The sequence below is a fragment of the Sarcophilus harrisii genome, chromosome 2 (genome assembly GCF_902635505.1).
Source record: "Sarcophilus harrisii chromosome 2, mSarHar1.11, whole genome shotgun sequence".
In the NCBI taxonomy this organism is placed as follows: Eukaryota; Metazoa; Chordata; class Mammalia; order Dasyuromorphia; family Dasyuridae; genus Sarcophilus; species Sarcophilus harrisii.
Genome location: NC_045427.1, coordinates 307,535,452 through 307,648,846, shown reverse-complemented (window position 1 = coordinate 307,648,846; position 113,395 = coordinate 307,535,452). Strand labels below are relative to the sequence as shown.

Here is a 113,395-nt window from a genome sequence, read left to right as displayed (position 1 = left end):
GAGTTCACCTAAGAGAGATTTTATCGCGTGTTTATTGGCCACCCTGTATTTTAGTTTTTTCCCTTGAAAGGCTTGTGATGCTACATGCAGATCTAAGCCATGTCTAAACCAAACTGTATAACAACAAACAGACCATTATGTTCCATTAAGTAGAACCAAGGATACCAGTAGTATGAATTTGCCCCCAGACACTCCTTAAGGACAAGTTTAGAGATCCCAGAATATCAATTATAAGTCTTCCATAAGGAAAAATGAATGAGGTCATGGTATGAAACAGAGGAAATTCCAGATACTTGCTTTAAAGTCATTCAGGGATGGGCAGTCACAGTATTTATCTAAAAGTGGGAATCTGGGGATAGCTAGCAGTGGGGCTCTTCTACAATGGGAAGAACACTGCATTGAACTAACCAACAAAGTGCAACAGATTCAGAAGTTAGATGAATTTCAAGTTTAGTTTAAAATTAAAATATCCTTTAAAAGAAAGAAGTTAATAGGTGAGAAAATAGTAGATTTGTATTTAGTTTTGACACACAAAATAATAGAGTACATTTTTGTAGAAAGTAGTTCACAGGGTATATCTGGAAGATTGATGTTGTTTGATTCCCTGGACTAGAAGCCACAGGTTTTGTTTTTTTCTTGTTGTTGTTTTTGTTTTTTGTAATGGCCAATTCATTATTGTACTTCGAGGTTATTTTCTCTCTTTTTTAAATGTATACCTTTAATTTTTACCCCATCACCCCCCCCCTTTTTTTTTTTTTTAAAGAAAACACCTTTATCTTTTACTAAAGTATCTTCTCCTAAAAGTTAAGCAAAATCAACTATTAGAACAAATTGCAGGTACCACTACTTTTTATTGATTGCATTTTACATTTAGAAAAAATTGGAAATCATGATCTTTGCAGAGCTTAGAAGAAAAGTATGGGGAAAGTCAGCTATTCATTATTAATTTATCTGCCCATAAAAGCAACAACTGAATATATTGTTTTAAGTTCTGAATGTCGGATCTCCTCCCTGTGTGTCATTTACTTCTAACAGGCTGCAAATAATATTATATTACATCTAAAGCCGTTTCCCTAAGGACTTCAAGGCATTTTTCATAGAAACGCATCTGTATCCCACTGGCAAAGGGGGAAATATAAAAAGTTAAGCAATTAATGGAAGTCAAGTGATGTCAGAAGCAGAACTAGAGCTATGTTCTGTGATTCTTGACTACAAGTTCCTCATTTTATTTACCACACCATATGTTCAATCAGCAACATTTTTTTCCTGGAAGGAAGAAGCTACGTTACCTTGGACTTTTCTAAATTTTTCAAGAGTTTCACTTTAACTATGTTATTTCTTTCCTGTTTTCTAACATACAGATAACTTTAAGCTCTTTAAAACATTGGAAACTTTAGGCATAATGACTGTATACTCTAATCTGTAACCACTTTTTCATGATTGTTAAGGGCTCTTGCCACATGAACATAGATGACACTGAAAATTGCAATAATGCTGTCAGAGCCTTATGTAGCATATGCTGTCACAGCTTCTCTACCTGTACCATCTCTGCATGAGAAGCAGGCTCATGAACTGGATTGTGCTCATTTCAGGACTGAGTCTTCTGAGTGAACTAAGGCTTCTTTCCTTCTCTTCCTCTGAATTTGCCCTTATCATAGGAAGACAGTACCCCACCTCCCTCTTCCCCTGCAGATGTCCTAACACTGTGTTGGATCCTAAACACTGTGTTGGAAAGGAGCTTTCAGAACTGGACAGATGATCTCACTGATCTCATGGCAGAGACTTTTGTATCTTCAATTTGAGCATAGAACATATATCTTCGTAACGTCTCTAAAATCCCAGAATAGAGGACTTTGAAAAACACTCGCCAACTTTCAACTCTTTGCAGCCCTGTCATAAAAGAATGGTCTCTGAGTAGTTTATTTGGATGCCATTAGCTGGTGGTCTTACCTGATTATAGGAAACACCTCCCTAAGGAGAGGATGGATGTTAGGTATTGCCTTGACCACCAGTTATAGTCCTGATCAGAAACCTACCAATTTTACCTGCTGTACTTGAAAGCTGCCTCCTGCTGAAATCACTCAATGTCTCTGTCTACAAAGCAATTTCAGAATATCTCAGAAAGGTACCACTTCCTGGATGCTTGCTCTATTATTAATAAGAGGAGATGGTTGGGACCCTCCTCAAATGTGCCTGACTAGAACTTCAGGTTGGACTATGCAGTGGGGAAAGTTTCCTTCTTAGGACATTTTCCTTTTTAAAAGAGCAAGTATTTATTGGAACCATTGGCAGCAGCTTCAGAACTTTGAATCATGCAGTGGTGGCTACAGGATTGTGCACACTGCAATAGTGGCTTGGTTTACAATGTGATTGGAGATGCTGGAATATGGACTTCATTGGGATTCCTTTACTCTCAAGTGTTTGCTGTTTTGTTTTTGTTTCTACAGATACTGATTTGTACATAATCCAGAAAGAATGTGAAAACATCTTTTTGTAACACCTTTCAAATTCTTGATAAGATACAATTTTGATAGATTGCAAAATTTTCCTGTATTTGTCAGATTAATAAACTAAAGATCGCATGAATCCTAACTGCTAGTCGTCTTACCTTAAGTACCATGGTATAAAAATTCTGTAATGCGGAAATTAGTGTAAAACAGGTTAGAAGCCCATTTTTATTCTGTGCTGTTAAGATGATATAGATTATATGGCAAACTATGCTCCCAAGTGGTATAATTTTATAGATCTTTATTAAAAACTTCATTTCCTTAAAGGACTCATTTCAAACTTGTTTCCTAGAGAAAAAATTTATAATAATTTAAAGGCATTGTCAAAACTAATTATTGCATGAAATAACCCTGCCTGAAGATTTCTTGCAATTCAGATTTTTTTATGCTAGAGAAATATTTTTAGCTGGGAGCTTGTCTGTGGATCATACAACAGCATTCAATACAGATTTTATGGATTTGACAATACACAGAATTTCCAGTCTACTTCCCTATCCTCTCTTGCAAACATTACAACACCTCTGTTTACTTAACAGTGAATGGCATCCACTTTGTGTTATTCTACTAGGAAGAAAATGAAAGGGAAGTTGCAGTCTGAAGAAGAAGGAAGCACTCAGCACCCTTTTGCCAAGGATATTTTGAAAAACTAAAAAGGATATTGCTCCTTCCACTGAAAGATGACATGATACATTCAAGTCTAAAGGAGGTCCCAAGACTTGCTTAAGAGTCTTTCTTTTTTCTTTCTTTTTTTTAATTAAAGCTTTTTATTTACAAAACATATGCATGGGTAATTTTTCCAATGTTGACCCTTGCATAACCTTTTGTTCCAAATATCCCCTCCCCTATCTGGCAGGTAGTCCAATACATGTTAAATATGATGAAATACATGTTAGATTCAGTATATGTATACATATTTATACAGTTATCTTAATGTACAAGAAAAATCAGATCAAAAAGGAAGAAAAAGAATTACTCAGAGAAAACAAAATGCAAGCAAATAACAACAAAGTGAGAATGTTAGGTTGTGTTCCACATTCTGTTCCCATGGTTCTCTCTCTGACTCTCTCTTCATCACTCGCAATTGGAACGGGTTTGAATCATCTCATTGTTGAAGAGAGCCACGTCCATCAGAATAGATAATCGTATAGTCTTGTTGCTGTGTAATAATGATCTGGTTCTGCTCATTTCACTTAGCATTCATGTAAGTCCCGAGAGTCTTTTTCAAGTTAATTCATTTTTCAAGCACTTACAATATGTGAGGCTCTAGGCACTAATGACACGAAAAGATAAAGTTTACATTTGATTTAGAAAATCCATTACAATTTGAAGAGCTGGAGTTGGGAGAGGGACAGAGCAGGGGCTAGGGAAAACTTAAAAGTTACCCCTATGCTGAGTGTTCAAAAAAGAGGTTCTCCAAGAAAGAGATGAACTAATGCATTCCAGGCTTGGGAAATGGCTTATGCAAATACCCAGCAATAAGAAATGGAAGTTCAAGTTGAGAAGGAAAGCTAGTTACTTGCTCTGACCAGAATATTTTATTGTTTAGTCATGTCTGACTCTTCATGATCCCATTTGACGTTCTTTGGCAAAAATATTGGAGTGGTTTGCCCTTCAGCTCATTTTATAGATGAGAAAATTGAGGCAAACGGGATTAAATGACTTGCCCAAGGTCACACAACTAGTGTCTGAGGCCATATTTGAACTCAAAGAGATGTATCTTCTTTACTTTAGGCCTGGCACCTTATCCATTGCACTACCTAGCTTCACATGTGGCTAAAATAAGAATGATGTGAAAGGAATAATTTGGAAAGGTAGTTTGTAGCCAAATGATGGAGAGTCTTAAATGTTTCTTATAAAAGGTATTTTATTGTTGAAGCAATTAGAACCTCCTGGAGGCTTTTATCTAGTGTAGTGACACAATCAGAGCTGCTCTTTAAGAAAATTAATTTTGTCAGTTCTGTAAACGGAAAGCCTGGGATGTCTTGTCAAGGGAAGAGGGTGATTGATGAGTTGATTAAAATAGTAAAGATGAAAGGTCATGAGTCCCTGAATTAGGATGGTGTTCATGTATCTGAAGAAAAGGGAATGAGATATGAAGGAAAAACTGACAAGAATCAGCAGTTGAATGGATGGGGGTAGGGGAAGGATCAGTTGAGGAAAAGGAAGAATCATCAATGATTTAGACTTATGAATGTGTGTGACTCAGAAGAGGCTCCTCTTTGCCAGGGACCCAGATAGTGATAGATCTTAGTGTTCTAATAATATCCCTAGATAGAAGTGCTTAGTAATATATAACACAGAACAGATTAAAATTGGATTTCCAAAATTGATCCAAGCCAGATTTTTTTTTTTTGCAGCTATTCAATGTCCATCATATATATATATATATATGATACACATACATATGTGTATATATAGTTAGGACCCATGATTTCCTCCATTTAAGAAATTGTGGAGAATTGTGTCTTCTATTGTGAAGAATCTCCACCAGGGTGAAGGAAACTTAAGTTTCTTCTAACTTATCTTAGGACCTAGTACACTGAGGGGCAGTCAACAAACAGTAGGTTGCATACTATGTCTATTCTAAGTCTTGGGAACACAAAGAGAATTAAAATCATTTCTGACTTCAGGGACCTTTTATTTGAATGTGGAAGACATGTTTAGTCACTCACTTATCCAGTGCTTGGTCTCAGAACTAGGAAGACCAGAAGAGATGGCATTCCAGAGTGGAGGGTTGTCATGGATCCTAGACTCTGTACTGAGCAAGGACAAGTTCACACCGTCTCATTTCTGGTCCCCAGCCAATTCTGAAACCTACAGCAGAATAATCAGGGCAGGGAGCTCCAGACTAAAGGGGAGTCTGCAGTTCTATATTCAACATGAGCCTTCTAGCTAGCAAACTGCTGGAACCCTCACCATGGCAAGCTGACAACGACTGAGAAAAAGGAGCCTGGACATATTTTTTTTTAATTAAATTTTTTTATTTTTTAAAAATAATTATAACTTTTTATTGATAGAACATATACATGGGTAAATTTTTACAACATTATCCCTTGCACTCACTTCTGTTCCGATTTTTCCCTTCCCTCCCTGCATGCCCTCCCCCAGATGGCAAGCAGTCTTATACATGTTAAATGTATTATAGTATATCCTAAATAAAATATATGCGTGCAGAACCGGACAGTTCTCTTGTACAGGAAGAATTGGATTCAGAAGGTAAAAATAACATTCAGAAGGTAAAAATAACCCGGGAAGGAAAACAAAAATGCAAACAGTTTACATTCATTTCCCAGTGTTCTTTCTTTGGGTGTAGCTGCTTCTGTCCATCCTTGATCAATTGAAACTGAGTTAGATCTTTTTTTTGTCAAAGTGGATTTACACAAAGTAAATCCACTTGTGTCAAAATACATCCTCATATAGTATCGTTGCTGAAGTATATAATGATCTCCTGGTTCTGCTCATTTCACTTAGCATCAGTTCATGTAAGTCTCGCCAATCCTCTCTGTATTCATCCTGCTGGTCATTTCTTACATAACAATAATATTCCATAACATTCATATACTACAATTTACCCAGCCATTCTCCAATTGATGGGCATCCACTCAGTTTCCAGCTTCTGGCCACTACAAAGAAGACTGCCACAAACATGTTGGCACATACAGGTCCCTTTCCCTTCTTTAGTATCTCCTTGGGGTATAAGCCCAGTAGTAGCACTGCTGGATCAAAGGATATGCACAGTTTGATAACTTTTGGGGCATAATTCCAGATTGTTCTCCAGAATGATTGGATTCGTTCACAACTCCACCAACAATGCATCAGTGTCCCAGTTTTCCCACATCCCTTCCAACATTCATCATTATTTTTTCCTGTCATCTTAGCCAATCTGACAGGTGTGTAGTGGTATCTCAGAGTTGTCTCAATTTGCATTTCTCTGATCAATAGTGATTTGGAACACTCTTTCATATTAGTGGAAATGGTTCCAATTTCATCATCTGAAAATTGTCTGTTCATATCCTTTGACCATTTATCAATTGGAAAATGGCTTGATTTCTTATAAATTAGAGCCAATTCTCTATATATTTTGGAAATGAGGCCTTTTTCAGAACCTTTAACTGTTAAAATATTTTCCCAGTTTGTTGCTTCCCTTCTAATTTTGTTTGCAATTAGTTTTGCTTGTACAAAGGCTTTTTAATTTGATATAATCAAAATTTTGTATTTTGTGATCAGTAATGATCTCTAGTTCATCTTTGGTCACAAATTTCTTCCTCCTCCACAAGTCTGAGAGGTAAACTATCCTATGCTCCTCTAATTTATTTATAATCTCGTTCTTTATGCCTAAACCATGGACCCATTTTGATCTTATCTTGGTATATGGTGTTAAGTGTGGGTCCACTGGACATCATATTTCAAAAAAATCACAAAAGAAAACTGCCTAGTTTTCTTCCAGAAGATAAGAATGAACTCACTTGGTCACCCGAAAGAAACTCCAAAATAATTCCTTCCAGGAGCATTTTGGTCAAAGTCCATAACTTCCAAGTGAAATGAAATCTATTGCAAGCAGCCAGAAAGAAAGAATTCAAGTACCAAGTAACTTCAGTCAGGATTGAACATAATGTAGCAGCCACTACTATAAAGGAATGAAGAATTTGGACTGTATTTCAGAAGGTAAGGGGATATAAGCTTACTACCAAGAGTAGCATACCCCAAAAAACAGTAATTCTGCTGGGAGGAAGATGAATCTTTAATGAAATAGAATATTTCCAAGAATTCCTAATGAAAAAAAAATATGAGTAGGCAATTATAAAGGATTAAAGGATAAACTGTTTACATCCTAATGTGGGAGAAATATGTTGCTCCATATCAAGGATCATAGAGGAAATCTAATAAGACAGAGGACCTGGGAGTGGTTTTGTGATGTTTTGATTATCTTAGAAGAAGAAAAGGGAAAAGAATAGAAAAGGGAAGGGGAAAAGAGAGAGGAAAGGAAAATTATCTTATAATTGGAGCGTTTATGTGTATGCATATACATATATATGCACACATACCCACACACACACACACACACACACATATATATATACTATACAAACAAGAGGATAGGGAAGAGGGTAGGCAACAGTTGAACTTCACTTATCTGAATTGATTAAAGGAGGTAAAAATGCACACACATACAATGAGAAACAAAAATGCTTTTCATTTATCTGGGAAACAAATTAAGGTTAAGGGTTGGGAAGAAGAAAAGATTACAGAAGGAATTAGTCCAAAACAAAACAAATTTTATGGAGGTTGAATCAGGAAGAGGAGTTTAAAAGAAAAGAAAGAAAAAGAACTAGACAAGGGATCGAGGAAATCTAGAGCAATGATGCTAAACATATACCTGGTTTAGGCAGCTAGATGCCAAGGTGGATAGAGCACTGGGTTTAGATTCAGGAAAACCCAAGTTCAAGTGAGACACTTCTTCTCTGTGGAACTCTGGGCAAGTCATTTAATCTCTGGCTCAGTTTCTTCAATAATAAAATTGGAATAATAATAGCACTCACCACCACCACCCAGGGTTGTTGTGAGGATCAAATAAAATAAAATTTCTAAAGTTCCTTGCACATAACAGAAGTCTGGAAGGAAGGAGCAGAATTTTGACCCAGACCTTAGGAGCAAAGTAAGATCTCAGTTCCAGTATTTCAACCAGCCTGCAAAGAAATAACTAGAGCAGGAATCTCAGACTAAAGGAAAGGCTGCAGTTCTGAACCAGCAGAACTTCTTGACTTGCTGATAGGGTCTGCTTGATAACATTGTATGAAATGAAAACTCCTAGGAACTTTACAGCCAATATTCGGAGCTTCTAAGTTGTGGAAAAATTTTTGGAACCACAAGCATTTAGAAAGGCAGAACTCAAGGACGGGCAACCACAGTTGGGATCACAAATGACTTGGCAGCCACCATTACAAAGACAGAGAATTTGAAAGATGAGATTACAAATGGCTAAGAATATATAGCCTTACAGAGAAGAATAATGAACCTGGCAAAACAGCTACAGGAGAGGAAATGAATCTTTAATGAAATAGAGGACTTCCAAGCATTCCTGATGCAGACAGGAGCTGTAGAAAAACTTTGAAATGCAAACAGGAATGAAGAGAAGCAGAAGTAAATATGAATGAATAATGATAAAGAACTATACAAGAATTGTTCAGTTTCAGTCAAGTCTGAATCTTTTTTAAAGATTAACTCACCTTTTGGTGGGTTTTCTTGGCAAAGAGTAGTTTGCCATTTCCTTCTCCAGTTCATTTTACAGATGAAGAAACTGAGGCAAAAGGGATTAAGTGACTTGCCCAGGGTCAGTATCTGAGGTCAGATTTGAACTAAAATCTTCCTGCTGTTATGATTCTTAAAAGAGTAGAAGAGGAATACATCAGTGGGGAGAAATGGGGAAAAGAAAGAGAGAATAAGGAAACATCTCACATAACATTCCCACGAATAGACAGCTATACACAGAGGAGAAGGTAGTTTTGGAGTGATTAACATTTGAACTTCATTCTCATCTGAACTGGATTGAAGGAAGAATACACAGAGTTGGATACAATACATTTCACTCAGTGAAAAAGGAAAGGGAAGAAAGGCAAAATGAGAATTAGAGGGAGGGTGGATCAATTAGTCCTAATTCCAAGGATGTAGACATTTCTCTTTTTGTAATACCAAAGAATGACCAAAGAGGTAAAGGTCTCAGAATATAGAATGAGGCAAGTATTTTTGAGATATAGCTAATTTGGAAATTTGTTTTGATTAATTCTATAAATTATATATATATGTATATATACATGTACATATATATACACATACACATATATGTGTAAAATATAAAAATCTGGGAACTCTGATTTATAACACAATGACCCATAATTCCTGAGGACTTTTGATAAAACATACTGCCTATCTCCTGGCAGAAAGGTAATGGACACAGAGCACAGATGGAATTGTGGGGTTTTTAAACATGACCAGTGAGAAATTTTTGTTTTGCATGATGATACATGCTTGTAAAAGGGATTTTGTTTGGGGCAGGTAGGTGGTGCAGTGGATAGAGCATCAGCCCTGAAGTCAGGAGGACCTGAGTTCAAATTTGACCTCAGACACTTAACATTTCCTAGTTCTGTGATCCTGGAAAAGTCACTTAACCCTAATTGCCTCAGGAAAAAAAAAAGGGGGTTTTGTTTTTCTTACTTACTTAAGGTTTAGAGAGGAGGAAAGTAGGAGGGGAAGAAGGCTGGTCTTTGTTTAAAAGTAAAACAAAATTCAATTTTAAATGATGAGTCAAAAAAATAAAAATAATTTTATTAAAGATAGTGACAACAGTATAACAAGATGTCAACATTTTGGGATCTTACTAAAGCAGTACTTAGGTGAAAAAGTATATCTTTAAACATTTTGATCAATAAAAGAGAGAAAATGAATTTTGAATTTGAAAAACAGTGGTTACAAAATTTTCTTGTTTTACTACTGATCTTAGTTACTGATTCCTAGTTACATTAAAGATAAAAGATAAAACTTACTCACACATAAAGATAAAGATACCATTTTTTATATTAAGGAAAGATTCATTTGCTATTATACTTTCTAGTGTCTTTTTTTTTTTAAAAAAACAGGAATAGATATATGTTGCCAAAAGCTTTTTATCCACTTAATGACATAATTTTAGATTTTTTAAAAATCAAACTTGAATCAAATTTTAAAAATTTTTCAAATTCAAAAAATGAATCGAGTTTGTAATTTAAAAAAAAAACCTGACTAGAATCCAATTAATTAAAACACCAAATAGAAATCCTAAACTAAAATGAAAGAAAAACAAAATTGAAAGCAAAAAAAAATCCATTGATTTAGTAAATAAAACTAGGAGCTATTAAAAATAATAAAAATGTCCAGATTAGCAAGAAATGAAATATAGGCTTTTAATAACTTAAATGATAAAAAAATTAAAGAAATAATAAATGAACTACCATAGGAAAAAAAAAATCCTGGACCAGATGGATTTAGAAGTGAATTCTATCAAACATTTAAATAGCAATTCTTATATCATAAAACTGTTTTTTTTCAAATTCCTTCTCTAATACAAATATGGTCTTAATACCTAAAGCAAGAGACCAATGTCCAGAATCAATCAATAAACATTTATTAAGGAACTATATGAATACAAACTCTCATGAAAACAGATAATTGGAAAAATATTTATTTCTAATAGGTAGAACAAGCCAATATATTAAAAATTACAATACTATCTAAATTAATTTATTTAGTAGCATATCAATTAAAATACCAAACAATTACTTTACACAGCTAGAAAAAAATAATAAAATTAATCCAGAGGAATAAAAGCTAACTCAACAAAGAATTTATTAAGCTACTATTATGTGTAACAGATACTGTACCAAGTACAAAGGATATGAAAAAAAATAAGTTTTTGATTTCAAGGAACTTACAATCTTTTAGGGTAGATAACACAAATAACTATGTATAAACAAGTTATATATGGCATACAAAGGAGGAAATTTCAGAGAGACAATTGAACTAGAAAAACTCCTTGCAAGAGATGGAACTTTATCTAAATTAGTTAAAAGAACCCAGGACGTCCAAGAGACAGAATTGATGAGGGAGAGAATTCCAGACATGAGAGACAGCTTGTGGAAATGTGTGGATGTGAGTGATGGTATATCTTGTCTAAGGAATAACTAGAAAGCCAGGAATGACAGAGTTTGAGGAAAGAGAGACCAGTAAGGTGTAAGAAGACTAGAAATATAGGAAGGAGTTATAAAGGACTTTAAAAACCAAGTAGGATGTTACACTTGATCCTGAAGGCAATAATAAGCCACTAGAGTTGATTGAATGTGGGGCAGAGGAAGTGAGGGAAGGAAACTTGCACTTTAGGAAGATCAATTTGATAACTGAGTAGAGAATATTCTAAAGTAAAGAATATTCATTTTTCAGTCTAACTGTTTGTTTGTTGTTGTTGTTGTTTGACAAAGTACTGGAGTGGTTTGCATTTCCTTTTTGAGTCCAGTTTTCCTCCAGTTGAGGAAATGCCGCAAAATTAAGTGATTTGCTCAGTCACACAGCTAGTAAGTATCTGAGGCCAGATTTGAACTCAGTTAATTCAGGTCTTTCAGGTCCAGTGCTCTATCCACTGTACCATGTAGCTGAAGAAAGGAGAAACTTAAGTCTATTGCAATTATCTGAGAGTGAGGTGACGATGGCCGGCACCTGTTTGATGGCAGGAGCTGAGGAAAGAAGAAGCTACATACAAGAAATGATAAGGTAGAAACAACTGGACTTGGCATCTAATTGAATATGAGTGTTGAGATTATTAAAGATAATACCTAGGTTCAGAGACTGAGTGACTGGAAGGATAGTGGTATCCTCAACAACAATAGAAAAGTTTAGAAGAAGAGAAGATTTGAGATGAAAAGAATGCGTTCAATTTTGGACATGTTGAATTTTCAAACAGTATTTTATTTTTTTCCAATCACATGCAAAGATAATTTTCAAAATTGATATTTAGAAGCCATTAAATTGCACATTTTTCTCCCTTCCTCTTTCCCCTCCCCCTTTACTCTTTCACCTCCCAGGATAGCAAGCATTCTGATGTAAATTATACAGGTGCAAATATATGTAAAGCATATTTTTACATTAGTCATGTTGTGAAGGAAAGAACAGAACAAAAGAAAAAAAATACACTAAAAAAGCCAAAATGGGTACTTCAATCTGCATTCAGAATCTGCATTCAGAATCAATCAGTTCTTTCTCCGGGTGGGAATGACTTTTTCCATCTTTTTTTCCATCCATCTTTTTAAATTGCCTCAGATTGCTGCATTGCTGAGAAGAGGTAAGTCAGTTACAGTTGAGCATCACACAAGGTTGCTGTTACTATGTACATTGTTTTGGTTCTATTCACTTCACTCAGCATCAGTGCATGTAAGTCTATTTAGGTTTTTCTGAAATCCACCTGTTTTTTATTGCACAATAGTATTCATTACAATCACATACCACAATTTGTTCTGTTATTCCATGATGGACATTCCCTCAATTTCCATTTTTTGTTATCACAAAAAGGGTTGCTATAAATACTTTTGTTCATGTGGGTCCTTCTCAGACCCAGTAGAGACACTGCTGGATCAAAAAATCACAATATGCCCTTTGAGCATAATTCCAAATTGCTCTCTAGAATGGTCGGATCAGTTCACAATTCTACTAACAACGCATTAGTATTCCAATTTTTTCACATCTCCAATGTTTATCATTTTCCTTTTCTGTTATAGCCAATCTGATAGATGTGAGGTGGTACTTCAGAATTGTTTTAATTGGCATTTCCCTTATCAATAGTGACTTAGAGCATTTTTCACATGACTATGGTTTTAATTTCTTCATCTGAAAACTGCCAGTTCATGTCCTTTGACCATTTATAAATTGGGGAATGACATGTATTCTTATAAATTTGACTCAGTTCTTTATATATTTGAGAAATGAAGCCTCTAAGAAAGACACTAGCTATAAAAATTGTTTCCCAGCTTTCTGTTTTCCTTTTCATCTTGGTTGTATATCCACAGACAGAGATGATGTTATCTGAATAAAGACTGAAGCACACACTTTTTAAAACTTTATTTTGCTTGAGTTTTTGTTGTTATTTTAGTCTATCTTTTCTTTCATACTATGAATATTATGGGAAAGTTTTGCATGACTACACATATATAACCTATAGAGAAGTGCTCTTCTCAATGAGGGGGTTGGGGAGAGAAGAGACAGAATTTGCAATTCAAAGTTTTCTAAAACAACTGTTAAAAATAGTTTTTACATGTATCTAGGGAAAAATAAAATACAAAATAAATTTTAAAAAAGAAATACTAAAAATTTTAATAGGAAATGGGAGAATATGTATATTTGTGCATATGTATATATACAGACATATATTCCCCCAATTTCCTGTTAAAATTCCTGTTAAAATGGAAATTAAAATTTCCATTTCAAGAAAATCTATGTAATAAATACTACACATCGGTTTCAAAAATAAAAAGGTGTTATTATTCAGACTTGTGGATAGGAAAACAATGATGAATATATTAGGAAAACAAAATAGAGAACACTCTGAGGCATAAAATGGTTAATTTTGATTACATTAAATTAAAAAGGGTTTTGTACAAATAAAATCAACATAGTCAAGATTAGAAGGAAAGGAGATAATTGTTTTAAAAATTTTTATAGGGGGCAGCTAGATGGCAGAGTGGATAGAGTACCACCTTGAAGTCAGAAGGACCTGAGTTCAAATTGTCTTCAGATACTTAACACTTCCTAGCTGTGTGACCCTAGGCAATTCACTTAACCGCAATTGCCTCAGCAAAAAAAAAAAAGAAAGAAAGAAAGAAAAAGAAAAAACTAATTTTATAGACATTTTCTTGGCTAAAGGTCTCATATCTCAAATATATAGAGAACTTTGTGAAATTTACAATAATATTAGTCATTTCCCAATCATTAAATAGCCAAAGAAAATGCTTAGGCAATTTTTCTTTTTTTTTTTTTAATAGTAACTTTTTCTTTTGAAAATATGCACAAAGATAATTTTCAGCATTCGCCCTTGCAAAATCTTGTGTTCCAAATTTTTCTCCCTCCCTTCCCCCACCCTGCCACAGACAGCAAATAATCCAATATATGTTAAACATGTTCAATTCTTCCATACATATTCCCATAATTATCATGTTGTACAATAAAAATCAGATCAAAAAGGAAAAAAAAGAGAAAGAAAACAAAAAGCAAGCAAATAACAACAAAGAAAAGATGAAAATACCATGTTGTGATTCATGTTCAGTACCCACAGTCCTCTTTCTAGATGCTCTCTCCATCACAAGTCTACTGGAATTGGTATAGGCAGTTTTTCAATGACGAAGTCAAAGCTATAAATACACTCATGTGAAAATGCTTTAAATCAGTATTGATTAAAGAAATGCAAATTAAAACAATTCTGAAATGTCATCTCATACCTATCAGATTGACTAAAATGATAGAAAGGAAAAACAGCAAATGTTGAAGAGCATATGGAAAAACTGGGACACTAACAAACTGTTGGTGAATCTATGAACCCATTCAATCATTTTGCTGAGCAATCTGGGATTATGCCTACAGAGTTATAAAACTGTGTTATATGCTGTGTTAAAAACAAACAAAACAAAAGTTTTTTTTTAAACCCAGCAATAAAACTATTAGGTCTGTTTCTTAAGGTGATCATGGAAAAAGGAGAGGAACCTGTATGTTCTAAAATATTCATAACAGTTCTCTCTTGATGGCAAAGGACTGGAAATTGAGGGGATGCCCATCAGTTGGGGAATGGCCAAACAGTGGTAGCATATGGTTGTGATGAATACTACAGTGCTGTATTAAAATAATGAACAGGTTGATTTTTAGAAAAACATGGAAATATTTCCATGAAATAATGTAGAGCATAAATACAAAGTTCTTTTATATGAACTAGCAGGAATATTGTTTGAAGAATAACTGTGAATAATTACATCATTCTGAATATTTAAATACTCAAATCAACTATAATGGTAGTTGCTGTCAGAAAAAGAACTGAGAAATAGAAGTATTGTTTTAAGTATGATAAATAATAGGTAGGTTTTACCTATCTACCTACCTTCCTGCTTACATACATGTGTTATTGTTTGTCCTTCATTCTTGAAGAGAACCATGATAGCAAGGAGATGGTGCTATGACATGCAAGTGAATTAGATTGAAATAAGGGAGAGCTGTGAAAAATCACCAGCCTCACTTTCTCCTCCAGAGTCATCTGAATCCAGTGGCCAGGATCAGGGTGATTGAGATAGTCCAGGATTCAGTGAGAAACCTTGGTCTTTTTAAGCTAAGATTTTTGACAGGATTCAGTTTGACTGAAGGAATGCCCAATCAGTGATTAAGGATAGATAAAAAATGAGGCAAAGAATATTATTGTTCTATAAGAAATGATCAGCAGGATGATTTCAGAGCGGTCTGGAGAGACTTACATGAGCAGAACCAGGAGATCATTATATAATGCATCAATATTATACAATGATCAGTTCTGCTGGATATGGTGATGATGATGGGTGGCGCTTTTCAACAGTGAGGTGATTCAGGCCAGTTCCATTGATCTTGTGATGATGAGAGCCATGTACACTGAGAGAGAACTGTGGGAACTCAGTGTGGATCACAACACAGCATTTTCACTTCTTTTTTATCGTTTGCTTGAATTTTATTTTCTTTCTCATTTTTTCTTCTTTTTTGATCTGATTTTTCTTGTGCAGCAAAATAATTGTATAAATATGTATGCCTATATTGGATTTACATATATTTTTAACATGTTTAACATATATTGGATTACTTGCCATCAAGGGGAGAGGTGGAAAGAAAGTAAGGAAAAATTGGAATACAAGGTTTTGCAAGGGTCAGTGCTGAAAAATTATCTTTACATATGTTTTGAAAATAAAAGACTTCAATAAGAAAAAGGAAAAAAATCTTTCCCTTCAGCCATTTAACTCTTCCTTTAACTTTTCTTTGACTAATTCTTTGACTACCCCAGGTCACCTTGAGGAGATTCTGTGAAGGACAACCCTGTGACACTGTGGTCATGGAAAGAGATGGGATTCCTAACTAACTGAGACCTGTGAGACCTGTGATGCTTTATATATGCAGGGAAGGATGACTTTGTATTAGTGGAAAGATTTCTAGAGGAGAGAGAAATCAAAAGAGACTGAAGATAAAAGGTACAGCATGAGTTTTGTGGGGTTTTTTAAAATAATATTTTATTTTTTCAAATACACATAAAGATACTTTTCAACATATATTTTTGTGAAACTTTGTGTTCCAATTTTTTCGTCTTTTCTTTCTTACCTCTGTCTTCCCAAGACAGCAAGCAATCTGATATAAGTTAAATAAGTGCAATTCTTTTAAACATATTCCCATATTTGTCATGTTGTGCAAGAAAATAATCAGATCAAAAGGAAAAAAAATCATGAAAAAGAAAAAGCAAATAAGCAAACAAAGAAAACATGAATATACCGTGCTTTGATCCACATTTAGTCTTCACAGTTCTCTCTCTGGATGTGGAAGGCATGAACTTTGAATGGCAGCTAGGAGACATTATCAGGGCTTCAAACATGTAGGGAAATCTGGCCCCTTAACACATTCCTTTGCTCTCAGCACCAGAGACTGCTAAGAATAGACTTGAATATTATTCTCTCCATGAGCTGAGATTTCACCTTGTTCCTGAATCCCAAAGCTATCCTGACTTGTTATTTTTTGTTTAATTAGCATTTGATAGGAAGAAGCTTAGCTGACTCCCCTTTATCCTAACCCCTGAGAACGCATTATACTTCTAGAATACAAATACCAAATTTTGAGTAGATAGATATAATTTTAACCCAATACCCCTCTTAAAGACAGGAGAGTAGAAGAGTGAGAACTGGTTATGGCCCTCCATCTTATTGACCCAAAAATGGAAATTGCAATCTTCCTTGGAGAAAAATAATAAGGCAATCACCATCACATTTATATAAATATCTTCCTGTTGTCCTTGCCTGGTGTCTCTGGTAAAGATGTAGAAAGTACTTTGTTAATTTCATTTGATCTTAACAACAATCCTGGGAGGTAAGTGTTTTTATCTTCAATTTACAAATAAGGAAACTGAGGCATCTACAGATTAAATGAATTGTTTAGAATGAATTGATTTCAAGTCCCGCTGGACCTGCTTATGCATATGGCACGGAAATTTATTTTTATTTTTAAAACTTTATTTTCAAAACATATGCATAGGTAATTTTCAACATTCACCCTTGCCTTGCAAAATCTTGTATTCCATTTTTTTCCCTTAGTTCCCCCTACTATCTCCCCTAGATGGCAAGTAATCCAATATATGTTAAACATGTGCAATTCTTCTATGCACTGAAATGCATATTTAAGCAATCCATCTGACAGTGTTGCTGCATTCCACATCCTTAGTCATCACCTCTCTTCTAAAAAGAAAAAACTGCAGTTGCTTATCAAACCTAAGACTATTCTTTATATTTCATCAGTATTTGGCTCTTTTTAAGTGATATTATCGTTTGTACTATTATAGTTATTCTCTGGGTCATTTTCTTGATTCTGTTTTCTTCAGTCTGCATTCCTTTATATAAAGCACAATCTCTAAATGTAACTGCTCTGGGCTCCAATTCATTTCAACAAGTAATTACTGGTTGCTTTCAGCCATGGCCTCTAGTTCTGGCATTGGTTAAGACTTGCCCTTCACATATTGAGACTGTAATTGATAATGCATTCCCTCTGAAGAATTCATTTGGATCAGACAAGAAAGGAAAGCTTAACATATTCCTTATTTGCTCTACAGATCAGCTCCTACCCCTTCCATTGGCGGGACTGGCTAGCGGTAACTGTGATGTAACAAACCCTTTGGCCATGGTACAGTGAGTGTGTAACGGCAAAAGAGAGAGAGATTCCCTACCTAACTGAAAATCAAAATTTTTTTTCTATTAAACATTTGGGGCTACATCCCATTATCTTTTCCTAGCCTTTTAGGATTGATTAAAGATATTTCTAGTATTAGTCTTATTATTTAATCTTAATCTTACAATCATGTTAGGGCGTCACTGAGTCCAAACTCCATCATTTTTTAGATGAGGAAATTAATGGATAACAAGAAGTCACACGAATTGTGGCAGAATCAACATTTAAATCCAGATCTAATTAAATTAAATTCTCTTTTCATTAATAAAAATAACAAGAATAGCTACTATTTATATAGCATTTGCAAATGTTATTTTATTTTCCCAATAACATTGGAAGATAAGTATTATGATTATTCCTATTTTTAGATGAGAAAATAAAAGTAGACAGAAGTTAAGTGCTTTGCCCAAGACCACATAGGTGGTAAGCATGTGGGATTGTATTTGAACTGAGATCTCTCCTGACTCTAGACCAGTACTCTATCTTCTTTGCCACCTGGTTATACAATATTGCTGCTAATGGACCTCAGATCTTCTTTTGGGAGAAGGGCAGTGAAACAATTAGGGTTCAGTAACTTACCCAGAATCACACAGCTATTAGTGTCTTAAGGCTGGAATTGAATTCATGTTTGACTCCAAGACTGGTGCTCTATCCACTAAAGCCACCTAGTTTTTCCTCAGATATTCTTATGAAAGGATCTGAATTCTTGTATTTCTCCTCTAATCATCCCAGACACATAAATATAATATACATATTATTATTATTTTTATTTAATAGCCTTTTATTTACAGGATATATACATGGGTAACTTTACAGCATTAACAATTGCCAAACCTCTTGTTCCAATTTTTCACCTCTTACCCCTCCCCCCTCCCCCAGATGGCAGGATGACCAGTAGATGTTAAATATATTAAAATATAAATTAGATACACAATAAGTATACATGACCAAACCATTATTTTGCTGTACAAAAAGAATCAGACTCTGAAATATTGTACAATTAGCTTGTGAAGGAAATCAAAAATGCAGGTGTGCATAAATATAGGGATTGGGAATTCAATGTAATGGTTTTTAGTCATCTCCCAGAGTTCTTTTTCTGGGTATAGCTAGTTCAGTTCATTACTGCTCCATTAGAAATGATTTGGTTGATCTCGTTGCTGAGGATGGCCTGGTCCATCAGAACTGGTCATCATATAGTATTGTTGTTGAAGTATATAATGATCTCCTGGTCCTGCTCATTTCACTCAGCATCAGTTCGTGTAAGTCTCTCCAGGCCTTTCTGAAATCATCCTGTTGGTCATTTCTTACAGAACAGTAATATTCCATAATTTTCATATACCACAATTTATTCAGCCATTCTCCAACTGATGGACATCCATTCAGTTTCCAGTTTCTAGCCACTACAAAAAGGGCTGCCACAAACATTCGTGCACATACAGGTCCCTTTCCCTTCTTTATAATCTCTTTGGGATATAATCCCAGTAGTAACACTGCTGGATCAAAGGGTATGCACAGTTTGATAACTTTTTGAGCATAGTTCCAAACTACTCTCCAAAATGGTTGGATTCGTTCACAACTCCACCAACAATGAATCAATGTCCCAGTTTTCCCACATCCCCTCCAACAATCATCATTATTTTTTCCTGTCATCTTAGCCAATCTGACAGGTGTGTAGTGGTATCTTAGAGTTGTCTTAATTTGCATTTCTCTGATTAATAATGACTTGGAGCATCTTTTCATATGACTAGAAATAGTTTCAATTTCTTCATCTGAGAATTGTCTGTTCATATCCTTTGACCATTTTTCAATTGGAGAATGGCTTGATTTTTTATAAATCAGAGTTAATTCTCTATATATTTTGGAAATGAGGCCTTTATCAGAACCTTTGATTGTAAAAATATTTTCCCAATTTATTGCTTCCCTTCTAATCTTGTCTGCATTAGTTTTGTTTGTACAAAAACTTTTCAGTTTGGTATAATCGAAATTTTCTATTTTGTTATCAGTAATGATCTCTAGTTCTGCTTTGGTCATAAAGTCCTTCCCCTTCCACAGGTCTGAGAGGTAAACTATCCTGTGTTCCTCTAATTTATTAATAATTTTATTCTTTATGCCTAGGTCATGAACCCATTTTGACCTTATCTTGGTGTACGGTAATATGATTATAGGAAGCACCTACTACTGATCAGCCAGCAGTCATCAGCTCAACTTTTCAAACACATGAGTATTACCACTAGGAGTGGAAATGTCCAATTTTTAGCAACACTTTTGGGTGGCCTGAGCTCAGGGAAAGAAATATGAGAGAGAGAAAGAGAAAAAAGATGGAGGACAGACAGAGACAGAGAAAGATCAGCAAAACCAAAGGGAGGGAGATGATGGAATAATAATGCAGACAGCCTCCTACTCCTCTTCCCCGTCTGAAGCAGAATCCGAGAGCAAGACAACATGACAGAGAGTGGAGGTTGCCAGAAGAGGAAGTCAAGGACTTGAGGTCCCATCTTAGGAGCACCTGTACAAACACATGCTTGAATTGTACCTTCCATTGTTGCTGTGGCCTAGGGGAGATAGAGAAAACCCTTTCTTTGTTGGAAAATCCAAAAGAGGAGAATTGGCTATTATAACCTATTCCACCCTCAAACCTTCTGGCTGATTGGTGAATCCCTGACAGGAATCACTGTATTTTAAGGAACAAATCTGCTCATTTCACGTTTTCTCTCTCTGTGTCTCTCTGTTTCTGTCTTTCTGTCTCTGTCTCTCTATCTGTCTCTGTTTCTGTTTTTCAGTTTCTCCCTTTCTCTCTCTCTCTCTCTCTCTCTCTCTCTCTCTCTCTCTCTCTTTTTGTGTCTCTGTCTCTGTCTCTGTCTTTCTCTCTCTCTTTCTCTCTCTCTGTGTCTCTTTCTCTCTGTCTGTCTCTGTCTGTCTCTCTCTCTCTCTCTATCTCTGTCTCTCTTTCTCTCTCATCTAAGTCTGTTTGTCTGTCTGTTTATCCATCTGAGCAACAATGTTCCTCCATTAAAATCACTTCTCCCTCCCCCTCCAATGTCCAGATGTTTTTATACAACCCCAAGGCACACATGGAGACCAATTAAGAGTTGATGAATCATCTCTGTCAAGTGAGCTCATTCATTCACAGGCCAAAGTGAATAACCATTCCCATGAGACTAACACTGAATCATCCCTGCTACAAATTCATAGTAGTCACCATGACAACACTTTCGCAATTGATAGCATATCTGCAATTCATTAGATAACTGTTTGTTATTAATTATTGAATAATACTTTGAAACCACTAAGAATTCTTAGCACTTTATAATTATGGTATAAGGTGAGGGAGCGGAAGGGAGGTAAAGGAGGGTTGCTTCTGAGCAAGGATGCTTTTCTAAGCATTCCTTTGAGATGAATGAGAGGCAAGATGCTTTATTGCCATTGCAGAGAGGGGAAACAAGGAAAGAAATATTACTGTTTTAAGTCACCACTATTTAGCTGGAGTATAGCTGAGACTTGTGATCGCCTTCCCTCTCAAAGGTTCCAAAAGCTTTTGTTTCTTTAAATGGTAAGAGAGAGAATTGGGGTATGATCTCTGTTTCCATTTGCAAGGACAGCTTGGTACTGGACTTACTCCAATAACTTCTAGGTAACAGGAAGGTAGCTGTTCACCGAGACAGAGCTCCAGCTTCCTAATGGGAAGAAGGAAACACCTTCGTATGGCCAAGCCTTGTTGATGATGCCCTTGCTGCCTCCTTCAAGAGGCCCTCTCATTTCCAAAGATGGAGATGCATCTGGGCCCCGGGCCATTTCTCAGACTATCACATGGGGCCCAGGCTCTTTGCCAGCACAGGTTTCCCTGAGCTCTTAAAACACCCACCTTTTCTCCTTTCCCTACTTCTGTTTTTTAAATTCATCTTCCTAGAATAAAAAGAACAACCCTCACCCTATGCCATGTTGTCCTGCTCTAGGATTTTGCTGAGAGAAGTAGGAGGCTACTTACAGTATCACTCCATCATCATCATCATCATCATCATCTCTCTCCACCCCTCCCTCTCTGTCTCTGTCTCTCTTTCTCTCTGTTTGTCTCTCTTCATCCTCCTCAGCTTTTCATCTTCTTCTTCCTCCTCCTCCTTTCTTTCTCTTTCTCTCTCTCTCCCCCTTTTCCTCCTCTTACCCCTCCCCTCTCTCTCCCTCCTTCCTTCCCCCTCTGTCTCTATCTGTCTTTCTCTCCTCTTCCTTTCCTCCCTCTGTCCCTCCCTCTCTCCTTTTCTCTCTCTTTTTCTGTCTCTGTCTCTCTTTCTTTTCAAGATAATAGGAAAAAGGGAAAGTTGAGATGAATAGAAATTAGAAAAAGTTCTAGGACTATGTTTCATCTGTTGGTCATTCAATCACCTAAGTCTCCTTGGTGTCCCTCCTAAGAAATAAAGATTGAGAGAAAGGATTTGGGGATGGAGAGGGTATTGAAAAGAGAAGAATTTCCAATCAGGAAGTGAATAATAAGTATACATATGGATATTTAAGAAGCAGACCATGGCAAGGCATGTGTTGGTCCTATGTGTTGGAGCAGAAAAAAGAAGGGCACATCAGTGGAGATCTGAAGGGGACATACTTCTATTTATGGGTGCATACAAGAGCTTTAAAAATAGACACTTGATGTACTTATACTCCAGTGCTACAAGGACTCATGCCAGTGAGCTCATTGATTTTGACTGTGGATAGGAAATAGGGCAAAGATCACCTGCCTTTTCTAGGGTTCTCCCTAGCCCAGCCTGACCTTTAATTTGCACGGAATCCAAGAAGCATTTTTTATGGGGAATCAGAGTTGCAAAGTTTCTTTGCATAACTCAGCTGAGAGTTATGGAAAGAATCTGAAAGAGAGGAAAGAAGAATCCATTCAAACGATATACATAAAATATCTAAGAATTTTTCTAATTAACAAATTTACTGGGTGCGACTAGCTTGTATATGGTGGGCTAGATCCCCAAAGTGCTAAATTTGGCCTTTTGGAGTCTCAAAGAAAAGAGCTGGCAGAACTCCTTCAGCCCCCAGCCACATTGTAGCCAAAGAGAACAATAGAGAGCAGCAACAGTAGCAACGAATGCATCCAACAGGGAATAATAGCACAGCTGATAGACCAGAGCTGCCAAGGATCCCAGCTCAGTAAAGAAAATAGTTTGCTCAAAAATATTGACAGGGGCAACATTGATTGTTAGTTGTCTTGGCTATATGTATTCCCTACATATGTAATATGTTATGTATGTTCCTTGATCATATGTGTTATATATTGGTATATTCTGGTAAATGTTTAACGGGTTCTGCTGAAAGGGGAAAAAATCCAGTTTGCACTTCATACCTTTAAGTTAAATCTTCATTATTTTCATTTTCTTCATCAATTTCTTAAGTTTAGATAAACAAAATAATAAATGAAGCTCTGATTTGTAGCATTTGCTGATTTCTGAAGTATAAATACTTATAATGAAAATTGAACAGTAAGTTCTCTCAAGAAGGCTCCAGTATACTCCTCCTTGTATGTATATATACATGTATATAGATATGTATACACACATGCATATACATGTGTATGTGTGCACATATACAAACACACGCATATGTGTACAATATCTATCATCTATTTATACATGCACATATATGTGTATTGTTTCTTAAATTCCACTGGTGATATAGTTACTTGTGGGAGAGTATAACACTATGGATATGTGGAAAATCATTTTTGTCATTATTATATAATTTAATTCCTGTATGCACGTATATACATGCACCCATTTTTTGAACTAATATTAATCTGGTTTGGCTGATTAAAGAAACATACTGGTGGGGGTTCATAAGCTATGTTTTTGAATGGATGTTGAACCATATCCAAAATGTGCCTTAAACAAGAGATTGTATTGGAGTGCTATGTTCCATGGAGTCATGAAAATTTGGATGTGACTGAACAACAACAGAGAAGTACAATAATCCTTAGACCTTAGACTATAGTAATGAAGCTTTAATCTCAACAGACTGAAAATATATGTGAGTGAAGAGTCTTGCCCTGATTTCTTAAGAAATCCTTGTTTGTCAGCAGATGGCCAGTACCCAATCCAGGCAGAATCCTTCCCAGGAAATGAGTTGCCCTGAATTAGTACCAACTCAATTGAATAAGAAGAGAATTTATGTACTATGATCCTCTCATTTAATCAGCCAACTTCCACCGGAGTTTAGTTGATTCACTTCTCAGAGGATAGCATGGAGAATTCCCTGTTTTGGGAATCTAGAAAAACTATGATTTAGCCCCAATTCTAGACCTATGCTTGGAGACTACTAAAGTTTTCAAAGTCTTAGAAGTTTTCTATTTCAACCCCTTTATTTAACATATAATGAAAATGAGACCCAGAAAGGAAAACTACTTTTCCCAAGTCACTCAGCTAAGTAGAAGCAGAATAGGGACTAGAAAGCAGACATTTCTCTCCAGGCTAACTGTAACGTTTATGCCAATCATTCTCCAGGATTTTTTCCTAAGGACTTTTCCAATGTTTTTTCTTTCCTTTAATAGCTTTTTTATTTTTCCAAATATATGCAAAATAGTTTTCAACATTCACCTTTGCAAAACCATGTGTTTCAAATTTTTTCCCTCCCTCCCTCCCCTTCTCCCCCTTTCCCCAGACAGCAAGCTAGCAGATAAATAGGTTAAATATGTGCGATCTTTCTAAACATATTTCCATATTCATCATGTTGCACAAGAAAAATCAGATCAAAAGGAAAATCATGAGGAAGAAAAACAAACAAGCAGACAAACAAAGAACATCAACAACAAAGGTGGAAATACTCTGCTGTGATCTACATTCAGTCCCCATAGTCCTTTCTCTCTGGATGACTCTCTCCCTCACAAGTCTATTGGAATTGCCTTGAATCACCTCATTGTTGAAAAGAGCCAATGCCTCACAGTTGATCATCACATAATCTTCTTGTTACTGTGTACAATGTTCTTTTGGTTCAGCTCACTTCACTCAGCATCATTTCATGTAACTCTTTAATTTTTTTTCCTGAGGCCATTGAGGTTAAGTGATTTGCCCAGGGTCACACAAGTAGGACGGGTTAAATGTCTGAGGTCAGATATGAACTCAGGTCCTACTAACTTCAGGGCTGGTGCTCTGTCCACTACACCAACTAGCTACCCCAAGTCTTTAATTTTCTGAAATCAGCCTGCTTATCATTTCTTAATAGTACAATAACATTTCATTACATTCATGTATTATAACTTTATTCAGTCATTCCCCAACTGATAGTCATTCATTAAGTTTCCAGTTTCTTGTCACTACAAAAAGGGCTGCTACAAGCATTTTTGCACATGTGGGTTCTTTTCCCTTTTTATGATCTTTTTGGATACAGACCCAATAGAGACACTGCAAGGGTAATACGCAAGCATGATAAATGTAGAAATAGGTTTAGAAGAATCGCACATGTTCAACCTATATTGGATGACTTGCTGTCTAAGGAAGGAGGGATGGAAGGGAGGGAGAGAGAAAAATTTGGAACAAAGTTTTGCAAGCGTGAATATTGAAAAATATCTTTGCATGTATTTTGAAAATAAAAAGCTATTTTAAAAAATGTTATGCAGTTTGATAGCCCTTTGGGCATAGTTCCAAATTGCTCTCCACAATGATTGGACCTTTCCAATGTTAACAGGATTAGATGACCCTAAAATTCTGTTGTGAGATTATCAAATCATGGAATTTCAGAATTGGAAACGACCTTAGTAGTTTTTCAGCCCAATCTGTGTCTGAGATATCAAAGCCAGAATTTGAGTTGGAAGGAACCTCAGAAGTTACTTAGTCCAATCTGTACGAATGAATGAATAAAGCATTTATTAAGTATATACTATTTGCAAAGCATTATTCTAAGCCCTGGGGATATAAACAGAAATACTAGACAGTCCCTGCTCTTATAGAAGTCACATTCTAATCAGGAAGACATCACAAGTTTCAAGTAGGTTTTAGCTACAAGTCAAATGGAAAAGTCCCATGGTCCTTAATGTTAGTGACAAAGCTTCTTTAATTCTCTGTCCATTAATAAAATTATATCAGTTCCTGACTTTGAATTATTTAGTAGTGTCAAGGACTATAGGGGCAAGATTCTTTTCTGGGTTCTCAGTGACTGTGGCTCTGGCAGAAACAATTGCCAGGCTGCTCTCTCCAGGGACTGCTTCCCAGAATGTTGGCTAAGATCATTGCTGGATTGGAAGTATAACTACCCCCAAGACTCTTGGGTTCAGGGTCCTGGAGTGTTTCTTTCATGGCCTAAGGGAGATGATGGTCAAGATAATGATAGTAGCCCAGCATCTGCTGCCTCCCATCTATCCCTTAGGGTGCCTTGGTACACCAGCTCTTTTGGATAGTCTGCCCTGTATGTGGCATTTGGTTGGCAGTTAGTGGGAATGGCTGGTTTTCTCTCTTTGTCAGAGGATGGTTCCAAGGTTAGAGGAGGACTGATGGTCTAGAGGGTACCACCATTCCCTGGATACCTCTGCCTATTTGATTGTTGGTAGCAGGTGATCTTCAGGTATCTCTGGTGGTAATGAGGAGTCGAGATCCTCCTCCACAATGATTTATTCCCTCAGTAATGGCCATAAGGTCTAGCTTAGAAGCAGGTCTGATGCTTTGGAGGCTATGGCTATTTCCAAGGCTCTTAGACTCAGGATCCTGAGCTGTCTCCATCAGGGGCAGAGGGGAAATGTATGTCAAGGTAATGATGGTTTGACATGCCTGGTAACATTGTCTCCTGTCTTTCCCTCAGGATACTTTGATATTTCAATGAACTCACTAATACTCTAAAACAGGGATCCTTAAAATTTCAGGAGCATAAGGCCTACTAGAAGGTGCAGTGGATAGAGACTGGGCTTGAAGGCAGGAGGATCTGAGTTCAAATCTAACCTCAAACCCATAACACTTAGTAGCTGTGTAACTCTGAACAAGTCACTTAACTCCTATTGTTTCACAAAAAACCAACAAACAAATCAAATTCAGGGGCATGGCAGTGTAAAGTAGTGAAATGAACACCAATCCCCAGGTTCCACAAATTTGGGTTCAGGTTCATGATCTCATCCTTACTACTAATAATACCTCACATTTATACAATGCTTTAAGATTTGCAAATAATACATAAGACAACAATCCTGTGACAGATATTTTTATCACCCCCATTTTACAGAGGAGGAAAGAAAACCTCAGAAAAATTAATACTTCTAGGGACACACAACTAATACCTAAGACAAAATTTAAACCCACTTCTTTTTTTTCCTTTTTGCTAAGGTAATTGGGGTTAAGTGACTTGCCCAGGATCACACAGCCAGGAAATGTTAAGTGTCTGAGGCCAGATTTGAAGTCCTCCTGACTTCAGGACTGGTGCTCTGTTCACTGTTTCATCTAGCCATCCCTGAACCCAGTTCTTCTTAACCTGGTACAGTGCTTTATGTACTTTTCCATTTCTGGATATTCCATGATCCCTGGATATGTCAGCTATATTTTTAAAAGGACAATAATTCTTCATTACTTACCTCAGAATATTGTTGAAGCATCTAAGCGATAGACATTATTAATCTCTGACATCAAGAGATTATTATATTGTATTGTAATTGGCTTAATCTAGCAAAGGATCTTAGGGAAGTATTTTAGAGTGGCAGGGAAGACTAGGCAATATAAGAAAACATATAAAGAGAATGATTTCCACGTAGCTTTAGGACCCCAAACTCTAGCAGGTAGAAGCTCTGTCTCAGGGAGCCATGCCCTCCAATAACCATTATGTGCAAGGAGAAACTTGTACCTCTGTAGAAAACATAGAAATAATGGTGTTTGGAGGTAAATCAGGTTAAAATCCACTGCTCCAAACACCCGGAGGAGGTGAGCTGGATGGCATAGTAGTGGAGAACAAGGACTTGACTCAGAAATACTGTGCCTTTGCCAAGAACTGGAGCAGGTAAGGGAGACCATCATTCAGGTGCCTCTAAGGCCTCTAAGGCCAAGGAGAGGGAAGAACAATAGTTAAACCAGCACATGTAAATGGGCCCCTGGCTGGAAATCAAACAGGGAGAGGTACTGCCAAGCTGCCCCACCTTTTGTCTCTCAACAGGACTGTAGCACCCACAAAAATCTATATGTCAAGGGTAGCTTTGTATGCCTTATATCTTATTTTTTGTTTGTTTTTAATTTTTAAAAAATAATACCTTTTTATTTTCTAAATACATGCAAAGATTGTTTTAAACATTCACCTTCTCAGAACCTTGTGTTCCAATTTTTTCTCTCCCTCCCCTAGACAGCAAGTAATCCAATATATGTTAGATATATGCAATTCTTCTATACATAATTCCACATTTCATAATGCTGCATAAGAAAAATAAGATCAAAAAGGGAAAGAAATGAGAAAGAAAAAAAGCAAGCAAATAATAACAAAAAAGGTGAAAATATTATGTTGTGATCTTCACTCAATCCCCACAGTCCTCTTTCTGGATGCAGTATATCTTGTTTTTTTAAATCTCCAGAAAGGAGGACAGATAATGAAATACAGTTGACCTCCTGACCAATAATTGTTAGACTCCTACAAGCAAAATGAGACCTACATTTATAGAAATTGTTAAAGTGGGAATTTGTTTTGCTGGAAGGCGCGTGTTTGTTACAAGGGTCCTATTTGTATTTTTCTTTTCAATTTGTAGAGAGGAGTGGGGGGGAAGAAGAGGTGCGTTGGGTTAGGATTGCTGAAAAAAATAAATAAAAATGTCTTTCTTTTAATGTATAGAAAAGAACAGAAGGAAAGTCAGAAAGAATCACGGACAAGAAGGACAGTTCTGGAAGTTTCATGTTGAAATTATCATCATTTCTCAGCTTTTTGGGGCAAAGAGCTCATGTGTAGAATGTATTTAAAAAGAAAACCATATGTAGTGGTCATATGCAATTTCCTGTTCAGACCTTTTTTTTCTGTTTTGCTATATTTATAGAACTATTCATTTTATTTGATATTTAATTTCAGAATAAATAAAATTATACACAAGTCTGCAAGAGCCTTCTTCCTTCCTTTTCTTCTTCCCAGACATATCTTCTGCTTCCTGCCAAGTTCCTGGTCAGTTGTATCCTGCCCCTTTCCCTCATTCCTCTCTGTTCTGCCTCTTCTTCTTCTTCTTCTTCTTCTTCTTCTTCTTCTTCTTCTTCTTCTTCTTCTTCTTCTTCTTCTTCTTCTTCTTCTTCTTCTTCTTCTTCTTCTTCTTCTTCTTCTTCTTCTTCTTCTTCTTCTTCTTCTTCTTCTTCTTCTTCTTCTTCTTCTTCTTCTTCTTCTTCTTCTTCTTCTTTTCTTCTTCTTCTTCTTCTTCTTCTTCTTCTTCTTCTTCTTCTTCTTCTTCTTCTTCTTCTTCTTCTTCTTCTTCTTCTTCTTCTTCTTCTTCTTCTTCTTCTTCTTCTTCTTCTTCTTCTTCTTCTTCTTCTTCTTCTTCTTCTTCTTCTTCTTCTTCTTCTTCTTCTTCTTCTTCTTCTTCTTCTTCTTCTTCTTCTTCTTCTTCTTCTTCTTCTTCTTCTTCTTCTTCTTCTTCTTCTTCTTCTTCTTCTTCTTCTTCTTCTTCTTCTTCTTCTTCTTCTTCTTCTTCTTCTTCTTCTTCTTCTTCTTCTTCTTCTTCTTCTCTCTCTCTCTTCTTTTCTGGGTTCTTCTCTCTCTCTTCTTTTCTTTTTTTTTTTTTTGCCTTTCTGGGAAGCAGCACTTTGCTTTTCTACAGCTCCCCCTTTCTGAGTTGGTTTCTTCTTGTAGTCTCCTGCATCCAATCCAGTTTTCTTTCCTTGAACATGGGGGACGGACTCACTGACCAGATGGCATTAGTGAAGATTACAGCTGTTCCTGTCCTTTTCATTTAAAACACTACAGTGTCATACAGAAGGGAGGGGGGTAGTTCTGCTGTATTTATGCCTCAAGGCAAAGAGTCTTCATCTTTTTTGTGTGTCAAGAACTCTTTCAGTTGTTTGGTGAAGTCTATGGATCTCTTCTCAGAATGATGTTTTTAATTGGAAACTCAGGGAGTGTATTGTTGTGGAATAAATTGTAGCATATGAATGCAATGTAATATTATTGTGCTATAAGAAATGATGAAGATCTTTATGAATTGATCTGGAATAAAGTGAACAGAACTTTCCATTTAGTTTGTGACCCCATTTGGAGTTTTCTTGGCAAAGATATAGAAGTGGTTTGCCATTTTTTTCCAGCAAATTTTATAAACAAGGAAACTGAAGCAAATGGGGTTGGGTGACTTACCCAGAGTCACAAAGCTCATAAGTATCTGAGGGCAGATTGGAACTCATGATGAGTCTTTCTGATTCCAAGTCCAGCACTCTAGCCACTGTGCCACCTAGCAGCCCAGAACAATTCGTACAATAATATTATAGGAAAAAAACTATAAAAGACTTTAGAATTCTGGTCAGTGATAATCATGAGCCAAAAGAATGAAGATGAAACATGACACTTCCTCAGATAAGGCTGATGAACTGAAGACTCAGAAAAAGATATGCATTTTTGGACATGGCTAATATGAAAATTTGTTTTGAAATACACATATATGTCTATATACACACCACACATATATAGACATATGTATATATGTCTAAATAGATTTTTTTAATTGCTTAAGGGGGGGGGGAATGGCAGTGTAATGTACTGATTATTTTAAAAAATGCTTGTTACTTGAAAAAAAAAACTAAATACCAAACTTCACATTTAAAAAAAAGTTTTTAAATACATAAAATAAGATATATAGAATTGTAAAGGAAAGCAAATATACTGAGATATAATTATCCAACTAATTTAAAAAAAGAAACCAAGTTCATAGACCCTAGATTAAGAACCCTTAATGTTTGAAATCCTTCGCCCCAGGGCTACTTCTCTGTTACTTAGAGGTTCAAAACTGATGAGGCTTACTAAATTCATTTTTTCCTTTAGCACTGTATCTTCAAGGGATTGATTTGAATTTATAAAAAATAATTATGAAAGAAATGTTGAGGAATGTGAGTCCTCAGCTGAACTCATCTTCTAACCCCTATGATCTTTTGAGGGACTGGATTGGCTTGTGGATTCTCACTGTAACCCTTTCTTACCTTCCAACTGAGATCCAGTCAGATTTTCAGACTATTATTCTCTGGATTGGAGATCTCAGATGAAAGGAAATTTCAAAGCATTGCCTAAGGAAGTACAGAGGGACAACCTTTGTCCTAGTCAAGAAGACCATATTGGCTTGCCAAGTGTTCTCTGGCCCAGTAAAGAGGGAAAATCCTGAGCAAGTCAGGATTTACTTCTGCTTTTAGAGTCTTTCTGCAGCAAGGACTTTTTTTCTTTCTTGAAAGTGCAAATTAGAAACCAGGCGAGTAAGAGAAGGAAAACCGAGTGCGAAAGAAGATGGAATTTAAGAAGTAGGACACATCACCCATTGCATTGTGGCTCTGTTCTCTTTCCATCCCATGAAGGAGAGGGAGTCACTTAAGGCCAGGGTGTCGGGATGATTGGAATGAGCCCTAGCTTAGGAAAGTGGTAGAGCTCCATGAAAGGAGAAAATGTTCTTAGAGGGACTGGGATATTTTGGCTTTCCTCTTTCTTCAAGTTTTGAAAGCTTTGACTAGAGAATTCAGACAAAGCCAGGAGCTTGGGAGGAGTTTAGTTCCTAAAAATTCCTTTTGATTGACACAGGGCAATTGTTATTTTTTCACAAGAGAGAAATGAGAGAAAATGAGATGATTTTTTAAAAAGGGAATTAAGAAGTGTCTGCAGGAGCATGCAGTAGGGGGATGTGCTGATGAAAGCAAAACTTTTAAGGAGAAATATATGTGAGTGTACAGGGTGATTGTGTACAGTACACCTCCACCTCCATCTAGACTTTTTCCTCCACCCCCACACCCATCAAATGGAGGAATGGAGATGGAAAATGATTTCATGATACACTAGAAAAAAAATGGAGCTTTTTCAGCAGTGGCTGAGTCCATAGCCAGAGGCCCTGGGTTCAAATTTACCTTCTGATGGCCTTCTAGTATAACTTTGAGCCAATCACTTCATCTCTCCAGGCCTGGTTACCATATCTATAAAATCCTTCCAGTTTTAGATCTATAATCTTCTGTTCCTAAGTCCTAAATCAATCCACAGAAGACTTGTTTTTTTCATTTAATTCTATGCTATAAAGTCCAGTTTCCCAGCCTTCAGAAAAGGAAGACCCATAACCAGATGGAGGAAAGGATCAGGGTCAGGAGGAGAGCTCAGGTATCCAAATCTTGAAGAAGGGCATCTACCATTGGCCACATAGCGGAAATCCTAACCACTTCCCCCAGGACACTAAGAGCTATGAAGAAGGGTGTTTCCGGAGTCCAAATCTGCCAGTCATAAAGAGATATGGCTAATGAAGCCAGGACTGGGAAACCAGGAAGGCTGGTTTCTAGGAATGAATGAACCATCCATGAGACCTAGAGCAAACCAGACTTCCTCTATAAAATGAGTGAAGTAGATTGCATGATGTGTGGGAGACCCATTCTATTATTTTTCTGGATAACAGCAGGACTCAATATTGGGAGGAACAGGAAGGCTATGAAACTTAGAAGATACAGTGGAAAGTTAACCCCTCCTCCTCTTCTCTCCAATTCTCTTGGTGGGTAAAAGAGATTTTCCACTTGGACTGGGAACAGAAGTCCCTGAGCCTTGTGTATTCTGGTGTGCCCAGAATGCCAGTCCCTGGTGTATGTTTATTGTTGAGTCGTGTCTGACTCCATTGACACTGAATAAGAGGATTTTTTGGTAAAGATACTGGAATGGTTTGCTTTTTCCTTCTCCAATGTGCCCATTTTACAGATGAGGAACTATGGGCAAAGGGGCCCAAGGTGGTCACACAACCAATAAATGTCTGAGGCCGCATTTGAATTTAGACCTTTCTGCCTCCAAATCCGGTGCTCTAACTACTGTATCACCTAGCTGCCCTGCCTGGCATATAAGTACTTAATGAATGATTTCTGATACATTGATCAGTTTTCTCTTCTTTAAAACAAGGTATCGGACTGGACTTCTTTTAAAGTCGCTTTTCCTCCAAATCTATGATCTTACGGTTCTATTATGGACCCTCTTCCTTCCCCAGCTTTCTCCGGGCTCCCTACGGTAGGAGAAGGAGGCGCAAGGAGGGTTGAGTTACAAGTTGGGAGCAGCTTCCTCCCTTCTTCTAATTGGAGGATGCGCAGTCTGTTCGCGTCCCGAAATAGAGAAGGCAATCAATACCTGCGAAAGAAAAACGCACGTTTGAACAAAGGGGTTTTTGTTCCGGGGGGATGGACTAAAAAGGGAGAAAAACAAAGATCAGGGCGAGGTCCTCAGGGGGATCCTCTCTCCCCCTTCTGCAAGAAAGGAGCTCTGGATGACAATCAAACTCCTAGATCGAGGGCTCCGCCCCAGGATAACTTGCAGCTGGGCTAGGAGAGAAGTTCCACGCGCCCACAGGACTGGAGCCTGGAAGGGCTTCACCGGGTGGCCGTTTTAACTGCAAACGCTTTGGAGAAACGCAGTGACAGGGCCCAAAAAGGATTCAAGAAACCCGAGACACTCCTGTGTGTCCAAGGGACTGGGGACTGCGGGGAGACGCGGCGGCTGGGGAGCTGGGAGAAGCGAGCTTCGCAGGAGGCGCCCAGCGGCTCTCACCTGGGCGCCCTGCACCCACCTGGACTCGCCACACCTCCACAGGCCGACACACAGAAGAAACCGTACATCCCACTCCTCACACACAGTCACCTACAGACGCCGTCACACCCCGCACACTTGCAGTCATTCTTAAGTCTGGCGTCCAGATTGGCGGGCACGCGAGAACGCACGCCGGGGAGGTAAGGTTGAACTTGACTAAGAACTCTCCTGACTTCTCTTTACCTTGACTTAATAGCACTTTCCTTTAATTTCACTCTTATAACTCAACTAACTTTGCTTGCTGCTTTTTGTGGGAGTAGCTTTTCTTGGCTCCTCTTTAGAAGCAGCAGCTTAGAGTTGAGAAGAGAGTTCAAGTGCAATCCCTGATGATTTAATGTCTGGATGACCCTGTACACGTCCCTTAATTTTCCAGTGTCCCCAGACTGCTCTCCAGAAGTTACAGAATTGTGGGTGTCCCTCGGAGGAGCACGGGTTTCTGCACTGGGAGATTTACTGCACCCATGACATCACAAGTCAAACTATTAATAATATCTGACCCTGATACTGCGACTCTAAAATTAGCAGTCTCACAATCTTTCATTGTAGCGTTACAAGGTCCCGGTGACAGAGGATAGGGAAGAGACTTTTTTCTGGGTACAAAGTCCAACAAGCTCCTGGCAGGATAGGACTTTTCCCTCTGGAGTGAGCTTTTGCACCTATTACCTGCCCCCATGGTTAATAAGCCTGGGGTTAAATCTCAATGGGGAACCAAACATTCCAGAGCTGTGGGTGAGGTGATGGGAGGGAGGAGTCCATAGTTCCAGATCCAGCTGGATTAGACTTGGAGGAAGTGTGTGTGTGTGTGTGTGTGTGTGTGTGTGTGTGTGTGTGTGTGTGTGTGTAGGGTGGGAGGAGTAGTTTTGCTTTATAACCTGATTTGTCCCACTCAGTTCCTTATTGCAATTGTAGAAGTGTTTCAGTAATTGTAGTGGGAGGAGTAGGGAGGAGGGATCCGGGATCCTCAGGTACACTGAGTTCTCAGTTCCATCCATACCTGTCTTCTTTGGAAAAAGCTTTTTTTGTTGCCTATTCAAGGACTATTGGAGCAAGGAATAAAAACGTTAGAAACAGTCTTCTTTGGGGATCTGGCCCAGTCTGGAGTCTGTACTCCATCCCATCCCCTCATTGACTCTGCTACATTCCCCCATGGGCAGGACCAGCCTAAGGAGTCATTAGAATTGGTACTTACTTAATTTAAACCATATCACATAAGTGTGATTTGCTCCCCTTTCCTATCATTGTCTGAAATTATTATTCCAATAACAATATAATAAAAACATCTAAGATTTATATTTGGGTCAGATGCTTTACAGATATCTTATTTAATCCTCATAACAAACCTGGGAAGTAAGTGCCATTACAACTATCCCCATTTTACAAGTGAGGAAACTGAGGCAACCAGATTTGTCAAGGTCACATAGCTAGTAAGTGTCTGGGCTGAATTTGAACTTATGTCTTTTTGACTTCAGGTTCAGCTTAACCACTTAAGCCAGTGGTTCTCAAACTTTTGTTCTCAGTATCTTCATGTTGTTAAAAAAAACTATCGAGGATCTGTTCAAAGAGTTTTTGTTCACATGGGTTATATTTATAGCTATTTACCATATTAGAAATAAAAAATAATTTTGAATTTGTAGACTCTCTTAAAGGGTTTCAGAGACCCCAACAATTCTTTGGACTACACTTTGAGGACCACCGACTTAAGCCTTTGGCTTAAGTTTCTGACATTTATTAAGCACTTACTATGTACCAGACACTGTGCTAAACAGTAGGTATGCAAATTTTATATATATATATTCCTACTTTCCAGGAACTTCTAGGCTAAATGGGGAAAACAGCTTGCAAAAAGAACTATGTAAAAACAAGTTACATACAGGATAAATTGGAAATAATCAGCAGAGGGAAGGTATTAGAATTAAGGATAGGGAAAGGCTTCCTGTAGGAGGTGGAATTTTTAACTGGGACTTGAAAGTCAAAAGGAATAGATGTGGGGGGAGAGCCACGTGGAGAGTCACTCCATAAACTTTTAAGTGCTATGTACTGGGGATTAAAAAAAATTATATTAAAAAAGAGGTAAAAAATAGTCATCACTGCCCTCAAAGAACTCAGAGTCTAATGGAAGAAATAAAAAATTAACAAATTGTATACAAACAAGCTATTTATAGGATAGATAGGAAATTGTTAAAAGGAGGGAAGACACTAGAATTAAGAGGTGTTGGGAAAAGCTTCCTTTAGATGTGTCAAAAGCTTGGCATTTGGCCCACAACACTCCCAAGTGCAGCTGAACCAGATTAATGTATAGTTATTCTCTGATTTTAGAGTGTTGATATATTTATCAAAAAAGAAATATATAAGCATATCTGATATTTAAAGTCAACATATATAGATCTCAGAGCTCTATATGTACAGTTCAGTGCAGGGGTTCTCAAACTTTTGTTCTCAGTATTTTTTACTATTAAAATATTATTGAGGATCTGTCCAAAGAGTTTTTGTTTATGTGGGTTATATTTATAGCTATTTACCATATTAGAAGTAAAAACTGTTTTTGAATTTGTATACCCTCTGAAAGGCTTTCAGAGACCCCCCAAGATTCTCAAGATCTCACTGTTTTGGTGGACCCTATTCTTATTAATATTCATCCTTTGTTCTCAAAGAAGACCAACGAAATTATGTTGCTGATGACTTGTGAGTGGATTGGACTTAAGTGAAGCAGAGTTGTATAAAGTTATCAGCCTCATCCTCTCTCCCAGGGTTATCTGAGTTCAGTGGCAAGATATAGGTCAAGATTACTGGCTATGGCCCAGCACTCTATTTCTATTTGAGTTTGACATCACTGCTGTAGATCTTAGTTGGAACTTGCAGGAAAACAAGAAAGCCAGTAGGCAGAGATGAGGAGGGAGAGCATTCCAGGCTGGGTTATGAAGGGTTTTAAATGTTAAATAGAATTTTGTATTTGATCTAGGTGAGAGGGAGAGACGGGCAGAAAAAATGCCCAGAACTAAAACACAGAGCATCTTGGTCATAGCCCAGTAATGAGGCCAGTGTCAGGAGTAAGGTATAAGAAAAGCATGTGGGGGCAGGCTTATGAAGAGCTTTAAATGTGGGACAGAATTTTGTATTTGATCCTAGAGGTCATAGGAAGTCATTGGAATTTATTGAGTAGGAAGATGATGTGATCAGATCTGCTTTTTAGGAAAATCACTTTGGAGCCTTGAATTGGATTGGAATGGTGAGAAACTTGAGGCAGACAGGCAGGTCTATTTATTAAGTAAATAATTCATTTATTATTTGATTGTCACCCAGCAGAAAAATAGAGTTCTGAGAGAATGGGGTATGTGTAGGAGGTTAAACTAATCTTACTTTATTATGTCTCTATAGGTACACAGCTAGATATGCTCCATTACACTTCCCTCTTCCATCATTCCCAATTAAACAAAAACATAAATAATGACATGGATTAAGGCCTGAGAGAGAGCTTCAGGTGCTATATGGGTTCCACTTTTGTTGAGGGGATGCCAAAGTGAGCAGTATGAAGATATTGGATGACAAGTGAGAGGATCCTGAGGACAGAGCATTGAGGGCTTGTTTTCCAAGAAGCAAATTCCCTAGGTCCTCTGCTTCAAACCTCACAAGTTGCCTTTAGAAATAGTGGCTATCAATTCCAATGATCTTGTGATGAAGTGAGCCATCTGCACCCAGAGGGAGGACTGTGGGAACTGAATGGGGATCACAACGTAGCATTTTCACTCTTTCTGTTGTTTGCTTGCATTTTGTTTTCTTACTCATTTTATTTCCTTTTTGATCTGACTTTTTTTAATGCCGCAAGATAATTGTATAAATATGTTTCCATATATTGGATTTAACATATATTTTAACATGTATAACGTATATTGGATTGCTTGACATCTATGGGAGGAAGTGGAGGGAAGAAGAGGAAAATTTGGAACACAAGGTTATGCAAGGGTCAATATTGAAAAATTATCCATCCATATGTTTTGAAAATAAAAAAATTTTATTTAAAAAAAAGATAGTGGCTATAGAATGTTAGTGGTTTGGGGATTGAGCACCCCCTAAAGCATGAAAAAGCATTTCATGAGTGAGCATGAAAGGCAGTATCAGCCTGCTTTGAAGTCTGAGGTCTGGGTAGTAGGCATTCTTGATCATTCTGTTCATTCTCATGTAGTTTGTCAGATGTTTGACATAGTCAGTCGACAGCATTTCTTAAAGATTTGCTACGTGGCAGGCACTCTCTTAGATTCTGGGGTTAAAAAGACCATCTCTAACATGAAAGAGTTCATGCTATATGGCGGGGGGGATATACAAGATATGTACAGGCAAATAAATGCAAATTATACAAATATAGGAGGGGATCAATCTGTATCTCGAATGGGGGTTATTTTACTCTTTGATTACTGAAAACTCTGCTCCAGCTTTGGGATTAATTGACACTCTACTTCATGCTTAAGTCTGTCTCTTAGAGAAGCAGTTGAGAATGTTCTCATATATAAGAGAGCTGTGTGGGTCTTGGGGACATCTAGGTGGTGCCGTAGTACACAGAGTACTGGATCTGGAATCAGAAAGACTGATCTTCCTGAGTTCAAAGCTGGACTCAGACATGTACTGGCCATGTGACCTGGGCAAGTCACTTAACCCTGTTTGCCTCAGTTTCCTCATCTGTAAAGCAAGCTGGAGAAGGAAATGGCAAAACACTCAAGTATCCTTGCCAAGAAAACCCCCAAATGGGGTCATGAAGAGTTAGACACAACTGAACAACAGTAAATACCAATTTGGGTCCTAGAAATCTGGGATCTAAAACATTGAAAAAAATTCAGTATTTGCTAAATGGAGGAAAACTCAGGTGCTGTTCTTCTGCTATCGTTTTGAGAATGGGAAGTTCTGATTTAGCAGGGAAAAGGACTTGGAGTTAGAGTATCACTACTCTATAAGAACAGCACTGGCACTTGGGATATTCTTGGGACCAACATATAGGTGGGAGGACAGGAAAGAGCTGTAGGCGTCAAGAATAATTGGTGAACAAGCATTTATGAATCAGTGACCATGAACCAGGCAATTTTTGAGGGACCGGAACTTCAAAGACAACAAATTGGCATTGGGTTTATCACCTCCTTGGTATCTCATAAAAATGGGACTTTCAAATTCTGACTTAGGAATTCACTGACTGTGTAACCCTGGAGGCAAATTACTAAGTCTCTGTTTGCCTTGATTTCTTCATCTGTAAAATGGGAATTATAATAATACCTATCTCATCGGGCCATTGTGAGAATCAAATTAGGTAATATTTGTAAAGCACTTAACACAGCAACTGGTTATGTCCTCCTTATGAAAACAAAGGAATTGGACTTTGCCATTTCAAGAAGCTTCAATGCCTCTTCATTGCCTTTGGGATAAAATATAATTCCTCTGTCTCTGCATTTGGTTAAGTTTCCATTATTAACCTGCCAGTGAGATTGGCTGTGAGGCCCCATGAATATTCACTATTCCTTTTCATCATGTAACCATAAGCTTTATCTTTTTTTTAATAAAGCTTTTTATTTACAAAACATATGCATGGGTAATTTTTCATCATCGACCTTTGCACTCCCTTCCCTAGATGGCAGATAGTTCAATACATGTTAAACATGTTAAAATATATGTTAAATACAATATATGTATGGATATTTACACAGTTGTCTTGTTGCACAAGAAAAATTGGATCTAGAAAGAAAAAAGAAACCTGAAAAGGAAAACAAAATGCAGGCAGACATCAACAGAAAACATGAAAATGCTATGTTGTGGTACATACTGAGTTCCCATGGTCCTCTTTCTGGGTGTATATGCTTTTCTTCATCACTAAACAATTGGAACTGGTTTGAATCTTCTCATTGTTGAAGAGAGCCACGTCCATCAGAATTGATCATCATATAATCTTCTTGTTGCCATGTATAATAATCTCCTGGTTCTGCTCATTTCACTCAGTTCATGTAAGTCTCTCCAGGCTTCTCTGAATCATCCTGCTCATCATTTCTTATAGAACAATAATATTCAATCACATTCATATACCATAACTTATTTAGCTATTCTCCAATTGATGGGCATCCACTCAGTTTCCCGTTTCTGGACACTACAAAGAGGGCTGCCACAAACATTTTTGCACACATGGGTCCCTTTCCCTTTCCAGGATCTCTTTGGGTTATAAACCCAATAGAAACATTGCTGGGACAAAGGGTACACAGTTTGATGGCTCTTTGGGCATGAATTTTTTATCTTTATAGGATGAATTCCCTCCTTGCCCTTCCCCTCTCTACTTTGTACCCAGAGCTCACTGAAAGCACTGGTCTGATGGTCTACTTTTTTCTTGTGTAGGAGATGAAGAAGCATCCCCTTTTGCTGTTGCTGCTGCTGCTTCTGCTGCTGTGGCCATCACCTTCATCCTCAGTAAGTGAAAATACCTTCTAGGGGAAGGATGGCTGGGAATCATCAGCCCTGGAAATAGGAAGTCCTCTGTCTTAAGCCTGCCTCAAACACTTTTTTTTAAATTTTATTTAATAGCCTTTTATTTACAGGATATATACATGGGTAACTTTACAGCATTAACAATTGCCAAACCTCTTGTTCCAGTTTTTCACCTCTTACCCCCCCCCCCTCCCTAAATGGCAGGATGACCAGTAGATGTTAAATATATTAAAATATAACTTAGATACACAATAAGTATACATGACCAAAACATTATTTTGCTGTACAAAAAGAATCAGACTCTGAATTATTGTACAATTAGCTTGTGAAGGAAATCAAAAATGCAGGTGTGCATAAATATAGGGATTGGGAATTCAATGTAATGGTTTTTAGTCATCTCCCAGAGTTCTTTTTCTGGGTATAGCTAGTTCAGTTCATTACTGCTCCATTAGAAATGATTTGGTTGATCTCGTTGCTGAGGATGGCCTGATCCATCAGAACTGGTCATCATCTAGTATTGTTGTTGAAGTATATAATGATCTCCTGGTCCTGCTCATTTCACTCAGCATCAGTTCGTGTAAGTCTCTCCAGGCCTTTCTGAAATCATCCTGTTGGTCATTTCTTACAGAACAGTAATATTCCATAATTTTCATATACCACAATTTATTCAGCCATTCTCCAACTGATGGACATCCATTCAGTTTCCAGTTTCTAGCCACTACAAAAAGGGCTGCTGCCTCAAACACTTAACAATTTTGTGACCCTGAATGAATAAATCATTTAATCTCTGTAAATCTCAGTATTACCATCTATAAAATGAAAGAATTGGATTGATGTCCCTTCCCACTTGAAAACTATGCCCCAATGATGCAGTATTATGAGCCACTGGGCAGTAACCATAACTACTCTCTTACCTGTGAAAGGAAGGAGAAACTGGAGGAGGGAATAAGCATTTATATAGCGCCTACTGTATGGCAAGCATGGTGGTGAGTGCTTCTTATAAATATTATCTCATTTGAGTCTGACAACAATCCTGTTTGATAGGTCCTATTGTTTTATTTTATTTTTATTTTTATTTTTTTATTTTTTAATAACTTTTTATTGACAGAACCCATGCCAGGGTAATTTTTTACAACATTATCCCTTGCACTCACTTCTGTTCCGATTTTTCCCCTCCCTCCCTCCATCCTCTCCCCCAGATGGCAAGCAGTCCTATACATATTAAATAGGTTACAGTAGATCTTGGATACAATATATGTGTGCAGAACCGAACAGTTCTTTTGTTGCTCAGGGAGAATTGGATTTAGAAGGTATAAATAACCTGGGAAGAAGAACAAAAATGCAAGCAGTTTACATTCATTTCCTAGTGTTCTTTCTTTGGGTGTAGCTGCTTCTGTCCATCCTTGATCAATTGAAACTAAGTTAGATCTTCTCTTTGTTGAAGAAATCCACTTCCATCAGAATACATCCTCATACAGTATCGCTGTTGAGGTATATAATGATTTCCTGGTTCTGCTCATTTCGCTCAGCATCAGCTCATGTAGGTCTCGCCAATCCTCTCTGTATTCGTCCTGCTGGTCATTTCTTACAGAACAATAATATTCCATAACATTCATATACCACAATTTACTCAACCATTTTCCAATTGATGGGCATCCATTCATTTTCCATCTTCTAGCCACTACAAACAGGGCTGCCACAAACATTCTGGCACATACAGATCCCTTTCCCTTCTTTAGTATCTCTTTGGGGTATAAGCCTAGTAGGAACACTGCTGGATCAAAGGGTATGCACCGTTTCATAACTTTTTGAGCATAGTTCCAAATTGCTCTCCAGAATGGCTGGATGTGTTCACAATTCCACCAACAATGTATCAGTGTCCCTGTTTTCCCACATCCCCTCCAACATTCCGCATTATCTTTCCCTGTCATTCTGACCAATCTGACAGATGTGTAGTGGTATCTTAATTTGCATTTCTCTGATCTATAGTGATTTGGAACACTCTTTCATATGAGTAGTAATTGTTTTAATTTCATCATCTGAAAATTGTCTGTTCATATGATAGGTGCTATTGTTATCCCCATTTTATACTTAAGGAAGCAGAGAGAAGTTAAGTGATTTGCTGGTTGCACAGTTCTAAGTGTCTGAGACCAGAATTGAACTCATATCTTTCCTGACTCCAAGTGGGGGAAAGCAGCATGGTACAGTGAAAAGGACATTGACTATGGAGTCAGGAAAACCGAGTTCAAACACTGCTTCTGAATTTATTACCTGTATGAACTTGGGCAAGTCATTAAAACTCCCTAGACCTCAGTTTCCTTATCTATAAATAAAGTGGTTTTACTAGATGGCCTCTGAAGTCCTTTTGAATTTTAGATTTATGGTTCTATGACTCCTGCTGTTTCTCTCTTCCCTTTCTCACCTTTGAAATGTCTAAATAATGTTGTCTTACTCTAAAAAATCAATGAAGAGGAAGAAATCTAAGCTATAAATGGCCATATGGGGGGGGGGGAGGATGTTCCAAAATCATTTATACTTAGAGAAATGCCAGTTTAAAAATCAGTTTCACATCCATCAAAAGATTCAGTTTCACATCCACCAAATTGACAAAAAAAGGAAAATGACAGACTTTTGAGGCAATTTAAGAAGTTATGTATATTAATATATTCTTTTTTATTATTATTTTTATTAAAGCTTTTTATTTTCAAAAGATATGCATAAATGATTTTAAACATTCACTCTTTGCAAAACCTTGTGTTCCAAATTTTTTTCCCTCCCTTCTCCCTCACCCTCCCTTAGAAGTCCAATAGCCCAATATATGCTAAACATGTGCAATACTTCTATATATAATATTAATATATTCTTGAGGTATAAATTGGTCCAGCCATTCAGGAAAGCAGTTTGGAATTAGTTACAAAAAGTCATTAAATTATGAGTATCTTTTGACTCAGAAATACTATTATGAGGCCTATACTCCAAAAAAGATAAAAAAAGGAGAAATAGGACATGTGTTTACAAAAATATTTATATTGGCTATTTTTGTGGTAGCAAAGAATCAGAAACTAGAGGAAGGTGCATATCATTTGGATGACGGTATATAGATGGAACACTACTATATCATAAGAAATGATTTAAGAGATCATGTCAGAAAACTCTTGGAAGATTTATATGAATTGATGCAGAGTGAAAATAAGAGAACCAAGACAATAACTTACTCCATACCTGCAGCATTATAAAGGACAACAATTTTTAAAGATTTCAAAAATTTGATCAATAATCAACTACAGTTCCAGAGGGCCAATAATGAAGTAAGCTACCTGCCTCTTGGCAGAGAAGTGATGGATCTAAAGAGATATAATGAGATATATAATTTTGAACATGGCTAGTATATGGCTTTATTTTGCTTGACTATGTTTATTTGTTATAAAGGTTTTCTTTCTTTTTAAAAATAGATTTGGGAGAAAGATAGACCAGTGATAATGTTGCAAAAGCTTAAGGTCACTGAAAAGGCACAAAAAAGAACAGAAGGGAATTCAGAAAGAAGCAAAGAATGCAAAGATAGCTTTGAAAATAGCATGTTAAATTTATCATAAATCATTTTTTGTTTTTTAAAAATGTATTTAGTATTTTAGTTTTCCCCAGTTACGTATTAAAAACAAATTTTAATGTTTGTTTTAAAAACTGAGTTCCAGATTCTATCCCCCACATTGAAAAGGATATAAGTTATAAATGTGTTGTCATGAAAAACATTTCCATATTAATCATTGTGAAAAAAAAATGTAGGCCAAAAATATCCTTCCAGAAAAATCAAGTAAGAAAAAAAGCATGCTTCAATCTATTTTCATGCATCATCAGTTCTTTCTCTGAGGATGAATAGCATTTTTCATCATGAGCCTCTCAGAGTTGTCTCAGATCATTGTATTGATAAGAATGCCTATGTCATTCACCACTGGTCCTCTTACAACATTGCTGTTACTTTGTACACAATGTAATTTCACTTTGTATCAGTTCATGTAAGTCCAGGTTTTTCTGAAAGCATCCTGTTTATCATTTCTTACAATATTATAGTATTCCATTATAATCACTTGCCACAATTTGTTCAGTTATTGCCCAATTGATGGGCATTCTCTCAATTTTCCAATTCTTTGCCCCCAGAAAAGAACTTCTGTAAATATTTTTGTGCATAACTTCTTTTCCTTTCCTTTTTTTCCTTCTGTTTTGGGATATAACCCTAGTAGTGGTATTCCTTGGACATAGTTCCAGAGTGCTCCAAGAATGGTTGAATAAGTTTACAACTCTATCACAGTGCATTAATGCCTTATTTTTCCCACATTCCATCCAACATTTGTCATTTTCCTTTTTTGTCCTATAGGCCAATCTAATGACATGAAGTAGTACTTTTTAGAATTGTTTCAGTTTGCATTTTTCCCCAGTCAATAGTGAAAGCATTTTTAAATGGGGCTAGAGATAGCTTTGATTATTCCAACTGAAAATTGCATTTTATCACTTACCAATTAGGGTATGGCTCTTTTTTTTTTTTTTATCAATTTGATTCAGTTCTCTATATATTTGAGAAATTAGTCCTTTATCAGAGACACTTGCTTTAAAAATTTTTTTCACAGTTACTACTGCTCACTGTATTTTTCTCCATCCTATTCCCCTCCCCTATTTATTTTATTTTCTCTCCTTTTTACTGTGTCCTTCCTCAAAAGAATTTTGCTTATGACTACCTTCTCCCCTAATCTGCCCTTCCTTCTATACATTCCCCTCCTCCCCTTCTTCTTATCACCTTCCCCTCCTACTTTCTACTACTGTAGGGTAAGATAGATTTTTATAACTGTTTGAGTATGTATGTTATTCCTTTTTTGAGCCAATTCTTATGAGAATAAGGTTCACTAACTTAACCTCACCTCCTTCTTTTCCCCTTCTCCCTCCCCCAAAAGCTTTTTCTTGATTCTTTTATTTGAAATAATTTATCTCATTCTACCTTTCCCTTTTTCCCAGCACATTCCTCTCATCTCTTAATTTTATTTTTTAATATTACTCCTTCATATTCAATTCACATCTGTGCCCTTTGTCTATATATACTTCTTCTAAGTGCTTTATAATGAGAAAATTATTATAAGTTACAAGTATCATCTTCCCATGTAGGAATGTAAACAGTTTAACCTTATTAAGTCCCTTATGATTTCCCTTTCCTGTTTACCTTTTTATGCCTCAGTTTTTCATTTGAAGGTCAAATTCTCTATTCTGCTTTGGTCTTTTCATCAAGAATGCTTGAAAGTTTCATTGGATTTCCATATTTTTTCTCTGAAGGATTATATTCAGTTTTGCTGGGTAGGTGATCTTAGTGCTTAGTGGTGATCTTAGCTTCTTGGCCCTTTTGAATACCATTTTCCAAGCTCTCCAGTCCTTTAATGTAGAGGCTGCTGAATCTTGTGTTATCCTGACTGTGGCTTCACAATACTTGAATTGTTTCTCTCTGGCTGATTGAAAAAATTTCTCCTTGACTTGGGAGCTCTGAAATTTGGCTCTGATATTCCTGGGAGCATTCATTTTGAGATCTCTTTCAGGTGATGGCTGTATTCTTTCAATATCTATTTTAACTCCTGATTTCAGAATATTAAGGAAAACTTTCTTAATAATTTCTTGAAAGAAATCATCTTGTGATGTCTAGACTCTCTCTGTCTCTGTCTCTCTCTTAAAAAGTAAATTGTACATAGTAGAGATTCACAATTTCATGTGCAATTGTCAAGCAGACTGATCCAGCCTTTAAGCTGCAGGTGGTTGGAGCAGGCTAAAGACAGGAGAATTAGAAATCAAGCAGAAGTTAAATTTCAGAGCAAAGAAATAACTTACAAACAAGGACATATGTGCTGGCCCCTCACCCCCTATTTGGGGGACCCAGTTTTATAACAGCCAAATTTTAATACTTATATCAATTGATTTGCAGTGAATTGTTGCCCTGGCAATAAGGGGTAAAAATAATAATATACCAAGTTTGGTTGTAGCAGAGCTTCATCAGAATGTAGATGCTGCTGCAGATGCTTGTCTGAGTTCAGAGAACACCTGGTCCTAGTCAAAGCAATACAATAAATATATGAAACAATTCTGGGGTTTTGCTGTGACTGAGATCATCCAGAGGATGAGCGCAAAGGATTGTTGTCATGTCAAGCCCAGGCCACAGCTTGCTTGCTGGGGTTTAGCTCTGGAAAACAGGTTGTCTCTTTTCTGTCTTTTTTTGTATTCTACTTTTTATATGGAAATGTTACTTCTTTTTTGTATCTGTTAAGTGCAGAAGAGAAATTATTATTTTGCTTCAGTAAGGCTCAGATGATCCATGGCAATGCATTCTCATGGTGATAGGTGGAATGCTCTCAAGTTCTCCTGACAATATGGTGCAATTCCATTATTTATTATTATAATTATTACAGGCAGGATGGTGTGAAATGGTCTGGAAGCCTGAAAGATATGGTTTCAAATACCTTATCTGCCACAAACTTTACCTCAAGTTACATGTAGTCTCAATTTTCTAGTCAGTGGAAAAAATATTTTTGAGAATATTTGCTGCTTGTGGGTGGTCACCTATTCATTGGGGTTACCCCTCTCTGGGATTCTCTGTGAGCCTGACTGTAGTAGGCAAGACGGTCATGTTGCATCATCCTTCCCTCCTTTCTTCATCTTTCTTCCCCCTAATACCGCTCCCTCTGGTCTTTTCCCCCAAACCTCACAATTCTAAAGATGAATTAGATTTCAGAATACTTGAGTTTGAATCTGTTCACATGGACAAGTCACGGGTGACCTTTCTCTGACTCTGTTTCCTCCTCTGTAAAATGGGGATAATAATAGTATCTTACCAACTTGCTCAATGGCAACCACATGACACAGTGAGTAGAATGCCTGACTTATAGCAAGGAAGATTCATTTTTCTGAGTTCAAATCTGGCTTGGATACTTCCCAGCTGTGTGACCGTGGACAAATAATTTAATTCTGCTTGCCTCAGTTTCCTCATCTGTAAAAATGAGCTGGAGAAGGAAATCATAAGCCAGTATTTCTTCCGAGGAAAGCCCAAATGGGTCATAAAGTCACAAAGTCACATAAAGACGTGACTAAAATGATTGAATACCAACAACAAAAACAGCAAATGTTAGCTTTTATTTTTAGCTAGCAGCAATTCCAGGGATGTCATTTCAGGTTCTGTGTCAGGGAGAGAAGGAGGCAGCTTAGACCCAGAGGTGGGGTTTGGGGTGAGACTGGTTGTGAGGTGAGGTCCAGGTTCAGAACCTGTCTGGTGAAGCTGAAGTGTGTGACTCTCTCCATTAGATTCTGATTGTAGCCGGAGGCAGGAACCCCTGCCAGGACCCAGCAGTCAGGAGGGTGGGAAAGTGGGGAAGGGAGGAGTAGGGGTCACATGAGTCAAACCTGCCTTACTAATTAACTGCTTTCTTTCCCAGGAGGTACAGTAGGAGGCTCAGGTTACATGGAATCTCTTTATGGAACCTCCTTATTCTTCTCTGTTTAAAAAAAAAAATACCATTTTTGAATGCTCTTTTTTGAGAGGAGGTCATTTCTCTTTAAGCATCTATTTTTTAATTTTGTATATTTTTAAAGTTATACATGTACATTCATTTTTTGCATATTTTTATATGAGTCCAGTTGGGAAATAAAAATCAGAAAAAGGGAAAACCATGAGAAAGGGAAAAAAATAGAAAAAAGAGGTGAAAATATTATGCGTTGATCCACATTCAGTCTCTATAGGTCTCTCTCTGCATGTGATATGAATGTGAATGTAGATGTCATTTCCCATCCAAAGTTTATTGGGATTGCTTTGGATTACTGAATTGCTAAAAGAACTAAGTCTGTCATAGTTGATCATCACACAATCTTACTGTTGTTACATACAATATTTTCCTGGTTTTGCTTCTTTCACTCAGTTGGATGCTTTTTTCTTACATTATTCCTATTTCCCAATATTCCTCTCCTTTTTCTTCCCCATCTCCAAAATTCTTCTAAAGAAGAAAAATAGTAGTACAAATCAACACTTGGCCATGACTGAAAATGAATGATTTAGGATTAGGATTCTGTAACCACTTCTCTCCCTAGAAGCAGTTATATGGACTCCCCTCTGGTGTTTCTCTTGGCCATTAAACGGATGAGAATTCTGAAGGCTTCTTTGCTTTTTTTTTTTTTTTTTAACATCATTGTGTAAACCATTCTGGTTTTGCCTAGTTTGTTAAACTCTCTTTAAAAAATAATTTATTGGGCTTCCCAACATGCAGAAGTCATGGAATCATAGGGTTGTAGATTTAGCATGGAAGATACTTTAGTGGGCAGAGTTGAACCACTATTTCAATTTTGAGGATGAAAGCACCCAGATAAGGTCACACAGCTTGCCCAGGATCGCCCAATTTGTAGGTATCTGAGATGGGATTCCAAGCCATGTCTTTCTGATAATCTTGGGAATTTCATGAGAAGGAGGCGAGGAGAAAGAAGAGGAGGGAGGAGAAAGGGTAGAGAGAAGAAGTGGGGGAGTGAAAGAGTTTAGAATTGACTAAGCAGAAATAATAATGATGGTACATTCCAGAGTTGAGATTTGACAGTAGAGCACGCCCTGAAGAAATGTAAGGGTGAGTCAAAGTTAAGTAATTGAGCCCAGAAAGAGAATGTACAGAAATGGCTTTTTATGACACATATTCAAGGATTTATATTTTTGGTATATTGGGGGTAGATATGGATACATACCAGTTTAATGAGATCATGTCCATAAATCATCATAATTCACATTATGCAAGATTTTGTGGCTAGGGAAGTAGGGTGGACTCAAAATGCATGTTGAGATATACATTTTTGGATATGTCCTATGTATAGGTTTTTGCTTAATTATGTTTCACTATTTTTTTTAAAAAAAATTATGGAGATTTTGGAAGGGAAAAGGGTATTAGAGATAAAAATGTATCCCCCCTCAAAAAAAGGGGTTGGAGAAAAGAAGGTTATTCTAGCATTTTTATTTTTTTATAATAGCAGCTTTTTATTTTTCGAAATACATGTAGAGATAGTTTTTCAACATTCACCCCTGCAAAATCTTGTGTTCCAAATTTTTCTCCCTTATCCCCCCCACCCTCGGACAGTAATCAATCCAACACAGGTTCACAAGTTAAACTTGTGTAATTCTTCTAAATGTATTTCCACATTTATCATGTTGTACAAGAAAACCCAGATCAAAAGGGGAAAACAACGAGAAGGAAAAGAAAAAAGCAAACAAACAATGAAAAAAAAGGTAAAAATACTTATGATGTGATCCAGATTGGTTTCATAGTTTTCTCTCTGGATGCAGATGGCTCTCTCAATCACAAACCTATTAGAATTGCCTTGAATTACCTCATAGTTTTTTTTCTTTTTAATAATAATCTTTCATTTTCAAAATACATGCAAAGGTGGTTTTCAACATTCACCCTTGCAAAACCTTGTGTTCCAGATTTTTCTCCCTCCCTTCCCCCCACCTCCTTCTCTAAACAGCAAGTAATCCATTATGTATTAAATGTGCACTTCTTCTTACATATTTCCACAATTGTTGCACAAGAAAAATCAGCTTAAAAAGAAAAAAATGGAAAAAAAAACACAAGCAAACAACAAAAAAGATGAAAATACTCTGTTGTAATCCACATTCAGTCTCCATAGTCCACTCTTTGGATGCAGATGGCTCTATCACAAGTCTATTGGAATTGACCTGATTGACTTCATTGTTGAAAAGAGCCACATCCATCAAAATTGATCATATTGTAATCTTGTGTTACTGTACACAATGTTCTCTTGGTTCTGCTCACTTCATTCACCATCAGTTCATGTTAAGTCTTTCCAGGCTTTTCTGAAATCAGCCTGCTCATCATTTCTTATAGAACAATAATATTCCTTACATTCATGTACTATAATTTATTCAACCATCCCCAACTGAGAGGAGTCCATGCAATTTCCAGTTCCTTGCCACTACAAAAAGGGATGCTAGAAATATTTTTGTTTATATGTGTCCTTTTCCCTCTTTTATAATCTCCATGAGGTTATGTCTATAGTGGACCCAGTGGAAAAACTGCTGGATCAAAGAGTATGCACAGTTTTATAGCCTTTTGGGTATAGTTCTAAATTGCTCTTCAGAATGATTGGATCAATTCACACTTCCACCAACAATATATTAGTGTTCCAGTTTTCCCACATCCCTTCCAACATTTATCATTATGTTTTTCCGTCATCTTAGCCAATCTGAAAAATATGAAGTGATATCTCAGAATTGTCTTAATTTGTATTTCTCTAATCAATAGTGATTTGGAGCATTTTTTATATGACTAGAAATGGCTTTAATTTCTTTATCTGAAAATTGTCTGTTCATATCTTTTGACCATTTATTCACTGGGATGGCTTGTATTCTTATAAATTCAAGTCAATTCTCTATATATTTTAGAAATGAGGTCTTTATCAGAAACATTGGCTCTAAAAATTTCCCCCAGTTTTCTGCTTCCCTCATAATCTTGGCTGCATTAGTTTTATTTGTACATAACCTTTTTTAATTTAATATAATCAAAATTAGTCACTTTGCATTTCATTAAGTTGTCTAGTTCTTTTTTGGCCATAAATTCCTTCCTTCTCCATAGATCTAAGAGGTAGAATATCCTTTGTTCTCCTAATTTCCTTGTAGCATCATCCTTTATGTTTAAATTATGAACCTATTTCAAGCTTATCCTAGTATAGAATATTGGGTTTTGGTCAACGCCTAATATCTACTTCACTATTTTCCAGGTTTCCCAGCAATTTTTGTCAAATAGTAAGTTCTTATCTTGGAGGCTTTGGGTTTATCTATTATAACATTTTTTTTTTAAATCCCAGAAGAGAATAGAAAAAGGTTCAGAGAAAAACACAGAGAAGTAGAATCCAATTGAATTGATCACAACAATTTGAATTTTATAATTGAACATATTAGAACATTTTGAAAAAAAATGCAAGCTGCACATAATAGAAATTTGTAGTTTCATTCACAGTCCTTATTTTTTGCTTTTTGCCTATGGAGATGTTTGTTTGTCAAATCTGAAAAATTATATATCAAAAACAATGGTAACAAAGTTACTTATATGCATCATCTCATTTGAGCTGCACAGAAATTGTGGAATGTAAGTTGTTCAGATATCATTATCTTTTTGTAGATGTTTAAGATAATACATTAGGATAGGCAATCTAAGTATTTACATTTAAGTAAGTACTTAAATCTAAATATCATAAAAATGGCAAATCTTAAATCTAAGTATTCTAACTTCTAAGTCCAAGGCTATTTCCCCTATACCAGATCTTTAACCCTGGTGTAGTGTGAATCTGATTAGTTGATAGACAGTCTCTATGCTCTTGGTCAGCTAGATGATGTAATGGATAGAGTATAAGGATAGAAATCAGGAAGACTCAGTTTCTTGAGTTCATATCTAGCCTTAAACACTTATAAACTGTGTGACTTTGAGCAAACCACTTATTTCTGTTTTCCTTAGTTTCTCTACTTGTAAAATGAGCTGGAGAAGGAGATGGCAAACTGCATCATTATGTTTGCTAAGAAAACCCCAAATGATCACAAAGAGTCAAACCCAACTGAACAACAATATACATATATACAATATACAATACAACTATATACATATAATACATACATGTACTCCATGTTTTGCTTCTCCCCTTTTGCAGTCCCTCTCCCTTTTTTTATCCCTTTCTCCTTCTACTAATATTCTTTTTTCTATTACCTTCCTCCTTGCTTTCCTCTTTCTCTTCTTACTTCCCTAAGGGATGAGACAAATTTCTATATCAAATAGATATAGAAATATTTGTCTGATATTCTTTCTTTGAACAAAATCTGATGAAATTAAGATTTACACAATGCTTATCCTCTTCCCTTCTTTCCCTTTTTGCCTCTTCATATAATGGAATTTACCTCATTTTACCTCCCCTTTCCTCTTCTTCCAATACAATTCCTTTTCCACCCTTTGTTTTTTTGAATAAAGGATAAATTAGAGATAAATCAATTGAAGGAAGGCCCTAGAATTAAGAGAGATTGGGAAAGGTTTCCTGAAGAAGATGGATTTTAGTTGGAACTTGAGGGAAGCCAGGCGGTAGAAATGAGGAAGAGACTTTTAGGGATGGGAGAGAGCCAGTGAAAATGTTCAGAGCCAGAATATGAAGTATCTTATTGAAGGAATTCAAGGAGACTGATCTCAATGGATTGATGAATACATGGAGGTGGGAGTGCAGTAAAAGAAGTAAGAAGACTGAAAATATGACGAAGGGCAGGTTCTGAAGAAGGAGTTTGAATCACTGGAGCTCATTGAGCAGGATGGGGATGATTCAATGCTCATAGACTTAGAGGAAGACCCTTCATATGTTTGGGGACTCCCCCTTGCAGAGTATTTTTGAAAGAATGAGGAAAAGGTTTGCATAGTATTGGAGGGCAGTGATAAGCTACAGTCTGCACACACCTGTGCTGGAAATTCCATAGACAACTTGAAGTATCAAAGTAACTGAATTGGAGAATCTAAAAACAACACACAAAAATTATTCTTGCACTTTGCCTTAGGCATAAGAACGTGCCTGGAAAACTAAGTTGTGCCTCCTGAGTACCAGAAGATCAGAAATTTGTTAGTTTAAGTCAAATAGCTCTTTATGCTTCTATCACAGAATTCTAATCCCACCTCAGACTTGTTCTGTGTCCTTAGGCAAGTTAGTTTTATTTTCTGAATGTAGTAAAACAGGATCTTGAACAGTGTGAATTTGAGTTTAGATAATGTTTTACTCTTCTAGATCATATATCCTTTTAAAATTTCTAAGAGCTTTTTAAAAAAATATTGCCTACATTTCTGAATACATCTTGACATCATCTATCCCCTGGACTTAGCAAATCATTCATTGTTCATAACAATGAAAACAAAAAGAAGAAAAAAATTAGTTCAGCAAAATTAACCCACACATTGACCAAAGTCTGATAATATGTCTTGCTCTACAACTGTAGTCCCCTATATCCATGCAAAGAAAGTATGTATATTTTCTTACCTCTTTTCCAGTAGAAAGTAAATACCCTCCTAACTTTTCTGTTGTCCCTCCTCCCTCCTTATTATAATTATTGTTTATGTTATTTTCCTTGTTTGTCTTATTTTACTCTGCACCAATTCGTATAAGTTTTTTCATGTTTCTTTGAAATCTTCAATATCATCATTTCTTTTGACTCAGTAATATTCTATCATATCCATGTACCATAAATTGTTTATTGATCCCTCAGTCAGTGTGTCTACTTTTATATACATACACATATATGTATATATACCTACGTACCTACGTGTGTGTGTGTGTGTGGGGGGGTAAAAGTTGGCTCAAAGGAACAGTTGTATGGGATTACTTCTTTGTGGAAAATGATGACTCAGTACCCCATACCTGTGTAAGGGATGGACAGAATTTATGAGCAGAGAAAAGATGTCCAGCTCTTCTGGCTTCCAGCTTTGAGATGTGATGAATGAAAAGCCAGAGATGTAATTTCTGGGTAATTAAAAGTCATTTTATTAATTATGGATAGTGGATAGGTCATAGAATGATGGTCATTTGGCTTTCTTTCACAAACCAAAGAGAAATTATGTATGCCTCTAAACATTTAAATACCCTTGGAGAGTGGATGTTTCCAATAGGTGGAGATCAACTCTGATTTGTTAACAATTAGTGAAATAATGAATATTATAATGAAAGACGGGCTTATTTTAATGAAGAATTGGGGGCCATGATTCTGAGTGTGTCTTTCTTGGACAAAAAGACTATCTTTACACCCAGACTACCTTGGACAATCTAGACAAAAGGGATCCACCTAGTCTTGTCTGAGAAGAACACAATGGGGCAGAATTTACCTCCATTAGATTCTCTTTGTAAGGTCTTCTAGCAGGATGAGGCGAGTGGCAGGTACCCATAGGTTTTGGGAAATCTTATCTATCGACAATGTCCTTCACAAGAACTGGGCTTTGAATGAGGAAATAAAAAGGAAAAAAAAAAGCCTGGCTCTCCCCAATACTAATTAGTTATTAATAATCATTCTCTCAGAGACAAAAGATATACCATTCCAACCTTTCTTCAAGGGAGAAAGATTCTAGGAAGAAACTAACATGTAGAAGAGTTGACATATTGTTTTCATCCCTCTTTCCCCAATTTGTTGGGGAAAATTTCCAACTAGAAATTTCAGGGAGTTTCCCTTTGAGTGAAATATTGATTTATTTATCTTGGTTGAGCTAAAATTACCTTGCTCTCAATAGAAGAGTTTCTTTAAGAGTATTATCCGGTATATATTCTCATATGTATACTTTTCTGATTTCTGTTCTAGTTTAGACTCTGAAAAATGAGTTTATTTGCTATTTCCTATATGTATTCATTATGGACTTGGCATCTGGTGAGAAGGGGCTCAAACCTTAGAAATAAAACTTGGGGCACTCCTTCCTTCTTCCTCATTAAGGAACAATAATTGGGAGTTTTGCTTGAAACTGAAAACTGCTTCCCTTAGAATAATAATATTTAAGAAGGCAAATAGATACAATTCTAGCCTGTTATCCTTCCTCTCTGAAGAGAGAACAATCAGCGTCTGGCCCCAGCCTTTTGCTTTCCCTACCATAAGGAATCAAAATCTCTCTTGAAAAGAACAGGGGGGAGATATTACAGATATTTGTTCTTGTTTCCCTGTGAGCCACTCTAAACAAATCCATGAGGACATATATAATATACATGGGCAACATGGGCATCCATAAGTCACTATTCCATACATTAAATTAAATTTTAATCTCATGCTATAAAGAATTGAAAATCGAGGGGATGCCTATCAATTGGGGAAATGGCTGAATAAATCATGGTATGTGATTATGATGAAGTACTATTGTTCTATAAGAAATGATAAGCAGGATGCTCTCAGAAAAACCTGGAAAATCTTCCATGAGTTCATGCAAAATGAAAAATATTGTGTACAAAGTAATAACAATGCTGAGAATGACTTTGTTATTCTCAGCAATATAACGATCCAAGACTACTCTGAAGGACTTACAATGAAAAATAGTATCCATCCCCAGACAAAGGATTGATTGTTTCTGAGTACAGACTGAAGCATAGTTTTTAAAAATTTTTTGAGGGTTTTTTTTTTTTGGCGGGGGGAAGAGGGAGATCTGTGCTTTCTTTTATATCATAACTTTTATGGAAATGTTTTGCACAACTATACATGGGCCTTCTTAATGGCAGGGGATGGGGGTGGGGAAGGGGATAATCTGGAACTCAAAATTTTAAAAACAAATTAAAACGTTGTTTTATATGTAACTGGGAAACTAAAAATATTAAAATATTTTTTTAAAATTTCATGTCCAAATTCTTTCTCTCCCTTTTCCTTTTCTACCACCTTGAGAAAACAAGAAAAATAAAACTTCTTTTACAAACATGTATAGTCAAGAAAAATAAATTCCCTCTCTGGCCATGTCCAAAACAAAATATAACTCATTGAATCCATCATTTCTCTCTCTGTCAGGTGAATAGTACATTTTATCATGAATCCTCTAGAATTGTGGTTGGAAGTGACCAATTAATGTTGATCAGAGTTCTTAAATCTTTTAGTCATTTATCTTTATGATATTGTTGTCCTTGTATGACTCATTTTCCTGGTTAAAAAAAAACAAACCAAAAAACAGCATTCCATTTATGTACATACTATAATTTATTTTTCCATTCATTCTCTAATTGATAGATACTCTTGTTTCCAATTCTTTGGTACAACAAAAAGAGCTGCTATGTATTTTTTCCCTCAATAGTATTTTATTTTTCCAAATACATATATAGTTTCCAACATTTATTTTTGTAAGATGTTGTGTTCCAATTTTTTCTCCCTCTTTCTCTTATCTTCCCCCTCCCTAAGACAGTGAGTAATCTGATATTGGTTAAACATACAATTCTTTTAAACGTGTTTCCATATTTGTGATGTTGTATAAAAAAAATTAAACCAAAAGGGAAAAAAACCATGAGGACGAAAAATCAAACAAACAAAAAAACATGTGAAAATACTATGCTTTGATTCACATTCAGTCTCATAGTTCTCTCTCTGGATGTGGATGTCATTTTCCATTGCAATTCTATTAGAATTGTCTTGAATCATTACATTTATGAGAAGAGCCAAGTCTAGCGCAGTTGATCATCACATGGTCTTCTTGTTGTGTACAATGTTCTCTTGGTTCTGCTCACTTTGCATCAGTTCATATAAGTCTTTCCAGGTTTTTATGAAATCAACCTTCTTGTCATTTCTTGCAGCACAATAATATTCCATCACTATCATATATCACAGCTTTATTTTAGCCATTTCTCAGTTGTTGATGCCTTCTTGATTTCTAGCATTTAGCTAACACAAAAAGCTGCTAAAAATATTTTTACACAACTATGTCCTTTTCTCTTTTGGGGGATACATATACATATAACACATACATGTACATTGTATAAATACACAGTGTATCATGCATGTTACAAACACATGTCACAATTTGTATATAATGTAACATAAGTTCGACTTTGAACATTTATATGCTCATGTGTATACATATATCACAATCCATTTCAAAGCTGCTTACCTTATCTGTTGATATCTACTTCTACTTCTTTCTGTCCATTTAAAAAAATGTTTCATTGATATTCTTTTCTTTCCTTTTTTGTTAATGTTATTATCCCTAATTTTCCTATAAAAAAGAAAAACTCTATTGTTCCTTGTCACAAATAAACATAGTTAAATAAAAAAAAATCCATGTTAGTTATGTCCTTAAATATCTGCTTCAGCACTTGGTCAGATGACTTCTGAGGTCCCTTCTAATTCTTAAAATTTCATGGTTATGCTTTTGTTTTGCATTTTGTCTGGGACTTCTGGAGACGATGCTTTGGCTCAAAGAAATGGCTCTGATTAATAACAGCAATTTCAGTTGCTCGGCAGGCTGGTCTTTAAGTAGCCCTTTAATAGTAGGATTTGAAATTGGGGCTTCCTGACTCCAGTCCTGGCACTCTATCCACTGTGTCACCTAGTTGAACTCCCTAGGTTCCTCATGTTCTACATACAGTGGGATGATGCTTTGGTGATACAGGTATAGGGGATGGAACACTTGACTTGGAGACAGGAAAACCTGGGGAGAAATCCTGCCTCACACACTAGCTATGTGACTCGAGGGAAATTACTTAAAACAGTTTCCTCTTCTTTAAGATGGTGGTGATAATAAAAAGATCAGTGAGATCAATATCTTTATATATTTAGTCTTGTCTGATTCTTTGTGACCCCAAGTGCAGTTTTCTTGGCAAAAATACTGGAGTGGTTTACCATTTCCTTCTCCAGCTCATTTTTACAGATGAGGAAACTGAGGCAGACAGGATCAAATGACTTGGCCAGGATCACACAGTGTCTGAGGCCAGATTTGAACTTGGGAAGATGAGTGTTCCTGATTCCAAACTCTGTGCTCTATCCACTGAACCACCTTAACGATCCTTTGCAAATGTCAAAGTGCAATAAAAGTAACATCCTTTTAAAAAATGATTTTAATTTAGAATCAAAGAAACATCGAATAAAGCAGACATTTTCAAATAAGAGGATTATCTGCACTAATCTGTTATATCTGTTACAGCTTGCTTTTCTTTTTTGAGTATCTAAGTTCAACCTGTAGCTTTCAAAGCGCTTACACGTACTTATCTGGGCCTTTTTTGGGTTATCCCTCTCTCTGCATGTTTTAAAAATATTCTGCAATGATTTTCTTTCTTTTTTTCCCTTCCCTTATCCCTATTCCCTTCCTTCATAGTCTCCCCACCATTGGAAAAAGAGAAAAAAAAGGCAACCTTGTAAGAAGAAATATAGTCAAGCAAAACAAATTCCCAAATTGGCTGTGTCTGAAAATGTTGTCTTCCCCAGTCTTATGGAATCAATTGATCATTGAATTTGATCAGAGGCTCTCAAAGCTTTTTTTTTCCCTATAAGTTAGTATTGTATAAATGGTTGCCCTGATTCTGCTTGCCTCTCTCCGGGACCTGCTGGAGTCTCCCCCACTAGCCGGACCCCCCTTAAAGCCAGTTGCCAGGAACTTTCCCCTCCTGGAAAGCCCCCTTAGCCGACCAACCCACCCTCCTGCGTCTTTCCTTCCCATCAGGCAAGGAAGCTGAGAAGGCAAAGTGAAGGCTGGGGCCGCTGGGGAGAGTGGAGCCGATGCAGCAGGACCTGCGGCGGGGGTGTCAGCTTCCAGGAGCGACATTGCTACTCCCAGAGGTACTGAAAGTTCTGATTAAATTTTCAAAAACATCATGACTCGTAAACTGTGACATCTAAGACAGACTAATTATTGGTTTTCTGTTCCACCTGTTATGATCATGAAGGAAGAAGCAGTAGAAAATAAGCAGATCTCACTTTAAGCTCCCAGAGATGTGAATTGATTTTTTTGAAAATTAAGTCATATTTTTACTCCAATATCTTCTGTTTTCATAGCTACATTGTCTCTAGGTTTCTCTAAACCAAACCTCCCTTGTCAATTCAGGAATCTCTCAATTCAGGTCAATAGGTACTTATGCAATGCTTATTATGTCAGGTGTTAAGAAGATGTAAAAGAAATAATACTTTATATAATTCTTTGTTCAGAATCTGGTCTTGGACATGTAACACTTCCTAGCTGTGTGACCCTGGGCAAGTCACTTGGCCCCAATTGCCTCAGCAAAAAACAATAAAATAAATTCTTTGATCAGTCATTTTTCAGTCATGTCTCTGACTCTGTGACTCCATTTGGAATTTTTTTTGGCAAAGGTACTGAAGTGCTTTGCCATTTCCTTCTCCAACTTATTCTACAGGTAAGGAAACTGAGGCAAACAGGTTTCAGTAACGTTGCTCAAGATCACACAGCTAATACAGATCCAAAGCCTGCTTAGGACTCAGAAGGATGGATGTTCCTAATTCCAGACCCAATACATTATCCACTGTACCCATCTAGTTCTTTAAAGATGGGGAAACTGAGTCAGGGAGATTTTGGGCAGAGTCACAGAGCTAGTAGGTGTCTGAACACAGGTCTTCTTAACTTGGTTCCAGAGTCTGATCATGGCACCATATACATAACTGCTTTTCAAAAATACAAAAATAACTGTACAAAGTACTATGTAAAATTATATTATAGTTTGTACAGTTATTTTTGTATTTATGCCTGAGGAAAATTAAATAAAACCTCTTATTATTTTGTCAAGGGAGTTTCTGAAGGGGCTGAGTTAGTAATGTGATCACTTCCAACCCCAAAGGCATCTGCTGTTAACCAGTTTGGGCTGGGCCCCTCCAAAGGCTGGGACCCTCGGTTTTATTTCCTTGGTAAACAGAAGCTTTGCCCTCTCCAGGGACCATGTCAAATGTCCCTGCTTTTCCTTAATCAAAGTTGGAGGTGACCTAGCCTACAAGAAGGAGATCGCGCTGGGGAAATCCTGATTTTTCTAGCCAAGATTGCTCGAGGCAGCTGGGTCTCATAAAGTAACCGACATTCCTGAAGTGTCAGAGAGGGGTGTAATCAGCCAGCCACATCTGAAGCTTGTCTACTTTCCCTAGCTGCAAGTTAGTCCTTTCACAGGAGGATTGGGGTGGCTGTGGAAGTGGGGGAGCACATGAAGCCCTAGAGAGGAACTGGGAATGATTAAACCTTCCTCCTCATTAGAATGTCCATCAATTGGGATTGGTCCAAATGATGCACTGTCAGGCCAATAAGAAAAAAGACATTCCTAGGTTTAAAAAACCCTGTTGGCCCTCTCTTGGGGTCTTTTGGTACCCTTTCGGTACCCTGGTTTCCGTTATTAAGTTCAGCACCCTATGAATAAACTTACATGTAAAATTGCCTCCATTTGCCCTTTTGTTAAATTTTACTCTTGACATGCCTTTGATTCAGGATTCGTCTTGTCCCTGACTTCCCTTGCTTTTCAGATCACTCTTTAAGACTATATAACATTGATTTACATTGATGGAAGGAACTTCCTTACCAGGAGTTCCCTAATGAAAATAGAGGCTCAGATATATATATATATATATATATATATATATATATATATATATATTTTTTTTTTTTTTTAAAGTCTCTTTGCTCCTAAGTAGAAATCAAGTCTTTCAAAGATGTTTCTATCATGTGTCCTCGCATCTCTGGGTACAGGGCTATGTTCATAGTAGACATCCCATAAATGCCAAGTTTCTGATAGACTTAAAGAGACAGAAGTTATTTTTGGTTCCCATAAAAAATTTAAGTCAGAATTTCAGAATCTGTCAGCAAGGTTAGGGAAAAACACCTGGCTAGGCATTTTTAAAAATGCACTCTTGTTTTAAACCAAATATTTTATTTTTTCTCCAATTGCACGTAAGAACAATTTTTAATATCCATTTTTAAAATTTTTGAGTTATAAATTCTTTCCCTTTATCCATCCCCCCCTCACTGAGAAGCACACAATTTTATATAGATTATACATGTACAGTTATGCAAAACATATTTCCATGCTTTGGCTAGGCATGTTTTTTTTAAGATAAGGAGTTGGGGGAAGGAGACTGGACCTGTGATTTCATTGGTCTAGGGAACTCCCAGATGAGGGAACTCTGTCTACCAATGCAGGTAGCACCTTCTCTGAAACTTATAATTTTAGAAAAGAGCCCTTGGAAGTTGAATGAATTATTCAGTCACATAACCATTATGTGTCAGAGGACACATTTAATGCAAGTATTTTGGGCTCCAAAATCAACTTTCTGTCATCTAGACCTCAAACTATAAATAAATATGAATATAAAATATTACATATATATATAATATATACAGGTACATATGGTACATGTGTATGTCTGCTTATATTTAATGCTTTAAAAAATTGCTACTTCTCAATAACTCTTGGGATTATAGCTTCAGGCAACCTAGACCATCCATCCCATTTTATAGATGAGGAAACTGGGACCCAGGGAGGTTAAGTGATTTGTCCAATGTGACACAGGTAGTAAATATCAGAGGTAAGATTTGGGCCAGGTCTTTTGACTCAAGAACCAGTAAATTATTCTATTACCTCATGCTTGCCCATTCTTCTGCCCATAAACCCTCCTTTACAATTCAGAGGAATATTGGGAGGAAGGAAAACGGTCAAAATATTTGATGTGACTTAGGAGAGCAATTTTAGCATCAAATGATGTGATTTAGGGTAAAGTACCAAATTTGGGGTCCAGTCATGTGAAGAATTCACACTGGCCATTCTCTTTGGCAAAAGGTAGATTTATTTAGGGAAGAGGTTACAGACAAAATGAAGGAATACAGTAGACACTGGCGATGATAAATATGAAATGGAGTTGGGAGAGCATATAGTTAGCAGCAATTAATGATGGAAAAGACAGGTTCCCAAGTGGAACTCACAATTAGCCAGGAGAAAGGGAGCAGCCCATGAGATTGGAGCACCCTTAGCTAGCAGGTTAAATCCTAGAAGGAATTTAGCACCCTGAAAGACTTAGCTGTAGGAAGGGGGTACCATGGCTGAGAGGAGGGATACTCTGCATGAGGGAAGGGTGAGGGGAAAGGCAGAATGCCGTGGTGGGCTGTAACCCCCAAAAGGGTTCAGCAAAGATGGCATGAGCAGATTTATGGGGGAGATTTAACTTTGGGGGTTTGACATAATTTGGATTTCTGATTGAACACAGCAAGATGGACATAAGTACCCACAACTTCCCCAGAGAACTATAAGGTTGAACTGATCTCTTCCCTGCTTGCTTCATGGAGTAATTCCCTCAATCCTTCAGTTTTTCTCTGTCAACCTCACCTAGTTGCCCAGGACCTCCTCATATCGTTGGCTATGCAGATTATGGCTCCACAAAGAACAGAGAAGGGTAGAGACAGTCTCATGGCTCCATGTATCTGAGGAAGCAGCAAGAGAGTTTCTTGGGAACTGGGCTGGGTGAGAAGATAGACAGATAACTACTTACTTGTGTGGGCTTGTCTCTCAGGAAAGATGGAAGCTCCAGCTGTATTGGACCCACCCGAAATTACCGTTCGTGCAACACTGAGGTAAGATGCCTCAGACCCATATTTCTTTTCCCCTTCATTAAGCAGCTCTATCTCCCGCAGGACCTCCTTTCATCATCAGGGAAGGATTTTGTTGCTCTCTGGGTAATGCCGAGGTCCTATCTCCCCAATAGAGACCCCACAAAGAGCAGGGCAAGCTCTCCACCAGGGCAACTAGCAGCTGTTCTAGTTTTTACTGGGACCTGGGGAAAGGGAGGAGTGAGTTCATTGTCATATCCCTCAGGCACGTCTGTTGGCTTGTTGCTGAGACCACATCTTGATTATGAAGATTTTTGATTTCACTGCCCACCTCCCACCCCATTAGTGTTTTTCATGAGGAACTTCCAAGTATTTTATGATAGCAGAAGAATGAATCCTTTGAAGGAAGATTCTAGAGGAGGATCCCACATGGAATTATGCTATTTTAAATCCCTGTGGCTATATTTCATTTAGTGTTTGTTAAGTTTAGACAAATCCGGATTAAAGACTGAGTTTGGGAGTTCATACTCCCTATTGTGGAATTGTCTCTACTACGTTCTTTAGCTTCTGAGCCTGCTGGGTGAGAAATAGCTTCTTAGACAAAGGAGTTTCTGTGATTTGGAAGGGACTATCATTATCCTTTCCACATTTTGGGGGTTGGGAGGCAAGACGCTCCCATGGTCTGGAAAATTTGCATAAAATTTTTTGGCCCTCCCTTTGTAGCGGAGAAGAAGTCTGATTTTTTTCCTTTCTCTTTTATGGGGTGTTTACAGTAATCTTATTGTAAAATTTGGGCTGATATTATACAATGCTATACATATAGTTGATGCAGTTCTGAGTTTCTAAACTTCTGTGTTGTCTGCAGCTTCTATAAAATCCCCCCACCCCAATTCCTGTTTAATTTCTTAAGCCAACCTATGATATATCAAAAACATGATTGGGAAAGTCGAGACATGGAAAGGAAAACTGTATTTGGTATCCTCAGTGCTTTACACATGGTTGACATTTTAATACATGCTTGTTGGCTTGAAGTCAATTGGATTCTCCCTTCTGCCTCTCACCTCCTAGAGAAAGTATAGCATCCTATTATGTCCCTCTCTCTTCCTTTCTCCCCTGCAGAGCTGTCCTCAAGGTGCCCGGGATTTCCGAGCTGAACAGTGCGCAGAATTTGATGGGAAGGAATTCCAAGGAAAGAAATACAAGTGGTTTCCATATTATGGAGGTATGAGCTGGAATGGACCATGTTTATTAGCATGGGCTTCCTTGGCATGTCCTGGGATTGCTCTTTTACACAGTATTATTCTTCAGGAATTTTGCTAGTCCCCTTTTGAAACCTAGGACTCCCCCCATAACCTATGGGAGTAAAGACTTTAGTCTTTGGGGCATAGGAATCTCCTGATACCAGAGACCCGTGGAAGGAGAAACTCCCATGTCAATATAATCACCCTTAGAAAGAGAGAAGGATCTTTTGCTTTTTCTGAAGAACTTTGAAATCAGGGCTGATGAGAATCTGTCTGAGTTGTTCTACCTTAATAATGATCATATCTGATTGAAAAATACATACACATGGCAGCTGGGTGACACCATAGTGCACAGTGTTCTGGCTCTGAGTAAGGAAAACTCATCTTCCTGAGTTCAAATCTGTCCTCAGACATTTCCTAGTTATGTGACCCTGAGCAAGTCACTTATCCCCGTTTGAGGGATGGTTTGAAAGAGGAGTTTGATGAGACTTTACTTAGTAAATTCCTATTTACTTACCCAGTGTAGCTTGGGATTTGGATGATCTGGTTAATAGAATATTCAAGTATTGCCATAGTCAGTATCTGCTTTTAGGGTAACTCCAAAGCAGGCTAGTTTGTTTTTGAGCAGGAAAAGAAAGCTCATCTTTTGGGATTTCACCTTCTTCCCTCTTCCCTCCCCAGCTGCCAATAAGTGTGAGTTGAACTGCATTCCCAAGGGGGAGAACTTCTACTACAGACACAAGGAGGCTGTGGTAGATGGGACCCCGTGTGAGCCGGGTAAACTTGATGTCTGTGTGCAGGGCACTTGTCAGGTGAGCCATTGACCTGCCCTCCCTCTACCTTTCATGGTTCCTACCCAGAGCTAAGATTCATCTCTCCAAGATGATCAGTTTCTACTTTATTGTCAAATCTGTGGCCTTTTGGAGTCTTTTGTCTGCTGATCATCATTTATTTTTCTAGACACTGTCCTCCCTAAGTTTTTATGAGAAAACATTGTCTGATTTTTCTTCCTCAACTTCCTTTGATAGATCTGTGTCCCACTATCCTATAAATTCCATGGTTCTATTTTTTAAAAATTTATTTTTATTTTATTTTTCCAAATATATGCAAAGATAGTTTCAACATTCATCTTTGCAAAACCTTGTGTTCCAAATGATTTTCTCTCTCCCTCTTCCCCCTCCCCATGCAAGACAGCAAGCAATCCTATATAGGTTAAACATGTGCAATTTTTCTAAACATAGTTCTATATTTGTCATTCTGCACAAGAAAAAACAAGATCAAAAGGGAAAAAAACCACAAGAAAGAAAAAAAAAAAAGCAAATAGCAACCACCAAAAAAAAGAAAAGTGAAAATACTATGCTTTGATCCATATTCAGTCTCCATAATTCTGTCTCTGGATGCAGATGACTCTATCACAAATCTATCAGAAGTGCCTCATTGAAAAGAGTCAAGTCCCAGGATTTTCTTGAGTCCTCTTCATTCTCTCTCTCCTACCTCTCCTTTTCCCTCTCCCCTTTTCCCTTCCTTCTGGTCTTCTCCCTTCTCTCTCTTTAATTTTTCCCTTTCTTCTCTTTCTTCCTTTTTCTCCCCTTCTCATTCTCTTCCTTCTCCTTTCCTTTCTCTCCCCCTCTCTCTTTCTCCCTTCACAAATCTGACATGTCTAAAACTGAGCTCATTATCATTTCTCCCAATTCTTTCCCTTTTCCTGACTTCCCTTTTTCTGTTGAGGCTACCACTTTTCTTACAGTTACCCAGATTTGCAACTTCAGAATTACCCTCAAGGCCTTCATTTCCTTCATCTCTTATTTCAGTAAATTGCCAAATCTTGTCAATTCTGCCTTCACAAGCTACATTACACCCATCCCCTTCACCACAGTCACCACTCTGATTTTAGACCCTCTCGTTTCTTGCTTGGACTATCTCAGCAGCCTAATTGGCCCCTCCTCCCCAATATGTTCTCACTTAGCTGAGCTTTTAAATTAATAGTCCTAAAGCACAAACCTGACCATGCCTTTCCTCTGCTCAAGGAGCCTTATTAGCTTCTTCTTGTCTCTAGGAAAAAATATGAACTTTTCTTATTGGCTTTTAAAGCCCTTCATCATCTGGCCCTAGCTACCTTTTCTTTTTTCTTTAATTTTTTTTAATTAACAAAAATTTATTCTATTTCTCTATCATCTCCCCCTCCAAAAAATTAGGGAAAAAAATCCTGCATTAATAAATGTCAATCTACCCTCACACTCTACCTCCCAATTAATTTGGTCTACTTGTTGTTCCCTGTATGCGGCTTTCCTTGTGCCATCTTGGTGCCTGGCCATCCATTCCCCATGACTGGACCAAATTCCTCCTCATCTACCTGAGGGAATCCCTGATTTCTTTCATCTCCTCCCAGAAGCCTAGTCAGAATCTGGTCTCTTAGAATAAGCAGGAGAAGAAAGAGTTCCGTGACTCCACCATTGGGCACATGGGAAGGTCTCTTTTTTCCTCATCTCTTTTATTCAGTTGGAGCTTAACGAGATCGGCTTCTTTTTTCTCTCACTCTCTCCTCCCTCTCCTGTGCGTGGGCCTAGGCAGGCCGTTGGCTGTGACCACATGCTTTACTCCTCCACAAAGGAAGACAAATGTCTGCAGTGTGGGGGTGATGGCCGGACCTGCTATCCAGTCAAAGGCACTTTTGAGGCTAATGACCTCTCCAAAGGTAGGAGGCCCTGGCCTTGACCAGTGTTGGAACTGGGGAGAGATAACTTAAATATATTCTGTCTGATCATCTGGTGTGTGTGTCTGCATATATATGGAATTTTTCCCTTTTCCTAAAATCCAGTCCCAGATGTTTACTTCATGTCAGACCTCTATAGCCTTTTAAAGTACTCTTTCCCCTTGGATTTCCTCTTTAGGTTTATGTCACAGCTCCCTTCCCAGATAGACCCAATACCTTGGGTCACTGCTCCCTTCCCAGATAGCCCCAGTTCCTTGGGTCACTGCTCCCTTCCCGGATAGCCCCAATACCTTGGGTCACTGCTCCATTCCTAGCCCCAATACCTTGGGTCACTGCTTCCTTCCCGGATAGCCCCAATACCTTGGGTCACTGCTCCCTTCCCAGATAGCTTCTCTCCCGGGGTAGCTGCATTAGCATTGGGGATCATCACCAGGACAGGCTTAACTGCCCCAACATTCTCTTCAGCTTCCTCTGTGCAGGCTACAGCCAATGAACTTAGAGAGGTCAGGAGTTTTTCCCAAGAACAGCACTTGAGCCTTAGATAACACTTTCTGTGATTCCAGTAAAAAACAAAAACAAAAGCCCAATTTTTAAAATTATTCATTTAATTGCTGTTGTTCATTCATTGAATCATGTCTGATTGTGTCCCTGTGGAGCATAGCATGTCAATACTGTCCATGTGGTTTTCTTGGCAAAGTTGCTAGAGTAGTTTGCCATTTCCTTCTTTAATGGACTAAAGAAAACAGAGGTTAAGTTATTTCCTCAGGATCATGCAGCTAATAAGAACCCAGGTTCTTTCTGATTCCAGGATCTATCAAAGGAGTTCCCACAACTCCCTGTCCTGCGCCAAAACTCATCATTTGGGGACACAACCCTGAACCTCTTCATTTGACTCCCTGCCCATAGGGAATTGAGGGGAGCCGAACCTTGTCACTCCCTCCTGAATTTCCCTTGTTATTCTACTGAATATTTTTAATTTAAGTTAAATTAAATCTTATTCTTTTCATTGAAAATCTATTTTCTCCTACCTCTTCCTACTTTTTCCCTTCCCTCCCCTCAAAATAAAAACAAGACCTTTGTAAACAAGTAAGTTGAGTTAATAAGCAAGTTCCTGCAGTGGCCATGCCTTCTAAATTGATGTCTCAAACTGCATTCTTTTAAAATAATGAACAAGTTTCTTTTTTCCAACATTGATTTTTATAAGATTTTGAGCTCTCAAATCCTGCTCCTCCTGCATCCCCAAGACAACAAGCAACTGATATGTTATATACATGCAATCGTGTAAAATATATTTCCATATTAATTTTATTGTGAAAGAAGAAACATAAGAGAAACACACACACACACACACACACACACACACAGCTGTGGGTAATGTTTTCCAATATGAATCTTTTGGAATTGTCTTGGATTGTTAGGGAGTTGAGAAGAGCTAAGTCATTCGTAGTTGATCATGGCACAATTTAATGGTCTCTTACTTTCCAAGAAATTACTTTGTATTTACTTTTCATTGAATTTATCCCTGAAAACTTTGTTTCACCTGGTAGAAGGAAAGTGATTTTTTTTTCACCTCCAGTGCCTAGAAAAATACTTTCTACTTAAAATCTACTTATTAAATGATCGTTGAAATTTTGAATGAATGGATGCATGTTTTCTGATAGTCCAAGTCATGCAGAGGTGACATCCAGAACTAGAGGTAGTAGGGGCAAACTAGGTGATCCAGACAATTCCTAGGGGGTCGGGCACTGGATTTGGTGGGGGTCTCTCTAAGGATTGCTGGTCATCTCTCCAGTGAGTAAGTGAACATGTATATGTGTAGGAACATTTATTAATCTTCTACAATATACCAGCTACTGTGTCAAGAGCCAGGGATACGGAAAAAGGCAAAAGATAGTTTTTGCCCTTGAGGAGCTAGTGATCTGTCAGAGTCCAGCTCCTGTAGGGCAGTGAAGAATGTGACAACATACCGGGACCAGGCAGAGAAGTCCTGATTATGGACTCTTCGAACTTTATTGATCAGAGAGACAAATATATATACCTCAAATGCTCATAGACTTGATACAAAGTACACTCTGAAGTTCCTATAGTTTTTTCTAACAAACAACATCTACTGAAATGTAAATGAGTAAGATCTGGATCTTGGTTAATTAGACAAAGATGCAAATAATTGAGTAAATTATCAGGGTAAAGTTTATTGTGTCATTGTCTCGAGTATCTTTCTCCCAACTATCTTTAGTCTCCTTGTGGACATTCTTTCCTGTCCTAAGTTCAAAGGTTTGGCTTTAATCTGTTGAAGAGTGTTTGCATTTTGTTTCAGGCACTAGAATTCTAATTTATAGTATTACAAAGCATATCTCTGCTATTGATAAAAGAGATGTAAGTGAGCCAAGTTATAGTAAGATTTAAGACCTGGGATGGATTTTTGCCTCTATATTGATCCAGTTCAAATGATTATGTACAAAGAAGCTGTAAACAGGACAAAGGGGAAATAATTAAGAGATGGAAGGCAGTAGAATTAAGAAGGATCAGAAAAGCCTAAGGGGATTTTAGTTGAAACTTGAAGAAAGCCAGGCAAGCCAGGGGTTAGAGATGAGGAGGAGGAACATTTCAGGCACAAGGGATGACTGATGAAAATGTCCAGATTTGAGAGATGTAGCATCTCGTTCCAGGAAGAACAAAGAGATCAGTGTCACCCAAATAAAGGGTTCATGGTGGTGGTGGTGAGTTGCGTGGGTGTGTATGTGTGTAAGGTATAAAAAGATTGGAAAACTGGATCATGTTTGACTAACATGGAAATAAGTTTAAAATGATTGCACATGTATAATCTATATCAGTTTGCTGTTTTGAAGAGAGGGGAAGTAAGGAGAAAAAATTTGAAATTCAAAATCTTACAAAAATGAAGCTGAAAATTAAATAATAATATAATAAACAAATATATATATATTTATATATAAATAAATAGTAAAAATGATTACATGTAATTTGAAAAATAAAATACTATTGAAGAAAAAAAATGAATGTGTGTGTTTGGGGTGGGAGTGGAGGAAACGCATCTAGGAAATGCAGTCTAGGAACGCGGCATCACTTTCCTCGACTTTCCCAGTCTCATGATATTACTGTCTCCCTCAGGTTACAACCAGATTTTGGTCATTCCTGCAGGAGCCACCAGCATTCATATTGCAGAAGCTGCAGCCAGCAGGAATTTTCTGGGTATGGACTAACAGGTCCTGTAGCTGATGTTACCCTCAGACTTCCCTGAGGCTAATCCATAAGCAGAATCTGGCTACAGGAACAAATCCTGGTCCCCATTTCCCAAACTCACTACCCTGTAGTCATGGCTTATGGGACTGGACCATAGGGGAGGAGAAGAAGCATAGACAAAGTTGTGAGACATCAGCCCTTTTCTCATGGGGACTTTCCTGGCTACTTTCTTCTTCCTCTCCCCCCCCCCCACCCTTGTCATCCCACAGCAGTGAAGAATGTGCGAGGGGAGTACTATCTGAATGGCCACTGGACAATCGAGTTTGCCCAGGCCCTGCCCGTGGCCAGCACCATTCTTCAGTATGAACGAGGGTCTGAGGGGGATCTGGCACCCGAACACCTGCACGCCCGGGGACCGACTTCTGAGCCCCTGGTCATCGAGGTGAGTGGAGCCAGCTGCTTTTTTCTGTCCTCCACCTCTAACCCATCGAAGTGGGGATGATTCTAGGTTTGGGAAGAGGGCAATACCTACACTGAGAATGTGGAGCGTTTCCTTATAGTTTTCTATGGCAATAGGGGTTCATATGGGAACATTTATTCACCCCTTAGTATTTGCCCTGCGAGAAGTAGTCATGGCCACCTAAAGCAGAGGTGCTTTAGAAAAATATTTTAATAACTGTATTTTAGTATAATTGGTTTCTTTTATAATCCTATGTTTTTTTTATTTGATGCATTAAAAACAATTATTCTGAGAAGGGAACTATGAGCTTCATCAGACTTCTAAAGAATCTACCTTGATCTTGAAAACATACTACCTTGATCTTAAAAACTTTGGCACAAGAATTGATCCCTGACATCTCAATCAAAAAGGAGAGGGGAGCAGGAAGGGAGAGAGCAGAATAGAATGAATAGAGCACATTGGGCCAGAATGGGCTCTAAGATAAGGTATAGGGTAGGATTTGAACCTAGAAATCCTGACCCTCAAGTATATTGCTCGACCTCAAGTCTCGGGTCCATCCTCTTCTGCACTCCAGCAGTAGTGTGGGCAGAGGCAGTGGAGGGGAGTAGACTGGAATATCAAGTAGCCTAGGTTTGAGCCCTGCTTGTGAGATTTGTTAATTGTGGCAATTATGGGCAAAGATCATGGGTTTGGGATCTCTTTATCTGTGGAATAAGGAGCACAGATCTCATAGGACTCTTCTTCCTATTTTGTTGTGGTGAACAAATAAGAGAATGAGAAGCTCCTTGTAAACTTGGAACCTGCCATAATTATTTCTATTGGAAAGGGAGAGAAAAACAAAGAAAGAGGGAGAAAGGAAGAGAAGTGGAGAGGGAGAGAAGGAGGGAAAGAGAAAGGGAGAGGGACAGGGAGAAGAGAGAGAAAGAAAAGAGAGAGAATAGCAGGAGCACAGAAGTACTACCCTAGGAAATGGGGCAGGAAATCTGTGTCTTCTTCACTGGTTTGGACATAGATGATTTCTTTCTCTATTTCAGCTTATCAGCCAAGAGCCCAACCCGGGGGTGGAATATGAGTATTACCTGCCCCACCAGCCCTTGAACACTGGCTTCAGCTGGAATCACGGCTCATGGAGTGACTGCAGTGCAGAGTGTGGAGGAGGTGAGCAGAAAGGTCACCCAGGAGTTGAGATAAGAGTCATTGAGAGGAGAGAGGAGGTTCCAAGCTAGAGAAAGGACACAAGGGAGGGTGAGGGTCCACAGAACCCAGGAGGTCTCCAGCTCCATTGACATCCAGGACCCTTGCCCATCCCTCAGTGAGTTGTTGGACAAGACCCAGCTATACCTGTGGAGACACGGGTCTCCAGGCTGTGCCCGGCTCATGTGGGCGCCCCTTCTTGACAGGCTATCAGACACGCCTGGTGTTCTGTACCACGGACAATGAGGTTTACCCTGATTATATGTGCCGACATAAGCCCCAGCCATCTGACAATCGCACTTGCAACCTTCAGGCCTGCCCACAAACCAAGCGGTAAGCCCTACCTATGACCCTTTCTCCCTTCTCCCTTTGCCCTTCAGCAGAGTCCTAAGACAGGGTTGGGTCAGACAGTATCAGGGTTAGTCCTTTCTCTAGGATAGATAATCTCAGGTGGGGTTAGGAGTGAGAGAGGGACAAGATAGGTATTACCCATCTGACAAATATTGCCCAGGGTGAAATATCGAGCTGCTGTACTAGATAAGGATGGGAGAGGAGTGTCCGGGAAAGGGATTCTTTTTTCTGGCATCCTGAAATCCAGCGGTTGCCCAACAAGCATCTATGAAGTACTTCTGTGTTAAGCACTGAGATGCAAAGAAAGGACTGTTTTTAGTCTCTATCCTCAAGGAGCGTACATTCTAATGGAGATGACAACATATAGACAATTGGGTAGATATAAAATATAAACATATATATAAAATATAAAATATATAATAAGATGGAAGGGACTCTTAAGAAGCCTCCTGACATAACTATCTCCTGTCACCTTTTCTCCTGATGTGGGCAGATGATGCAAGGCAGGAAAATAGGCTTACAGTTTCTAACTCTTCCTCAGTAAAGAGGAGATCCTATTCAGAGGAATGCCAACCAGAGCCTTGTAGAGCTCAAAAGGAATCATTCAAGATGCAAACCACCAAACTCCCCAAGTAAGCTTCCAGGGTCCTTCAACACCTAAAGTCCAGACTATTCGGAGAGTGGATCTGAGGTGTATTTCCTCCAGAGTTCCCCTCTAGACACAGGGCTTGGAATCAAGGTAGGACTTGGTTGTGATCTTTACCCTTCCTTCCCTTCCCTTACTTACCACATTAGAACTAAGGGGCAGCAGAAAAGAAATTAATACTTTCGCATCTTAGAAAAGACTCAGTCTGGCTCTTTGGTAAGCTTATTTGGGGAGTATGGTGGATTGCATCTCAGATGAGCTCTAGAAGACTCCGGTTGGGATCTCTTTAGCCAGTTCAGTGTCCTGTGGTAGGAATATGCATGGATGGAAGAGATTGTGCTCTGAGCCATCCCAACTTTTGTGAAATCCCATGGAGTCATTGCATCAGAGACTAACCTGGGGAGCCTCCCAGGAAAGAGAGGTAGCTGGTTGCATGGCCCTTTCTTCCCTGGTCTCAGAACGAGAAATGCTTTTATTGGCCCTTGCAAATCCCTTTGTTCTGTGTACAAAGGATCTCATACCTCCACCCGCCGGGAGTGTGGAGCCATGGCCGAGCCCGAGGCATGTGTGGGAAAAGGTAATTGAGGGCAAGGGTGGGCATCCCGGGAGTACCCTTTCTCTGTCAGCCTAGCCATAGATGTAGAAGTTCTAAAGTCTGCAATGGTGAGCCCACTGAGAGCATCCCTCAGCTGGGCAGGGGCTTTGGGTTAGTGTTGGAGCTTCTCTTACTCTCTGTCCCCTTAGTGGGGAAGGTGATGGGCATTGGAGCTTTGCATGGCAACTGTGGCATCTGGAAATCTAGAGGATCTTTGCCATTTCAAGCTTTTTCAGCTTCTCTGTAGATTGAGTTTTGTCTTCTGAAGAAATGCCAGTTTTTTAAATTTTTAAAAATTTGTTACTTTTAACTATTTACTTTTATAATATTTTGATATATTTGATTTGGTTTATAATATTTTGAATTGATTTATTTTTTAAAATTTATTTATTAGTTTTCAACAATTTACTTTTATAATATTTTTATTTTTATTTTTTCCTCCCTCTGTCCCTAAGATGGCAGTCAATCTGATAAAGGTTATTGTACATGTACAATCACATTAAACATATTTCCACATTAGTCATGTTGTGAAAGAAGAATCAGAAAGGGAAAAATTATGAAGAAGAAAAAAACAACAAAAAAGTGAAAATGGTAGAATTTGATTGCCCTTTAGACTCCATAGTTCTTTCTCTGGATGTGGATAGCATTTTCCATCAAAAGCTTTTTGGAATTTTCTTACGTCGGCATATTGCAGAGAAGAGCAAAGTCTATCAAAGTTGATCATCTATACAATGTTGCTGTTCCTGTATACAATGTTTTCCTGGTTCTGTGTACTTCACTCAGCATCACTTCATATAAAAATTTCCAGGCTTTTCTGAAGTCTGCCTACTCATCATTTTTTTGGGAGGAAGATGCAAGGCAATTGGGCTTAGGTGACATGCCCAGGGTCACACAGCTAGTAGGTGGTTAGTGTCTGAGGTCATATTTGAACTTGGATCCTTCTGATTTCAGGGCTGGTGCTCTATTCACTGTGCCATTAACATACCCCCTCTAGCCATTTCTTATAGAACAAAAATATTCCGTTATTCATATACCACCATTTTTACAGCCATTCCCCAGTTGATGGGGACATGCCAGTTTTAAAATCTAGTTTCCAGGAGTTGGGGGGGGTCGGGAAGTGGGAAGAAGGACAGGCACCTGGAAGAGAAGGTTGAGACACTGAGATAAATAAAAATATTTTAGGACTTAATTTTGTCCTAAGCCCCTCATTTTATAATAGAGAAAACTGAGGACTAGAGGAAAAAATTAATAACCAAGTCTGCTTTAGGACCTGGATATGTGGTAAAAAGAATACTGAACTTGGAGTTTGAAGATTTGGATTCAAACCTAATTATTGTGTGACTCAGCAGAAGTCCCTTAACCTCTTTACATCTCAGTTTTCTCATTTGTTAAATAGGATAATAATACCACTATTATTGGTTAATATTATTAACATGGTTGTTGTGATGATCAAATGAGATAATGTATATAAAAGTGTTTGGCAAAATTCTATATAAAAATTACCTGCTATCATTAATCATTTATTAAGCATTTACTGTGTGCCAGGCTTTTTGCTATACATTGGGATGCAATAAAAAGCAAAAACACAGCCCTGACTCTCAAAGAATTCAAATTCTACAATTAGGTTTCAACATGTGAAAAATTGTACATCTAAAATATATACAGTATGAAGTGGAAAGTAACTGAAAAAGGACACTTGAGGATATATACTAGCAGGGATAGGAAAGGATAGAAAGGCCTTCTGAGAAAGGTGGAATCTGATCTGAGTTTTCAAAGAAACAAGGGAAACTAGAAGGCAAAGGGGAGGAAGGAGACTAGACATGAGTCCAGCCAGTGAAAAGGTGGGGAATGAAAAGACAGGGCATTTTGTTCAGAGATCAGCTGAGAAGATCAAGTGCTGCTGCAAAATAGGGCATGTGGAAACAGTCCATCAAATATTTATTAAAAACCTACTATGTACCAGGAAACAAAAAGAGGCAAATGACAGTAATAGGCGCCCACAGTCTAACGAGAAAACAAATGTATACAAACAAGCTACATAGAGAATAAGTAGGAAATAATTAAAACAGAGAGTAGCATTAGAATTGAGAGGGAAGTTAGTTAGCTCTTCCACATCGTGGGGGTCAGGAATGCAGTGTGCCTCCTGTTCTGAAAAATCCTTGTGAAATTTTTTGGCCCTCCCTTTATTCTGGAGGAAAAGTCTGAATTATTGTGGTATTAAAAGATAAAATATGCTGATGTTATACAATACCGTACATATATTTTATGCGTTTCTGAGTTTCTAAACTCCTATGTCTGTGGCTTCTGCAAAACTCCCAGAAAATTTCCACCTAATTCCTTGTGCCAATTTGCGATCTATTGAAACTGCAGTGGGGAAATTCATGATGTGGAAAATTGCAATGTGGAAGTGATAATTGTAAAACATTGGAAAAATGGGAAAGAGGCCACGTTGTGAAGAGTTTAAGAAGTCAAACAGTATTTCATATTTGATCCTGGAGGTAATGGGGAGCCAATGGAGTTTATTGTCTTAGGGGGATGAGATGATCAGTCCTGTACTTTAGAAAATCACTTTTTAAATATTATTATATATTCATAGGTTCATTTGATCCCCACAATAACTCTAAAATAGGGAGCTGTGGTTGTTATTACACTATTGTTTTTGTTATTATTTGTTATCATTTTGCAGAGAAGTTGGGTGACTTGTCCAGAATCAGACATTAAGTTAGTGATGGGGACAGAGCTGGAATCCAGGGTCTCCTTCCTTTTCATCCAGTGCCTTTCCATTCGTGCTACCTAGGACTGACTTTTCACTGAAGATATATGAACAAGCAGCCTTAGCATACAAGTGGCAGCCTCCTGTTTAGGGAGATGGGCAGGAGTGCTAGGAGATCCAGGGAAGGAGCTTCCTGCTCCATCCTGCTTGGCTTCAGAGCCCAGAGGTGGTCTAGCTTCTTTTCCCCTTGCAGCTGGAAGGCTGGGCCATGGAGCGCCTGCTCAGCTCCATGTGGAGGAGGATCCCAGTCCCGCCATGTCTACTGTGTTGTATCTGATGGGGCAGGCACAGAGGAGGCGACAGATGAAGATTCGTGTGCAGCTCTGCCAGGGAGACCCCCAAACACACGCTCCTGCAACCTGCACAGGTGTGCAGCATGGAGCTCAGGGCCCTGGGGAGAGGTGAGTCTGACTGGAGATGGGGAGTCAGAGAGGAGCCCTGAAGGCCAGGACCAAACAGAAATAGAATGAGATCTGCTTTGTTCTGGAGACCAAAATGCCCAGAAGTGTATGTGTGTGTGTGTGTGTGTGTGTGTGTATGTGTGCGGGCATGTGTGCATGTGCTCTAAACCATGCACTCTTGCATAATGACCATGTGTGGTTGGGGATGGGGATGGGGGGCATAGCAAGGAATTGACCATTTGCTGCCTCTGGCTACAGAAGGCCTTCTTTGCTACAGCAGACTGGATAATTTCCATAAAGCTGGCAAAGTTCCCTGAGGATAGCCCACTAAATAGATGTAATGTGAGACTGGTTGACAACAAACTAGTCCTTATGAGAATGTATATGCTCTTATGAGCATGTGCAGCTTTCAGTACATGTGCTCTTTGACAGCTTGTCATATGACGAAGAAACAAACTGCTGATTGGTGGCTGAGCTGGAACAGGTGTACATGCAAAAGGCACTAAAAGAAAGTCCTTTATGGCTTTCCTGCCTGGTTGTGTTCAAGTGAGGAGGCAGACTGCTATAAACCTCTGGGTGGGGAGAGCTCTGCAAAACTACCCCAGTCTTGGGCAGAATTAGGGTTACATGGGGTTTTCAGATCTGTCAAGTCACCCAATATAATAAAAATGCAAAGTTGGGGGAGCCTGAAAGTTGACAATGCTCAATGCTAATCCCACAAATCTTGGTAGGATTGTCATCTTGGGAAATGTACTGTTTCCTCTCTGGATCTTAACTGTTATTGTGTCATTTCAATTGTGTCCAACTGTTTGCAACCTTTGGTGGAGATATTGGAGTGGTTTGCCATTTTTTTCTCCAACCCATTTTTCAGATGAGGAAACTGAGGCAAACAGAATTAAGTGGCTTGCCCAAGGTCACCCAGCTAGGAAGTATCCGAGGCCAGATTTGAGCTCAGGAAGATGGATGATCCTTCCTGATTCCAAGCCCAATGCTCTATCTACTATACCACCTAGGAGTTCCAGGGCCATTTGTGAAATGAATGGATGGGACTAGATGATATTTAAGGTTCTTTCAAGCATTTACATCAATAAGCGATGGTGATATTGAAGGAGAAGAGATTAGAAATTCCATTAGCAGAGTCTGTATCTTCAAGGCTTTCTAGCAGATATCCACCTGTCATTTGGGGTATCTGACTTGAGCTCCCTCACAAGAGGCACAATGGATAGAGTGCTGGGGCTGGACTTAGGAAGTCCTGAATTCAAATCTGGCTTTGAATATTTACCAGTTGTGTTGCCGTGGGCAACAACTTTACCTCTATTTTTCTTAGTTTTCTTCTCTGTAAAATTGGGACATCATCATCACCACCACCACCAACATCATCATCATGATGTTATTGTTGGACAGTTTAGGTGGTGAAATGGATAGAGAACCAGACCTGGAGTCAGGAAGACTCATCTCCCTGAGATTAAAACTGGCTTCAGAAATCTTATTAGTTGTGTGACCATGGAGAAGGAAATGGCAAATCATTGCAGTATCTTTGCCAAGAAAACTCCAAACGGGGTTACGAAAAAGTAGACTGAACAACAACAAATAGTTCCTCATTTATAAAATAGGAATAATAATACTTCTCAGAGTTGTGTTGAGGATAAAGTGAAATAATTGCAAAATGCTTGACATAGTGCCTGGCACATAATAAGTGCCATATAGATGTTAGCTATTATTATTGTTGTTATTGTTATTATTATTATTATCGACCAGAGTAACTCCTCAAGGGAAATGAGAGGCATATGATAATGATGGGGTTCTCCCTGTAGTGCTCTGCCAGCTGTGGACCAGGGGTTCGGAGCCGGACTGTCACCTGTTGGGGTGATGAAGGGGCTCCCCTCCAAGATTTTGCCTGCTCCTCAGCAGACAAGCCCCTCCTGACTGAAGCCTGTATGGGAGAGAACTGCCTTCTTCAGGAGCCCAGCTGGCATATCGGTGACTGGGGGCTGGTGAGTATCTGAACTTGTCTGTATTCTTAGCCCTGACACTTGGGTGCTAGAATCTTGTTCTCTAAAGTGCTTGGTGCTTGACACATGCCTTTAAATGACATGTTTGAAAAAGTTGATGGGGCAATAGATAGATTAGGCTTGAAGTCAGGAAGACCCAAGTTCAGATCCAGCCTCAGTAACTCTGTAACATAAGTCACTCTGGACGTGTCACTCACTCAGTCTCAATTCGCTTCATCTATAAAATGGGGATAATAACAATATCCCCCTTCCAGGGATTGTTATGTATCCAGGGATACAGGAGATTTCTTGCCTTGTTGTCATGGAACCATTAACAACTCTTCTTTGAGTCCAGTCATCTAAACAGTATTGAAACAATCTGATTGAATTATCATCCATGGTATCATCCATGGTTCTCTATCTTTTCTAGCATGAAATGCTTTATCAAAAGTTTTATTTATGTTATGGGTAGAGGCAAGATGGCTGATGATTAGAGGTGAACTCATCCAAAATTCCTCTCTAAACAACTTTAAAATAATCCTCAAATTAAATTTTGGAATGACAGAGCCAACAAAAGGTCAGAGGGAGACATTTTCCCAACCTAAGACAACTTAGGAAGTTGACGGGTGTGGTCTGTCATCCTGGTGTGGGAGTCAGAGCTTGGCAGCAGCACCGGTTCTGAAGAAGGCTGTGGCTGCAGCTTCGGGAGCTCTTGGCCTAGAATGGGTATGGGGTCAGATGACTGGTCAGAACCAGATCACAGGGGTTCCTGGCTGACGTTGGTGCAGCTGGCACTGATAACTTTTTTGTCCATACTCAGTTCTGTGTCACAGTTTTAGGGCCAAATGGAACACTAACATTTGTGCCTTAAGGGGAGCAAGGTAAAAACCAGAGATCAGACCAGCGCTAGCGATTTGTATCACACTGCCTTGGAAACATCAAAAACTTGCAGATTCCCTAGTTCTTTTTTTTTTAAATTTATTGACAAAGGTTTTTATTTTCAAAACATATGCAAGAGCAAAATAACTGTATGGATATGTAAACATATATTGTATTTAACATATACTTTAACATATTTAACATATATGGGTCTATCTGCCATCTAGGGGAGGGGGGAAGGGGAAGAAGGGCAAAAGTTGGAACAGAAGGTTTTGCAAGGGTCAATGCTGAAAAATTACCCATGCATATATCTTGTAAATAAAAAACTATAATAATAATAATAAAAAAATATGCAAGGATACATTTTTTTTACCATTGACCCTTGCAAAACCTTGTTTTCCAATTTCTCCCTTCCCCCTACTCCCTCCCCTAGATGGCAAGTAATCCATTATATGTTAAACATGGCAAAAATATATGTAAATCCAATATAGGTATACATGTTTATACAATTATCTTGCTGCACAAGAAGAATCAGATTAAAAAGGGGGAAAAATGAGAAAGAAAATAAAATTCAAGCAAACAACAACAAAAGAAATGAAAATGCTATATTGTGATCCACACTCAGTCCCACAGTCCTCTCTCTGGATGTAGATGGTTCTCATCATCACAAGATTATTGGAAGTGACCTGAATCATCTCATTGTTCAGAAAAGCCACGTCCATCAGAATTGATCATCTTACAATCTTGCCATTGCTGTGTACAATGATCTCCTGGTTCTGCTCACTTCACTTAGTATCAGTTCATTTAAGTCTCTCCAGGCCTTTCTGTTTTCATCCTGCTGGTCGTTTCTTACAGAACAATAATATTCCATAACATTCATATACCACAATTTACCCAACCATTCTCCAATTGATGGGCATCCACTAAGTTTCTAGTTTCCTGCCACTATAGAAAGGGCTGCCACAAACATTCTTGCACATGTGGGTCCCTTTCCCTTCTTTAAGATCTTTTTGGGATATAAGCCCAGTAGAAACACTGCTGGATCAAAGGGTATGCAGTTTGATAACTTTTTGAGCATAGTTCCAGATTGCTCTCCAAAATGGTTGGATCCATTCACAACTCCAACAATGTATCCATGTCCCAGTTTTCCCACATCCCCTCAAACACTTGTTATCATCTTTTTCTGTCATCTTAACCAATCTGAGAGGTGTGTAATGATATCTCAGAGTTGTCTTAATTTGCTTTACTCTGATCAATAGTGATTTGGAGCATATTTTCATATGACTACAAATAGTTTCAATTTCTTCATCTGAAAATGATCTGTTCATATCTTTTGACCATTTATCAATTGGAGAATGGCTTGAATTGTTATAAATTTGAATCAATTCTCTCTATATTTTAGAAATGAGGCCTTTATCAAAACCCTTAAATGTAAAAATGATTTCCCAGTTTATTGCTTCCCTTCTAATCTTGATCATGAACCCATTCCAACCTTATCTTGGTATTAGGTCTGGATCAATGACTAGTTTCTGCCATAGAGTTTCTAATTTTCCAAACAGTTTTTGTCCAATAGTGAATTCTTATCCCCACAAAGATAAGAAGATAAGAAGAAAGATCTGGGATCTTTGGATTTGTCAAACACTAGATTGCTATAGTTATTGACTATTCTGTCCTGTGAATCTAACCTATTCTACTGATTGACTATTTCTTAACCAGTACCAAGTGGTTTTAATCAGATCTTCTAGTTCTGAAAACATGGTACAAAAAAAATCAGAAATTTGAGACAATGCCTTCCTAACCCAAGGTAAACAGAGCCCAACTTCAATATAATATTCAAAGTCAATAAATAGACTGGGGAAATGAACCAACAACAACAAAAAGAAAAAGATCTTGGCCATAAATAGATGTAAGACATAAATTCATAAGACAATAAAGTGAAAATAACTACAGATAAAGACTCAAAAAATGCTAATTGAACCCAAGCCTAACAGTAATTTCTAGAAGAGTTAAAGAAGAACATAAGAGTAGTAGAAGAAAAAATTGGGGAAAGAAATGAGAGTGATACAAAGAATTATGAAAAGACAATAGCTTGATAAAAGAAGCACACACACACACACACACACACACACACACACACACAGGAAGCTGAAGAAAATAACATCTTAAAAAGCAGACCTGATCTAATGGTAAAAGTGGCACAAAAATTCACTGGAGAAAGAAACTCTCTAAAAAGCAAGATCGGTCAAATGGAAAAAGAAGTACAAAAACTCATTGAACTTACAAAGTTGAATTGGGCAAGTGGAAGTTAATAATTCCATGAAATATCAAGAAACAACAAAACAAAGTCAAAAGAAGAAAAAAATAGAAGAAAATGTGAAATATCTCCCTGGAAAACAGATTGAGGAGAGATAATTTAATAATTATTAGCCTACCTGAAAGCCATGATTAACAAAACAAAACAAAACAAAAGAGCCTACATATCCTGTTCCAAGAAATTTTAAAGAAATTGTCTTTCTTCAGTATCTTCAATCCAGCAGGTGAAATAGGAATTGAGAGAAAACACTAAAATCACCTTCTGAAAGAGATCCCCAAATTAAAACTCTCAGAAATGTAGGAAAATTCAAGAGTTCCCCAGGTCAAGGAGAAAACGCTCCAAGCAGTCAGAAAGAAATAATTTAAGTATTTTGAAGCCATATCCCACAAGATTTATCAGCTTCCACTGGAAGAAAGCAAAGGACCTAAAATATGATGTTTAAGAAGGTAAAGGAACTAGAATTACAACGATGAACAATCTACCCCCCAAAACTGAATAAAGTAAAGGGTAAAAATGAATATTTAATGAAATAGAAGACTTTCAAGCATTCCTAATCCCAAAGATCAGAGAGGAATAGAAAATTTAACATTTAAATAGAAGACCCAAGAGAAGCATAAAAAAGGTAAACATGAAGGAGTAATCATAAAGTTAAAATGTTTATATTGCCATGTGGGAAGAAGATACATGAAACTTGTAAGAACCTTACCTTTAATTAGTAAGACAGAAGGCATCTATTATGTTGGGATCACCTCTAAAAAATAAAGGGGTGATAAAAATGTATAGGGAAAAGGGGGAAGGGAAAGATAGAATGGGGGCAGTTTTCTCACATAAAAGAGGCATTCAAGAAGAGTTTTTACAGTGGAGGGGAGAAATAAGGAGTGTGGCAGGCAATGTTTGAAACTTACTTTCATCAGAATATGTTCAAAGAAGAAAGAATATATATACACACTCAGGTATAGAAATATATCTTATCCAATAGAGGAATAGGAAGGAAAGATGATAAAAGATCTAGGGAAAGGGCTGATGATAAAAGGAAGGACAGATTAAGGGAGGCATTGGTCAGAAGTATAAGATACTTTTGTGGAGAGACAGGATAAAAAGAAAGAGAAAGAAAATAGGATGGAAGGAAATACACACTTCTTAGTCACAACTGAATGTGAGTTGGATGGAACTCATCCACAAAATAGAAGTAGATAACAGAATGGATTAGAAACCAGAAACCAATATGTTATTTATAAGGGACACATTTGAAATAGAAAGATGCACACACACACACAGACACACACACACACAAACTTAAAATAAAGGGCTGAAGCAGAATTATTATACTTTAGTTGAAGTAAAAAAGGCAGAGGGAAGCAATAATAATCTCTCACAGTAAAAATAAAAATAGCTCCAATTAAGAGAAAAAACCAGGGAAACTATATTGTACTAAAAGGCGACTACAGACAATAAAGTAATATCAAAAAAATTTAAGGGCAGATTTCTCTGTTAAAGGCCTCCATTTCTCAGATATATAGGGAACTGAGTCAAATGTATAAAAATGAAAGCCATTCCCCATCAGATAAGTGGTCAAAAGAAATAAACAGGCAGTTTTCTGAAGAGAAATCAAATTTATCTATAGTTTTATGACATGTTCCAAATCACTTTTGAATAGAGAAATACAAATTAAAATAACTTTGAGGTACCACCTCATACCTATAAGAACTAATGCAAAGTGAAATGAGAAGAACTTGGAAATCATTGTGCACAGATAGAAAGACAACAATCCAAGACAATTCCAAAGTCCTCATCAAGGAAAAAATACCATCCAATACCAGAGAGGCAGTTGATACACTCTGAATGAAAATTGAAATATAATTTTCTTGTTTTACTGTTCCTGTTTTCTGGGATATGGTTAATACAAAAATATGTTTTTCATTATTTTACATGTATAATTGATATTGTTTTGCTTGTCTGCTCAGTGGGTGGGGGAGTGTTAAAAGAGAACTTGGAACTCAAAATTTAAAAAGAAAAGAATGTTAAAAATAAATAATAAAAAAATTTGAGGGCAAAATAAAAAAGCTTTGCTAAAATTCAGTTAAACTATATTCATGACATTCCTCTCATTTACTAGTTTAGTAATCCTTTTCAAAAAGGAAATGGGGTTAGTCTGGCAGGACTCGCTCTTGATGAAGCCATGTTGTTTCTTTAGAATCATTTCTTTCCTTTCTATATATTTGTCAACCATCTCTTTAATGGTCTTTCCTAGAATTTTCATAGGAATCAGTTATAGTTTGCAAACTCTGTTCTCTTCTTTAAAAAAAAAATTAAGACCAAAGTTTGTTTTTCTCTAATTTTGTGGCATAGCTCCCATTTTCCATGATCTTTCAGATATTACTCATAGGATCTCAGCAGTAACATCTGCCAGTTTTTTCTGAATCCAAAAATATAAATTATCTGGGTCAGATAATTTGACTTTACCAAGAACAAAAAGGTACTCCCTTACAATCTTTTTATTTTTTTTTTTGGTTATCACATTCCCTGTCAGTTAATCCAGTTAGACTCCTGGCTACACATCTCTCAGCCCCATGCATTCTCTTTGCTTGTTCTATCCTTTGGAGGAAGCCTTTTTAATTCCAGTGCCTTCTTAATTCCAGTGCCTTTTCTCTGTTAATTATCTTCTATTTATCCTATATAGCTTATTTTGTTTTTATGTAGTATCCTCATTAGATTATCATCTCCTCAAGATCAGAGATGGTCTTTTGCCTCCTTTTGTAGTTCAGGTGCTTAGCACAGTGTCTGGCATAGAGTAGGTATTTAATAAATGTTGATTGATTCATTTTGCCATCCCTCTCTTCTTTGATCTTCTTTTTCTCAATATTAGTTTAAAAAAACATCTTCATCTTATTCTGAACTTATACATTTTTACAGGACTTTGCCATATTTTTATAGTCATATTCAGTTATCCAGTCTTCCTCTCAAGTTTTATACATTTCTTTTATCTAAATTGGTTGGTGAGTTCCCTTTATATCTATATTAATTTTTTGCAACAAAATCCATTTTCCCTTTGGGTTTTCACAATTTCTATCTTCAGTATCTTTCATTCTTTGTGGTTTGATTTCTCTTGAAGCATTTTACTCCATGAGATCCTGACAATTTTTTCCTCTGGACCTTTTGAAATCTGTTTTTCCAAAATCTAGGATGTATATCAAACAATGCCCAGATTTCCTCTCCTCTATCACAAAGTCTGTAATGGAGTGATTACTTCCCTAATTTCTAAACTAGCAACATGTTCTTTCTTGTTAGAATCAGATCCAGATTATAACTTTCTCTTATTAATTCCTTTAACCACAGCCCATTAGTTGTTCCACTTACCTTTTCTCACTTGTCTTGTCTTGTCTTGCCAACTACCTTCTCTTTGTCCTTTTTGATTCAACCTCTTCAGGTTCTATTCCCTAAAGCTCCTTGATCCTCCTTAATTATTTTTCATCATCCTTAATTGTCATTGATTCTGCTTTCCTGGAAACCTGTAGATTTTAGAATTTAGACTCATATCTAGACCTAAAGCTTGTTCTTCAGATTTTCCTTAATTTCTTTTTTCCATTCCCAAATTCAACCTTTTTAACCCATTCCACTATTCCAAGCCCCTGTTTATCATCGACATGATTTTCTTCTCTTTCCTATTAGTCTTAGGTTCTTGTCTTTTTTTTTTCTTTTGCTCCTTCCACGTCTTTATCCTGTGGAAGTTAGAAGTAGGATGTTTTTTGTTTGGGGCATGTTTTTGTTTGTATATGTATGCATACATCTTCTCTGATTTTGTGTACCTTTATACATAACATATATATACACACATGAACATGTATTATATATGGTCCTCTATGTTTCTCCACATATAAACACATCTCTGGCTCAGGATGTGTCTTTATGAGTATCTGCACAAACATTTCTGATCTTTTATCTGTCTTTGTGGGTGTATGTATAGATTTTCCACTCTGTGTGTGCATATAATCCCATATATGTACTCATACATTTTTCTTTCCTTCCTCTGATGATTTTTAGTGCTCTAAGAGCTGTGATTCAGGCATCCGGAAACGGCAAGTCATTTGTGCTGACAGGGAATCCAATGTCTATAACTCTGACATCTGTCAGGCTCGCCAGCCCCAAATGCCAGATGAACTGGAAGCTTGTAACACACAATCCTGCCACCTGCCTCAAGGTATGAATAGGGATGGGGAAAAGAAGGAGCAGAGGGGATCATCACTTGAGGGCTGGGGACTTCTCTGGGCTAGTCACTCCCTCTTTGGGAAATCTGACTCTTCTATCAAGACCAGCAGAGGGCATGGAAAGATTAGACTGAAGGAAGAGGAAGCAGGTACAAAAAAATTTACTTCTCCCTTTATTTTTAATTTTTTCTGACTTTATTTTTCTATCAGTTAACAAGTCAACAACTAATTGTGTGTCTATCAGTATGCTGTAGAAGTACAGTTTAATGGTCCTTGTTCCTCAGGGATCTTATAGTAGAGTTGTGGAGCTAAGCTTAATAAAAGTGTGTGCGGGAAACTCAAATAATACAAAAGGGTAGATAATCATAGCTTGCTTTTCATTGTTCTCTGAAGCAAAGGTGTCAAACATGTAGCTCACAAAATTTCCAAGTGTGGCTGAAAACAAATGAAAATATAATTGGGAAAAGTTTAACAAAATAAATAAAAATGCAGAAGGCATAAATATTTTAAAACTAAGTCAATATGCTGCCTTTGAGTATCTTTTTAGATATTAGTGTCCTCTTCTCTCACTTCCCTTCCTCCCATTTCTATTTGAGTTTAATACCATTGGTGTATAGTATTCAGATTATTGGATTCAACCAAAAATTTGTGTAATAAAGTTATCTCATCCAGCTAGAGCACACTTAAGTCTCTAAAATCAAATGAGTTTTATTTAGTAGATAGAGCACTGGACTTCCCTCCCCATATCATCCCCTACCATGTAATTATGGGCAAATAATTTTTCTCATCAATAGAATTAGAGGGATTGGACCTCCTTTTGTTCTAAATCTATGAGACTATGATCCATTTGCAGCATTATGAGAGAACTTTAAATTTAAATTTTAAATGAATTACTTTAAAAATAAAATATTTAATTAGAGTTAAAATAATTAGCAAAGGAATTGAGAAAACTATACACACACACACATACATCCCTATATTGGTAGTGTCCATGAATGTGTATGAAGATCCTTTCCCACAATGCTCTTACTTCATAAATAGAATCAATCTCTCTCTCTCTCTCTCTCTCTCTCTCTCTCTCTCTCCCTCCCTCCCTCCTCTCTCCTCTCTCTGTCTCTCTCTCCTTCCCTTCCTCCTTCTCTTCCTCTTTCCTCCCTCCCTTCTTCCCTCCCTCCCTCCTTCCCCTCCTTCCTTCCCTCTCTCCTTCTTTCCCTCTCTCTCCAATGCTCTTTCCTCCAGGCATACAGATCCCCTAGAAAAATGATGACTTGGGAGTTTCTCCTAACTAGCAATTACAGCCTGAGTGGATTCAAGCATTTTAGGGGATAAGGTTGGATGGACCTTGTTATATTATTAAGATTTCCATTTTGGTGCTACATTCAATGATGTAGAAATTTGAACACTGGGATGACAAAGAAAGGTTTTATGGAGAAGAAGAAAATAGAATTCGGTCTTGAAGGATGGATAATATTGTTCCATTTCTTAAGAGTGTTTTCTCTCCTTTCTTGAATAAGGAGGGGGAAGGCTACAACATGAGTGAAGGTACCGATTCAGGAATGACTTTCGTGCTTGTGTGGCAAGGAGAAAGCAGCCTGACCAGCTGGAGGCTGAGTTAGTTGAAGACAGTTTTGAGAAAAAAAGGATTCCAGCAATACACACAATGAACCATATAGGGGAGAGAAAGGCAGCAAGAGAACTATCATTTAGGAACATATCATCATATAATAATAATTTAAGTACTCTATTGTTTTCATTTTTTGATATGTCAAAAGCAGCCTTGATCACTGTCCTTCAAATGGAACATCTCCCCTCATTGCCCCCTCTCAGAGCCTGCAAAGGGGACCACTTCTCTCTCTCTCTTTATCCCCCTTTCTCTTTTATTGTTTTCTTTATTTTTCTGCTTTTACATGAGAACATTAATTTTTTTAAAATACAAATTCCTTTATGAATCATGTTGGGAGAGAAAAATCAGAACAAAAGGGGGAAAGCACAAGAGAAAAAAACAGAAGAAAGAGAAAAAAAGTGACCATAGCATGTTTTGATTTACGTTCATTTGCCATAGTTTTCTCTCTGGATACAGGTGGCATTTTCTATCCAAAGTTTATTGGGAGGGGACCACTTTTCAATCTGCTCCAAGGAGGTTCCTCTCTAGTCCAAAGGTCCTCAAGTAGAAAGGGGCGAAAAGAAGGTGAAGGTTTGAGGAAGGTAGTTTATTTTGTGAGAAGAATTAGTACTTAAAAACTGCCACATTTCGGTGTTATCATGCCCTGTCCCTTGCTAGAGTATAAAAAATTAAACTAAAACTGAGACATAATTCCTACTTCTTTGAGACTTCTATTTTAAAGCCACAGATGGAAACATTTCACTCTGTGCTAAGGCATGTGCTAGGGCAACATAGGTGGGCAGTCTAGATTAAAAAATAATTGGGGAATATTTAGCAAAATCAAATATATATAAAAGAGAACAAAGATAATGTCAATATGTGGTTTTCTAAGTCAATCTGTAGCCTCAGGAATCCGCAAGTAGGGTTTAGTGACCACAAGCCCTTCTCTCTATTTGAATTTGACATCACTGTTGTAGATTATTTGTAAACAGAGGCTAAAAATGCTTCCTCATTTTCCTTTCACTTCTGAATTGCTTTTTAAAAATGTTTGCCTGAAGCAAAGAGAGTCAAAGACTTCCTTCCATGCCCTCCTCCCACAAATGGTCTAGCTGTCCCTCTAACTGGGAAGGAGCCAATTTAGTGATTTTCTGAACTTTATCCTTTGCTTCTCTCTCCTTTTCTGTGCCATCCCACAGAAGTCCCTAGCATGCAGGATGTCCAAGGCTATGACACCAGTCGTCAGGACCCGCTGGCCCACTTGGACCTTCTGGAAGCCCCCTCCCAAGGTTTGGAGTAAATGCAACTCTTCCCTCCAGACTTTCCTTCTCTTCGGTCCTAAGCTTTCCCTAAATTTGGGGGAAGGACAAGACTGGCTCTCTAGACCAGTTATCTGCATAAAGAGGTCTGGCCAGCAGCTATCTTTCCCCTGGGGCTGGGAGAGGCTGCTTCAGAGCGTCTAGCCCCTGCCAAGGTGGGTCAGAGGGGAGGCAGGTGCGAGGATGTGATGAGCCGAAGGGTCAAGGTCTATTTCTTCTCCAGGTACTAGGGAGGAATGGTGGAGACCCGGTAACCAGCCCACGTCCGAACGTTCCTCCGAGGCAGACGGGGCCACTAACCTCTTGCCCCCGCCCTGGGAGTCTGGCTGGAGCCCCTCTCGGTCTCAGCAGCTTCACCCCCAGGAGAACCCTGCCGTGGGGTCGCAGTCTCACGACTGCAGCCAGAGCATCCACGGGTGCTGCCCCGATGGCCACACGGTGGCTCCCGGCCCCTCAGGGCGCGGCTGTCCCAGAATCTCATGTCAGCAGAGCAGGTAAGTGATGGAGATGGCATCTCCCCCTCACCAGGGAAAGAGGATGCTTGGGGAGCTCTGCAATCAGAGGCACAGGGGAACACGGGGCAGCGTGTTCAGTGGAAAGAAGGCTTGGCTGAGAGTCAAGAGACCTGGGCTGTAAGCTCTGTCCTGTCATTAGCTGTAATTGAGGCAAATCGCTTCCCTTCTTGCCTCAGAGCTTGTTTCCCATTAGTGTGAAAAGAATGAAATCTCCTCGGCCTACGTTAGCTCCTTTGCTTTGTTGCTGTCCCAGTGACCTTAGCTGTGAAGGCATTCTGCCCTGGCAAGATCTCAGAAAGCGGCAGCCGGTACAGATGAGATTAAGGAGGCCTTGGGTGTCAGACTCTGTGCTAAGTGCTGGGGACACAAAGCAAGGCCAAGGACAGTCCCTTCTCTCAAGGAGCCCTCGGTCTCAAGGGGAGACGCCAGACAACCAGTCACGTACAAGTAAACTGTGGTGGATCTGTTGGGAATAATCAGCAGAGGGAAGATTCCAGAGTTAAGGGGAAATAGAAAAGATGTATTTCTGAGGTCTGTAACTGCATGGGTCAGGAGACAGCATGGCACATGAAAGGAATCAGGGCATTTGGCTTTAAATTCTAGCTCTGTGACCCCCACTATACTTTCCAGCTCCAAATATCTCTCCTTCTCCCTGTTCTCTCTCCTTCTCCTTTTCCTCCTCTCTCTCTTTCTCTCTCTCTCCCCCTCTCTCCTCTTTCCCTCTTTCTTTCTTCCTCTCTCTCTTTTTCTCTTCATCTCTCTCTTCCTTTCTCTCTCCCCCTCTCCCTCTTTTCCCTCTCTTTCCCTCTTTCTTTCTTCCTCTCTCCCTTTTTCTCTTCCTCTCTCTCTTTTCCTTTCTCTCTCCCTCTCTTTTCCTCCCTTTCTCCCTTCCTCCTTCTCTACCTTCTTCCTTTCTTCCTTCTTCACCTTCTTCCCTTCCTTCTTCCCTCCTGGCAGTCAGGATAAGTGACTTGTCCAGGATCACACAACTACAAAGTATCAAGTGTCCGAGGTTGGATTTGGACTTGGGTCCTGCCGACTCCAATGCCAGTACTCCATTCACTGAGCTGCTCCCAGCTCTAAACATCTTGTGCTAACTGTTGGGATGCCACAGGTGGGACCTGATAACCTTTCTTCCTTCATAATCCTTACTCACACCAACCAAAAAGAGAGAGTACAAAAAAAATGCATGAGCTCCCATTTGTATTAAAAATCATGGCAGTCATTGTTCCCAAGGAAAATGAGTCATGTAGAGAACTCTGGTTCCATGAGAACTCATAAATGATAGAGGAGGGAGGGAGAGAGGAAACCCCATGTTCAAATTCTACTTCTAACAGTAAATGATTCTGGGCTCGTCCCTTATAAGGTTATCTTGGCCCTGAGACCTCTCAGTTCCTGAGCTCCTTGGTCCATCGTGGGCTGCCTAGACCCTGTAGCTCAGTAGAAAATAGGAAAGTGGAAGCAAGGAGAGGGAGAAGCAGAGAGAAAGGTTCGGCAGGGAGAAGACAGTTCTCAATGAAAGCTCTCAACAGGTATGGATGCTGCCCTGATGGGGTCTCGTCAGCAACGGGCCCGAACCTTGCAGGTTGCCCACTGTCGGGGAGTAGACATGGACCCAGAGCAGCTTCCTCTACGGCAAGTGGCTTGATCCCTTGACCCAGGGGAGGGACACACCGTTCATTTAGAATTGGCTCAGGTGGCTAGATCGCAGAATTCACTTTCTGCATCTTTTCCTGCCTTCCTGAGCCTCTTTTGGGACTCCCTACCTCCCTGACTGTCCCCACCACTCATGTTGGCTACCAAGACTTGGAATGGACCTGGCATTTGGGTGTACCTGGGAACTGGGAGTAGGGTGGAGAGAAAAAGTCTCCTATTGCTGTTTCTCTGATTATCCTTGCCAGGATAAGGATGGTATCAGGGATGTAAGCCTGGAAATAGAAACATTAAAATCTGAGCTAAGAGAGCCTTTCTTTTATCCCATCCTTTTCCCAAAAATGAGTTCCAAAGACTCTTTGGCACACTCCACCAAGTAGGGCTTAGCAGAATAGAGTGAGTGTCCTTTTGTTCTCTCTCCTCTGGGACCACTTATTCCCTCCACATAGGAGGGGCAAACTGAGTCTCAGCCAGACCCATCCATGGAGTGCCGAGGATCCCAGTATGGCTGCTGCTATGACAATGTGGCTTCCAGTGCGGGCCCCCAGGGAGAAGGCTGCAGAGGCAGACCCAATTACCGTAAGTGACCTTGTCCTCTTCAGGATAGAAAGAAAGGAGAATAAGAATTCATATGGCACCTACTATGTGCCAGCCACCGTACTAAGTGTTTTTTTTTCCAAATTAAATTATAAGTCCCTTAGAGGACTCTACTCCCCATGCCCCATTTTTCAGGCCCTTTCCAGTGTTACTCTTAGCCTTCTCCTACCTTCTCCCTCCTTTGCCCCTAAATCCTTAAGGACATACAAAAATAACAAGTCAGGAACTACCCAATACCTCGCAGACAGTAGGCTCTTTAAAAAAAGATTTTTGATTTGGATAAATCCTACTCCCTTTAAAGTGTTAATTGATATGAATTTAAGTTCTCATCCTTTGTGCGTTTATGTGTCAGCAGTGATTCTTGAGATCCTATTTCATTTAGCCATATTTAAAAAAACCCTTGGCATTTTTTCCTGTTTGTAGAAATCTGAGTAAAAAGGTCTCCTTCTTTCTCAAAGCCAGGGACAGCTACATCCAGCACCATCGTTGGCTCTGGGCCTTACTTTTCCCCATCTTCCCAGGCTTCTGTTTCTAATGTCACTGCCTCTCTTGGCCCCTTAGTTTTTCTGAGCCTCTGTCCTCAGAAAAGCTGATAGAGACAGAGGTAGTCCTCCCCTGACGGAGGATTCTAAGTGAGGAAGAAAATGCCGATAGGTGACCAAGAACCATAAGGACACAGCCATCTCCCTGCTCTTCCTCCACAGCCTACCCACTCAGGTGCCTGCTGCCCAGTGCACATGGCTCTTGTGGGGACTGGACCCCTCGCTGGTACTTCATTCCCACTGTGGGCAAGTGCAACCGTTTCTGGTATGGTGGCTGCCATGGCAACAGGAATAATTTCCTCTCTGAGGAGGAGTGCATGAAAAACTGCCACAGGCAAGCTGAGGAGAGGCCCGCAGGACCCCCGACTCACGGAGCAGAGCACGGATGGGCTTCTCCCTCCCATAGGGAGGCAGGCACTCCCCTGGGGCCCAGCCAGCCTCAGCAAGGTCATTCTGGGTATAACCAAGGCCGAGGCACTGGGGACTACCACGAGGCCCCTTACCATGGCCAGTCATCCAGAAATGAAGAGCAGAGGAGGAGAGGGCATCTGGACCACCCAGAGGCATCCCAGGGAGGGCCTTCCCTTTCACTTGGTGCTTCAAGGCTACAGCAAGGCGGGCAGTACCCGAGGCAAGATGAGACTCAACTGGCCAGGACCTCTGAGCAGGAACTCTTGAAGAACCAACATGTGGGACATCAGAACCGGGAGGTCAGGCCGAGTGCATTTGTGCCAGGAGAAGACAATAGGCAGCCTAATCCACACTTACAGGTTCCTTCTCACAGGTAAAGCTGGACCACTGGGCTGAGGTGGGGTACAGGAAGCCCTGGGAAAACTTGTAGTGAGGAAGGCTTGTCTCTGCCCATGCATCGACTCCCCTTCCAGCCACTTAAAAAAAAATTAAATCATTTTTTAAAACAAAGATCTGCCTTTTCTCCCTCTCCCTCCTTTTCTTCCCTCTCTCCTCCCTCCTTTCCCATCGAGAAAGAGGGAAAAATAAGTTCCCTGTCGCATAGTCAAGCAAAACAAATTTCTGTGTTGACCATGTCCAAAAAATATGTCTGACTCTGCATCCTTGAGCAGTCACCTTTCTGTGAGAAAATAGATAGCAGGTTTATCTCGAGTCCTCTATAATCATAGTTGGTCGTGTTGATCAGAGTTCCTAAGTGTTTCAAGGTTGTTTGTGTTCATAACGTTGTTGCCATTGTATAAACTGTTCTCCTGGCTCTGCTCACCTCATTCTGCATCAGAACATAGGCTCTGCATTTCCCAGGTTTCCTTAAAACTATTCCCTTCATCACTTGTTGGAGCAAAACAGCATTGCATCACATTTAAATGCCAAGCTATTCCCCAATCAGTGGGAATTCCCTTACCTTCCAGTACTTTGATATCTCAAAAACAACTGACATGAATATTTTTACACAGGTGGATCTTTTCCTGTTTCTTTGATGTCTTTAGGATATAGAATTTTGTGCTGCTTATTACAGGATCACAGTTTAGTAGCTTTGGGGGCGTAGTCCAGAACTGCCTTTCAGAATAACTACACTAGTTCTTAGCTCCTCCAGTAGTGCATTAATGCACCTGTTTTCCCACAGCCTCTGTGAAAAATGTCATTTTTCTTTTATTTTTTTGTCAACTTTTCCAATCTGATAAGTGTGAAGGGGAGCTTCGTAGTTGATTTAATTGCATTTCTCCAATTATTAATGATTTAGAGCATTTTTCTAGTCCCAATACTCCTTTTCATTTACTCCTTTTTCCAATACCTTCCTTCACCATTTCCCTTAAATCCTTGAGAATACAGCCTACTGCAAAGATCAGGGAATTTATCAAACTGCATTGTCCAGAATAGGCTTTTTTAATGAATGTTTGTTGAAATGATTAAATCTTCCTCTCTTTTTGGTAGTAGTTGGTATGAACTTAAGATCTTATCCTTCTCAGCAGAATTTAATAAGGAACTTTTGACGATTTCCCCTCCTTGATTGTTTTTCCCACCCAGAACAAGTTGATATTCTTCTTGATCTTCATCTCTCTAAGAGGATGCCAGCTTAGCTAGGGCCAGGCTTATAAGTTGAAGAGGATGGTTCTCTAATGGTGAGATTTGATAGGATTCAAGAAGGCCTACCTGACCCCAAATATCTCAACTGCTTGTTGTGGTATCTGGCATTCTACCATTAAGACCCTCAATAGATCCTAATAATCCTATAGATTAGAAAACAGAACCCAATAATTTGCTGCCCACAAAAAAAAATACACCTAACACTAACAGGGAATCCATATAGTGTCAAAATGAATCTAACTTGAAAGTGAATTGAGTTTAATATTGGACAGATTTAGAATAAATGTTATGCTTCATTTAATCCTGAAATATAGAGTTACAAGTTTGGTTTTAGATCAGGCAGAAGGAAACACAAATTTCACTGAGAGGCAAGCAGAAAAAAATCAATATAATTACAGGCACCATAGATAATGGAACAATATCAGTGAAAAATATAATCACTGAATGGCATCACAACCAAGTTTATAAGGGAATGACTACTGAAAAGCAAAAAAAGATCTAGATAGGCATGAGTTTACACGAGTTTAATATCCCTCTGTCAGCAGTTGACAGATTTACCAGGAAGATAAAGAAGTCTTGAAGAGCATGTTGGAAAACGGAATTTAATAGAAACCAGTGAATAATAATCTTGGGGACTATTGTATTTTTCAGGTTCCCAAATGACTTTCATAAAAATTAATTGTGTGTGAGGGCATAGAAATCTTAATTTTTAGATGATATGCTAATTCACTTAGAAAACTCTTACAGAAACAACAAAATTAATCACATTAGCTCTAACAAAATATCATAGTATTAAAAAATACCACAAAATCTTCAGAATTTATATTTACTTCTTAATGAAGGATCACAAGAAAAGATTAAAGGATAAGTACTACTTATAATAACAATAAAGTGTAGGTATAATAGAAGATTTATGTAAATAGTACAGAAAATTTTTTTTCACACAAATTAAGATCTATATAATTGGAGAGATATTTATTATTCTTGATTTCTGTATGCCAGTTATGTAAAAATGATGCTATCGTACAAATAACCCACAGACTTAAACTATGACAAACAAACTACTAAGGTGATTCTTTATAGAGTTAGAAAAGATGATGACAGGATTCAAATGAAGGAACAAAACGTCAAGGATACCAAAAAAAATAATGAAAAATAGTAGGAAAGATGAAAGCTGGAAAATAGCAGATTTTAAATTATGTGATAAAGCAGTAATTATGAAAATTTTGATTTGGAGTAAAAAAAAAATTTAATTGATCAGCAAGACTTAAGTAAGTAGCTTACTCCTTGATATACTCACGTACACAAAAATATTAGGGAAGGCACTTTGTATTTAAAAAAACTATGAAAAACATAGCAGTTTGGTAGAAAATAGGTTTACACCAGCATCTTATAATATACATAAAAATAAATGTATTATAAATTATAAATGCATATGACTTAAAGGAAAAAATATATCATTAGAAAAATCAAAGGAGAATCACAGCTATGGAAAGAGAAAATCCCTAACTAGTAAAAGGATAAAAGAAATAATAAAATGGTCTACTTTATCATTCAACTAAGATTGGTTCAGCATTTAGCCTTCTGTGCTAAACAATATGAGATACAGACAGATGTAAGAAATATTCTCTGCTTTCAAGGAGTTTATGGATTAGTAAAGGATATAACACATGTACATAGATAATCATAGCATATTATCCTGCCATTTTTCCAGGATTGTCTTGGACAAGACAGAATATTCTGGGGTTCAGGTCACCTTGGGGCAGATGGTTCGGTTCTTCTGTGTGGCAGGTGCCAGCCCTCATGTGAAATGGCAGAAAAATGGAGAGCCAGTCAGATCATCAGATAGGTAAAAAAAAACAAAAACTAAAAAACAACCCTCTTCCTTCCCACAACACAAATGACCCTATACAACTTAAAGATGTTCCTTTCAAAAGATAGAATTTGGAACTTTGGGCAGGTCAGGAGTGATAGACTTGGGATAATTCTATCCACAGATCTTACCAGATAGGGCACGTTCAGGGATATTATAAAGAAAATTATTGTAAACATTTAGTTATAAATGTTTATTTATATGGTGCTTTATGTGTCATTATTTATATAGTTTATTAGTTATGAAGAATATTACATTCATTATTCTCCAAATAACCTTGGGGGAAAGGCAGAGGGAAGTGGAAGGGACTTAGGTCAGGGTTTTCTGTAATCTGGAAAAGCCATGTAAAATTTTTTGGTCATTCCTTCTTATTAGATAAGTCTGAATTATTATGAAATTAAAAGATAAAATATGTTGATGTTATACAATACTATAGACATATTGTATGCATTTATGAGTCTAAACGTTTTCTATCATCTGCTGACTTTTGCATGTTGTCTGTGATGTTAGCAAAACTCTCCCAAAATTCCGATTTAATTTCTTAAGACAAGCTGCCATATATTGAAAATGCCATGGGGAAAGTCTCAATGTGGAAGGGAATTTGATAAACCAGAATCTGAACCCAAGTGACTTTTGATTTCAAGAGCAGGATTCTTTCCTTTACCACACTTGGCTCAGGACTCTGAGAAGGAACAGTAGGACATGGGTTGGGAGACTCAAATGTTGGTTCGTCAGGTCTGTCCCTTGATATGTGGTCTCCCACAGGCACCATCTGCGGTCAGATGGTTCCTTGGTCATCAGTTCAGTGAGTGAAGAAGATGCTGGAACCTACACCTGCAGCAGTCCTACTGGGGGTCAGAACGGCAGTCGTCAGAACGGCAGTCGTCAGAACGGCAGTCGTCATGTTCAGCTCTGGATCACAGGTCACTTAGTCAAACACCTCCAGTGGGATTTTTAATGGATTTGCTCAGTTCCTGTCCACTCTCTCCCTGGGATGGGAAGGTTTAGGAACAGAGGGTGAAAGAGGGGAACATCCTCTGAAAAGGGGGTCTAGTGCTACAGGGCCTTGGCATTCATGAACCCATGGCAGGACCTCATTTTCAGGCTCCATTTGCTGCTTACAAGCTGTCCTAGGTTTCCCTGGAGGATTGTGAAGTTTTCTGCCCTCATCTGCCTTAGTACTTTGCTCTGCTTCATGATAGGGGATGACAGAGCAGCACCTGCAGAAGCTGAGAGGAATCTCCCAAACAGACGCCTGGATTTTGGCCTGGAGAGAAGCGGACAGGGTCAGAGACCCAATTCCCACAGGTACCATCAGGCAGGAACCAGGTAATATTGCTTTTGTCCCACCTCTGGCTCTATTTCATTTCTTACCACAGACCATCTCTTCTCCATTTCACTACTTTGCCTAAAATGTCACCTTTTATATATATAAATCAAAAACTCATTTTTGAGCTCATCTTGGTATATGTTATGAGATATTATCTAATACCTAGTTTTGGCCAAGTTTTTGAATGATTTTTGTTCAATAGCCCCAGTTTTTGTTTTGTTCTCATAGTTGGAATCTGTAGGTTTGTCATATCAAATGGATTTATCAAATATCTGTGCTTATTTGCTTTTTCATATTGCATGCCTGATCACTTTTTCTTGCCCAATACCAAATTATTTTGACAATTACAGCTTTGTAATATAGTTTGATATTGCTAGGTGAACTTTTTCTTTTTCCTTTTCATTGATTCCTGTGATATTCTTGATCTTTTGTTCATCCAGATGAATTTTGTTATTTTTTGGTAGCTCTAAAAGTAATTCTTTGGTAGTTTTATTGGTATGGCACTGAATAATAAGTAAATTAAACAGTATTGTCATTTTTATTATATTGTCTTGGTCTGCTTATGAGCAATTAATATTTCTCCAGTTAGTAATTTAGATGTTTTTGTTCATGGAAGATGTTTTGAAATTGTGTTCACTTTTTCTGCATGTCATAGCAGGTAGGCTCCCAAGTATTTTATATTGTCTGTAGTTATTTTAACTGGAATTTTTCTTTATGTCTCTGCCTGCTAGCTTTTGTTAATTATATACACAAATGCTGGTGATTTGTATGGGTTTATTTTGTACCCTCTAACTTTGTTGAAGTTGTTAATTGTTTCAATCAGGTTTTTTGTTTTATTTTTTGCTGGGGCAATTGGGGTTAAGTGACTTGTCCAGGGTCACACAGCTAGGAAACGTTAAGTGTCTGAGGCCAGATTTGAATTCAGGTCCATCTGACTTCAAGGCTGGTGTTTTATCCACTGTGCCAGCTAGCTGCCCCCTCAATTAGGTTTTTTAAGTTCATTCTCAAGGATTCTTTAATTAGATCATATCATCTACAAAAAGTGATATTTTTGGTTTTCTCTTTGTGCTTATTCCTTTAATTTCTTTCTCTTTTTCTTTGTCTTATTGCTATAGCTAATCCTTCTACTATATTGTTGAATGGTGATAACAGATATCCTTGCTTCACTCCAATCTTATTGGAAAGGTTGCTAGTTTGTCCTTGTAATGCTTCCTTTTGGTTTTAAATAATGATTGCTTATAATTTTAAGGAAAATTGTTCATTCATATGTCTTATGGTGTTTTATTTTTTATTATTTTTTGCTGAGGTGATTAGAGTTAAATGACTTGCCCAGGGTCACACAGCCAGAAAGTGTTAAGTGTCTGAGGTCAGATTTGAACTCGGGTCCTTCTGACTTCATGAATGGTGCTCTATCCACTGCACCAACTAACTAGCTGCCTTTAATGGTGGTTTTTAAAGCAGGAATGGATATTGTTTTTTGTCAAAAGTTTTTTCTTCATTTATTGAAATAATCATATGATTTGTGTTGGTTTTATTATTGATTTAATTACACTTACAAAGTTCTTTGAACTTAGCCCTGCATTTCTGGTATAAATTCTAATAATTTGTAATATTATCAGATCATAATATGTAATCTTTGCAATATATTGCTAAAATCTCTTTGATGGCATTTACTTACAATCTAAAGATTGTAAGTAAATCAAAATTCATTAGAGAACTTGGTCTATAGTATTCTTTTGGTCTTGACTCTAGAAAGTAAGACCATGTGATAGAATGAATTTTGAAGGATCCCTTTTTTTGTTTTGTTTTTTTACACAAAGTTTATGCAGTAGTGGAAATGATTGTTCTTTAAATGTTTTGTAAAATTTACTTGTGGATCAATCCTTTTTCTTTGAGTGTTTCTTTACTGTTGAATTCCCTCCCTCCTTCCTTATTCTAAGATATTTAAATATTCAATTTACTTTTTTGTTAACCTGGGCATTTTATATTCTTGTCAATATTAATTTCATTTGAATTGTCAATTTTATTAGCAGATAGTTGGGTGAAATAGATACTAATAATTATTTTTATTGTTTCATTTGTTGTGAATTTGACTTTGTTCTTATTTTATGTTGGTAATTTGATTTTCTTCTTTTTCTTAATCAAATGATTTGTCTATTTTGTTGGTTTTCCTCAAAATTAGCTCCTGCTTTTATTAATTTGATTTAATAATTGAACTTTTAAACTTTAAAACATTTTGTTAACCTTCCTTTTGATTTTTTTTTCCTGAGGCAATTGGGGGTAAGTGATTTGCCCAGGGTCACACAGTTAGGTCCTCCGGACTTCAGGACTGGTGCTCTATCCACTGCACCACCTAGCTGTGCAGCTTTCCTTTGATTTTTTCAGGATTTTTGTTTTGGTGTTTAATTGAAGGTTTAGAATTTGTTGGTTTTCTAGTTTTTTTTTTTTCACTTGCATATCAAATTCATTGATCTGCTTTTACTCTCTTTTATTAATGAAAGAGATTTTAGAAATTATTCTCTTAAGAACTACTTTGGCTTCATCTCACAAATTTTGGAATGTTGTTTCATATTGTCATTATTAATCAAACTTTTTATAATTTGTTCTTTGACCCATTCTTTAGTATTATGCATCTTAGTTTCCAATTTTGAATTTTTGCTTCAAAGGTTCTTTACTGAATGTTACTTCTATTGCATTCTGGTTAAAAAAAAAACAGATGCATTTACTACTTCAGCTTTTCTTCATTTATTTGTAAGGTTTTTATGTGCTAATACGTGGTTGATTCTTGTGGAAGTGTCATGTACACTTGACAAATAGGCTTATGCATTTCTATTCCCATTCAATATTATCTAGAGGTCTATCATACCTAATTTTTCTAAAATTTTATTGAGATTCTTAAATTCTTCCCTTTTTTAGTTCAATTTATCTAGGTCTGAGTATAGTGAATTGAGATTTCTCACTAGTATAGTTTTACTGTTTATTTCTTCCTATAACTCATTTAATTTTTCCTTTAAGAATTTAGAAGTTATGCCACTTGGTACATAGATATTTGTTTACTATTGGTATTAATTAATTGCTAGGAAAACCTTTTAGTAAAATGTAGTTTCAGTATCTCTTAATTAGGTCTCTTTTTTTATTAAAGCTTTTTATTTTCAAAACATATTCATGGATAATTTTTCAACACTGACCCTTGCAAAATTTTGTATTTCAATTTCCCCCTCTTCCCCCCACCACCTCCCCTAGATGGCAAATAATGCAATATGTTAAACATGGTAAAAAATATGTTAAACCCAATATATGCATATATTTATACAATTATCTTGCTACACAAGAAAAATCAGATAGAAAAGAATGAGAAAGAAAATAAATGTAAGCAAACAACAAAGAATGAAAAATGCTATATTGTGATTCACACTCGGTTCCCATAGTCTTCTCTCTGCATTCTTAATTAAGTCTGTTTTTGCTTTTGCTTTGTCTAAGATTGATTGCTACTTGACCTTTTTTTTTTAAGCTTTAGCTAAAACATGATTCAGTTCTAGTCTATTTTAACTATGTAATCTTTTTGTTCCATGTGTTTTTTTTAACAATATATTGCTTGATTCTGCTTTCTAATCTATCTTCTTCTTTCTTTTATGGGTGTTTATCCTATTTCCACACACACACACACACAATTCTGATTTCTATGTATTTTCCTCCATACGATTATTCATTTTTCTTTTCTTTCCCCCTTTTAAAGGATATTTTCCTTCAGACTAAATATGTCATATAATCAATCTTTCCTCTTATTTTCCCTCTTTTCCCTTTATTTTCTTTCTGCCTACTGTGTATTTTTCCCTCTTCCAACCAATCCAGATGAGACTTAGGTTCAAGTGTCATCCATTCTCTCTTGCTCCTTTCTTGTTATATAAGGTTGATTTATGTGAAACACATTTCTCTCCCTTTTCTATCTTCCAATGTTTTTTTCTATGCATACATTTCATTCTTGGTTTGATGTCATCCAAATACAGTAGAACCACATTTAAGCACTCTAATTGAAATCTTCCTATGACCTCTGGTGATTAGGGGCTACATGTATAATGACTCCATTTTAAAATGTAAACAGTTTAATTCTTTATAATTTCTCATTAACGTTTACCTTTTTATGCTTCTTTCAACTTAGGGATTTGTATGTCACATTATCTATTCAGCTCTGGTCTATTCCTCAGGAATGCTCAGAAGTATTCTATGTTGTTGAAGCTCTCTTTCCCTGTAAGATTATACTCAGTTTTGCAGGGAACAGTTTTCTGGGTTATAAACCTAGAATATCATATTACCTCTGCTATTTTATGGTTGTAGCTACTAAATCTTGTGTGATCCTATTTTTGGATCCTCAGTATTTGAATTCTTTTTGGCTACTTCTAGTATTTTTTTCTTTGACCTGGGAGGTCTAAATATCATTTTGGAAAATCTTGGGAGATGACCAAATGGATTCTTTCAATTTTTATATTGCCCTCTGGTTCTAAGATATCTGGACAATTTTCTTTATGAGCTATTGAAATATGACGTCTGGGCTCTTTTTGTTGTTCTTCATGGCTTTCAAGTAGTCCAATGATTCTTAAATACTCTCCTGAATTTATTTGTCCATATCTGTTGTTTTTCCTACAAGGAACTTCACATTTTCTTAACTTCTGGAATTCTTGTTGGACTTGTGTCTAAACTGTATTTGTCTGAGGAGTTGCTCATAGATCTCTCTAAGTCATTCTCTTCTGTATCACCAAATAGTTCTTTATGGCTAGTTTTTGTTTATGAGTTTGTGACTTTGCATTTTATATTAGGACTAGACTCTTATACTGAACAATGAAGGGAGATGTGCAGCCTGAGCTTCTGTCTTGTCCTGTTACTTTCACAAATTCAGCTGGAGGCCTGTTACCTCTTAGTGCTCCCAAAATGGATTGATGCAGAGAAGAGTCAGACTCTCCTGGTCTGAATTATGCAAGTTCCTCACCCAGATTTGGGTCCAGTGGCATTTTTAGCAAACTACTGCTAGACTCAGCCACTATTGAACTGGAGGGAAGATCCAGATGCAGAGAAGGGACAATGCACTCAGCTCCTGGGCTAAGTACTGTCCAGCTACCACATGCTTTCCAAATACAATGAGGACCAATGTTCACCACCACTCTGCCCTGGATCTGTGACTTGATATTGTGTGATGATATTGTCTGTGAATGCCAGAACTGTTGGATGGTACTCATGCCAGTGCTTGCTGAGGGAGCCCCTGGGTTCTCTTTCTTGTGCTGTCTTGGTTCTTTCAGTCTCTGGGTACTGGAATATTACTCCCCTGCTTCATCACTACTACCATTGGGAATTCATGGCCAGTCTCCCTCTCAAAGTCTGCAGAAAAATTATTCACTCTTTTTGGCTTTCCCAATTAGAATTTAGTCTGGTATTTTTTTCTAGGTCTTCATTAATGTGTGGGGGAAGTTAAGACTCTTACATCTTCATTTTTATATAATTTTGAAAAAGATTTGTGTAGGTTTGCAGAATGCTTTCTATATATATATATATATATATATATATATATATAATTATACACACACACACATCTTCACAACAATTCTAGGAAAATGATGCTATAAAAACTTCATTTTACAAATGAGGAAACTGAGGTTGAAAATTTAAGTGATTTCCCTGGGATCACACAACTAGTACATGTCTGAACAGAATTCAGATTCAGGTCTTCCTGATCTTAAGGAAAACGCCCTATCCATTATGTTATTTACCTCCTCTACCCCAACCCTCCCTCCCAAATTACTAACTTGATATAACTTGAAGAAACATTTAATTCAATTTTCATTACCCAAAGAAAGTGGTTTTATTATTCCATGTAAATTCCTATAGGCCAGATTTCAAATTTAGTATGATTTATTTGTAAAAATCTTTGTAGTTTTTGTTTTTTTTTCCTGAGGCAACTGGGGTTAAGTGACTTGCCCAGTCACACAGCATTTTTTTTTTAAACTGGAAGAAAAAAAATTCTTGTATTTATTATGGTTTCATATAACCTTTTAGTTCCAGAAGTGATGAAACCATAGGGTGGTACCTGGGACAATAGAGGCAAGGGAACGATACAAGAGAACATTTTTTACATGAGATGCTTGTTTTACAGTTTGAGTTTTGATAAGAGCCAGCCAGGAGTGGTGGATGCCAGTGTGGGCCAGAGAGTCCAACTTCCCTGTCGAACGTATGGCTACCCTCCCCCTGTCATTGAGTGGCAGAAGGATGGACAGCCTCCCTCTTCCCCTAGGTAAGTTTAATTAATGTCTTTCTTTCGGTTTCCAGCTCTAAGTGGAGAATGATGGGAGCTAAAAGTGGTACCTTTGCCTATTTCCTAATGGGCTCATCATCCAAGAAAGAGTTCTGTGATCACTGTACTTTGCAAGGCAACTTCATGAACTGTCATCCATCTGATGGCTCTCCCAAGGATCTCAGGTTGGAGATGGAATAGTTGAGGGTAGCCTTACTCTTCCTCCTCCTATTCAGAGCACCATCACTACCACTATTACTACTGTATATAGAGTATACATGTATACTCTACATATGTATATAAATAACAAAATAACATGTATATACAGCATACTATGTGCCAGGTACTATGCTAAGCACTTTACAATTTTTATCTCATTTGATCCTCACAACAATTTTGGGCGGTAGGTGCTATTATTCTCCCCATTTTACACACGAGGAAATTGATGCAACCAGGATTTAAGTGACTTGCTCAGAGTCATACAGTTGTTATGGGTTATGAGAATGGATGTGAACTCAGGTCTTCTTGATTCTAAGCTCATGCTTTATCCACCACTAACCTCTGGGTACTAGTTGGAGACAACCATTGAGAAAACTTTTTTTTTTTTCTGGCTGTCTCATCAAAATGGCTTTTGATATCAACAGCACCTCCCTGTGTCAAATTATCAGATGCTAGAGATTAATAAGGATGGAAACAATGAAAATACTTCTGACTAGAAAAAAAAATCACTTATTTGAGCAAAACAAAAAGCTAGAAGTCATTTGAAAATTCATTTATAGACCAATTATAAAATGTAAAAAAAATGTCATGTGAAATTTCCATTCTTAAACAAAAAGCTATATTTCAGGTATATCAAATGATAGCCAACTGGAGGATGGAATCCACCATATTGTACATAGTCACAAGTGGTTTTTGACCAAGAGAAGAGGGATGTTCAGAGATTCCTTCTTAAATGTGATTACTACCTGGTTCACTTGCATTAAATGGCTTTGGTATGCCCTCCTTCTGGACCTTCTACCCCTCGGGGCCTAAAGAACATGACATCTATGCTTGATCTGCAGACACCAACAGCAGCCAGATGGCTCCCTGGTCATCAGCCGCGCTGCCGTGGAGGATGGTGGCTTCTACACTTGCATTGCTTTCAACGGACGAGAAAGAGACCAGCGCTGGGTCCAGCTCAGAATTCTGGGTAGAGGCAGAGTGGGATTAGGATGCAGTCGAGAGCAGAAGGCAAAATAGTGGATACTGAGGGGGTTGGGGGTAGGAGTGGGTAAGAGCTATTCATTTACTCTAGAGAACAAATCTTACTAGACCAGGACAGAGAGGGTGGCAACTCTCATTTTCGTTCGGGTTTGGGATGTCACATAGAGGGACCCTAAGGAGTGTGGGTTGGAGTGGGTACTCTATATGCTATGTGATGAAATTCCTTATTTGTCTGCAGGGGAGCTGAAGATTATAGGACTACAACCCTCCATTACAGTACTTGAGGGAGAAGACACCCAGCTCCATTGTGTGGTGATAGGAAACAATGTAAATGTGAGATGGTCCAGGTACACATCCCTTTAAGCTCTATTTCTGCTCATCACGTCCTTTTATATTTGAGATGGGTCAGAGGTCTACATGGACCACATGGCTAGGGGCTTCTTTCTTTCCTTCTCTTTCCTCCAAAATGATCAGAATTCCATTGTATCTGAATCACACCTCCCCAGATGCTATATCATTAACCTGCCTAATGTGATAATAATTGTAATTATTGTTGTTCATTTATTTCAGTCATATTCAAATTTTGTGACCCTTTTTGGGGGTTTTCTTGGCAAAGATACTGGAGAGGCTTGTCATAATTACAGTACATATTATTATATAATACATATTATTATATAGTAATTATAATAACTCATTAATATAGCACTTAAAGGTTTTCAAAATGCTCTCCTCACAAAAGCCTTGAGGCAGATATATTTTTATTATTGTAGAATAAATGAAGCAGCTAAGGCTTTTAGAGGCTGTGACTTGTCTAGGGCTACAATGTCATTTGTTCTATTGTTTCAGTCAAATCTTAATCTTAAGTAATCCAAATTGGAATTTTCTTGGCAAAGATACTAGAATGGTTTGCCAATTCATTCTCTGGCTCATTTTACATAGAAGGAAACTGAGGCAAATAAGATTAAGTAACTTGCCCCAGGATCATCTAGATTTGAATTCAAGAAGATGAATCTTATCTAGTTTCAATCTGGTGATAACTAGCTACTCTTGGGGAATAGCAAGGATAAAAATCCAAGTCTAGTTCTATTTCCAGTAGAACGTGTTTTGCTGCCACCTAGTTAGTTAAAGGAAAAACAATGTCATTCCATTGCTTGTCTTGATCTTATTCTACATCTCTAAGCCATTACCTCTTTGCCAAGAGGCAGGAGACATGCTTCATCTGTGTTCTGAAGCAAGTGATTGATTATACCACTGATTAGAGTTCAATCTAACTCCTTTACAATATTATGGCATCAGAACTAAGTTATTAGCCTGATTTTGCTTACTTTATTACACTGCATCAGTTCATACAAATCTTCCCAGGCTTCTCTAAATACATCATATTCATCATTTTTTATATTATCCATATATCACAATTTTTTCAGCTATCCCCAAATGATGGACACTTTGTCTCCAGTTCTTTACTATAACATAAAGGACTGATATAAATATTTTTCAATATAAAGGTTTTTCCCTTTATCTCTTATCTTTTTTGAACATATGCTTAGTAGTGACATCACTGCTAGGATAATGTTGCCACAGAAATGTAAGGTAAAAGCTGAAGGTATTGATGATAGCCATTTTGAATTTTTTTGTTGTAGGGTGTCAGGGGGTGTCCTAGCCAAAGAATTCATCACCAAGTGGTTAGCCTTCTTGTAAGCACCATTTAGTGACTTTTTGGAGGTGGTTCCAGACCATTTCATAACTCCATCAATAATGTAATAGTAATAATTGTGGCAGCTACTGCTAACATAGCACTTGAAAGTTTGCAAACCACTTTGTTGTATTAGCTCATTTTAGCCTCATATTCTTGGGAGGTAGGTGTTATTATCCACATTTTGTCAATGAAGAAAATGAGGGAGACCTTTGTTTCTTAAATGACTTCTCCGGGTCATAAAAGCTATTAAGCTTCTGGGGTTGGTTTTTAATGCAGATTTTCCTAAATTCAGACCTGAATCATGCTTGTGCATGATTTTCCTGTGTATCTGTAATAAATATAAATGAGGCTACTATATAATCTAGAAGTTTTTGATCTTTCAGTATTTTTTCATGACCATATTTTTGTTGTCCTCACTTACTTTCTAACCTGAAATATTTATATCTATCTTTTTATCTAGTTAATTGTGATAATCTTATCAAGTTTTTCATTTATTTCTTCATTCTCCACAACAGATGCTGGTATAGAAGATGCAATTATTTTAATGTGGTACTTTTGCAAATATTTATTACAACCCTAATAAATATCAACATCCCATGAAATTATGTTTCTTGCTGTCTTTGAGGGCATGATAAAACTAGCACTGCCAATTTCTTTTATTTGTATGTCTAAGGAAAACCTATGAGCCATCCTTCAATTCAGTTATAACAATGTCAAGATTGATATGATGCCTTCATGCTGTCATCTACTCACTGGTCATTGCATAAAGATCTCAATTTTAGTGTACCAATGACCAAGTTTTTGGCTATACTGTCACTACCCTGGACCAGTCAACATTTTTATTTTTTCTGTTTCATGAACTTCATGCCCAGGTGCCATCCATCTTGGCACCTACTGCCTATTATTTCCAACTGGCTCCTACTGAGTCTGTTAGGCTCATTTTGAGAAATCTTAATTTCAGGTCATTTCCATGCCACAAATAATAAGGGACTGAAAGTAGAACTCTATGGGAGAAGATAAAATGTACAGAAATCCTTCTAGCAGACTGTGATTAAGAGCAAAGATCATTTTCAGGAAGAGAAAAGTGCGAACAGAAGTAATCTGGGCTTTGAAGGGACTGATTTCAATTGTAGAGACAGAGAGAAAGAGTCTATTCTAGGCATGCAAGAGAGTAAGGGAGAGACAAAAAGTTGTCCTGTTTGGCTGGAACACAGAGTGTGTGTAAAGGGAAGCAGGGTGAAATACAATTAGAAAAGTCAGGAGTCAGATTGGGAAGGGTCTTAAGAGATAAACTAAGGGGTTTAGACTTTATTTAGAGGTAAATGGCAAGGGAATGTTTTAAAAAATGGAATATTTAAAAAAACAGGCAAGTATAACACAGTCAGAGATGCACACTAGAAAATGTGTTCTGACAGTCTGTGAATTGCAAGTTGGAGAGGGATGAGACTAGAGGCCAATTAGAAGACTCTAAGAAAGAATGATCCCCTGAAATGAGGTGAAGACCATGGATCTAGAAAGAGAAAGACAGATGGGCGAGGGGCTTCAAAGGATGAATCAATACAGCAGATTTGCTTTGAGATAGATTATTGTGATGTTTTTACTATATGAAACTTGCCGTGACCTTTAGATGAGAAGATTCTCCTTAAAAGGAGGGAATAAGTTTCCTACTCTTTAAAATAAATTCCAATCTGGCAGAAGGCATCTGATGCCTGCTTTGGAGAAGTGGCCTGTTTTCTTCTGGGAAATATCAGTGCTTGTGGCTTGGTCATCCACAGACAGGTCCCCCCAGGCACCAAAGGATAGGGACCCACAGAGAACCATAACCCCAAGATTTCTTTCCTTACTAGGAATGGGGTGCCTATGCGAGGCGATGGCCACCGCATCCACCTGTCCCAGGATGGAACTTTGGTGATTAACAACACACAAGCCCGTGATGAAGGGTCCTATACCTGCAGTGCCTATAGTGAGACTCAAGCGGTCAGCCGCAGTACGGAAGTAAAGGTGATCCGTCCTAGGCCTTCAGGTAAGAGGATGGGATGAGTCCCTGCTCCTATTATTTTATTGTTTTTAGAGAAAACTCATTTCAAGAGATTTCAATGGTATTCAGTGTCTTAATATAATGTCCCATTACAGTGAACCAGTTGTTTCTGGAAATAGGTAGGATCTGGACTTAAAATAATTTAAAAAATATATAATATGCTTTTCAAAGCACTCTTCAAACCCATTTGATCTTTACTATAATCTTGCCAGGTAGGTAAGTAGGCTATTATTATCACCATCTTCTTACTAAGGAGGCTACTGAGGACCAAAGTAACTGCAATTTGCCGAAGCTTACCTAGCTGGTCAGTGGAAGAGCCAAGGTTATAAGCCACCACTGTGAGAAAGAAACTGTTCTTTGTCTGCCAATCACTTGTTAGTCAAATATGAGATATGATATTTTAGCATGTAAAAATTTCTTCAGCCTTCCCCACATCCTGGTGAAAGTGCATTCTGTATTTTAACTCATGTGTGTACATGTGAGGCCCACTCCAATTCTATGTTCAAACTCAGAGGCAAGGAGGAGAGGGAGCTCTGTCGTATGTCTGAGGGCACACTTTTAAAAGTAACTGTAGTTACTTGGGTAATACAAATACTTGGGTAATACAAAGTAATACTTGGGAGTCTACCTGCCAAGACAAACCCAGGAACTATATAAACACAATTAGAAAACACTTTTCACATAAATGAAATCAGATCTAAACAACTGGAAAAATATTAATTGTTCATGAGTAAGTCAAGCCGATATAATAAAAATGATAATTCAACTAAATTAATCTACTTAGTTCCTTTGCAATCAAACTATTATAAAGTTATTTTACAGAACTAAAAAATTTACTATTTTAAAAATTCATCTGGAAGAATAAAAGGTCAAGAATATTAAGAGAATCAATGAAAAAGAAATGTGAAGGAAAATGGTCTAATCATACCAACCTATATGATAAAATGATAATTATGAAAACAATCTGATACTGGCTAAGAAATAAGAGTGGTGGATCACTAGAATAGATTAGGTACAGAATACACTGTAGTTAAGTGAACAAGTAATTTAGTGTTGATAAACCTAAAAATCTAAGCTTCTGAGACAAAAACTCACTATTTGACAAAAACTGCTGAGAAAACTGGAAAACAATATGGCAGAAAGTAGGTATAGGCCAACATTTCACATTGTATACCATGATAAGGTCAAAATGATTTACACATAAAGGGTGATAACCTTTACCAAATTATGAGAGCATGGAATAGTTTACCTATCAGATCTATGGATAAGAGAAGAAGTTAGGACCAAATAAGATAAAGACAGCATTATGAAATGTAAAATGAATAATTTTGATAATTAGTTTTATGTAAATAAAACCAATGCAACCAAAATTAGAAAGGAAAAACTAGAAAAATGTTTACAAGTATCTCTAATAAAGTCTTTTTTCTCATATATATATATATATATATATATATATATATATATATATATATATATAGAGAGAGAGAGAGAGAGAGAGAGAGAGAGAGAGAGAACAGAATCAAATTTATAAGAACACAAGTTATTACCCAATTGATAAATGGTTAAAGGATATGAATAGGCAGTTTTCAGATAAAAAAAATCAAAGTTATCTATAATAAAATGAAAAAATGCTCTGAATCACCATCAGAAATGGGAATTAAAACAACTATGAGGTATAAACTGATATTCATCAGATTGGCTAATATGACTAAAAAGAAAAATGATAAATGTTGGAGGGTATAAGGGAAAACTGAGACATTGAGGCACTCTCGGTGAATGTGTGATCTGATCCAAACATTCTGGAGAACAATATGAAACTAAGCCCAAAGAGTTATAAAACTGTACATACTCCTTGATTCAAGAATAACACTGCTAGGTCTCTATCACAAAGAGAGAAAAAAAGGGGAATTCCAATGGAATACTATTGCACTATAAGAAATGATAATCTGAAAAAACTGAACTTAGATGATCTAATACAAAATGAAGTGAGCAAAATCAGAATAATAGAAAATCAGTAACAACAATCTTGTATGTTGAAGTACTATGAATGACTTAGCTCTTTTCAGAATTATCCATCCATCAGATTTATTCAAGATATATATATATATATATATATAATTTTTGCTGAGGCAAGTGGGGACACACAGCCAGGAAGTATTGTGTCTGAGGCCAGATTTGAACTCAGGTCTTCTTGACTTCAGGGCTGGGGTATCCAAGATAATCTTAAAGAGAACTAATGTTGAATACAGACTAAAATATCCAAGTTTAAAATTTTTTTTCCTCCTTTTTCTTTCTCCCTTCCTTTCTGAATTTTCTTGCACAAAATGATTAATATAGAAATGTTTTACATGATTGCACATGTATAATTGATATCAGACTACTACTGTCTCAGGGAAGGAATAGTAGAAGGAGGAATAGAATCTGAAACTCAAAACTTGGGGGAAACAAAAAGTCCAAGCAGGTCACTGGCTGGCCCTGATAATAAGCCCAACTTCCTAGTTATTAAGAAGGAGCTAACTAGATAGGGCCAATTAGCAGTCCCTACTTTCTACAAAAAGAAACCTCAGAACTCAAATGGTTACATTCCTTACAGTTAAAATTACATGACTGGTCTAAACCTAAAAGTGAAGAATGGTGTTTTTGTTATTTCTAGTGGATATTTATTGAGTAGCAGTTGGAAGTGGGTATTCTTCCCCATTCAGCTGTAGACTCAAATGGGATAGGTGACTAAAAGAAAGGGGAATTGGGTACCACAGTGATCTTACAAAGATCCTTCAGAAGTAGTTCTGAGAGTTGGGCCTTTTTTGGGGGGAAGGGAGGAGGGAATAGAATATTCACATATTCTAATATAAGTGGTTAAAGTTTCTATAAGGAGGGATCATAAAAGAAGAGGGAGAAAAAAATTCACAGATTTACAAAGAATTGTATGAGACCTTAGAGATCCTTTTATCCAGTTCCCTTATTCTGCTGTGCTTTGCTTAGGATCCCATGGCTAGTTACGAATGCCCATCCTAGCTATGCAAAATATGACAGAGTGAAAGCCATTTTGTCTAACTAAAGCCCAATTAGTATGAAGGGAAGCTGGATGAGATCAGACTCATCTCTTAATTAATTCTATTTTTTCTCTTCTTCCTTTTTTGTATATAATGTATACAAAGTATTCATGTATTTTATGTATAGATACACAACATAATGCACTTATGTAGATATAAGTCTGTATGTATGTAGATATATTTGAGTTATGAGGAGATATCCATACCACTTGAGAAAAATACTTGGAAGCTTAAAGACAGAGTCTTAAGTTGAAATAATTTACAACAAAGTTAATTTGAAACACAATGATCTGCATCACAATACATTTGTGTATATGAAAAAGCAAAATGTTACTTTTATATCTAAAAGCTAGGCATTGAGGGCATTGGCTTGGGGAAGAACAGATCAGGGAGTAAGGGAGTTTTCCAGTGGTGGATTATGATAGAGCCAAGCAGGCAACACTGAACTCTGAAAGAGGGCAGGAGGGAACACAGAGAAAAGCACCAGATCAAACTTCATCTACTTAAAATACTATAAAATATATAGTAGCCTTCCTACTCTTCTGAAAGGACAAGTTATAGTTTTCTTCTTTTTTAGATCATCTCTCCATCTCATATGCCTGATGAGAGGGTGGGTCAGCTGCAAATCATCTAGTTTTCTGGAAGCAACTCAGGAGGAAGTATTAAGAGCACTGTCTAGGTCTGAGAAAATTAGGCTGGAACTTGAAATGGCGTTATATAATGATCCTTTCTGGAATTTGCAAGGTTAAGAGGCGAATCAACAACTACTGGGTCTTCAATGAAGTGAAATAGCAGGTTATAGGGTAACCTCTACTTCTACAGCCCTATAACCTAGGTTGTTTTGTCCTAGAAACTGTGGAGCAGCCAAGGGACCTTGCCAGGGAATGCATCGACCAGCCGGAGCTCGCCAATTGTGATTTGATCTTGCAAGCCCAGCTTTGTGGCAATGACTACTACTCTAGCTTTTGTTGTGCCAGCTGTTCCCGCTACCAGCCTCATGCCCGTCCCGTCTGGCAACAGGGATGAAAGCTATCTCTTGCCCTAGATCCCCAAACCTGTGGCTGGGGACAGGGAAGTCACATTAACCAGAAAGGGGGGGGGGGCAGAAGATAAAACACAACTGCAGCAAACTAGCATTTTCAAAAACCCATCAGTTCGAAGCTACTGTAGTAGCAGCAGTATCAGGGATAAGCTCCTGCCCTAATCACCTGTGCCTGCTTTGTTTGCTCTTCAGACACAGGAAGAAGTCATTTTATAATGAGACTGCTTAGATGAAAATGGAAGCCTGTTATTTCCCATGGCAAGCTCTAGGGGAGAGGATTATTACATTCTTATTATATATATTTTGTGGAAGAAAATTTCTGCTATTCCCAATGTCTTGCATTACTAATATTAGCTAAATGGACCCTGAGGCGTGGACCATCTGAGTACATGATTTCCTTGTTTGTATAAGGGTCAACAATTCTGCTGTGTCCAAGTCTGACTTTTCTTTGGGGCCGAGTCTGATGTTTTCACAGTTCTAACGTTCTGCAGTCTAGATGACATCTGGTATCATACCTTATTATATCACCTTAAAACTTTCTCTGGAGGGATAGGGTGTTGGGGCTGCTTCTCTCATCTGCAACATGGACTTTGAAGCCTTGATCATTTTGCCCCTGCCTTTTCTCTTGATGGTCATCTCACACAGATCCAGGTTAAATTGCTTCAATAAACCCAAAGCTGTCCTATACCCTAAGAATGCTGAGAAGAACAGAACTAAATAAAGCAGAAATCTCCAAGTACCTGTGTTTTGAACACTGAACACAAATAATAGTAAGAGTACCAGATGTGTATATATGGGTGTTAACACAAGGATGAATACAACTGCCACAGCTAATCATATGGCTAATTCCCAATAAGATAGATTGGCAGAGCACCTGTAATCTTGTCTATAAGTGGAGACAAAAACCCTAGACATGGTATGTTTTTGAAAAAGTCAGCTCTCATCTTCCAACAATGTCATAGCTGGTTGGAAATGGAACCAAATGCCTCATAATTGACTATTTCTCATTCTACCTTTCTTCTGGCATTCCAAGAAAAACACATGATCTGTGGAGATGATTTATATACTTTAAAAATATTAGCTATTGGGGCTATATTATCAGAGTTTCTTTTTCCTTATTACAGATTCTATAGAAATTGGAAAATAAAGTAAATTTTCTTACATTTATGTGGTTGTCTATTAAACCAATATAGCATAAGCAAAGTTATTATGTTCATGTCTCCACTGCCACTGAAATTAGAGACAGAATATCTGCCCTGGGCAGGACAAGTAATCAGGTTAAGTTCTGACTTTTCCAGGTCTGTACCAAATTTCTTAAAAATTATTTAAATACATAACTCTTGTACTCAGGCCAGACACCAAGGACAATAGTGGTTATAAACTCTAACCAGGGACCACCAGAAGCAAAGTTACA

At 37.8% G+C, this 113,395-nt stretch overlaps 1 protein-coding gene across 2 annotated transcripts; it reads left to right on the top strand.

Moving 5' to 3' along the window:
• The first annotated feature begins 33,032 nt into the window (after positions 1–33,032).
• PAPLN (papilin, proteoglycan like sulfated glycoprotein) lies at positions 33,033–113,003 on the top strand. Of its 2 annotated transcripts, XM_023502283.2 has the most exons (28): positions 33,033–33,856; positions 40,077–40,148; positions 58,355–58,470; positions 62,185–62,245; positions 63,341–63,443; positions 64,144–64,274; positions 66,034–66,157; positions 69,305–69,385; positions 69,646–69,818; positions 70,871–70,994; positions 71,237–71,363; positions 72,539–72,604; positions 75,589–75,796; positions 77,611–77,790; positions 85,022–85,178; positions 87,985–88,074; positions 88,328–88,598; positions 90,152–90,254; positions 90,722–90,851; positions 91,574–92,195; positions 95,181–95,315; positions 96,105–96,262; positions 96,542–96,668; positions 102,812–102,949; positions 104,011–104,138; positions 104,391–104,499; positions 107,696–107,871; positions 111,790–113,003. In XM_023502283.2, exons 2-28 carry the CDS (start codon positions 40,080–40,082, stop codon positions 111,963–111,965), a joined length of 4,083 nt encoding a protein of 1,360 aa, XP_023358051.1. In that variant the 5' UTR covers positions 33,033–33,856; positions 40,077–40,079; the 3' UTR covers positions 111,966–113,003. The 2 variants fall into 2 exon arrangements, with proteins under 2 accessions (XP_023358051.1, XP_023358055.1); XM_023502287.2 differs by lacking the exon at positions 72,539–72,604.
• The last annotated feature ends 392 nt before the right edge of the window (positions 113,004–113,395 follow it).

Coding starts and splice junctions, on each gene's coding strand:
- PAPLN (XM_023502283.2), top strand. CDS start 40,080: ATGAAGAAGCATCCCCTTTTGCTGTTGCTGCTGCTGCTTCTGCTGCTG. Junction 96,263..96,541: donor TGTTCAGCTCTGGATCACAG/GTCACTTAGTCA, acceptor GCTTCATGATAG/GGGATGACAGAGCAGCACCT. Junction 104,500..107,695: donor GTAAATGTGAGATGGTCCAG/GTACACATCCCT, acceptor TTTCCTTACTAG/GAATGGGGTGCCTATGCGAG.